The sequence below is a fragment of the Coregonus clupeaformis genome, chromosome 24 (assembly GCF_020615455.1).
Source record: "Coregonus clupeaformis isolate EN_2021a chromosome 24, ASM2061545v1, whole genome shotgun sequence".
NCBI lineage: Eukaryota > Metazoa > Chordata > Actinopteri > Salmoniformes > Salmonidae > Coregonus > Coregonus clupeaformis.
The window spans coordinates 7,019,471-7,163,649 of record NC_059215.1 but is presented as its reverse complement, the minus strand read 5'-3'; the positions used below and the strand labels follow the sequence as shown (position 1 = coordinate 7,163,649).

The window sequence follows — 144,179 nt, the reverse complement described above, 5'->3', positions numbered from 1 at the left end:
TGAGTACAGTTCAGGTAATCCTAAGTGTTGGGTAACAATGAAAGAGATAGCATCATTGGAGGCATCGATTGAGCCGGTCTCGGCGTGTATGGGGGGAACAAAGGAACTATATGAGACAGTTTGAGAGGGACTAGGGGTTCTACATTGAAATTGTATAATAAGAACTAACCCAAACAGCAATAGGCAAGGCATAATTGACATAGGAGAGAGGCATAAAGCAGTCACGTGTTATTAGAGAGAGCTAAGACACAACTGGAAATAGCGATAACGTTTGGGCTAAGACTAAACAGAAAAAACAGGACAGAGTACCGTGTAAAGGAACAGTCCAGCAGGCATCAGCTGTGCAGCTGAGTGATCATAAGGTCCAGTGAACAGCAATATGTGAGTCCGAGAGCAGTTCAAATTGGTGCTTCAGCACAGCTAGCAGGGAGCTAGCAGGCTAGCTCAAGGCTAACTGGTGCTTGCTATATGGCAATGGTATCAGCCAGCAACAGGTTGCAGCTAGCTAGCTGGTTGTGATGATCCGGCGCTAGGGTCCAGTGATTCCGGCAGAAAGTCCAATAAGCTATGGGTCGATAGCACGCTGGGTCGATAGCACGCTGTGCAGACTGGCCGACAATTGTCCAGGCTAGCTAGAGCTGGCTGGTGGATAGTGTAGGCCACGGACAAAGATGAAGACGCTAACAGTGACTAATAACACGTAGCCATTTAGTTGCAGCTAGCTAGCTGGTTGTGATGATCCGGCGCTAGGGTCCAGTGATTCCGGCAGAAAGTCCAATAAGCTATGGGTCGATAGCACGCTGGGTCGATAGCACGCTGTGCAGACTGGCCGATTAATTGTCCAGGCTAGCTAGAGCTGGCTGGTGGATAGTGTAGGCCACGGACAGTGGTGGAGACGCTAACGGTAACTAATAGCAGGTAGCCAATTCAGATTGCGGCTACACACGTTTCAGCTTACGGTTCTTGATGAAAGTTATAAAGAAATAATAGAATCCTTTCCACGTTGGGTGAGGCGGGTTGCAGGAGAGTATATTTAGTTAAAGAGTGAAAGTAAAAAATTTAGAAATATAGACAAAAAAACAAGAAACGGGATATTTACACAGGACGAAAAATAAAAGCGACCGTACTGCTACGCCATCTTGGAAAAAGAAAGACACACATGGTTATGGGCTTAAAGAAAGACACACATGGTTATGGGCTTAGAGAAAGACACACACGATTATGGGCTTAAAGAAAGACACACATGGTTATGGGCTTAAAGAAAGACACACACGGTTATGGGCTTAGAGAAAGACACACGGTTATGGGCTTAGAGAAAGACACACATGGTTATGGGCTTAGAGAAAGACACACATGGTTATGGGCTTAAAGAAAGACACACTTGGTTATGGGCTTAAAGAAAGACACACATGGTTATGGGCTTAAAGAAAGACACACATGGTTATGGGCTTAAAGAAAGACACACATGGTTATGGGCTTAAAGAAAGACACACATGGTTATGGGCTTAAAGAAAGACACACATGGTTATGGGCTTAAAGAAAGACACACATGGTTATGGGCTTAAAGAAAGACACACATGGTTATGGGCTTAGAGAAAGACACACATGGTTATGGGCTTAAAGAAAGACACACATGGTTATGGGCTTAAAGAAAGACACACATGGTTATGGGCTTACAGAAAGACACACATGGTTATGGGCTTAGAGAAAGACACACACGGTTACGGGCTTAGAGAAAGACACACATGGTTATGGGCTTAGAGAAAGACACACATGGTTATGGGCTTAGAGAAAGACACACATGGTTATGGGCTTAAAGAAAGACACACATGGTTATGGGCTTAAAGAAAGACACACATGGTAATGGGCTTAAAGAAAGACACACATGGTTATGGGCTTAGAGAAAGACACACATGGTTATGGGCTTAAAGAAAGACACACATGGTTATGGGCTTACAGAAAGACACACATGGTTATGGAAGCTTAGAGAAAGACACACATGGTTATGGACTTAAAGAAAGACACACATGGTTATGGGGCTTAAAGAAAGACACACATGGTTATGGGATTAAAGAAAGACACACACGGTTATGGGCTTAAAGAAAGACACACATGGTTATGGGCTTAAAGAAAGACACACATGGTTATGGGCTTAAAGAAAGACACACACGGTTATGGGCTTAAAGAAAGACACACATGGTTATGGGCTTAAAAGAAAGACACACATGGTTATGGGCTTAAAGAAAGACACACATGGTTATGGGCTTAAAGAAAGACACACATGGTTATGGGCTTAAAGAAAGACACACACGGTTATGGGCTTAAAGAAAGACACACACGGTTATGGGCTTAAAGAAAGACACACATGGTTATGGGCTTAGAGAAAGACACACACGGTTATGGGCTTAAAGAAAGACACACATGGTTATGGGCTTAAAGAAAGACACACATGGTTATGGGCTTAAAGAAAGACACACATGGTTATGGGCTTAAAGAAAGACACATATGGTTATGGGCTTAAAGAAAGACACACATGGTTATGGGCTTAGAGAAAGACACACATGGTTATGGGCTTAGAGAAAGACACACATGGTTATGGGCTTAGAGAAAGACACATGGTTATGGGCTTAAAGAAAGACACACATGGTTATGGGCTTAAAGAAAGACACACATGGTTATGGGCTTAGAGAAAGACACACATGGTTATGGGCTTAGAGAAAGACACACATGGTTATGGGCTTAGAGAAAGACACACATGGTTATGGGGCTTAGAGAAAGACACACATGGTTATGGGCTTAGAGAAAGACACATGGTTATGGGCTTAAAGAAAGACACACATGGTTATGGGCTTAAAGAAAGACACATATGGTTATGGGCTTAAAGAAAGACACACATGGTTATGGGCTTAGAGAAAGACACACATGGCTATGGGCTTAGAGAAAGACACACATGGTTATGGGCTTAGAGAAAGACACACATGGTTATGGGCTTAGAGAAAGACACATGGTTATGGGCTTAAAGAAAGACACACACGGTTATGGGCTTAAAGAAAGACACACATGGTTATGGGCTTAAAGAAAGACACACACACGGTTATGGGCTTAAATAAAGACACACACGGTTATGGGCTTAAAGAAAGACACATATGGTTATGGGCTTAAAGAAAGACACACATGGTTATGGGCTTAAAGAAAGACACACACATGGTTATGGGCTTAAAGAAAGACACACATGGTTATGGGCTTAAAGAAAGACACACATGGTTATGGGCTTAAAGAAAGACACACACGGTTATGGGCTTAAAGAAAGACACACATGGTTATGGGCTTAAAGAAAGACACACATGGTTATGGGCTTAAAGAAAGACACACATGGTTATGGGCTTAAAGAAAGACACACACGGTTATGGGCTTAAAGAAAGACACACATGGTTATGGGCTTAAAGAAAGACACACATGGTTATGGGCTTAGAGAAAGACACACACACGATTATGGGCTTAAAGAAAGACACACATGGTTATGGGCTTAAAGAAAGACACACACGGTTATGGGCTTAGAGAAAGACACACGGTTATGGGCTTAGAGAAAGACACACATGGTTATGGGCTTAGAGAAAGACACACATGGTTATGGGCTTAAAGAAAGACACACTTGGTTATGGGCTTAAAGAAAAACACACATGGTTATGGGCTTAAAGAAAGACACACATGGTTATGGGCTTAAAGAAAGACACACATGGTTATGGGCTTAAAGAAAGACACACATGGTTATGGGCTTAAAGAAAGACACACACATGGTTATGGGCTTAAAGAAAGACACACATGGTTATGGGCTTAAAGAAAGACACACATGGTTATGGGCTTAGAGAAAGACACACATGGTTATGGGCTTAAAGAAAGACACACATGGTTATGGGCTTAAAGAAAGACACACATGGTTATGGGGCTTACAGAAAGACACACATGGTTATGGGCTTAGAGAAAGACACACACGGTTACGGGCTTAGAGAAAGACACACATGGTTATGGGCTTAGAGAAAGACACACATGGTTATGGGCTTAGAGAAAGACACACATGGTTATGGGCTTAAAGAAAGACACACATGGTTATGGGCTTAAAGAAAGACACACATGGTAATGGGCTTTAAGAAAGACACACATGGTTATGGGCTTAGAGAAAGACACACATGGTTATGGGCTTAAAGAAAGACACACATGGTTATGGGCTTACAGAAAGACACACATGGTTATGGGCTTAGAGAAAGACACACATGGTTATGGGCTTAAAGAAAGACACACATGGTTATGGGCTTAAAGAAAGACACACATGGTTATGGGCTTAAAGAAAGACACACACTGTTATGAGCTTAAAGAAAGACACACATGGTTATGGGCTTAAAGAAAGACACACATGGTTATGGGCTTAAAAGAAAGACACACACGGTTATGGGCTTAAAGAAAGACACACATGGTTATGGGCTTAAAGAAAGACACACATGGTTATGGGCTTAAAGAAAGACACACATGGTTATGGGCTTAAAGAAAGACACACATGGTTATGGGCTTAAAGAAAGACACACACGGTTATGGGCTTAAAGAAAGACACACACGGTTATGGGCTTAAAGAAAGACACACATGGTTATGGGCTTAGAGAAAGACACACACGGTTATGGGCTTAAAGAAAGACACACATGGTTATGGGCTTAAAAGAAAGACACACATGGTTATGGGCTTAAAGAAAGACACACATGGTTATGGGCTTAAAGAAAGACACATATGGTTATGGGCTTAAAGAAAGACACACATGGTTATGGGCTTAGAGAAAGACACACATGGTTATGGGCTTAGAGAAAGACACACATGGTTATGGGCTTAGAGAAAGACACACATGGTTATGGGCGTTTAGAAAGACACATGGTTATGGGCTTAAAGAAAGACACACATGGTTATGGGCTTAAAGAAAGACACACATGGTTATGGGCTTAGAGAAAGACACACATGGTTATGGGCTTAGAGAAAGACACACATGGTTATGGGCTTAGAGAAAGACACACATGGTTATGGGCTTAGAGAAAGACACACATGGTTATGGGCTTAGAGAAAGACACATGGTTATGGGCTTAAAGAAAGACACACATGGTTATGGGCTTAAAGAAAGACACATATGGTTATGGGCTTAAAGAAAGACACACATGGTTATGGGCTTAGAGAAAGACACACATGGTTATGGGCTTAGAGAAAGACACACATGGTTATGGGCTTAGAGAAAGACACACATGGTTATGGGCTTAGAGAAAGACACATGGTTATGGGCTTAAAGAAAGACACACACGGTTATGGGCTTAAAGAAAGACACACATGGTTATGGGCTTAAAGAAAGACACACACGGTTATGGGCTTAAATAAAGACACACCACGGTTATGGGCTTAAAGAAAGACACACATGGTTATGGGCTTAAAGAAAGACACACATGGTTATGGGCTTAAAGAAAGACACACATGGTTATGGGCTTAAAGAAAGACACACATGGTTATGGGCTTAAAGAAAGACACACATGGTTATGGGCTTAAAGAAAGACACACATGGTTATGGGCTTAAAGAAAGACACACATGGTTATGGGCTTAAAGAAAGACACACATGGTTATGGGCTTAAAGAAAGACACACACGGTTATGGGCTTAAAGAAAGACACACATGGTTATGGGCTTAAAGAAAGACACACATGGTTATGGGCTTAGAGAAAGACACACACGATTATGGGCTTAAAGAAAGACACACATGGTTATGGGCTTAAAGAAAGACACACACGGTTATGGGCTTAGAGAAAGACACACGGTTATGGGCTTAGAGAAAGACACACATGGTTATGGGCTTAGAGAAAGACACACATGGTTATGGGCTTAAAGAAAGACACACTTGGTTATGGGCTTAAAGAAAGACACACATGGTTATGGGCTTAAAGAAAGACACACATGGTTATGGGCTTAAAGAAAGACACACATGGTTATGGGCTTAAAGAAAGACACACATGGTTATGGGCTTAAAGAAAGACACACATGGTTATGGGCTTACAGAAAGACACACATGGTTATGGGCTTAGAGAAAGACACACACGGTTACGGGCTTAGAGAAAGACACACATGGTTATGGGCTTAGAGAAAGACACACATGGTTATGGGCTTAGAGAAAGACACACATGGTTATGGGCTTAAAGAAAGACACACATGGTTATGGGCTTAAAAAAAGACACACATGGTAATGGGCTTAAAGAAAGACACACATGGTTATGGGCTTAGAGAAAGACACACATGGTTATGGGCTTAAAGAAAGACACACATGGTTATGGGCTTACAGAAAGACACACATGGTTATGGGCTTAGAGAAAGACACACATGGTTATGGGCTTAAAGAAAGACACACATGGTTATGGGCTTAAAGAAAGACACACATGGTTATGGGCTTAAAGAAAGACACACACTGTTATGAGCTTAAAGAAAGACACACATGGTTATGGGCTTAAAGAAAGACACACATGGTTATGGGCTTAAAGAAAGACACACACCGGTTATGGGCTTAAAGAAAGACACACATGGTTATGGGCTTAAAGAAAGACACACATGGTTATGGGCTTAAAGAAAGACACACATGGTTATGGGCTTAAAGAAAGACACACATGGTTATGGGCTTAAAGAAAGACACACACGGTTATGGGCTTAAAGAAAGACACACACGGTTATGGGCTTAAAGAAAGACACACATGGTTATGGGCTTAGAGAAAGACACACACGGTTATGGGCTTAAAGAAAGACACACATGGTTATGGGCTTAAAGAAAGACACACATGGTTATGGGCTTAAAGAAAGACACACATGGTTATGGGCTTAGAGAAAGACACACATGGTTATGGGCTTAAAGAAAGACACACATGGTTATGGGCTTAAAGAAAGACACACATGGTTATGGGCTTAAAGAAAGACACACACTGTTATGAGCTTAAAGAAAGACACACATGGTTATGGGCTTAAAGAAAGACACACATGGTTATGGGCTTAAAGAAAGACACACCACGGTTATGGGCTTAAAGAAAGACACACATGGTTATGGAGCTTAAAGAAAGACACACATGGTTATGGGCTTAAAGAAAGACACACATGGTTATGGGCTTAAAGAAAGACACACACGGTTATGGGCTTAAAGAAAGACACACACGGTTATGCAGGCTTAAAGAAAGACAGACATGGTTATGGGCTTAGAGAAAGACACACATGGTTATGGGCTTAAAGAAAGACACACACGGTTATGGGCTTAAAGAAAGACACACATGGTTATGGGGCTTAAAGAAAGACACACATGGTTATGGGCTTAAAGAAAGACACACATGGTTATGGGCTTAAAGAAAGACACACATGGTTATGGGCTTAGAGAAAGACACACACGGTTATGGGCTTAAAGAAAGACACACATGGTTATGGGCTTAAAGAAAGACACACATGGTTATGGGCTTAAAGAAAGACACACATGGTTATGGGCTTAGAGAAAGACACACATGGTTATGGGCTTAAAGAAAGACACACATGGTTATGGGCTTAAAGAAAGACACACATGGTTATGGGCTTAAAGAAAGACACACACTGTTATGAGCTTAAAGAAAGACACACACTGGTTATGGGCTTAAAGAAAGACACACATGGTTATGGGCTTAAAGAAAGACACACACGGTTATGGGCTTAAAGAAAGACACACATGGTTATGGGCTTAAAGAAAGACACACATGGTTATGGGCTTAAAGAAAGACACACATGGTTATGGGCTTAAAGAAAGACACACATGGTTATGGGCTTAAAGAAAGACACACACGGTTATGGGCTTAAAGAAAGACACACACGGTTATGGGCTTAAAGAAAGACACACATGGTTATGGGCTTAGAGAAAGACACACACGGTTATGGGCTTAAAGAAAGACACACATGGTTATGGGCTTAAAGAAAGACACACATGGTTATGGGCTTAAAGAAAGACACACATGGTTATGGGCTTAAAGAAAGACACATATGGTTATGGGCTTAAAGAAAGACACACATGGTTATGGGCTTAGAGAAAGACACACATGGTTATGGGCTTAGAAAGACACACATGGTTATGGGCTTAGAGAAAGACACACATGGTTATGGGCTTAGAGAAAGACACATGGTTATGGGCTTAAAGAAAGACACACATGGTTATGGGCTTAAAGAAAGACACACATGGTTATGGGCTTAGAGAAAGACACACATGGTTATGGGCTTAGAGAAAGACACACATGGTTATGGGCTTAGAGAAAGACACACATGGTTATGGGCTTAGAGAAAGACACACATGGTTATGGGCTTAGAGAAAGACACATGGTTATGGGCTTAAAGAAAGACACACATGGTTATGGGCTTAAAGAAAGACACATATGGTTATGGGCTTAAAGAAAGACACACATGGTTATGGGCTTAGAGAAAGACACACATGGTTATGGGCTTAGAGAAAGACACACATGGTTATGGGCTTAGAGAAAGACACACATGGTTATGGGCTTAGAGAAAGACACATGGTTATGGGCTTAAAGAAAGACACACACGGTTATGGGCTTAAAGAAAGACACACATGGTTATGGGCTTAAAGAAAGACACACACGGTTATGGGCTTAAATAAAGACACACACGGTTATGGGCTTAAAGAAAGACACATATGGTTATGGGCTTAAAGAAAGACACACATGGTTATGGGCTTAAAGAAAGACACACATGGTTATGGGCTTAAAGAAAGACACACATGGTTATGGGCTTAAAGAAAGACACACATGGTTATGGGCTTAAAGAAAGACACACACGGTTATGGGCTTAAAGAAAGACACACATGGTTATGGGCTTAAAGAAAGACACACATGGTTATGGGCTTAAAGAAAGACACACATGGTTATGGGCTTAAAGAAAGACACACACGGTTATGGGCTTAAAGAAAGACACACATGGTTATGGGCTTAAAGAAAGACACACATGGTTATGGGCTTAGAGAAAGACACACACGATTATGGGCTTAAAGAAAGACACACATGGTTATGGGCTTAAAGAAAGACACACACGGTTATGGGCTTAGAGAAAGACACACGGTTATGGGCTTAGAGAAAGACACACATGGTTATGGGCTTAGAGAAAGACACACATGGTTATGGGCTTAAAGAAAGACACACTTGGTTATGGGCTTTGTGATGTCACGAGAGGCTGTGTCCTGGAGGGACGTTACATCCCCCTGAGGTGGCTGCAAACCCAGACAGCTATGGCTCCATCTGCTGGTATGGTCGGGAACTCCACCCCTCTATGGCCAATCTTCCCACGCAGCTGAAACAAATCAGGAGCTGATGAGCTGGAAGGTTTGGGAAGGGAAGAGACACAGTCTCCAACCTGGGCTCTCTGGAGGACAAGAGTGCTGCACGTCCACTTCCATGAGGAATATAAGGATTTGGAGATACTTACCTTTGGGAAATACTCACCTTTGGATATATGCACCTGTGGAAATACGTGTGGGGATTTTTTGGAAGGACGTTTTGCTGGGTTGGCCACTAGCTGCAACGGGAATACAGTAAGACTGGGGAAAAAGTTATTTGAGCGAGGGAGAGTTATGATTTTGGATGTGGAAGAGACATCCCTGAACTGTTAACCCTTAAAGAGCCACCAGAGAACAGAATTTTGTTATATTTTCGTTAATTTCCCAAGACCTATAATAAAATCCTTGTTTTGTTTGAACCTTGTCTCCTTGCACTACTTGAGCAATCCCGCTGAAAGCTGTGTAGCCTCTCGTGACGTCACAGATGGTGGAGAATACGGGCACGCTCAAGCGTTAATAGTGCATGTCAGAGGAGGATACCGAAGGTTTGATCACCCAGTTTTCCAAGTTGGCCGTAGGCTCCCCGCCCGACTGAAATGGAGGACATATTGAAAGCCCTTGTTGCTGGCCAGCAAGCCCAGATGCAAGCAAACGTGGCTCTCTTGGAGGAGCAAAAGAAAGCCAACCTTCTGAAGGCAGAGGAATTGCAGTTGCAGAGACAGAGGGTGGTCCAAAATACCCGCCCAATAAAGGCAAGTGACTTTATATCTAAGATGGGAGCTACCGATGACATTGAGGCATACCTGCATGCATTTGAGGCCACGGCCACTAGGGAAGCCTGGCCCAAGCAACAGTGGGTTGGTCTGTTAGCCCCCTTTCTAACCGGGGAATCGCTGAATGCTGTCCGGGACCTGGGCCCTGACCAGGTTACTGACTATGATGCCCTGAAGTCTGAGATCCTCAGCAGATATGGACTCACAAAGTTTGGTATGGCCCAGCGCTTTCACAGCTGGACCTTCCAACCAGACCAACCTCCTCGGGGCGCAGATGCATGAACTTGTCCGAATCGCAAGGAAATGGCTGGATCCGCAGAGGAATACAGCAGCGGCGGTGGTGGAGGCCGTTGTGGTGGATCGTTACCTACGCGCCCTGCCTTATGAGGCAAAACGGTTCATCAGTCAACAGGCCTTGACCACGGCTGATCTGACCGTGGAAGCTGTGGAAAAAGTACCAGGCCACAGCGGAGATGCTGAATGCTTCCGAAAAGACCCCAGGAGTGCGGCCCCACCACAAATGGGAAGAACCCGTCCAAAGGACCCCAAGGTCTCGAACCCAGCCACGTCAGGACTTATCCCGGCTCCAGGGGGAGCCAGAAACCAGGCGGGTCCAAGAAGAGTACACCAGGAGGGGGAAACTCGACAGTGTTACCGGTGTGGGGAGATGGGACATATCTCCTGGCAGTGTGGGAAACCAGCCGATGAACCTATGCCCACTGCGGAGTCCTCCAGCTCAGCACCCACACACCGTTTTGCCTCGCTCTTGGGAGTCGTAGATGGCGGCCCAGATCGACCCCCACCTGCCCGGTAACTGTGAATCACCATGATGTGGAGGCCTTACTGGATTCTGGTAGCCGGGCCACCCTGGTGCGTAAGGATTTGGTGGGCCCAACGTGTCTGACCCCGGGGAAAGTCCTCCCAGTTTTCTGTGTCCATGGGGACACCAGAGAATACCCCATTACTGAACTTACAATGACCAGCACACGGGAACCATACACACGACGGCGGGGGTGGTTGATTCCCTCCCCGTCCCTGTCCTAATTGGACGAGACTGCCCAGCCTTTTACCCACTCTGGAGAGAGTCTCAGGAGAGGATAACCCGAGTACCTCGGAAACGGAGAGGCAAGACTCATCCTGGGAAGGCTCCGGTGCAATCCTCCGAGTTACTCGCTCCCGCCCGGGCTCTGATAGGGATGGCAGGTGCCCAGACCGACACAGAGACGGAGCTACAGAATCTGGACAAAGAACTGTCTGGTCTGAAGGGGACCGCTGAGAGGTATCGTTTGTTAAAGCAACAGTTAGACATGAAGACAGAAGAGTTAGATATCCTCCAGGCTAAACTCCAACAGAGCTCCTTCCATAAGCAACAGGAGGAGCTGGAGAGGCTGCGCAGGACCATCGAGGAGTGTGAGGAGACCCTGCGCAGTAGTAAGGAGGTCCAGAAGAAGGCAGAGGAGAAGTACAAGGTGTTGGAGAACAAGATGAAGAATGCGGAGGCAGAGAGAGAGAAGGAACTGAAAGCTGCTCAACAGAAGCTAAACTCTGCTAAAACCAAGGCTGATGCGTTCAGTAAGAAACTCAAGGAGAGACAACAGGAGGCTGAGTCCCTGGTCCTAGAGGTGGAGGAGTTGAAGAGAGAGCAGGCTGGCAAGCACCACGGCAATGCGGACGCCCTCTCGGCGTGATGCCTTCTTCGGCTGCCTTTACCCGACGAGGACGTCGGTCCCGAGGAGGGGGATGTGTGATGTCACGAGAGGCTGTGTCCTGGAGGGACGTTACATCCCCCTGAGGTGGCTGCAAACCCAGACAGCTATGGCTCCATCTGCTGGTATGGTCGGGAACTCCACCCCTCTATGGCCAATCTTCCCACGCAGCTGAAACAAATCAGGAGCTGATGAGCTGAAGGTTTGGGAAGGGAAGAGACACAGTCTCCAACCTGGGCTCTCTGGAGGACAAGAGTGCTGCACGTCCACTTCCATGAGGAATATAAGGATTTGGAGATACTTACCTTTGGGAAATACTCACCTTTGGATATATGCACCTGTGGAAATACGTGTGGGGATTTTGGAAGGACGTTTTGCTGGGTTGGCCACTAGCTGCAACGGGGAATACAGTAAGACTGGGGAAAAGTTATTTGAGCGAGGGAGAGTTATGATTTTGGATGTGGAAGAGACATCCCTGAACTGTTAACCCTTAAAGAGCCACCAGAGAACAGAATTTTGTTATATTTTCGTTAATTTCCCAAGACCTATAATAAAATCCTTGTTTTGTTTGAACCTTGTCTCCTTGCACTACTTGAGCAATCCCGCTGAAAGCTGTGTAGCCTCTCGTGACGTCACAGCTTAAAGAAAGACACACATGGTTATGGGCTTAAAGAAAGACACACATGGTTATGGGCTTAAAGAAAGACACACATGGTTATGGGCTTAAAGAAAGACACACATGGTTATGGGCTTAAAGAAAGACACACAAGGTTATGGGCTTACAGAAAGACACACATGGTTATGGGCTTAGAGAAAGACACACACGGTTACGGGCTTAGAGAAAGACACACATGGTTATGGGCTTAGAGAAAGACACACATGGTTATGGGCTTAGAGAAAGACACACATGGTTATGGGCTTAAAGAAAGACACACATGGTTATGGGCTTAAAGAAAGACACACATGGTAATGGGCTTAAAGAAAGACACACATGGTTATGGGCTTAGAGAAAGACACACATGGTTATGGGCTTAAAGAAAGACACACATGGTTATGGGCTTACAGAAAGACACACATGGTTATGGGCTTAGAGAAAGACACACATGGTTATGGGCTTAAAGAAAGACACACATGGTTATGGGCTTAAAGAAAGACACACATGGTTATGGGCTTAAAGAAAGACACACACTGTTATGAGCTTAAAGAAAGACACACATGGTTATGGGCTTAAAGAAAGACACACATGGTTATGGGCTTAAAGAAAGACACACATGGTTATGGGCTTAAAGAAAGACACACATGGTTATGGGCTTAAAGAAAGACACACATGGTTATGGGCTTAAAGAAAGACACACATGGTTATGGGCTTAAAGAAAGACACACACGGTTATGGGCTTAAAGAAAGACACACACGGTTATGGGCTTAAAGAAAGACACACATGGTTATGGGCTTAGAGAAAGACACACACGGTTATGGGCTTAAAGAAAGACACACATTGTTATGGGCTTAAAGAAAGACACACATGGTTATGGGCTTAAAGAAAGACACACATGGTTATGGGCTTAAAGAAAGACACACATGGTTATGGGCTTAAAGAAAGACACATATGGTTATGGGCTTAAAGAAAGACACACATGGTTATGGGCTTACAGAAAGACACACATGGTTATGGGCTTAGAGAAAGACACACATGGTTATGGGCTTAGAGAAAGACACATGGTTATGGGCTTAAAGAAAGACACACATGGTTATGGGCTTAAAGAAAGACACACATGGTTATGGGCTTAGAGAAAGACACACATGGTTATGGGCTTAGAGAAAGACACACATGGTTATGGGCTTAGAGAAAGACACACATGGTTATGGGCTTAGAGAAAGACACACATGGTTATGGGCTTAGAGAAAGACACATGGTTATGGGCTTAAAGAAAGACACACATGGTTATGGGCTTAAAGAAAGACACATATGGTTATGGGCTTAAAGAAAGACACACATGGTTATGGGCTTAGAGAAAGACACACATGGTTATGGGCTTAGAGAAAGACACACATGGTTATGGGCTTAGAGAAAGACACACATGGTTATGGGCTTAGAGAAAGACACATGGTTATGGGCTTAAAGAAAGACACACACGGTTATGGGCTTAAAGAAAGACACACATGGTTATGGGCTTAAAGAAAGACACACACGGTTATGGGCTTAAATAAAGACACACACGGTTATGGGCTTAAAGAAAGACACATATGGTTATGGGCTTAAAGAAAGACACATATGGTTATGGGCTTAAAGAAAGACACACATGGTAATGGGCTTAAAGAAAGACACACATGGTTATGGGCTTAAAGAAAGACACACATGGTTATGGGCTTAAAGAAAGACACACACGGTTATGGGCTTAAAGAAAGACACACATGGTTATGGGCTTAAAGAAAGACACACATGGTTATGGGCTTAAAGAAAGACACACATGGTTATGGGCTTAAAGAAAGACACACACGGTTATGGGCTTAAAGAAAGACACACGTGGTTATGGGCTTAAAGAAAGACACACATGGTTATGGGCTTAGAGAAAGACACACACGATTATGGGCTTAAAGAAAGACACACATGGTTATGGGCTTAAAGAAAGACACACACGGTTATGGGCTTAGAGAAAGACACACGGTTATGGGCTTAGAGAAAGACACACATGGTTATGGGCTTAGAGAAAGACACACATGGTTATGGGCTTAAAGAAAGACACACTTGGTTATGGGCTTAAAGAAAGACACACATGGTTATGGGCTTAAAGAAAGACACACATGGTTATGGGCTTAAAGAAAGACACACATGGTTATGGGCTTAAAGAAAGACACACATGGTTATGGGCTTAAAGAAAGACACACATGGTTATGGGCTTAAAGAAAGACACACATGGTTATGGGCTTAGAGAAAGACACACATGGTTATGGGCTTAAAGAAAGACACACATGGTTATGGGCTTAAAGAAAGACACACATGGTTATGGGCTTAAAGAAAGACACACATGGTTATGGGCTTAACGAAAGACACACATGGTTATGGGCTTAGAGAAAGACACACATGGTTATGGGCTTAAAGAAAGACACACATGGTTATGGGCTTAGAGAAAGACACACACGGTTATGGGCTTAAAGAAAGACACACATGGTTATGGGCTTACAGAAAGACACACATGGTTATGGGCTTAAAGAAAGACACACATGGTTATGGGGTTAGAGAAAGACACACATGGTTATGGGCTTAAAGAAAGACACACATGGTTATGGGCTTAAAGAAAGACACACATGGTTATGGGCTTAAAGAAAGACACACATGGTTATGGGCTTACAGAAAGACACACATGGTTATGGGCTTAAAGAAAGACACACATGGTTATGGGGTTAGAGAAAGACACACATGGTTATGGGCTTAAAGAAAGACACACATGGTTATGGGCTTAAAGAAAGACACACATGGTTATGGGCTTAAAGAAAGACACACATGGTTATGGGCTTAAAGAAAGACACACATGGTTATGGGCTTAAAGAAAGACACACATGGTTATGGGCTTACAGAAAGACACACATGGTTATGGGCTTAGAGAAAGACACACATGGTTATGGGCTTAGAGAAAGACACACATGGTTATGGGCTTAAAGAAAGACACACATGGTTATGGGCTTAAAGAAAGACACACATGGTTATGGGCTTAGAGAAAGACACACATGGTTATGGGCTTAAAGAAAGACACACATGGTTATGGGCTTAAAGAAAGACACACATGGTTATGGGCTTAGAGAAAGACACATGGTTATGGGCTTAAAGAAAGACACACATGGTTATGGGCTTAAAGAAAGACACATATGGTTATGGGCTTAAAGAAAGACACACATGGTTATGGGCTTAGAGAAAGACACACATGGTTATGGGCTTAGAGAAAGACACACATGGTTATGGGCTTAGAGAAAGACACACATGGTTATGGGCTTAGAGAAAGACACATGGTTATGGGCTTAAAGAAAGACACACACGGTTATGGGCTTAAAGAAAGACACACATGGTTATGGGCTTAAAGAAAGACACACACGGTTATGGGCTTAAATAAAGACACACAGGTTATGGGCTTAAAGAAAGACACATATGGTTATGGGCTTAAAGAAAGACACACATGGTTATGGGCTTAAAGAAAGACACACATGGTTATGGGCTTAAAGAAAGACACACATGGTTATGGGCTTAAAGAAAGACACACATGGTTATGGGCTTAAAGAAAGACAAATGGTTATGGGCTTAAAGAAAGACACACATGGTTATGGGCTTAAAGAAAGACACACATGGTTATGGGCTTAAAGAAAGACACACATGGTTATGGGCTTAAAGAAAGACACACACGGTTATGGGCTTAAAGAAAGACACACATGGTTATGGGCTTAAAGAAAGACACACATGGTTATGGGCTTAGAGAAAGACACACACGATTATGGGCTTAAAGAAAGACACACATGGTTATGGGCTTAAAGAAAGACACACACACGGTTATGGGCTTAGAGAAAGACACACATGGTTATGGGCTTAGAGAAAGACACATGGTTATGGGCTTAAAGAAAGACACACATGGTTATGGGCTTAAAGAAAGACACACATGGTTATGGGCTTAGAGAAAGACACACATGGTTATGGGCTTAAAGAAAGACACACATGGTTATGGGCTTAGAGAAAGACACACATGGTTATGGGCTTAAAGAAAGACACACATGGTTATGGGCTTAAAGAAAGACACACATGGTTATGGGCTTAAAGAAAGACACACATGGTTATGGGCTTAAAGAAAGACACACATGGTTATGGGCTTAAAGAAAGACAAATGGTTATGGGCTTAAAGAAAGACACACATGGTTATGGGCTTAAAGAAAGACACACATGGTTATGGGCTTAAAGAAAGACACACATGGTTATGGGCTTAAAGAAAGACACACACGGTTATGGGCTTAAAGAAAGACACACATGGTTATGGGCTTAAAGAAAGACACACATGGTTATGGGCTTAGAGAAAGACACACACGATTATGGGCTTAAAGAAAGACACACATGGTTATGGGCTTAAAGAAAGACACACACGGTTATGGGCTTAGAGAAAGACACACATGGTTATGGGCTTAGAGAAAGACACATGGTTATGGGCTTAAAGAAAGACACACATGGTTATGGGCTTAAAGAAAGACACACACTGGTTATGGGCTTAGAGAAAGACACACATGGTTATGGGCTTAGAGAAAGACACACATGGTTATGGGCTTAGAGAAAGACACACATGGTTATGGGCTTAGAGAAAGACACACATGGTTATGGGCTTAGAGAAAGACACATGGTTATGGGCTTAAAGAAAGACACACATGGTTATGGGCTTAAAGAAAGACACATATGGTTATGGGCTTAAAGAAAGACACACATGGTTATGGGCTTAGAGAAAGACACACATGGTTATGGGCTTAGAGAAAGACACACATGGTTATGGGCTTAGAGAAAGACACACATGGTTATGGGCTTAAAGAAAGACACACACGGTTATGGGCTTAAAGAAAGACACACATGGTTATGGGCTTAAAGAAAGACACACACGGTTATGGGCTTAAATAAAGACACACACGGTTATGGGCTTAAAGAAAGACACATATGGTTATGGGCTTAAAGAAAGACACACATGGTTATGGGCTTAAAGAAAGACACACATGGTTATGGGCTTAAAGAAAGACACACATGGTTATGGGCTTAAAGAAAGACACACATGGTTATGGGCTTAAAGAAAGACACACACGGTTATGGGCTTAAAGAAAGACACACATGGTTATGGGCTTAAAGAAAGACACACATGGTTATGGGCTTAAAGAAAGACACACATGGTTATGGGCTTAAAGAAAGACACACACGGTTATGGGCTTAAAGAAAGACACACATGGTTATGGGCTTAAAGAAAGACACACATGGTTATGGGCTTAGAGAAAGACACACACGATTATGGGCTTAAAGAAAGACACACATGGTTATGGGCTTAAAGAAAGACACACACGGTTATGGGCTTAGAGAAAGACACACGGTTATGGGCTTAGAGAAAGACACACATGGTTATGGGCTTAGAGAAAGACACACATGGTTATGGGCTTAAAGAAAGACACACTTGGTTATGGGCTTAAAGAAAGACACACATGGTTATGGGCTTAAAGAAAGACACACATGGTTATGGGCTTAAAGAAAGACACACATGGTTATGGGCTTAAAGAAAGACACACATGGTTATGGGCTTAAAGAAAGACACACATGGTTATGGGCTTAAAGAAAGACACACATGGTTATGGGCTTAAAGAAAGACACACATGGTTATGGGCTTAGAGAAAGACACACATGGTTATGGGCTTAAAGAAAGACACACATGGTTATGGGCTTAAAGAAAGACACACATGGTTATGGGCTTAAAGAAAGACACACATGGTTATGGGCTTAAAGAAAGACACACATGGTTATGGGCTTAGAGAAAGACACACATGGTTATGGGCTTAAAGAAAGACACACATGGTTATGGGCTTAGAGAAAGACACACACGGTTATGGGCTTAAAGAAAGACACACATGGTTATGGGCTTACAGAAAGACACACATGGTTATGGGCTTTAAGAAAGACACACATGGTTATGGGGTTAGAGAAAGACACACATGGTTATGGGCTTAAAGAAAGACACACATGGTTATGGGCTTAAAGAAAGACACACATGGTTATGGGCTTAAAGAAAGACACACATGGTTATGGGCTTACAGAAAGACACACATGGTTATGGGCTTAAAGAAAGACACACATGGTTATGGGGTTAGAGAAAGACACACATGGTTATGGGCTTAAAGAAAGACACACATGGTTATGGGCTTAAAGAAAGACACACATGGTTATGGGCTTAAAGAAAGACACACATGGTTATGGGCTTAAAGAAAGACACACACTGGTTATGGGCTTAAAGAAAGACACACATGGTTATGGGCTTACAGAAAGACACACATGGTTATGGGCTTAGAGAAAGACACACATGGTTATGGGCTTAGAGAAAGACACACATGGTTATGGGCTTAAAGAAAGACACACATGGTTATGGGCTTAAAGAAAGACACACATGGTTATGGGCTTAGAGAAAGACACACATGGTTATGGGCTGAAAGAAAGACACACATGGTTATGGGCTTAAAGAAAGACACACATGGTTATGGGCTTAAAGAAAGACACATATGGTTATGGGCTTAAAGAAAGACACACATGGTTATGGGCTTAGAGAAAGACACACATGGTTATGGGCTTAGAGAAAGACACACATGGTTATGGGCTTAGAGAAAGACACACATGGTTATGGGCTTAGAGAAAGACACATGGTTATGGGCTTAAAGAAAGACACACACGGTTATGGGCTTAAAGAAAGACACACATGGTTATGGGCTTAAAGAAAGACACACACGGTTATGGGCTTAAATAAAGACACACACGGTTATGGGCTTAAAGAAAGACACATATGGTTATGGGCTTAAAGAAAGACACACATGGTTATGGGCTTAAAGAAAGACACACATGGTTATGGGCTTAAAGAAAGACACACATGGTTATGGGCTTAAAGAAAGACACACATGGTTATGGGCTTAAAGAAAGACAAATGGTTATGGGCTTAAAGAAAGACACACATGGTTATGGGCTTAAAGAAAGACACACATGGTTATGGGCTTAAAGAAAGACACACATGGTTATGGGCTTAAAGAAAGACACACACGGTTATGGGCTTAAAGAAAGACACACATGGTTATGGGCTTAAAGAAAGACACACATGGTTATGGGCTTAGAGAAAGACACACACGATTATGGGCTTAAAGAAAGACACACATGGTTATGGGCTTAAAGAAAGACACACACGGTTATGGGCTTAGAGAAAGACACACATGGTTATGGGCTTAGAGAAAGACACATGGTTATGGGCTTAAAGAAAGACACACATGGTTATGGGCTTAAAGAAAGACACACATGGTTATGGGCTTAGAGAAAGACACACATGGTTATGGGCTTAGAGAAAGACACACATGGTTATGGGCTTAGAGAAAGACACACATGGTTATGGGCTTAGAGAAAGACACACATGGTTATGGGCTTAGAGAAAGACACATGGTTATGGGCTTAAAGAAAGACACACACTGGTTATGGGCTTAAAGAAAGACACATATGGTTATGGGCTTAAAGAAAGACACACATGGTTATGGGCTTAGAGAAAGACACACATGGTTATGGGCTTAGAGAAAGACACACATGGTTATGGGCTTAGAGAAAGACACACATGGTTATGGGCTTAGAGAAAGACACATGGTTATGGGCTTAAAGAAAGACACACACGGTTATGGGCTTAAAGAAAGACACACATGGTTATGGGCTTAAAGAAAGACACACACGGTTATGGGCTTAAATAAAGACACACACGGTTATGGGCTTAAAGAAAGACACATATGGTTATGGGCTTAAAGAAAGACACACATGGTTATGGGCTTAAAGAAAGACACACATGGTTATGGGCTTAAAGAAAGACACACATGGTTATGGGCTTAAAGAAAGACACACATGGTTATGGGCTTAAAGAAAGACACACACGGTTATGGGCTTAAAGAAAGACACACATGGTTATGGGCTTAAAGAAAGACACACATGGTTATGGGGCTTAAAGAAAGACACACATGGTTATGGGCTTAAAGAAAGACACACACGGTTATGGGCTTAAAGAAAGACACACATGGTTATGGGCTTAAAGAAAGACACACATGGTTATGGGCTTAGAGAAAGACACACACGATTATGGGCTTAAAGAAAGACACACATGGTTATGGGGCTTAAAGAAAGACACACACGGTTATGGGCTTAGAGAAAGACACACGGTTATGGGCTTAGAGAAAGACACACATGGTTATGGGCTTAGAGAAAGACACACATGGTTATGGGCTTAAAGAAAGACACACTTGGTTATGGGCTTAAAGAAAGACACACATGGTTATGGGCTTAAAGAAAGACACACATGGTTATGGGCTTAAAGAAAGACACACATGGTTATGGGCTTAAAGAAAGACACACATGGTTATGGGCTTAAAGAAAGACACACATGGTTATGGGCTTAAAGAAAGACACACATGGTTATGGGCTTAAAGAAAGACACACATGGTTATGGGCTTAGAGAAAGACACACATGGTTATGGGGCTTAAAGAAAGACACACATGGTTATGGGCTTAAAGAAAGACACACATGGTTATGGGCTTAAAGAAAGACACACATGGTTATGGGCTTAAAGAAAGACACACATGGTTATGGGCTTAGAGAAAGACACACATGGTTATGGGCTTAAAGAAAGACACACATGGTTATGGGCTTAGAGAAAGACACACATGGTTATGGGCTTAAAGAAAGACACACATGGTTATGGGCTTAAAGAAAGACACACATGGTTATGGGCTTAAAGAAAGACACACATGGTTATGGGCTTAAAGAAAGACACATATGGTTATGGGCTTAGAGAAAGACACACATGGTTATGGGCTTAAAGAAAGACACACATGGTTATGGGCTTAAAGAAAGACACACATGGTTATGGGCTTAAAGAAAGACACACATGGTTATGGGCTTAAAGAAAGACACACATGGTTATGGGCTTAGAGAAAGACACACATGGTTATGGGCTTAAAGAAAGACACACATGGTTATGGGCTTAGAGAAAGACACACACGGTTATGGGCTTAAAGAAAGACACACATGGTTATGGGCTTACAGAAAGACACACATGGTTATGGGCTTTAAGAAAGACACACATGGTTATGGGGTTAGAGAAAGACACACATGGTTATGGGCTTAAAGAAAGACACACATGGTTATGGGCTTAAAGAAAGACACACATGGTTATGGGCTTAAAGAAAGACACACATGGTTATGGGCTTACAGAAAGACACACATGGTTATGGGCTTAAAGAAAGACACACATGGTTATGGGGTTAGAGAAAGACACACACATGGTTATGGGCTTAAAGAAAGACACACATGGTTATGGGCTTAAAGAAAGACACACATGGTTATGGGCTTAAAGAAAGACACACATGGTTATGGGCTTAAAGAAAGACACACATGGTTATGGGCTTAAAGAAAGACACACACTGGTTATGGGCTTACAGAAAGACACACATGGTTATGGGCTTAGAGAAAGACACACATGGTTATGGGCTTAGAGAAAGACACACATGGTTATGGGCTTAAAGAAAGACACACATGGTTATGGGCTTAAAGAAAGACACACATGGTTATGGGCTTAGAGAAAGACACACACATGGTTATGGGCTGAAAGAAAGACACACATGGTTATGGGCTTAAAGAAAGACACACATGGTTATGGGCTTAGAGAAAGACACATGGTTATGGGCTTAAAGAAAGACACACATGGTTATGGGCTTAAAGAAAGACACATATGGTTATGGGCTTAAAGAAAGACACACATGGTTATGGGCTTAGAGAAAGACACACATGGTTATGGGCTTAGAGAAAGACACACATGGTTATGGTGTTAGAGAAAGACACACATGGTTATGGGCTTAGAGAAAGACACATGGTTATGGGCTTAAAGAAAGACACACACGGTTATGGGCTTAAAGAAAGACACACATGGTTATGGGCTTAAAGAAAGACACACACGGTTATGGGCTTAAATAAAGACACACACGGTTATGGGCTTAAAGAAAGACACATATGGTTATGGGCTTAAAGAAAGACACACATGGTTATGGGCTTAAAGAAAGACACACATGGTTATGGGCTTAAAGAAAGACACACATGGTTATGGGCTTAAAGAAAGACACACATGGTTATGGGCTTAAAGAAAGACACAAATGGTTATGGGCTTAAAGAAAGACACACATGGTTATGGGCTTAAAGAAAGACACACATGGTTATGGGCTTAAAGAAAGACACACACGGTTATGGGCTTAAAGAAAGACACACATGGTTATGGGCTTAAAGAAAGACACACATGGTTATGGGCTTAGAGAAAGACACACACGATTATGGTCTTAAAGAAAGACACACATGGTTATGGGCTTAAAGAAAGACACACACGGTTATGGGCTTAGAGAAAGACACACGGTTATGGGCTTAGAGAAAGACACACATGGTTATGGGCTTAGAGAAAGACACACATGGTTATGGGCTTAAAGAAAGACACACATGGTTATGGGCTTAAAGAAAGACACACATGGTTATGGGCTTAAAGAAAGACACACATGGTTATGGGCTTAAAGAAAGACACACATGGTTATGGGCTTAAAGAAAGACACACATGGTTATGGGCTTAAAGAAAGACACACATGGTTATGGGCTTAAAGAAAGACACACATGGTTATGGGCTTAGAGAAAGACACACATGGTTATGGGCTTAAAGAAAGACACACATGGTTATGGGCTTAAAGAAAGACACACATGGTTATGGGCTTAAAGAAAGACACACATGGTTATGGGCTTAAAGAAAGACACACATGGTTATGGGCTTAGAGAAAGACACACACGGTTATGGGCTTAAAGAAAGACACACATGGTTATGGGCTTACAGAAAGACACACATGGTTATGGGCTTAAAGAAAGACACACATGGTTATGGGGTTAGAGAAAGACACACATGGTTATGGGCTTAAAGAAAGACACACATGGTTATGGGCTTAAAGAAAGACACACATGGTTATGGGCTTAAAGAAAGACACACATGGTTATGGGCTTAAAGAAAGACACACATGGTTATGGGCTTACAGAAAGACACACATGGTTATGGGCTTAGAGAAAGACACACATGGTTATGGGCTTAAAGAAAGACACACATGGTTATGGGCTTAAAGAAAGACACACATGGTTATGGGCTTAAAGAAAGACACACATGGTTATGGGCTTAAAGAAAGACACACATGGTTATGGGTTTAAAGAAAGACACACATGGTTATGGGCTTAATGAAAGACACACATGGTTATGGGCTTAAAGAAAGACACACATGGTTATGGGCTTACAGAAAGACACATGGTTATGGGCTTAAAGAAAGACACACATGGTTATGGGCTTACAGAAAGACACACATGGTTATGGGCTTAAAGAAAGACACACATGGTTATGGGCTTAAAGAAAGACACACATGGTTATGGGCTTAAAGAAAGACACACATGGTTATGGGCTTAAAGAAAGACACACATGGTTATGGGCTTACAGAAAGACACACATGGTTATGGGCTTACAGAAAGACACACACGGATACCGTCTTACAGAAAGACACACATGGTTATGGGCTTAAAGAAAGACACACACGGTTATGGGCTTAAAGAAAGACACACATGGTTATGGGCTTAGAGAAAGACACACATGGTTATGAGCTTAAAGAAAGACACACATGGTTATGGGCTTAAAGAAAGACACACATGGTTATGGGCTTAAAGAAAGACACACACGGTTATGGGCTTAAAGAAAGACACACATGGTTATGGGCTTACAGAAAGACACACATGGTTATGGGCTTAAAGAAAGACACACATGGTTATGGGCTTACAGAAAGACACACATGGTTATGGGCTTAGAGAAATACACATGGTTATGGGCTTACAGAAAGACACACATGGTTATGGGCTTAAAGAAAGACACACATGGTTATGGGCTTACAGAAAGACACACATGGTTATGGGCTTAGAGAAAGACACATGGTTATGGGCTTAAAGAAAGACACACATGGTTATGGGCTTAAAGAAAGACACACATGGTTATGGGCTTAAAGAAAGACACACACTGTTATGAGCTTAAAGAAAGACACACATGGTTATGGGCTTAAAGAAAGACACACATGGTTATGGGCTTAAAGAAAGACACACATGGTTATGGGCTTAGAGAAAGACACACATGGTTATGGGCTTAAAGAAAGACACACATGGTTATGGGCTTAAAGAAAGACACACACTGTTATGAGCTTAAAGAAAGACACACATGGTTATGGGCTTAAAGAAAGACACACATGGTTATGGGCTTAAAGAAAGACACACATGGTTATGGGCTTAAAGAAAGACACACATGGTTATGGGCTTAAAGAAAGACACACATGGTTATGGGCTTAAAGAAAGACACACATGGTTATGGGCTTAAAGAAAGACACACATGGTTATGGGCTTAAAGAAAGACACACATGGTTATGGGCTTAGAGAAAGACACACATGGTTATGGGCTTAAAGAAAGACACACATGGTTATGGGCTTAAAGAAAGACACACATGGTTATGGGCTTAAAGAAAGACACACATGGTTATGGGCTTAAAGAAAGACACACATGGTTATGGGCTTAGAGAAAGACACACATGGTTATGGGCTTAAAGAAAGACACACATGGTTATGGGCTTAGAGAAAGACACACACGGTTATGGGCTTAAAGAAAGACACACATGGTTATGGGCTTACAGAAAGACACACATGGTTATGGGCTTAAAGAAAGACAAACATGGTTATGGGGTTAGAGAAAGACACACATGGTTATGGGCTTAAAGAAAGACACACATGGTTATGGGCTTAAAGAAAGACACACATGGTTATGGGCTTAAAGAAAGACACACATGGTTATGGGCTTAAAGAAAGACACACATGGTTATGGGCTTACAGAAAGACACACATGGTTATGGGCTTAGAGAAAGACACACATGGTTATGGGCTTAAAGAAAGACACACATGGTTATGGGCTTAAAGAAAGACACACATGGTTATGGGCTTAAAGAAAGACACACATGGTTATGGGCTTAAAGAAAGACACACATGGTTATGGGTTTAAAGAAAGACACACATGGTTATGGGCTTACAGAAAGACACACATGGTTATGGGCTTAGAGAAAGACACACATGGTTATGGGCTTAGAGAAAGACACACATGGTTATGGGCTTAAAGAAAGACACACATGGTTATGGGCTTAAAGAAAGACACACATGGTTATGGGCTTAGAGAAAGACACACGTGGTTATGGGCTTAAAGAAAGACACACATGGTTATGGGCTTAAAGAAAGACACACATGGTTATGGGCTTAAAGAAAGACACACATGGTTATGGGCTTACAGAAAGACACATGGTTATGGGCTTAAAGAAAGACACACATGGTTATGGGCTTACAGAAAGACACACATGGTTATGGGCTTAAAGAAAGACACACATGGTTATGGGCTTAAAGAAAGACACACATGGTTATGGGCTTAAAGAAAGACACACATGGTTTTGGGCTTAAAGAAAGACACACATGGTTATGGGCTTACAGAAAGACACACATGGTTATGGGCTTACAGAAAGACACACACGGATACGGGCTTAGAGAAAGACACACATGGTTATGGGCTTAAAGAAAGACACACATGGTTATGGGCTTAAAGAAAGACACACATGGTTATGTGCTTAAAGAAAGACACACACTGTTATGAGCTTAAAGAAAGACACACATGGTTATGGGCTTAAAGAAAGACCCACATGGTTATGGGCTTAAAGAAAGACACACACGGTTATGGGCTTAAAGAAAGACACACATGGTTATGGGCTTACAGAAAGACACACATGGTTATGGGCTTAAAGAAAGACACACATGGTTATGGGCTTACAGAAAGACACACATGGTTATGGGCTTAGAGAAATACACATGGTTATGGGCTTACAGAAAGACACACATGGTTATGGGCTTAAAGAAAGACACACATGGTTATGGGCTTACAGAAAGACACACATGGTTATGGGCTTAGAGATAGACACATGGTTATGGGCTTAAAGAAAGACACACATGGTTATGGGCTTAAAGAAAGACACACATGGTTATGGGCTTAAAGAAAGACACACACTGTTATGAGCTTAAAGAAAGACACACATGGTTATGGGCTTAAAGAAAGACACACATGGTTATGGGCTTAAAGAAAGACACACATGGTTATGGGCTTAGAGAAAGACACACATGGTTATGGGCTTAAAGAAAGACACACATGGTTATGGGCTTAAAGAAAGACACACACGGTTATGGGCTTAAAGAAAGACACACATGGTTATGGGCTTAGAGAAAGACACACATGGTTATGGGCTTACAGAAAGACACATGGTTATGGGCTTAGAGAAAGACACACATGGTTATGGGCTTAGAGAAAGACACACATGTTATGGGCTTAGAGAAAGACACACATGGTTATGGGCTTAGAGAAAGACACACATGGTTATGGGCTTAAAGAAAGACACACATGGTTATGGGCTTACAGAAAGACACACACGGATACGGGCTTAAAGAAAGACACACACGGTTATGGGCTTAAAGAAAGACACACATGGTTATGGGCTTACAGAAAGACACATGGTTATGGGCTTAGAGAAAGACACACATGGTTATGGGCTTAGAGAAAGACACACATGGTTATGGGCTTAGAGAAAGACACACATGGTTATGGGCTTAGAGAAAGACACACATGGTTATGGGCTTAAAGAAAGACACACATGGTTATGGGCTTAAAGAAAGACACACATGGTTATGGGCTTAAAGAAAGACACACATGGTTATGGGCTTAAAGAAAGACACACATGGTTATGGGCTTACAGAAAGACACACACGGATACGGGCTTACAGAAAGACACACATGGTTATGGGCTTAGAGAAAGACACACATGGTTATGGGCTTAAAGAAAGACACACATGGTTATGGGCTTAAAGAAAGACACACATGGTTATGGGCTTAAAGAAAGACACACACTGTTATGAGCTTAAAGAAAGACACACATGGTTATGGGCTTAAAGAAAGACACACATGGTTATGGGCTTAAAGAAAGACACACACGGTTATGGGCTTAAAGAAAGACACACATGGTTATGGGCTTACAGAAAGACACACATGGTTATGGGGCTTAAAGAAAGACACACATGGTTATGGGCTTACAGAAAGACACACATGGTTATGGGCTTAGAGAAATACACATGGTTATGGGCTTACAGAAAGACACACATGGTTATGGGCTTAAAGAAAGACACACATGGTTATGGGCTTACAGAAAGACACACATGGTTATGGGCTTAGAGAAAGACACATGGTTATGGGCTTAAAGAAAGACACACATGGTTATGGGCTTAAAGAAAGACACACATGGATATGGGCTTAAAGAAAGACACACACTGTTATGAGCTTAAAGAAAGACACACATGGTTATGGGCTTAAAGAAAGACACACATGGTTATGGGCTTAAAGAAAGACACACATGGTTATGGGCTTAGAGAAAGACACACATGGTTATGGGCTTAAAGAAAGACACACATGGTTATGGGCTTAAAGAAAGACACACATGGTTATGGGGCTTAAAGAAAGACACACATGGTTATGGGCTTAAAGAAAGACACACATGGTTATGGGCTTAAAGAAAGACACACATGGTTATGGGCTTAAAGAAAGACACACATGGTTATGTGCTTAAAGAAAGACACACACTGTTATGAGCTTAAAGAAAGACACACATGGTTATGGGCTTAAAGAAAGACCCACATGGTTATGGGCTTAAAGAAAGACACACACGGTTATGGGCTTAAAGAAAGACACACATGGTTATGGGCTTACAGAAAGACACACATGGTTATGGGGCTTAAAGAAAGACACACATGGTTATGGGCTTACAGAAAGACACACATGGTTATGGGCTTAGAGAAATACACATGGTTATGGGCTTACAGAAAGACACACATGGTTATGGGCTTAAAGAAAGACACACATGGTTATGGGCTTACAGAAAGACACACATGGTTATGGGCTTAGAGATAGACACATGGTTATGGGCTTAAAGAAAGACACACATGGTTATGGGCTTAAAGAAAGACACACATGGTTATGGGCTTAAAGAAAGACACACACTGTTATGAGCTTAAAGAAAGACACACATGGTTATGGGCTTAAAGAAAGACACACATGGTTATGGGCTTAAAGAAAGACACACATGGTTATGGGCTTACAGAAAGACACACACGGATACCGTCTTACAGAAAGACACACATGGTTATGGGCTTAAAGAAAGACACACACGGTTATGGGCTTAAAGAAAGACACACATGGTTATGGGCTTAGAGAAAGACACACATGGTTATGGGCTTACAGAAAGACACATGGTTATGGGCTTAGAGAAAGACACACATGGTTATGGGCTTAGAGAAAGACACACATGGTTATGGGCTTAGAGAAAGACACACATGGTTATGGGCTTAGAGAAAGACACACATGGTTATGGGCTTAAAGAAAGACACACATGGTTATGGGCTTACAGAAAGACACACACGGATACGGGCTTAAAGAAAGACACACACGGTTATGGGCTTAAAGAAAGACACACACTGGTTATGGGCTTACAGAAAGACACATGGTTATGGGCTTAGAGAAAGACACACATGGTTATGGGCTTAGAGAAAGACACACATGGTTATGGGCTTAGAGAAAGACACACATGGTTATGGGCTTAGAGAAAGACACACATGGTTATGGGCTTAAAGAAAGACACACATGGTTATGGGCTTAAAGAAAGACACACATGGTTATGGGCTTAAAGAAAGACACACATGGTTATGGGCTTAAAGAAAGACACACATGGTTATGGGCTTACAGAAAGACACACACGGATACGGGCTTACAGAAAGACACACATGGTTATGGGCTTAGAGAAAGACACACATGGTTATGGGCTTAAAGAAAGACACACATGGTTATGGGCTTAAAGAAAGACACACATGGTTATGGGCTTAAAGAAAGACACACACTGTTATGAGCTTAAAGAAAGACACACATGGTTATGGGCTTAAAGAAAGACACACATGGTTATGGGCTTAAAGAAAGACACACACGGTTATGGGCTTAAAGAAAGACACACATGGTTATGGGCTTACAGAAAGACACACATGGTTATGGGCTTAAAGAAAGACACACATGGTTATGGGCTTACAGAAAGACACACATGGTTATGGGCTTAGAGAAATACACATGGTTATGGGCTTACAGAAAGACACACATGGTTATGGGCTTAAAGAAAGACACACATGGTTATGGGCTTACAGAAAGACACACATGGTTATGGGCTTAGAGAAAGACACATGGTTATGGGCTTAAAGAAAGACACACATGGTTATGGGCTTAAAGAAAGACACACATGGATATGGGCTTAAAGAAAGACACACACTGTTATGAGCTTAAAGAAAGACACACATGGTTATGGGCTTAAAGAAAGACACACATGGTTATGGGCTTAAAGAAAGACACACATGGTTATGGGCTTAGAGAAAGACACACATGGTTATGGGCTTAAAGAAAGACACACATGGTTATGGGCTTAAAGAAAGACACACATGGTTATGGGCTTAAAGAAAGACACACATGGTTATGGGCTTAAAGAAAGACACACATGGTTATGGGCTTAAAGAAAGACACACATGGTTATGGGCTTAAAGAAAGACACACACTGTTATGAGCTTAAAGAAAGACACACATGGTTATGGGCTTAAAGAAAGACACACATGGTTATGGGCTTAAAGAAATACACACACGGTTATGGGCTTAAAGAAAGACACACATGGTTATGGGCTTAAAGAAAGACACACATGGTTATGGGCTTAAAGAAAGACAAACATGGTTATGGACTTTGAGAAAGACACACATGGTTATGGGTTTAAAGAAAGACACACATGGTTATGGGCTTAGAGAAAGACACACATGGTTATGGGCTTAAAGAAAGACACACACTGTTATGAGCTTAAAGAAAGACACACATGGTTATGGGCTTAAAGAAAGACACACACGGTTATGGGCTTAAAGAAAGACACACATGGTTATGGGCTTAAAGAAAGACACACACGGTTATGGGCTTAAAGAAAGACACACATGGTTATGGGCTTACAGAAAGACACACATGGTTATGGGCTTAAAGAAAGACACACATGGTTATGGGCTTAGAGAAAGACACACATGGTTATGGGCTTAAAGAAAGACACACACGGTTATGGGCTTAAAGAAAGACACACATGGTTATGGGCTTAAAGAAAGACACACATGGTTTTGGGCTTAAAGAAAGACACACATGGTTATGGGCTTAAAGAAAGACACACATGGTTATGGGCTTAAAGAAAGACACACATGGTTATGGGCTTAAAGAAAGACACACATGGTTATGGGCTTATAGAAAGACACACATGCTTATGAGCTTAAAGAAAGACACACATGGTTATGGGCTTAAAGAAAGACACACATGGTTATGGGCTTAAAGAAAGACACACATGGTTATGGGCTTAAAGAAAGACACATGGTTATGGGCTTAAAGAAAGACACACATGGTTATGGGCTTAAAGAAAGACACACATGGTTATGGGCTTAAAGAAAGACACACATGGTTATGGGCTTAGAGAAAGACACACATGGTTATGGGCTTAAAGAAAGACACACATGGTTATGGGCTTAAAGAAAGACACACATGGTTATGGGCTTAAAGAAAGACACACATGGTTATGGGCTTAAAGAAAGACACACATGGTTATGGGCTTAGAGAAAGACACACATGGTTATGGGCTTAAAGAAAGACACACATGGTTATGGGCTTAGAGAAAGACACACACGGTTATGGGCTTAAAGAAAGACACACATGGTTATGGGCTTACAGAAAGACACACGGTTATGGGCTTAAAGAAAGACACATATGGTTATGGGGTTAGAGAAAGACACACATGGTTATGGGCTTAAAGAAAGACACACATGGTTATGGGCTTAAAGAAAGACACACATGGTTATGGGCTTAAAGAAAGACACACATGGTTATGGGCTTAAAGAAAGACACACATGGTTATGGGCTTACAGAAAGACACACATGGTTATGGGCTTAGAGAAAGACACACATGGTTATGGGCTTAAAGAAAGACACACATGGTTATGGGCTTAAAGAAAGACACACATGGTTATGGGCTTAAAGAAAGACACACATGGTTATGGGCTTAAAGAAAGACACACATGGTTATGGGTTTAAAGAAAGACACACATGGTTATGGGCTTACAGAAAGACACACATGATTATGGGCTTAGAGAAAGACACACATGGTTATGGGCTTAGAGAAAGACACACATGGTTATGGGCTTAAAGAAAGACACACATGGTTATGGGCTTAAAGAAAGACACACATGGTTATGGGCTTAGAGAAAGACACACGTGGTTATGGGCTTAAAGAAAGACACACATGGTTATGGGCTTAAAGAAAGACACACATGGTTATGGGCTTAAAGAAAGACACACATGGTTATGGGCTTACAGAAAGACACATGGTTATGGGCTTAAAGAAAAACACACATGGTTATGGGCTTACAGAAAGACACACATGGTTATGGGCTTAAAGAAAGACACACATGGTTATGGGCTTAAAGAAAGACACACATGGTTATGGGCTTAAAGAAAGACACACATGGTTTTGGGCTTAAAGAAAGACACACATGGTTACGGGCTTACAGAAAGACACACATGGTTATGGGCTTACAGAAAGACACACACGGATACGGGCTTAGAGAAAGACACACATGGTTATGGGCTTAAAGAAAGACACACATGGTTATGGGCTTAAAGAAAGACACACATGGTTATGTGCTTAAAGAAAGACACACACTGTTATGAGCTTAAAGAAAGACACACATGGTTATGGGCTTAAAGAAAGACACACATGGTTATGGGCTTAAAGAAAGACACACACGGTTATGGGCTTAAAGAAAGACACACATGGTTATGGGCTTACAGAAAGACACACATGGTTATGGGCTTAAAGAAAGACACACATGGTTATGGGCTTACAGAAAGACACACATGGTTATGGGCTTAGAGAAATACACATGGTTATGGGCTTACAGAAAGACACACATGGTTATGGGCTTAAAGAAAGACACACATGGTTATGGGCTTACAGAAAGACACACATGGTTATGGGCTTAGAGATAGACACATGGTTATGGGCTTAAAGAAAGACACACATGGTTATGGGCTTAAAGAAAGACACACATGGTTATGGGCTTAAAGAAAGACACACACTATTATGAGCTTAAAGAAAGACACACATGGTTATGGGCTTAAAGAAAGACACACATGGTTATGGGCTTAAAGAAAGACACACATGGTTATGGGCTTAGAGAAAGACACACATGGTTATGGGCTTAAAGAAAGACACACATGGTTATGGGCTTAAAGAAAGACACACACGGTTATGGGCTTAAAGAAAGACACACATGGTTATGGGCTTAGAGAAAGACACACATGGTTATGGGCTTACAGAAAGACACATGGTTATGGGCTTGGAGAAAGACACACATGGTTATGGGCTTAGAGAAAGACACACATGGTTATGGGCTTAGAGAAAGACACACATGGTTATGGGCTTAGAGAAAGACACACATGGTTATGGGCTTAAAGAAAGACACACATGGTTATGGGCTTACAGAAAGACACACACGGATACGGGCTTAAAGAAAGACACACACGGTTATGGGCTTAAAGAAAGACACACATGGTTATGGGCTTACAGAAAGACACATGGTTATGGGCTTAGAGAAAGACACACATGGTTATGGGCTTAGAGAAAGACACACATGGTTATGGGCTTAGAGAAAGACACACATGGTTATGGGCTTAGAGAAAGACACACATGGTTATGGGCTTAAAGAAAGACACACATGGTTATGGGCTTAAAGAAAGACACACATGGTTATGGGCTTAAAGAAAGACACACATGGTTATGGGCTTAAAGAAAGACACACATGGTTATGGGCTTACAGAAAGACACACACGGATACGGGCTTACAGAAAGACACACATGGTTATGGGCTTAGAGAAAGACACACATGGTTATGGGCTTAAAGAAAGACACACATGGTTATGGGCTTAAAGAAAGACACACATGGTTATGGGCTTAAAGAAAGACACACACTGTTATGAGCTTAAAGAAAGACACACATGGTTATGGGCTTAAAGAAAGACACACATGGTTATGGGCTTAAAGAAAGACACACACGGTTATGGGCTTAAAGAAAGACACACATGGTTATGGGCTTACAGAAAGACACACATGGTTATGGGCTTAAAGAAAGACACACATGGTTATGGGCTTACAGAAAGACACACATGGTTATGGGCTTAGAGAAATACACATGGTTATGGGCTTACAGAAAGACACACATGGTTATGGGCTTAAAGAAAGACACACATGGTTATGGGCTTACAGAAAGACACACATGGTTATGGGCTTAGAGAAAGACACATGGTTATGGGCTTAAAGAAAGACACACATGGTTATGGGCTTAAAGAAAGACACACATGGATATGGGCTTAAAGAAAGACACACACTGTTATGAGCTTAAAGAAAGACACACATGGTTATGGGCTTAAAGAAAGACACACATGGTTATGGGCTTAAAGAAAGACACACATGGTTATGGGCTTAGAGAAAGACACACATGGTTATGGGCTTAAAGAAAGACACACATGGTTATGGGCTTAAAGAAAGACACACATGGTTATGGGCTTAAAGAAAGACACACATGGTTATGGGCTTAAAGAAAGACACACATGGTTATGGGCTTAAAGAAAGACACACATGGTTATGGGCTTAAAGAAAGACACACACTGTTATGAGCTTAAAGAAAGACACACACTGGTTATGGGCTTAAAGAAAGACACACATGGTTATGGGCTTAAAGAAATACACACACGGTTATGGGCTTAAAGAAAGACACACATGGTTATGGGCTTAAAGAAAGACACACATGGTTATGGGCTTAAAGAAAGACACACATGGTTATGGACTTAGAGAAAGACACACATGGTTATGGGTTTAAAGAAAGACACACATGGTTATGGGCTTAGAGAAAGACACACATGGTTATGCGCTTAAAGAAAGACACACACTGTTATGAGCTTAAAGAAAGACACACATGGTTATGGGCTTAAAGAAAGACACACACGGTTATGGGCTTAAAGAAAGACACACATGGTTATGGGCTTAAAGAAAGACACACGGTTATGGGCTTAAAGAAAGACACACATGATTATGGGCTTACAGAAAGACACACATGGTTATGGGCTTAAAGAAAGACACACATGGTTATGGGCTTAGAGAAAGACACACATGGTTATGGGCTTAAAGAAAGACACACACGGTTATGGGCTTAAAGAAAGACACACATGGTTATGGGCTTAAAGAAAGACACACATGGTTTTGGGCTTAAAGAAAGACACACATGGTTATGGGCTTAAAGAAAGACACACATGGTTATGGGCTTAAAGAAAGACACACATGGTTATGGGCTTAGAGAAAGACACACACGGTTATGGGCTTAAAGAAAGACACACATGGTTATGGGCTTAAAGAAAGACACACACGGTTATGGGCTTAGAGAAAGACACACATGGTTATGGGCTTAGAGAAAGACACACATGGTTATGGGCTTAGAGAAAGACACACATGGTTATGGGCTTAAAGAAAGACACACATGGTTATGGGCTTAAAGAAAGACACACATGGTTATGGGCTTAAAGAAAGACACACATGGTTATGGGCTTAAAGAAAGACACACTTGGTTATGGGCTTAAAGAAAGACACACATGGTTATGGGCTTAAAGAAAGACACACATGGTTATGGGCTTAAAGAAAGACACACATGGTTATGGGCTTAAAGAAAGACACACATGGTTATGGGCTTAGAGAAAGACACACATGGTTATGGGCTTAAAGAAAGACACACATGGTTATGGGCTTAAAGAAAGACACACATGGTTATGGGCTTAAAGAAAGACACACATGGTTATGGGCTTAAAGAAAGACACACATGGTTATGGGCTTAGAGAAAGACACACATGGTTATGGGCTTAAAGAAAGACACACATGGTTATGGGCTTAGAGAAAGACACACACGGTTATGGGCTTAAAGAAAGACACACATGGTTATGGGCTTACAGAAAGACACACATGGTTATGGGCTTAAAGAAAGACACACATGGTTATGGGGTTAGAGAAAGACACACATGGTTATGGGCTTACAGAAAGACACACATGGTTATGGGCTTAAAGAAAGACACACATGGTTATGGGGTTAGAGAAAGACACACATGGTTATGGGCTTAAAGAAAGACACACATGGTTATGGGCTTAAAGAAAGACACACATGGTTATGGGCTTAAAGAAAGACACACATGGTTATGGGCTTACAGAAAGTCACACATGGTTATGGGCTTAAAGAAAGACACACATGGTTATGGGGTTAGAGAAAGACACACATGGTTATGGGCTTAAAAAAAGACACACATGGTTATGGGCTTAAAGAAAGACACACATGGTTATGGGCTTAAAGAAAGACACACATGGTTATGGGCTTAGAGAAAGACACACATGGTTATGGGCTTAAAGAAAGACACACATGGTTATGGGCTTAAAGAAAGACACACATGGTTATGGGCTTAAAGAAAGACACACATGGTTATGGGCTTAAAGAAAGACACACATGGTTATGGGCTTAAAGAAAGACACACATGGTTATGGGCTTAAAGAAAGACACACATGGTTATGGGCTTAAAGAAAGACACACATGGTTATGGGCTTAAAGAAAGACACACATGGTTATGGGCTTAAAGAAAGACACACATGGTTATGGGCTTAAAGAAAGACACACATGGTTATGGGCTTAAAGAAAGACACACATGGTTATGGGCTTAAAGAAAGACACACATGGTTTTGGGCTTAAAGAAAGACACACATGGTTATGGGCTTAGAGAAAGACACACATGGTTATGGGCTTAAAAAAAGACACACATGGTTATGGGCTTAGAGAAAGACACACATGGTTATGGGCTTAAAGAAAGACACACATGGTTATGGGCTTAAAGAAAGACACACATGGTTATGGGCTTAGAGAAAGACACACATGGTTATGGGCTTAAAAAAAGACACACATGGTTATGGGCTTAGAGAAAGACACACATGGTTATGGGCTTAAAGAAAGACACACATGGTTATGGGCTTAAAGAAAGACACACATGGTTATGGGCTTAAAGAAAGACACACATGGTTATGGGCTTAGAGAAAGACACACATGGTTATGGGCTTAAAAAAAGACACACATGGTTATGGGCTTAAAGAAAGACACACATGGTTATGGGCTTAAAGAAAGACACACATGGTTATGGGCTTAGAGAAAGACACACATGGTTATGGGCTTAAAGAAAGACACACACGGTTATGGGCTTAAAGAAAGACACACATGTTATGGGCTTAAAAAAAGACACACACGGTTATGGGCTTAAAGAAAGACACACATGGTTACGGGCTTAAAGAAAGACACACATGGTTATGGGCTTAAAGAAAGACACACACTGTTATGGGCTTAAAGAAAAGACACACATGGTTATGGGCTTAAAGAAAGACACACATGGTTATGGGCTTAGAGAAAGACACACACGGTTATGGGCTTAAAGAAAGACACACACGGTTATGGGCTTAAAGAAAGACACACACGGTTATGGGCTTAAAGAAAGACACACATGGTTATGGGCTTAGAGAAAGATACACATGGTTATGGGCTTAAAGAAAGACACACATGGTTATGGGCTTAAAGAAAGAAGACCCCTGTACCATGCCAGATATAGAGTTGAAATGTATTACATTTTGAGTTTGCATCCCAATATTACACTTTATATACATCACAGAAGACTGAAATATAACAAAACCGTATGACATGGAAACACCGGATTTTCGGCTTTAAAAAAAATAACGTTTTATGAATTATGAAAAATTGTAATTACACCCATTTGGCCACTAGAGTGCACTTAGGTCATTCAACTGCAGGAAAGGGCTACTGTGTTTTTCCAGGATAATAATTAATGAGTGCAGATGTACTTTTTCTTGATTGAAGCTTCAAATGCTTTATCTTTTATTTTGCCAATTTTCAAAATGGCAACTGTTGTGACGAGGTCACAATTACACATTAACACAGGAACCAGGCTCACCCTTCCTGCCTTGATTGAGTGTGTGGACAGGTGTCTTTTATACAGGTAACGAGTTCAAACAGGTGCAGTTAATACAGGTAATGAGTGGAGAACAGGAGGGCTTCTTAAAGAAAAACGAACAGGTCTGTGAGAGCCGGAATTCTTACTGGTTGGTAGGTGATCAAATACTTATGTCATGCAATAAAATGCTATTTAATTACTTAAAAATCATACAATTCTGTATTTTTGTTTTAGATTCCGTCTCTCACAGTTGAAGTGTACCTATGATAAAAATTACAGACCTCTACATGCTTTGTAAGTAGGAAAACCTGCAAAATCGGTAGTGTATCAAATACTTGTTCTCCCCACTGTAGGTCATTCAACTGCAGGAAAGGGCTACATTTTTACATTTTTAGTCATTTAGCAGACACTCTTATCCAGAGCAACTTACAGTTAGTGAGTGCATACATTATTTTTTTATTTTTTCATACTGGCCCCCCGTGGGAATTGAACCCACAACCCTGGCGTTGCAAACGCCATGCTCTACCAACTGAGCTACATCCCTGCCGGCCATTCCCTCCCCTACCCTGGACCAGTATGTTTGGAATATTTATTTTCTCGCACAGAAGGACAAGATGACCAATAGAAAATGAAAACTTTTCTAGTATGGGGAATACGTTACTCATCATGTTGGCTAACATCTTCAACATGCGCCTCGGCATTGTATAAGAAGGTCTTCACTTGTAGCTTCGGAGCTGAGATGCCTGTGAGAAGGACCTGATCACATGAGGGGCATTGGATAATAAGAATTGAGATTATTATAATTATTATATTCAGCCCGAGGGGCACAACAGCCACTTTGGCTGCAAAAGGCATGGATCTTTTTAGGGGGCATTACGGCCACACAAGGGGGATGCCGCCGGGAAATTCAAGGCCTGTTGAGAATATTATCAAGTGTTTGTCAAATTGTGAATGAGAGACTGATGAAGTGTGTGCAGCCTGCGCAAGAAACAAATAAGCTCATGCCTTTAATGCAACTTTTTTCAAATTATCATTAGTCGCAGCCTTAGAATGTTTTAAAAATAAAAACATTAGGATTAGGAGCACTCCCTTTAAGAGTGTGCTCCTAATCTCAGCTCGTTACCTGTATAAAAGATACCTGGGAGCCAGAAATCTTTCTGATTGAGAGGGGTCAAATACTTATTTCCCTCATTAAAATGCAAATCAATTTATGACATTTTTGACATGCGTGTTTCTGGATTTTTTTGTTGTTATTCTGTCACTCACTGTTCAAATAAACCTACCATTAAAATTATAGACTGATCATTTCTTTGTCAGTGGGCAGACGTACAAAATCAGCTTTTGTCCCTCACTGTATATCCTTTCTATACTAAACAAAAATATAAACGCAACATGTAAAGTGTTTGTCCCATGCTTCATGTGCTGAAATAAGACAACCAAGAAATGTTCCATACGCACAAAAAGCGAATTTCTCTCTAATTCTGTGCACAGATGTGTTGACATCGCTGTTAGTGAGCATTTCTCCTTTGCCAAGATAATCCATCCACCTGACAGGTGTGGCATATCAAGAAGCTGATTAAACAGCGTGATCATTACACAGGTGCACCTTGTGCTGGGGACAATAAAAGGCCACTCTAAAATGTGCAGTTTTGTCACACAACACAATGCCACAGATGTCTCAAGTTTTGAGGGGTTGTGCAATTGGCATGCTGACTGCAGGAATGTCCACCAGAGCTGTTGCCAGATAATTGAATGTTAATTTCTCTACCATAAGCCGCCTCCAACGTCGTTTAAGATAATTTGGCAGTACATCCAACCGCCGTCATAACCGCAGAGCACGTGTAACCATGCCAGCCTAGGACCTCCACATCCAGCTTAGTCACCTAAGGGATGGTCTGAGACGAGCGGCTTGGCTCCCCCTGGACAGCTGATGAAACTGTGGGTTTGCATATCCGAAGAATTTCTGCACAAACTGTCAGAAACCATCTCAGGGAAGCTCATCTGCGTGCTCGTCATCCTCACCAGGTCTTGACCTGTGTCATGCCCTGGCTCTGGGGACACTGTTATGTTGAGCCAGGGTGTGTAGATTATGTGTTTTGTGTCTATGGGTGCTATTTCTATGTTGGCCAGAGTGGCTCCCAATCAGAGGCAACGAGTGTCAGGTGTTGCTGGCTGTCTCTGATTGGGAGCCATATTTATACAGTCTGTTTTTCATTGGTGTTTGTGGGATTTTGTTTCTAGTCGGTTGTGTTAGACCGTGAACTGTCACGTATCGTTTGTTGTTTTGATCGTGTCTCTTAATAAAGAGTATGTTTGCCTGCAACGCTGCGCCTTGGTCCTCATCTGTTCCTGACGATCGTGACAACCTGACTGCAGTTCGGCATCGTAACCGACTTCAGTGAGCAAATGCTCACCTTTGATGGCCACTGGCACGTTGGAGAAGTGTGCTCTTCACGGATGAATCTTGGTTTCAACTGTACCGGGCAGATGGCCTGTATGGCGTCGTGTGGGTGAGCGGTTTGCTGATGTCAAATTTGTACATAATTCCTGGAAGCTGAAAATGTCCCAGTTCTTCCATGGCCTGCATACTCACCAGACATGTCACCCATTGAGCATGTTTGGGATGTTCTGGATCGACGTGTACGACAGCGTGTTCCAGTTCCCACCAATATCCAGCAACTTCTCACAGCCATTGAAGAGGAGTGGGACAACATTCCACAGGCCACAATCAACAGCCTGATCAACTCTATATGAAGGAGATGTGTCTCGCTGCATGAGGCAAATGGTCACACCAGATACTGACTGGTTTTCTGATCCACGCCTCTACCTTTTTTTAAAGGTGTCTGTGACCAACAGATGCATATCTGTATTTCCAGTCATGTGACATCCACAGACTAGGGCCTAATTTATTTATTTCAATTGACTGATTTCCTCATATGAACTGTAACTCAGTAAAATCTTTGAAATTGTTGCATGTTGCGTTTATATTTTTATTCAGTATATATGGTGCATTCGGAAAGTATTCCGACCCCTTGACTTTTTCCACATTCTGTTACGTTACAGCCTTATTCTAAAATGGATTAAATAAAATACAAAATCTCATGAATATACACACAATACCCCATAATGACAAAGTGAAGACAGGTTCTTAGAAATGTTTGCAAATGTATTACAAATAAAAAAACAGATACCATATTTACATAAGTATTCAGACCCTTTGCTATGAGACTCGAAATTGAGCTCAGGTGCATCCTGTTTCCATTGATCATCATTGAGATGTTTCTACAACTTGATTGGAGTCCACCTGTGGTAAATTCAATTGATTATAGATGATTTGGAAAGGCACACACCTGTCTATGTAAGGTCCCACAGTTGACAGTGCATGTCAGAGCAAAACTCCAAGCCATGAGATTGAAGGAATTGTCCGTAAAGCTCAGAGACAGGATTGTGCCGAGGCTCTGGGGAAGGGTACCAAAACAATTCTGCAGCATTGAAGGTCCCCAAGAACACAGTGGCCTCCATCATTCTTAAATGGAAGAAGTTTGGAACCACCAAGACTCTTCCTAGAGCTTGCCGCATGGACAAACTGAGTGTAAAAATACTTAGTGAATTTCACCAGGTTGATATATTAATATTAATTGATTTGTTTTTATGCTGCATCCTGGGAAAAGAGGTGTACTTACGTTTTGCAATCATGTTGATGCACGCTTTCTTCTGTCGTCTTCATAAAAGTTAGATTCCTTTAAGCACAAGGTCATGACACACGTTGTTTTGTTCATGAATAATTGTATATTTAGAGTTTATAATGGTATTGTCAAGATGCAATTGTACTTTTTAGGATAATATTAACATTCTGAGGTGGTTATTAGCTAGCTAAGGTATTGTACGTGTGAACGATGGCGAGCTTCTTGACTGATCCCAGTCCTTTGTATTGTGCGTCTGTTGTAGAAAGAGAAGACAATGGGCAGAACATATTTGTTCTCTACAAATGTTTTGTCTTTTCTTTTGGATGCAGGGAGAGAATTCTGATACATTAAAACAACCTGATCTCCGAAGTCCACGTCTTTAGTCTCAATCAATCACACACAACGCAGAGCTACGGTGGAGCAATACAGCACCGGTTGCACAATCAATCGGTGGAGAAGGGCCTTGGTCAGGGAGGTGACCAAGAACCTGATGGTCACTCTGACAGAGCTCCAGAGTTCCTCTGTGGAGATGGGAGAACCTTCCAGAAGGACAACCATCTCTGCAGCACTCCACCAATTAGCCCTTATGGTAGAGTGGCCAGACGGAAGCCACTCCTCAGTAAAAGGCACATGACAGCCCATTTGGAGTTTGCCAAAAGGCACCTAAAGGACTCTCAGACCATGAGAAACAAGATTCTCTGGTCTGATGAAACCAAGATTGAACTCTTTGGCCTGAATGCCAAGCGTGACGTCTGGAGGAAACCTGGCACCATCCCTACGGTGAAGCATGGTGGTGGCAGCATCATGCTGTGGGGATGTTTTTCAGTGGCAGGGACTGGGAGACTAGTCAGGATCAAGGGAAAGATGAACGGAGCAAAGTACAGAGAAATCCTTGATGAAAACCTGCTCCAGAGCGCTCAGGACCTCAGACTGGGGCGAAGGTTCACCTTCCAACAGGACCACGACCCTAAGCACACAGCCAAGACAACACAGGAGTGGCTTCGGGACAAGTCTCTGAATGAGCTTGAGTGGCCCAGCCAGAGCCCGGACTTGAACCCGATCGAACAGCTCTGGAGATACCTGAAAATAGCTGTGCAGCGACGCTCCCCATCCAACCTGACAGAGCTTGAGAGGATCTGCAGAGAAGAATGGGAGAAACTCCCCAAATTGTAAGGGTTGTGGTGAGGTGTGACCCAGGTGCTGTGCAGGATATACAGTAGGCAGTAGGCAGAGATGGTGAAAGAAGGATCTTTACTGGTGGTCCCGAAGCCAGGATACAAAATAACAGACTTATCACGATAAAAGAAAGGCGGAGAAAATACGTTGACAAAAACCGTCTGACAGCCAAAATACGAAATACTACCTAAGACTGAAACAAATAACGAAACAGGGAGAACACTTCTCATGTACCTGTACATAGATCTCCGATCAGACACTGAGTAGTGTGGACAGCAGAGAAACTAGCAGAGGAAACTGAGCAAGGGAACACTGGGAAGTGAGGGGATAAATACACTGTTGAACCGATAGACACAGGTGACACCAATAGGATAATGATTAGTCTCGACTGTGAGTGAGGAGGTAACAAGTTTGCAAACAATGAAAAACACATTTATTGAGTTAAACCCGCATACAAACATGGTCTCTTTCTTGTTTTCTTGAGTAAGGCAGCTCCAAAATGCAGGTGTTTCAGCCTAGCTCAGTGCTTCTGTGGTGGTGGGGCATTTTGGTATTTGGTATTTTATTAGGATCCCCATTAGATGTTGCAAAAGCAGCAGCTTCTCTTCCTGGGGTCCACACAGAACATGAAACATGACACAATACAGAACATTCATAGACAAGAACAGCTCAAGGACAGAACTACATAAAACATTTTTTTAAAGGCACACGTAGCCTGCATATCAATACATGCACACAAACTATCTAGGTCAAATAGAGGAGAGGCGTTGTGCCGTGAGGTGTTGCTTTATCTGTTTTTTGAAACCAGGTTTGCTGTTTATTTGCGCAATATGAGATGGCACGGAGTTCCATGTAATAATGGCTCTATATAATACTGTACGCTTTCTTGAATTTATTCTGGATTTGGGGACTGTGAAAAGACCCCTGGTGGCATGTCTGGTGGGGTAAGTGTGTGTGTCAGAGCTGTGTGTAAGTTGACTATGCAAACAATTTGGGATTTTCAACACATTAATGTTCCCTATAAAAATAAGAAGTGATGCAGTTATTCTCTCCTCAACTCTTAGCCAAGAGAGACTGGCATGCATAGTATTTATATCAGCCCTCTGATTACAATGAAGAGTAAGACGTGTCGCCTGTTTTGGGCCAGCTGCAGCTTAACTAGGTCTTTCCTTGCAGCACTGGACCACAAGACTGGACAATAATCAAGATTAGACAAAACTAGAGTCTGCAGAACTTGCTTTTTGGAGTGTGGTGTCAAAAAAGCAGGACATCTCATTATTACAGACAGACCTCTCCCCATCTTTACAACCATTGAATCTATATGTTTTGACCACGATAGTTTACAATCTAAGGTAACGCCAAGTAATTTAGTCTCCTCAACTTGTTCAACAGCCACACCATTCATTACCAGATTCAGCTGAGGTCTAGAACTTAGGGAATGATTTGTACCAAATACGATGCTCTTAGTTTTAGAGATGTTCAGGACCAGTTTATTAACAGCCACCAATTCCAAAACAGACTGCAACTCTTTGTTAAGGGTTTCAGTGACTTCATTAGCTGTGGTTGCTGATGCGTATATGGTTGAATCATCAGCATACATGGACACACATGCTTTGTTTAATGCCAGTGGCAGGTCATTGGTAAAAATAGAAAATAGTAGAGGGCCTAGAGAGCTGCCCTGTGGTACACCTCACTTTACATGTTTGACATTAGAGAAGCTTCCATTAAAGAAAACTCTTTGAGTTCTATTAGATAGATAGCTCTGAATCCACGATATGGCAGAGGTTGAAAAGCCATAACACATACGTTTTTTCAACAACAGGTTATGGTCAATAATATCAAAGGCTGTACTGAAATCTAACAGTACAGCTCCCACAATCTCCTTATTATCAATTTCTTTTGAACCAATCATCAGTCATTTGTGTCAGTGCAGTGCATGTTGAGTGCCCTTCCCTATAAGCATGCTGAAAGTCTGTTGTTCATTTTTTTACAGAGAAATAGCATTGTATTTGGTCAAACACAATCTTTTCCAACAGTTTGCTAAGAGCTGGCAGCAAGCTGATAGGTCTACTGTTAGAACCAGTAAAGGCCGCGTTACCATTCTTGGGTAGTGGAATGACTTTGACTTCCCTCCAGGCCTGAGGACAAAGACTTTCCTCTAGGCTCAGATTAAAGATATGACAGATAAGAGTGGCCATAGAGTCAGCTACCATCCTCAGTAGCTTTCCATCTAAGTTGTCAATGCCAGGAGGTTTGTCATTATTGATCAATAACAATAATTTTTCCACCACTCCCACACTAACTTTACGAAATTCAAACTTGCAATGCTTTTCTTTCATTATTAATTTTTTTATGCATGAATACGATGGCTCACTGTTCATTGTTGGCATATATATTTATTTATTTATTTTTTATTTTTATTTTCATTTCCTGCCTAAGTTTGCCCACTTTGCCAATGAAGTAATCATTAAAATAATTGGCAACATCAAATGGTTTTGTGATGAATAAGCCATCTGATTAGATGAAAGATGGAGTTGAATTTGTCTTTCTACCTATAATTTCATTTAAAGTTCTCCAAAGTTGTTTTCCGTCATTCTTTATATCATTGATCTTGGCTTCATAATACAGTTTCTTCTTCTTTTGGTTGAGTTTAGTCACAATTTCTGAATTTGCAGTAAGTCAGCCAGTCAGATGTGCAGCCAGACTTATTAGCCACTCCTTTTGCCCCGTCTCTTTCAACCAGACAGTTTTTCAATTCCTCATCAATCCATGGACCCGTAAGAGTCACAGCAAAATCTTTTGGATGATCTCTTATACACTATTTTAGGCCCAGCTTTTGGAACTTTGGCTTTCCTGCATATAGCCACTATATTGTGATCACTGCATCCAATGGGTACGGATACAGCTTTAGAACAAAGTTCTACAGTATTAGTAAAAATGTGATCAATACATGTGGATGAGCATGTTCCTGTAGTGTTTGTAAACACCCTGGTAGGTTGATTAATAACCTGAACCAGATGACAGGCACTGGTTACAGTGAGAAGCTTCATCATGAGCAGACCGCTTAATGAAAACCAGTCTATATTCAGGTCCCCAAGAAAGTAGATCTCTCTGTTTACATCACATACACTATCAAGCATTTCACACATATTATTTAGATACTGACTGTTAGCACTTGGTGGCCTATAGCAACACCCCAAAAGAAAAGGCTTTAGATGTGGCAAGTGAACCTGCAACCACAACACTTCAATAACACTTGACATAAGATCTTCTCTAAGCATTACAGGGATATGGCTCTGAATATACAGTATTCAACAACACCTCCCCCATAAGCCTTTCTGTCTCTTCTATATATGTTATATCCTTGTATTGTTACTGCTGTATCATCAAATGAATTATCTAAGTGAGTCTCAGAAATGGCTAATATATGAATGTTATCTGATGTCAGCAAGTTATTGATTTCATGAACCTTATTTCTAAGGCTACATATATTAATATGGACTATTTTCAGCCCTTTCCTGGATAGCTTATCAGCGATAGACATAATACTGAAAAGAGCAAACAAAGCAAGAGAACAAAAATATACATTCAGCAGTCCATTAATCAATTGGTGTGTGTGCTGCGGGGTTGAAGCTATGAACCCCTAGGCTTGGTTCTCTCATCCCTTCCAGGCTTCTGGGAGGGAGGGTGGACAATGAGCCTGTCATAGCGGATGTAAGCAATGTCCCCACGCGCTCTGGCAGCTTTTATGGCTGGGATAAGTTCTTTCCTCTTCTGGCGCACAGCTTCAGGATAGTCCTCGTTGAGGAAGATATACGTTCCTCTCAAGTTCCTGGCTCTTTCCAGAACAGCTACCTTGTCCTTGGACCTCAGGAACTTGACCACTATCGGCCTGGGCCTGTCACCTGGGCCGGTGGTGGGTTTACCAGTCCTGTGGGCGCGCTCCACCTGAATCTTCCTGTGGTCCATCTTCAATTTCTCAGAGATCATTTCCCTCACTTTGTCCTCAGACTCCGTCCAGGTCTCATGTGGAGATTCTGCAATTCCGTACACAACCATGTTGTTACACCTTGATTGTCCCTCGAGATTTATCCGTCATTGTTATCATGGATTTACACACAGAACTGATGTCCTCTCTCAATGACTTACAGATTGCTGTAATCTTGCCGTTCTCCTGTTTCAACTCATCAAGCTGACCCTGGGAGAACTGCAAACTGTTCTTTAGGTCCTAGACCTCTCTGGTCAGGTCGTCCATTATTTTTTTGGTCGAATCCACCAGTATTTGGACAAAACACTTGAAGCTATTTTCTTGTTGTTGTAACAACTGCTTGTAGAACTCTTTTTGTTTGTTTTAAAAGATCCTTCATGTGTGATAGAGAGACACCACTGTCCTCGACAACGGTACTCCCGCAGGCTTTGGTCTTTCAGTTCCAGACAGGACAGGTCACAGGGAAGATTGAAAACAACAAACAGCAGGGATCTAGACAGCCACAAACCCGGGACAATCCGCGGTCCCAGCCACAATGGCTAACAGCGTCGCGGGCTGCGTTCAAGCCCTCAACTAGAAAACCCTGCTAGCTTGATGTGCTGCTAGCTAGCAGCTAGGCTAGCTGCAACGCCAAATACCTCCTCAGACCCGTCCTTGGTCGGCAGGATCACTGGACAGAGACTAGCAATCCCAGCAACTGATGCCAACTGTGTCGCGGGATCCAAACTAAAAAGATAGCTAGCTACTAAGAACTTCCCAATACACTTTCAAAACAACAAGCTTTTCAAAACCACAAATCCGAGTTCTTCCTCATTTCCGCGTTCAACAGGAAGTGACGTCTGTTGGTACATCTGAGAGAGAGGGGGGGGGACCTCATCATGGGCACAGCGGAAAATACGGAGCGTAGGCGTTGGTAATCTTCTCTCTAGTTGGGCCGTGATTGGCTCAGTGTTATGTCACTCACGGTGACACTACGTCATCGCAGAATCTACTGGGAGAGCTAGGCAGTTCAAGCCCCCTCGGGTGCTGCTATAGATTTATATTAGAAGTGCCCGTCCAAGAAGGCTCAAGGTCATTGGCCACAGATAAAACGATGTCAAATCACGTTATACAGTGGGGGAAAAAAGTATTTAGTCAGCCACCAATTGTGCAAGTTCTCCCACTTAAAAAGATGAGAGAGGCCTGTAATTTTCATCATAGGTACACAAAATGAGAAAAAATAATCCAGAAAATCACATTGTAGGATTTTTAATGAATTTATTTGCTAATTATGGTGGAAAATAAGTATTTGGTCAATAACAAAAGTTTCTCAATACTTTGTTATATACCCTTTGTTGGCAATGACACAGGTCAAACGTTTTCTGTAAGTCTTCACAAGGTTTTCACACACTGTTGCTGTTAGGCTTGGTGGGGACTCAGGCGCAGAGACGGACACACGGACAAAGAGGGTGAATTAAGATGTAGTTTATTCAGCGTGTTTTGGCAGAGAGAAACAGTTCAGGGTGGAGCAGCTTCAGACCGGGGTAGGAGCTGAGTGGGGTGGAGAGCCAGTAGCACTGAGAGCTGGATGACGAGGATATCAGACAACAGATGAGCGGGTTGCGGCGTGGGAGTGGCAGGCAGGCAGGCAGCAGGAACAGACGGGATCTGGTCGAAGGAGAGACAGGTTACAAACGTGGCAGAGACAACTATAATGCTGAGAGGGTAACAACAAAACTGAGATTGCTGTACGGAGCCAAGTTACCACAGGTGGTGTAGGAACGAACTGGCGCTGGAGAGGTGGCCAGCCCGGGTAGATAACTGCTGGTTGATTGGTGACAATGAGCTGCAGCTGGATGTAACTGAGCAGGAGAGAGAATGGCCACGCCCCTGACCTAGATCCTCTGACTGGGCTGCACAGCGGGAGGAGACAGACACAGACACACACACACAGGGAAAAAGGGAAAAGGAAAACAAGCGGGGACAGGAACAACAGTGCCGGACCGTAACAGTACCCCCCCCTCAACGGGCGCCACCCGGCGACCCACCCGGCTTGTCAGGGTGGTCCCTATGGAAGTCAGCCACCAGCTGCGGGTCCAGTATAAACCGCCGGGGAATCCAGGACCTCTCCTCGGGACCGTATCCCTCCCAGTCCACCAGGTACTGAAGCCCTCTACCACGCCTCCGGACGTCCAGCAGTCTCCGCACCGTGTAGGCTGGATGGTCGTCAATAATACGCGGTGGCGGAGGGGGATCCACAGGCGGACACAAAGGGCTGGAGGAGACCAGCTTCAGCTGGGACACGTGAAATGTAGGATGGACTCTCATGGCCTGGGGAAGCTTCAACCGAACAGCCGAAGGGTTGATGATGGAGTCGATCTCGAAAGGACCCAAATACCGGGGCGACAGCTTACGGGAGTCAGTGCGCAGAGGGATGTTGCTGGAGGAGAGCCAGACTCGCTGACCAGGCTGGAACTGGGGAGCGACTACCCTGTGCCTGTCCGCCACTCTCTTGTTACGCTCTGCTGTCCGTAGAAGGGCCTCACGGGTGTCCACCCACACCTTGCGGCAGCGACGAAGATTCTCCTGAACTGACGGGACGGCTAACTCCTTTTCCTGAGACGGGAGCAATGGCGGTTGGTACCCCAAAGCCGCCTCAAATGGTGAGAGGCCGGTGGCAGATGAGGTGAGGGAATTGTGGGCATATTCGACCCACGGAAGGTGTTTGGCCCAGGTGGACGGGTTCTGGGATGTCACACAGCGTAGAGCAGCCTCCAGGTCCTGATTGGTCCTCTCAGTCTGGCCATTGGACTGGGGATGGAAACCTGATGAGAGACTGACAGAGGCACCCAGAGCAGAACAAAACTCCTTCCATACCCGAGAAATGAACTGTGGGCCTCTATCGGACACTATGTCCACAGGTATTCCATGGGGACGGAATACATGTAGGACAAAGAGGTCGGCTGTCTCACTGGCAGACGGTAATTTTGGTAATGCAACAAAATGGGCAGATTTAGAGAATCTGTCCACGATGGTGAGTATGGTGTCATTACCTTCAGACATAGGAAGTCCAGTGACGAAGTCCAAGGCCACGTGAGACCAAGGACGACTCGGGACTGGGAGAGGCCGCAGCAGGCCCGAAGGAGCCCGGTGGGAAGCCTTATTTTGGGCACAGATGGAACAGGCCGCCACGTATTCCCGGACGTCAGCCTCGACGGATGGCCACCAAAAGTGCCTCTTCAGTAGCGACAGTGTACGGTTCATCCCAGGGTGGCAGGAGAAGCGCGAGGTGTGGATCCAGTTGAGCACTTGCGGCCGCACGGCTGCGGGAACATAGAGAAGGTCGGGGGGGCCATCGGCCGGTCCAGGTTCCGCCTCTTGCGCCGATCGGACGAGGGACTCGATTTCCCAGTGAACAGCCGCCACCAAACAGGAAGCGGGCAGAACAGGTTCAGGATTGCTGGAGTCTTCATTGTCTGTAAACTGGCGAGAGAGAGCATCAGGCTTGACATTACGTGTGCCAGGGACGATATGTTAAAATAAACTTGAACCTGCTGAAGAACAGAGCCCATCTGGCCTGACGGGAGTTTAGCCTCTTGGATGACTGGATGTAAGCCAGGTTCTTGTGGTCTGTCCAGACTATGAAGGGTTGCTCTGCTCCGTCTAGCCAGTGCCTCCACTCCTCCAACGCCAACTTGACAGCAAGCAACTCCCCGGTTACCCACGTCGTAGTTCTTCTCAGCAGGGGTCAATCTCCTGGAGAAAAAGGCCACAGGATGGAGCTTCTGGTCCGTGGGGGAACGTTGTGACAGGACAGCCCCCACCCCGAATCAGAGGCGTCCACTTCCACAATAAACTGCAAACTAGTGTCTGGATGAATAAGAACAGGTGAGGTGGAGAACAGTTCCTTCAATGTACTCACGGCTGACTCGGCCTCAGGCGTCCACAGGAATGGCACCTTTGGGGAGGTGAGCTTGGTCAGGGGGCAACCACTCGGCTGAAACCCCTGATGAAGCGGCGGTAGAAGTTGGCGAAGCCCAGGAAGCGTTGTAGCTGCTTCCGAGACGTGGGTGTGGGCCACTCCGCAACCGCTCTGATCTTGTCAGGGTCTGGTGACACTTGTCCCCGCTCGATAATAAAACCCAAAAAGGGGACGGACTGCCGGTGGAACTCACATTTTTCTGCTTTCACATACAGTTTATTTTCCATGAGGCGTTGGAGAACCAGACGGACGTGGGAGACGTGTTCATCCTGTGACTTAGAGAATATTAGAATGTCATCCAAATAGACAAACACAAACGGTGTAGAAAATCCCTCAACACATCGTTAACCATGGCCTGAAACACTGCTGGGGCGTTAGTGAGACCGAATGGCATGACTAGGTATTCAAAGTGTCCGAGAGGGGTATTGAACCCAGTTTTCCATTCGTCTCCCTGCCTGATCCTAACGAGGTGGTAAGCGTTACGCAGGTCGAGTTTGGTAAACACGGTGGCCCCATGAAGGGGTTCAAATGCTGAGTTGATGAGAGGCAGGGGGTACGTATTTCTGACTGTGATGTTATTTAGTCCTCTGTAGTCAATGCAGGGGCGTAATGTTTTGTCCTTCTTCTCTACAAAAAAGAACCCAGCACCAACAGCGGAAGATGAGGGACGAATGATGCCAGAGGCTAGGGAGTCGCCTATGTAGGTTTCCATAGCTTCTCTCTCAGTACGGGACAGATTGAAAAGCCGACTGGACGGCAAAGGGGCTCCAGGCAGTAACTCAATAGCGCAATCGTATGGCCTATGAGGTGGTAGTGAAAGTGCTTTGGACTTACTGAATACCTCGGCCAGGTCCAGGTACTCTTCAGGGACTGACGAGAGGTCTGGGGTCTTGACAGGGGAAGCAGGGGAACCTACAGAGGGCGGAATAGCCGACCCAAGGCAAGCAGAATGGCAGTGAGTGCTCCAACTGTGTATTTAGTGGTTTTGCCAGTCAATATGGGGGTTGTGAAGGCTAAGCCAAGGGAAACCGAGGATAAGAGGGGAGGCCGAGGAGGAGACTACTTTAAACTGGATGGTTTCCTTGTGATTGCCGGACAGCATGAGAGAAACGGGGACAGTTTGGTGGGTGATGTTGGCAAACTGATGGCCGTCTATAGCGGTTACTGCTATAGGCTTAGGCAGGGGCTTAACCGGGATCTCAGCCTGAGTGACCAGGTTAACGTCAAGGAAACTATCCTCAGCACCAGAGTCAATGAGAGCAGCTAATGGGAGAGACAGATTCCTGAACTGGACTGTAGCTGGGATAACTAGACGGGGTGCTGTGGGCATTGAGTCAGGTGTAGCACTCGCAAGTACGCCCACTTTTACCTGCGAGCTTTGTCTTTTGGGCGAACCGGACAGTTAACCAGGAAATGAGTGCGGTCCCCACAGTACATGCACTCACCAGCCCGCATGCGCCGTTCCTTTTCGGCAGGGGACAGACGAGCACGGCCCAGCTGCATGGGCTCGTCTAGTTCCGTGGAGGGATCCGCTGAGGTGTGTGGGCGGTGTCCGAGTGGTGGTGTTGCTCGGGTTGCAGAAAGCGAGGGGGCCCCGCCTGCGGTGTGGACCCGACCGCCCCTCTCCTGTCTCCTCTCCCGTAGCCTGTTGTCTATTCGTGTAGCAAGGGAAACGAGAACATGAAGGTTAGCAGGCTCATCACGAACAGCTAGTTCATCCTTAATCGTGTCACTCAAACCGTTAACAAACGCTCCCTGAAGAGCTTCGTCATTCCACTTGGAATCGGCTGCCAAGGTCCAAAAATCAATGGCGTATTCAGCCACGCTACCCGTGCCCTGTCGTAGCTTCAACAGTCTCTTTGTGGCGGTCCCGGCATGGTCCGGGTGATCAAACACAATTTTCAATTGAGAGGAAAAATCGTCAAACGACAGGCTGGCAATCTGCTGAGTAGAACAAGCCGCTTCTGCCCAAATCAAAGCTTTGCCCCTCAGTAACCCCAGAGCGTAATGTACCTTTGAGGATTCCGTGGAGAAAGACAGGGGCTTCTGTTGGAACACCAAGCGGCACTGAAGCAGGAAACCACGGCATTTGTTCAGGTCCCCGGTGAACGGTTCGGGTGAGGTTGTAGGGGGTTCCCGAAGGGCAGGAGCGGAATCCGAGCCTGGAGCAACTGTAGGGGGAACAGGCGGAGGAGAAGCAGAGGGAGGAAGAGTAGTGAGTGTTACCAGGTTAGCTACCTGAGAGGTGAGCTGAGATACTTGATCCAACAACCGCTGGTTGTTATCCAATAGAGACCGGATGAGTTGGTCGTGTTGTCCCAATAACATTCCCTGTGAATGGAGGGCGCGTTGTACGCCATCACCCGTTGTTTCATGTGGCATCTCTGCTGAGTCCATGTTTGGCCAGTTCGTTCTGTTAGGCTTGGTGGGGACTCAGGCGCAGAGACGGACACACGGACAAAGAGGGTGAATTAAGATGTAGTTTATTCAGCGTGTTTTGGCAGAGAGAAACAGTTCAGGGTGGAGCAGCTTCAGACCGGGGTAGGAGCTGAGTGGGGTGGAGAGCCAGTAGCACTGAGAGCTGGATGACGAGGATATCAGACAACAGATGAGCGGGTTGCGGCGTGGGAGTGGCAGGCAGGCAGGCAGCAGGAACAGACGGGATCTGGTCGAAGGAGAGACAGGTTACAAACGTGGCAGAGACAACTATAATGCTGAGAGGGTAACAACAAAACTGAGATTGCTGTACGGAGCCAAGTTACCACAGGTGGTGTAGGAACGAACTGGCGCTGGAGAGGTGGCCAGCCTGGGTAGATAACTGCTGGTTGATTGGTGACAATGAGCTGCAGCTGGATGTAACTGAGCAGGAGAGAGAATGGCCACGCCCCCTGACCTAGATCCTCTGACTGGGCTGCACAGCGGGAGGAGACAGACACAGACACACACACACAGGGAAAAAGGGAAAAGGAAAACAAGCGGGGACAGGAACAACAGTGCCAGACCGTAACAGTTGCTGGTATTTTGGCCCATTCCTCCATGCAGATCTCCTCTAGAGCAGTGATGTTTTAGGGCTGTCGCTGGGCAACACGGACTTTCAACTCCCTCCAAAGATTTTCTATGGGGTTGAGATCTGGAGACTGGCTAGGCCACTCCAGGACCTTGAAATGCTTCTTACGAAGCCACTCCTTCGTTGCCCGGGCGGTGTGTTTGGGATCATTGTCATGCTGAAAGACCCAGCCATGTTTCATCTTCAATGCCCTTGCTGATGGAAGGAGGTTTTCACTCAAAATCTCACGATACATGGCCCCATTCATTCTTTCCTTTACACGGATCAGTCGTCCTGGTCCCTTTGCAGAAAAACAGCCCCAAAGCATGATGTTTCCACCCTCATGCTTCACAGTAGGTATGGTGTTCTTTGGATGCAACTCAGCATTCTTTGTCCTCCAAACACGACGAGTTGAGTTTTTACCAAAAAGTTCTATTTTGGTTTCATCTGACCATATGACATTCTCCCAATCCTCTTCTGGATCATCCAAATGCACTCTAGCAATCTTCAGACGGGCCTGGACATGTACTGGCTTAAGCAGGGGGACACGTCTGGCACTGCAGGATTTGAGTCCCTGGCGGCGTAGTGTGTTACTGATGGTAGGCTTTGTTACTTTGGTCCCAGCTCTCTGCAGGTCATTCACTAGGTCCCCCTGTGTGGTTCTGGGATTTTTGCTCACCGTTCTTGTGATCATTTTGACCCCACGGGGTGAGATCTTGCGTGGAGCCCCAGATCGAGGGAGATTATCAGTGGTCTTGTATGTCTTCCATTTCCTAATAATTGCTCCCACAGTTGATTTCTTCAAACCAAGCTGCTTACCTATTGCAGATTCAGTCTTCCCAGCCTGGTGCAGGTCTACAATTTTGTTTCTGGTGTCCTTTGACAGCTCTTTGGTCTTGGCCATAGTGGAGTTTGGAGTGTGACTGTTTGAGGTTGTGGACAGTTGTCTTTTATACTGATAGCAAGTTCAAACAGGTGCCATTAATACAGGTAACGAGTGGAGGACAGAGGAGCCTCTTAAAGAAGAAGTTACAGGTCTGTGAGAGCTTGTTTGTAGGTGACCAAATACTTATTTTCCACCATAATTTGCAAATAAATTCATTAAAAATCCTACAATGTGATTTTCTGGAGGGAAAAAAATCTCATTTTGTCTGTCATAGTTGACGTGTACCTATGATAAAAATTACAGGCCTCTCTCATCTTTTTAAGTGGGAGAACTTGCACAATTGGTGGCTGACTAAATACTTTTTTTCCCCTCTGTATGTGCCAGCACAGAGTGATATATGATCTGTGCCAGCAATGAGTGATATGCTTCAGTAAAATTGGCTTCTTAGCGTTCATAGCAATGGTTATCAACTGTACCGCAGAAATGGAAAGCAAATCACAGAAAATAGATGTTGTGGAGGCAGCTGCAGAGAAGTATTTGGGTATACGAGATTTGACTTCAGAAGAGTTACAGGGTGTGTTGAGGGGCGGTGTCCCGTCCTCCCAGGCCGTTGTCATGGTGCAGGAGCAGATAGGGTCAAAGTAGTGGAATGGGGTAGTGGGTTTTTAATGGGGGGTCATGCAGGAACCAATGGAATGCTCGAGGGGGGGTCATGCAGGAACCAATGGGATGCTCGAGGGGGGGTGGGTCATGCAGGAACCAATGGGATGCTCGAGGGGGGGTCATGCAGGAACCAATGGGATACTCGAGGGGGGGTCATGCAGGAACATAACTGTATTATTAGATAGTTGCAGAGGGAGGTGTTTAGTCCCAGGATCCAGTTGCAGAGGGAGGTGTTTAGTCCCAGGATCCAGTTGCAGAGGGAGGTGTTTAGTCCCAGGATCCAGTTGCAGAGGGAGGTGTTTAGTCCCAGGATCCAGTTGCAGAGGGAGGTGTTTAGTCCCAGGATCCAGTTGCAGAGGGAGGTGTTTAGTCCCAGGATCCTTAGCTTAGTGATGATCTTTGTGGGCACTATGGTGTTGAACGCTGAGCTGTAGTCAATGAACAGCATTCTCACATAGGTGTTCCTTTTGTCCAGGTGGGAAAGGGCAGTGTGGAGCGCAATAGAGATTGCATAATCTGTGGATCTGTTGGGGCGGTTGGAGTGGGTATAGGGTTTCCGGGATGATGGTGTTGATATGAGCCAAGACCAGCCTTTCAAAGCACATGATGGCTACCGACGTGAGTGCTTCGGGCGGTTGTCATTTAGGCAAGTTACCTTCGCTTTCTTGGGCACAGGGACTATGGTGGTCTGCTTGAAACATGTACAGTTGAAGTCGGAAGTTTACATACACTTAGAGTCATTAAAACTAATTTTTTCAACCACTCCACAAATTTCTTTTTAACAAACTATAGTTTTGGCAAGTCGGTTAGGACATCTACTTTGAGCATGACAAGTAATTTTTCCAACAATTGTTTACAGACAGATTATTTCACTTATAATTCACTGTATCACAATTCCAGCGGGTCAGAAGTTTACATACACTAAGTTGACTGTGCCTTTAAACAGGTTGGAAAATTCCAGAAAATGATGTCATGGCTTTAGAAGCTTTTGATAGGCTAATTGACATCATTTGAGTCAATTGAAGGTGTACCTGTGGATGTATTTCAAGGCCTACCTTCAAACTCAGTGCTTCTTTGCTTGACATCATGGGAAAATCAAAAGAAATCAGCCAAGACCTCAGAAAAATAACTGTAGACCTCCACAAGTCTGGTTCATCCTTGGGAGCAATTTCCAAACACCTGAAGGTACCACGTTCATCTGTACAAACAATAGTATGCGAGTATAAACACCATGGGACCACGCATCCGTCATACTGCTCAGGAAGGAGGCACGTTCTGTCTCTTAGAGATGAACGTACTTTGGTGCGAAAAGTGCAAATCAATCCCAGAACAACAGCAAAGGACCTTGTGAAGATGCTGGAGGAAACAGGTACAAAAGTATCTATATCCACAGTAAAAACGAATCCTATATCGACATAACCTGAAAGGCCGCTCAGTAAGGAAGAAGCCACTTCTCCAAAACCGCCATAAAAAGGCCAGACTACGGTTTGCAACTGCACATGGGGACAAAGATTGTACTTTTTGGAGAAATGTCCTCTGGTCTGATGAAACAAAAATAGAACTGTTTGGCCATAATGACCATCGTTATGTTTGGAGGAAAAGGGGGGTCGCTTGCAAACCGAAGAACAGCAACATCTCAAGACATCAGTCAGGAAGTTAAAGCTTGGTCGCAATGGGTCTTCCAAATGGACAATGACCCCAAGCATACTTCCAAAGTTGTGGCAAAATGGCTTAAGGACAACAAAGTCAAGGTATTGGAGTGGCCATCACAAAGCCCTGACCTCAATCCTAGAGTAAATGTGTGGGCAGAACTGAAAAAGCGTGTGCGAGCAAGGAGGCCTACAAACCTGACTCTGTTACACCAGCTCTGTCAGGAGAATGGGCCAAAATTCACCCAACTTATTGTGGGAAGCTTGTGGAAGGCTACCCGAAATGTTTGACCCAAGTTAAACAATTTAAAGGCAATGCTACCAAATACTAATTGAGTGTATGTAAACTTCTGACACACTGGGAATGTGATGAAAGAAATAAAAGCTGAAATAAATAATTCTCTCTACTATTATTCTGACATTTCACATTCTTAAAATAAAGTGGTGATCCTAACTGAGCTAAGACAGGGAATTTTTACTAGGATTAAATGTCAGGAATTGTGAAACTGAGTTTAAATGTATTTGGCTAAGGTGTATGTAAACTTCCGACTTCAACTGTAGGTATTACAGACTCGGTCAAGGAGATGTTGAAAATGTCAGTGAAGACACTTGCCAGTTGGTCAGCGCATGCTCTAAGTACGTGTCCTGGTAATCCATCTGGCCCTGCGGCCTTGTGAATGTTGACCTGTTTAAAGGTCTTGCTCACATCGGCTACGGAGAGCGTGATCACACAGTCGTCCGGAACAGCTGGTGCTCTCATGCATGCTTCAGTGTTGCTTGCCTCGAAGCGAGCATAAAAGGCATTTAGCCAATCTGGTATGCTCGTGTCACTGGGCAGCTCGCGGCTGGGTTTCGCTTTGTAGTCCGTAATAGTTTGCAAGGCCTGCCACAGCTGACAAGTGTCAGAGCTGGTGTAGTAGGATTCAATCTTAGTCCTGTATTGACGCTTTGCCTGTTTGACGGTTCGTCTGAGGGCATAGCGGGGTTTGTTATAAGCGTCCAGATTAGTCTTCCTCTCCATTAAGGTGTTTTTGTTTGACCAATGCAAACGTGACCAAAACAGAAACCAACTTCGCAACAATTTATGTAGGCCTATACAGTGGAGATTTACAAACAAATGAATGTGATATGAGGCTCACTCACCAATTGAGTGTACACATTTTCAGTTTGAGTGAGTGATATGTTGGTTGGAGACATGTTTATTTCGACATTATAAACACACTTATGTTGCATTGAGCCTTGCTGTTGGAAAACCACATCAGTGTCCGACTTTCGGCTGTCGCAGATGTACCTCCCTGACCTCACTCGACTTTCGTCTACACTCGGTTGTTTTCGCCCAATGTCTCAACTAAATTCCAGTCTTTCTTGTGCCTACATGTCCCATCAGGCAGTCATTGCGTCAGGCCTTGCGTAAGGACACTGGGCCAGCCCAATGTTTGCCAAAGGTAGGGGTGGTCAAATATTTTCTACCTACAATATCCCATTTGAATGTTCATAGCCGAGTAAAAGATATCGTTTAATTTGTCAGTGTTCTAATCAATGTATTTCGATTAGTTTAATTCAATTTACTATCTTAGATAAATACTGTTTTTTTCAAGCAGTCCACGTTTTGGGGATGGCCATTCTCTTTACACGTGTTGCTGTTCAGCTGAAGAAATACTCGCTGCAAGTTTGAGGGAGGCTAAGCGGTGCTGGGAACAGCCCCTAATCAGCAAGCTTGAGGGAGGCTAAGCGGTGCTGGGAATAGCCCCTAACGTCTATGGGAATAGCCGGCCAGGCAACCGTCCAGCAGTGCGAAAACTCACTCAGATCCCGCAACTTTGACAGACATTGTCTGTTTTTGATCGTTGAGATTAGTCGTCACGTTTGTTGTTAGCCTTTTTTACCTAGACCACAAGGTTTATTTGTTTTTTTGATACTACGGATCAGGCCCGAATAATATCGGATGTGGTGAGTTCTGCATACTTGGCTATATCGCTAATGCTAGCTAGCGAACTTGGTGATTCAGTCAGTGGTGCTGAAAATGTCGTTGGAATTCGATTTGGCTCCCAGTTGGTTTAGTTAGCTTGAGGTAGCTACTTGCTAACAACTACACAAGTCAGTGTATCAACGTTAACTGTTCAATTAACGTTAGTTAGTTACTTAGCTAAAATAACCACTGTAAATGTAAATTTCAGCGATGGCGACAGTCATTTTACCCTGTTTAAGTTATGTAGCGAGCTGGCTAACGTCTGAAGGAGTTGATAGCTAGCTAACGTCAGCTACCTCGCCAATTTATTATAACTAACGTCGTTAGCAAACCACTGGCTAGCCAACGTTATTAATCTCCCAACTACGTGACTGTTGGCTAGATTAGCTAGCTAGCACTTTCACGTTGCTAGCTTGAGTCCATTGCCAGCCAGTTAGCGAACGGATTCAGCTAACTAGCTAAGAAGATTGAAATTGGTTAACTCGTGCTACGTCGTCGGCTTTGTTAGAACATGAAGCCAGGGGCAGCTCTAGCTAGTTAGCTACCCATGTCGTTAATTTACCGTTAGCTGACCAACTCGCGTTGCAACGTTATAGGAACATTCACAAGTCGCGTTTGCAATGAATGTTTAACGCGTGTAGAGGAGAAGGTTTGGTGATTAGTTTCACTAACGTAACGGATACCATTTGCATTTTCCTGCTGCGACAGAGATCCGAACCCCTTTCCCCGGCCTCTTTCCCCCTCTACACCCGAGAAGAAGCGGCCCACTTGGGCCTTTGTCATTTGCCAACCACCCCTCCCCCAACAGTCAATCGCCTCAATTATCCTAAGAATGCTCAACTCTTAACCCTAAAATATGTCCGAGTAAGTTACTTTCATATCATTCACTTGGCTTGTGAGCCATCTATCCTAGCCAGCTATTGTTTGCAATAGCATGTAGAAAAACATTCGACCATATAGCAGGTAGCTTAGTGGTTAAGAGCGTTGTGCCAGTAACCGAAAGGTCGCTGGTTCTAATCCCCGAGCCGACTAGGTGAAAAATCTGTCGATGTGCCCTTGAGCAAGGCACTTAACCCTAATTGCTCCTGTAAGTCGCTCTGGATAAGAGCGTCTGCTAAAATGACTAAAATGTAAACCAAGTACGATAGCTCCGCTCCTTTCGACCCAGTGATGTGGTCTTTCACAAGTATGCACATCCCTGCACCCATACAAGTGACAGTTAGTCTTAACGGTACTTCCTTACTCTTGCATCGTATCAGTTAACTTTCAGCTCTTCATCTATCCCACATGTCGCTTCTCTTTTGCGTTGTCTCTAGAATTCTGCATATTTGTGATGTGGAGTTCGCGAACGAGTCGTTCTTTTTAAACGACTCTTTTTACTGACGAGAGTCATGATTCGTTTTTCTGAGTGACACGTTAATTTTAGTCGTTCGTTTGACCTGCTAGTGCTGGCCGCAAGGAGTCAGTCCTACAGCAGGATTAATACTCTTTCCTCCGGCTCAGCCTCGCCAGTTCAACTTCTTCGTTCGCGGGTAGGGGGTACTGCGTGCTCTGGGCATTAATGAAATATCCAATTTGAATGTTCATAACGGAGTAAAAATACTGTTTAATTTGTGTGTTCTACTCAATATATTTCGATTAGTTTCATTCAATTTACTAGCTTAGAAATACTTTTTTTTTCAAGCAGTCCATGTTTTGGGGATGGGCGATCGTTCATTCTATGTGCACTAGTTGTTTTGTGTGCTCTGGACAATAAATGAGTCGAAAGATTCGTTCTTTTGACTGAACGAGTCGAAAATAGGCTCTTTTTTTTTGCAGTTTGTAAATGGTCGTTTTAAATTGAAGAGGTAATAGGTGTAGGCGTACCAAAAGAAATGTAGGAGCACAGCGAAAAATATTTGAGGTAATAAAGCTAGAATCCTTTAATTTTTCGAGGCGCACTGCAGCGCCTAAATATAAATGTAAGGTAGCGCAACAAAATATTTAGGCGCAGATACGAGTAAATGGTAGCACTAAAGCCCTGTTGCCACTCGCATCTTTACAAATGTATGAAATGGTCTACATCCTCCCAACTAGTATTATTACATCTCCAACACCGATGTGAGTTTACTATGACCATATGTCCAGAGTAAGATGCATGAATGAAATCCCTTCCCAAGTGAAATGGGGACTCTTTCCCCCAGTTCATTCATTATACAGTATTTTGGGAACGACATAGCCACGCCTCTTCCCTGACAGGTGGGCGGGATCTAGACAGATTTGAGGCTGCCCTAGCCAATGAGGGACGGAGTGGGAGACGGAGCGTGCTGCGCACTGACGTATAATAAGAATGAACGGGTGCGGAGTCCACCCTTTCCTGTTGCACCGGTTTCCACTAGTTACCACATCCACAAAATCAGCTACATCGCAAAAATGAATAAAAACAAAAATGTGCTTTTTTTGGTTTTAATTTAAGGTTAGCAGTGTGGTTATTTCTTCCCTTTTTTATATATTAAAATCTGATTTTTAAAAACAGAAAGGGACGAAATGGGCGGGGTGTATGACTTTGTGGCTGTGGTAACTAGTGACGACCCTCCGCCCTGCCATTTTGGTTTTGTTCCCGTCTTGCCGTCACAAAGCCAGCAACGCGATTACACAGGACTCATCCAGTGACTCGACATTATAGTCCGAAGCCTTTTTACAATCATCGAACTACAATCATCGTTGTTATTGACGTTGACCCGCACGAGAGGAGCGGTTTGCATTGAGAAGGGACAGAGAAGGATTATTGGTAAGGCAGGCAAATCAATGGGCACGAGTGCTAGCTAGTTCTCCTAGCTACAGTAGCCACTCGCATATGTAGCTACAGACGGTTATTTCAGGTCTATTTATTTTTATGCCAGGTGCTTAGTCATTGCCCTCGGAGTTTCTGATGTTTGCTAGCTAACGTTTCGGCTGAGAGTCTTTTAAAAATAAGAATCTAACGTTAGCACCACAGCCACAACTTCAGTTCCGCACTATGAGTGCTAGGCCGCAGTCCAGCGACTGAAACGCTGTTCTCCAGTCACGGACAGGGAGGTAGTCTGGTGCTAGACCGTTAGTTATTAATGTTCCGACCGTGTCCCATCGTGAGCGGCTTGCCAAATCACTTATGTGATTAGCGGCACACGGCCTAAGTGACTTAGCTTTGGCCTGTTGCCGATATTTGACGTCCTTGTTGTCTAGCTAGCTTGTTTGTTAACCAAAACGACAAAGTTGACATATTATCTAGCTCGCTAGACAGGTTCGTTGGTCAAGTGTTGACTTTCTTGTTAGCCAGTGAATATTCACTCGAAATAACATAGTGAAATATGTTGTTATAGCCAACAAGGCAGATGTTATGACTGAGTTTTAGTCTTTGCTGTATCATTGTGCTATTTTCATTTTCGCTTTAGCTTGATGGGCATTGATTTAGCTACACGTTTGACGATTGAATCTCTCTTGACTCAATTTTTTCATTTTCGCTTTAGCTTGATGGGCATTGATTTAGCTACTTGTGTCCACATTTGACGATTGAATCTCTCTTGACTCAATTTGTCGAATTTAATAGTTTCCATTCTAGAAGATCAGTCGTTGTTTGTGTGGTCATATTCGCTATATGCTAAGTACAGTGCTAGGTAGGCAGGCAGCCGCAGTGGGTGCTGAATTTCTGCCTCTCTTGTTGGCTGGTTGTCATGAATCTAGAAGTTACGGCCTGCTGCCGCTGTCCAGGAATGAGTGGTGTCTCAGCTTGGTAGCTATTTACCGGTAGATTCGTCCATCGTTTTTAGACCTAGTTTTTGTATGCGCTCCAACCAGTTTTGGAATGATGTGTAGCTATGACATTTTTATTAGCTCTCTACTTTCAGTAATAATGGAGGGTGATTTGCTTTGTAAACAAACTTTGACAATTCTCTTTAGCTTTCGTTTCCCGGTGTGATGGCTACACTGTCATCAATAACCTGACATGCTAGAGTTAAATAGAGTTTTCTGTCTGTATCCTATTGTTAGGTGGTGCTTTGGGGACAGCCCCCCCAACCAAAAGGCATTGTGAAGTGTTGCACCCCTATAGCTCACTGCAGTAAAATGTTAATGAATCAGCGTTTTTTTTATAGTGTTGAGGTAGAGATTGGGTGGGGCCTTACAGATGATAAACAATACTGGAGAAGTCAGGGCAGCCCTTTCCTATAGTAAACAATACCGTAACATAAACGACAGGCCTTGCGCGATGAGTAGGATTCGATGACGTTTAGTAGATGGGTGGAGTGAGGGATGGATGGATAGATGGGTGGAGTGAGTGATGGGGGGTGGAGTGAGTGATGATGGGTGGAGTGAGTGATGGGGGGTGGAGAGAGTGATGGATGGATAGATGGGGGGAGTGAGGGATAGATGGGTGGAGTGAGTGATGATGGGTGGAGTGAGTGATGGGGGGTGGAGAGAGTGATGGATGGATAGATGGGGGGAGTGAGGGATAGATGGGGGGAGTGAGGGATAGATGGGGGGAGTGAGGGATAGATGGGGGAGTGAGTGATGGGGGGTGGAGTGAGTGATGGGGGGGTGGAGTGAGTGATGGGGGGGTGGAGTGAGTGATGGGGGGTGGAGTGAGTGATTAGCCAGACAGGCTCATTGCACAAAAATGATTAATCCACTAAATCATCATTTCCACAACATCAAGTAATTTCAGTGTTATGATTTTTAAAATCTTAGCTAGGTTGTGTCAATGGAGCTGTCCAGTGCTGAAGCATGTTTAGTGTACAGACTCTGGTTAGGACCACTGTTATGTCATCTGTTTTACCAGGGCAGCTGTGTGTGTCGTGTACTCAGATGTGTGTGTCGTGTACTCAGATGTGTGTGTCGTGTACTCAGATGTGTGTGTCGTGTACTCAGCTGTGTGTGTCGTTTCAGATGTCCAGCTCGCCGCTGTCCAAGAAGCGTCGCGTGTCAGACTCCGAGACGAAGACGGGATCCCATTGCTCCTCCTCTAACTCTGTCAGAACTGAACTGTCTCACACACCCGCCAACGTACGTACACACACACACACACTCTGCTCCGCTAACTCTGTCTTAACTGAACTGTCGCACAGACAGACAAGCAGACACAGTCATTGATGTGTGTATGTGACTGGTTTTCACTTATGTTTTGTTCTCTCCAGGGCATGGCTAAGAATGGCAATGATGCTGAGATTGATGAAGGCCTGTACTCCAGACAGCTGTAAGTACCATATCAATACCCCATGAAGGTCTGTACTCCAGACAGCTGTAAGTACCATATCTATACCCCATGAAGGCCTGTACTCCAGACAGCTGTAAGTACCATATCTATACCCCATGAAGGCCTGTACTCCAGACAGCTGTAAGTACCATATCAATACCCCATGAAGGTCTGTACTCCAGACAGCTGTAAGTACCATATCTATACCCCATGAAGGCCTGTACTCCAGACAGCTGTAAGTACCATATCTATACCCCATGAAGGCCTGTACTCCAGACAGCTGTAAGTACCATATCTATACCCCATGAAGGTCTGTACTCCAGACAGCTGTAAGTACCATATCAATACCCCATGAAGGTCTGTACTCCAGACAGCTGTAAGTACCATATCAATACCCCAGTAACACACACCCAACTTGGGGTACTAGAACCCATGGGGGTACTTGGGAGGACTCGTGAGAACATCCGGTAGGCCTTATGACAGGGTTGGATACTGCGACCGAAATAGTCGCACCAATTTTCAAGGCTTAAGGCAACTGCCTTAAAATAAAATACAAATAAAAAAACTAATCATTTATTCAAACCGTAATGTGCCATTGACCAAATCATCATGATTTATTCAAACAGTGATGTGCCATTGACCAAAAATAAACCAACTTTCTGAAGAGGAAACAACTGCAGGGGAGTGTGTGTGTAATTGCAATTACACTATGTCTAATTGCACTTTAAAGGCACCATCATTTATGATTTAGATGCTATGAAGGGCATGCAGAGCGCCAGTGTCCTAGTCTCAGGCCTGAGAGGCCTGACGTAGTGTTATAAAGCTTGTATTCTCTCCTCCAAAGCTACGTGTTGGGCCGTGATGCTATGTAGTCTTATAAAGCCTGCAGGAATTGTTCTGCCGTTGAAATCCTTGGGCGGGCCGCCTAAGCCGTTTTTTGGATCGCCTAAATCCAAACAGTGTAAAAATATTTTTTTTTCCGGGACCGAAAAAATGCTTTCGATGTAATCTTAAATGACTAGAACCAGAGATAAAGTATGTAGAAAATACAGTGCATTCGGAAAGCGTTTTTCCACGTTTTGTTACGATACAGCTGTATTCTAAAATTGATTAAATATTTTTTGCCCCCTCGTCTGTCTACACCATACCCAATAATGACAAAGCGAAAACAGATTTTTAGACATTTTTGCAAATTTATTGGAACTTAAAAATAGTAATACCTTATTACATAAGTATTCAGACCCTTTGCTATGAGACTCGAAATTGAGCTCAGGTGCATCCTGTTTCCATTGATCATCCTTGAGATGTTTCTACAACTTGATTGGAGTCCACCTGTGGTAAATTCAATTGATTGGACATGATTTGGAAAGGCACACACCTGTCTATATAAAGGTCCCACGGTTGACAGTGCATGTCAGAGCAAAAACCAAGGCATGAGGTCGAAGAAATTGTCAGTAGAGCTCCGAGACAGGATTGTGTCAAGGCACAGATCTGGGGAAGGGTACTAAAAAAATGTCTGCAGCATTGAAGGTCCCCAAGAACACAGTGGCCTCCATCATTCTTAAATGGAAGAAGTTTGGAACCACCAAGACTCTTCCTAGAGCTGGCCGCCTGTCCAAACTGAGTAATCGGGGGAGAAGAGCCTTGGTCAGGGAGGTGACCAAGAACCCAATGGTCACTGTCAGAGCTCCAGAGTTCCTGTGTGGAGATGGGAGAACCTTCCAGAAGGACAACCATCTCTGCAGCACTCCACCAATCAGGCCTTTATGGTAGTGAGGAGTGGCTCCCAGCCAGATGGAAGCCACTCCTCAGTAAAAGGAATGGAGCGAAGTACAGAGAGATCCTTGATGAAAACCTGCTCAGGACCTCAGACTGGGGCGAAGATTTAACTTTCCAACAGGACAATGACCCTAAGCACACAGCCAAGACAACGCAGGAGTGGCTTCGGGACAAGTCTCTGAATGTCCTTGAGTGGCCCAGCCAGAGCCCGGACTTGAACCCGATCGAATATCTCTGGAGAGAACTGAAAATGGCTGTGCAGCGATGCTCCCCATCCAACCTGACAGAGCTTGAGAGGATCTGCAGAGAAGAATGGGAGAAACTCCCCAAATACAGGTGTGCCAAGCTTGTAGTGTCATACCCAAGAAGACTCGAGGCTATAATTTTTGGTAAAGGTGCTTCAACAAAGTACAGAGTAAAGGGTCTGAATACTTATGTAAATGTGAAATATCCTTTTTTTTACATCAATCATTTTTAGAATAAGGCTGTAACTTAACAAAATATGGAAAAAGTCAAGGGGTCTGAACTTTCTGAATGCACTGTATGTTATAATGGCCCAAATCTTTTTTTAAATATGGTATCTTTGAAAACGAACAATCACCTAAATAAAAGCTAGACAGCCAGAGAATAAAACATTCAGAAAACAATGAATTTAGCAGTATTTTGTTTTTAGGTTTAAACAATAACAATAACCCCTTGACTTTTTTCCAGATTTTGTTGTTAAAGCCTGAATTTAAAATGGATTAAATTGAAATGTCTGTGGCCTACACAAAATACCCCATAATGTCAAAGTGGAATGATGTAGAATACAAAAATAAAATAAAGTAATAAATGAAAAGCTGAAATGTCTTGAGTCAAAAAGTATTCAACCCCTTTGTTATGGCAAGCCTACCTTGGCCTAAAGTTCAGGAGTAAAAATCTGCTTAACAAGTCACATGTTGCATGGACTCACTGTGTGCAATAATAGTGTTTTAACATGATTTTTGAATGACTACATCATCTCTGTACCCCACGCATACAATTATCTGGAAGGTCCCTCGGTCGAGCAGTGAATTTCAAACACAGATTCAACCACAAAGATCAGGGAGGTTTTTCAATGCCTCGCAAAGAAGGGCACCTATTGGTAGATGGGTAAAGAAAAGCAGACATTGAATATCCCTTTGAGCATGGTGAAGTTATTAATTACACATTGGATGGTGTATCAATACACCCAGTCACTACAAAGATTCAGGCTTCCTTCCTAACGCAGTTGCCGGAGGGGAACGAAACCACTCAGGGATTTCACCATGAGGCCAATGGTGGCTTTAAATCAGTTAGAGTTGAATGACTGTGGGGAAAAAACTGAGGATGGATCAACAACATTGTAGTTACTCCACAATACTAACCTAATTGACAGAGTGAAAAGATCGAAGCCTTTTCAGAATAAAAATATTCCAAAACATGCATCCTGTTTGCGATAAGGCACTAAAGTAAAACTGCAAAAGATGTGGCGAAGAAATTTAAATGTATGTCCTGAATACAAATCATTGTCTGGTTCAAATCCAACACAACACATTTACTGAGTACCACTCTTCATATTTTCAAGCATGGTGGCGGCTGCATCATGTTATGGGTATGCTTGTCATCGGCAAGGACTAAGGAGGAGGGGGGGGAAAAATATTTTTTTGATAAAGAAACGAAATCGAGCTAAGCACAGGCAAAATCCTGGAGGAAAACCTGGTTCGGTGTGCTTTTCAACAGACACTGGGAGACAAATTCATGTTTCCGCAGGACAATAACCTAAATCACAAGGCCAAATATACATTGGAGTTGTTTACCAATATGACGTTGCATGTTTCTGAGTGGCCTAGTTACAGTTTTGACTTAAATCGGCTGGAAAATCTATGGCAAGACTTGAAAATGGCTGTCTAGCAATGATCAACAACCAGCTTGAGAGCTTAAAGAATTTTAAAGAAGAAAGCTGGTAGAGACTTACCCAGAAAGACTCACAGCTGTAATCGCTGCCAAAGATGATTCTAACATGTATTGATTGACTCATGGGGGTTGAATATTTATGTAATCAAGATATATTAGTGTATTTGTATTATTTTTTTGTGTGCAAATGCTCACATTTTTCTTCCCCTTTGACAGAGTATTTTGTGTAGATCGTTGACAAAAAATGTCAATGAGATCCATTTTAATCCCACCTTGTAACACAACAGAATGTGGAAAAAGTCAAGGGGTGTGAATACTTTCTGAAGGCACAGTAGAATGATACATGGCAAAATGTATAGAATTGCAGGAAATGTACTTTAAAATGCTAAATCTCTCTACACCACCAAGATAGGGGCCTCTAATTTTTTCCAAAAAATCTGGTATGCCGACTTTTGATCCAGAAAAAATCCTGTCTTGTATTCTCCCCTCCATAGTTACGTTTTGGGCCATGATGCTATGAAGCGCATGCAGAGCTCCAGTGTCCTGGTCTCAGGGCTGAGGGGGCTGACGTAGTGTTATAAAGGTGCTATGTAGTCTTATAAAGCCTGTATTCTCTCCTCCGTAGCTACGTGTTGGGCCATGATGCTATGAAACGCATGCAGAGCGCCAATGTGCTGGTCTCAGGGCTGAGAGGGCTGGGCGTGGAAATCGCTAAGAATGTCATCCTGGGAGGAGTCAAGAGTGTTACCCTGCACGACCAGGGACAGGCTGAATGGAGAGACCTCTCTTCACAGGTACACTACGGGACCTCTCTGACCTCTCTCCTCTCGTTCTGCATCCTCTCTCTCTCCTCTCGTTCTGCATCCTCTCTCTCTCCTCTCGTTCTGCATCCTCTCTCTCTCCTCTCTTTCTGCATCCTCTCTCCTCTCGTTCTGCATCCTCTCTCTCTCTCCTCTCGTTCTGCATCCTCTCTCTCTCTCCTCTCTTTCTGCATCCTCTCTCTCTCTCCTCTCTTTCTGCATCCTCTCTCTCTCTCCTCTCTTTCTGCATCCTCTCTCTCTCTCCTCTCTTTCTGCATCCTCTCTCTCTCCTCTCTTTCTGCATCCTCTCTCCTCTCTTTCTGCATCCTCTCTCTCTCTCTCCTCTCTTTCTGCATCCTCTCTCTCTCTCCTCTCTTTCTGCATCCTCTCTCTCTCCTCTCTTTCTGCATCCTCTCTCTCTCCTCTCTTTCTGCATCCTCTCTCTCTCTCTCCTCTCGTTCTGCATCCTCTCTCCTCTCGTTCTGCATCCTCTCTCTCTCCTCTCGTTCTGCATCCTCTCTCTCTCTCCTCTCTTTCTGCATCCTCTCTTTCTGCATCCTCTCTCTCTCTCCTCTCTTTCTGCATCCTCTCTCTCTCCTCTCTTTCTGCATCCTCTCTCTCCTCTCTTTCTGCATCCTCTCTCTCTCTCCTCTCTTTCTGCATCCTCTCTCTCTCTCCTCTCTTTCTGCATCCTCTCTCTCTCTCCTCTCTTTCTGCATCCTCTCTCTCTCTCCTCTCTTTCTGCATCCTCTCTCTCTCCTCTCTTTCTGCATCCTCTCTCTCTCCTCTCTTTCTGCATCCTCTCTCTCTCTCTCCTCTCTTTCTGCATCCTCTCTCTCTCTCTCCTCTCTTTCTGCATCCTCTCTCTCTCTCCTCTCTTTCTGCATCCTCTCTCTCTCTCTCTTCTTTCTGCATCCTCTCTCTCTCTCTCCTCTCTTTCTGCATCCTCTCTCTCTCTCTCCTCTCTTTTTGCATCCTCTCTCTCTCTTTCTGCATCCTCTCTTTCTGCATCCTCTCTCTCTCTTTCTGCATCCTCTCTTTCTGCATCCTCTCTCTCTCTCTCTCTCTCCTCTCTTTCTGCATCCTCTCTCTCTCTCCTCTCTTTCTGCATCCTCTCTCTCTCTCTCTCTCTCTCCTCTCTTTCTGCATCCTCTCTCTCTCTCCTCTCTTTCTGCATCCTCTCTCTCTCTCTCCTCTCGTTCTGCATCCTCTCTCTCTCTCTCCTCTCGTTCTGCATCCTCTCTCTCCTCTCTTTCTGCATCCTCTCTCTCTCTCCTCTCTTTCTGCATCCTCTCTCTCTCTCCTCTCTTTCTGCATCCTCTCTCTCTCTCTCTCCTCTCTTTCTGCATCCTCTCTCTCTCTCTCTCTCCTCTCTTTCTGAATTCTCTCTCTCTCTCCTCTCTTTCTGCATCCTCTCTCTCTCTCCTCTCTTTCTGCATTCTCTCTCTCTCTCCTCTCTTTCTGCATCCTCTCTCTCTCTCTCTCCCTCTCTTTCTGAATCCTCTCTCTCTCTCCTCTCTTTCTGCATCCTCTCTCTCTCTCCTCTCTTTCTGCATTCTCTCTCTCTCTCCTCTCTTTCTGCATCCTCTCTCTCTCTCCTCTCTCTGCATCCTCTCTCTCTCTCTCCTCTCTTTCTGCATCCTCTTTCTCCTCTCTTTCTGCATCCTCTCTCTCTCTCTCCTCTCGTTCTGCATCCTCTCTCTCCTCTCTTTCTGCATCCTCTCTCTCTCTCTCTCCTCTCTTTCTGCATCCTCTCTCTCTCTCTCTCTTTCTGCATCCTCTCTCTCTCTCCTCTTTCTGCATCCTCTCTCTCCTCTCTTTCTGCACCCTCTCTCTCCTCTCGTTCTGCATCCTCTCTCTCCTCTCGTTCTGCATCCTCTCTCTCCTCTCGTTCTGCATCCTCTCTCTCCTCTCGTTCTGCATCCTCTCACTCCTCTCTTTCTGCATCCTCTCTCTCTCTCTCCTCTCTTTCTGCATCCTCTCTCTCTCTCTCCTCTCTTTCTGCATCCTCTCTCTCTCTCCTCTCTTTCTGCAGCCTCTCTCCTCTCTTTCTGCAGCCTCTCTCTCTCTCCTCTCTTTCTGCATTCTCTCTCTCTCTCCTCTCTTTCTGCATTCTCTCTCTCTCTCTCCTCTCTTTCTGCATCCTCTCTCTCTCTCTCCTCTCTTTCTGCATCCTCTCTCTCTCTCTCTCTCTTTCTGCATCCTCTCTCTCTCTCTCTCTTTCTGCATCCTCTCTCTCTCTCCTCTCTTTCTGCAACCTCTCTCTCTCTCCTCTCTTTCTGCAACCTCTCTCTCTCTCCTCTCTTTCTGCATCCTCTCTCTCTCTCCTCTCTTTCTGCATCCTCTCTCTCTCTCCTCTCTTTCTGCATCCTCTCTCTCTCTCCTCTCTTTCTGCATCCTCTCTCTCTCTCTCTCCTCTCTTTCTGCATCCTCTCTCTCTCTCTCTCCTCTCTTTCTGCATCCTCTCTCTCTCTCTCCTCTCTTTCTGCATCCTCTCTCTCTCTCTCTCCCTCTTTCTGCATCCTCTCTCTCTCTCTCTCCTCTCTTTCTGCATCCTCTCTCTCTCTCTCTCCTCTCTTTCTGCATCCTCTCTCTCTCTCCTCTCTTTCTGCATCCTCTCTCTCTCTCTCTCCTCTCTTTCTGCATCCTCTCTCTCTCTCTCCTCTCTTTCTGCATCCTCTCTCTCTCTCTCTCCTCTCTTTCTGCATCCTCTCTCTCTCTCTCTCCTCTCTTTCTGCATCCTCTCTCTCTCTCTCTCCTCTCTTTCTGCATCCTCTCTCTCTCTCTCTCTCCTCTCTTTCTGCATCCTCTCTCTCTCTCTCTCTCCTCTCTTTCTGCATCCTCTCTCTCTCTCTCTCCTCTCTTTCTGCATCCTCTCTCTCTCTCTCTCTCCTCTCTTTCTGCATCCTCTCTCTCTCTCTCTCCTCTCTTTCTGCATCCTCTCTCTCTCTCTCCTCTCTTTCTGCATCCTCTCTCCTCTCTTTCTGCATCCTCTCTCCTCTCGTTCTGCATCCTCTCTCTCTCTCTCTCCTCGTTCTGCATCCTCTCTCTCTCTCTCTCTCTCTCTCCTCTCGTTCTGCATCCTCTCTCTCTCTCTCTCTCTCTCCTCTCGTTCTGCATCCTCTCTCTCTCTCTCTCTCTTCTCGTTCTGCATCCTCTCTCTGCTCTCTCCACTGTCTCTCTCTCTCTCTGTGTTTTTATAGCTTATCTTCTGTATAAAGTAAGCAGTGTATCATTGAGTTGGAAGTGGTGGGGCACTCAACCCCAGTCCCAGCCCAGTTTGGGAATGTTGTTGTCAGTAGGTCCAATCACATTGTTTGTTAGTTAGCTTTATGTACATCCTGTTTGCAAGAAGGCACTAACGTAATACTGCAAAAAATGTGGCAAAGCAATTCACTTTGTCCTGAATAAAAAGTGTTATGTTTGAGGAAAATCCAATACAACAGATTACTGGTTACCACTCTCTGTGTTTTCAAGCATAGTGGTGGCTGCATCATGTTATGGGTATGCTTGTAACCATTAAGGACTGGGGAGTTTTTCAGGATAAAAAATAAACGGAGTGGAGCTAAGCACAGGCAAAATCCTAGAGGAAAACCTGGTTGTCTGCTTTCCACAAGACACTGTGAGATGAATTCACCTTTCAGCAGGACAGTACCCTAAAATAAAAGGCTGAATCTACGCAAGACCTGAAAATGGTTGTCTAGCAATGATCAACAACCAATTTGACAGAGCTTGAAGAATTCTGAAAAGAATACTGGGCAAATATTGTACAATCCAGGTGTGGAAAGCTCTTAGACTTACCCAGAAATAATCACTGCCAAAGGTGCTTCTATAAAGTATTGACTCTGGGGTGTGAATAATTATCTAAATTCGATTTCTGTATTTCATTTTCAATAAATGTGTTGAGAGAAATCTATATAATCCATTTTCAATTCAGGCTGTAACACAACACAATGTGGAATAAGTCAAGGGGTGTGAATACTTTGTGAAGGCGCTGTAGACCTGTAGGTCAGTCTGACTAGTTAATACCATCTGGCTGTAATGCTCATCTGTCTCACCCTGAGACCTGTTGGCTTTGTTTTACTGTAAAGTGACTTGTGATTTTTAATGTACTTTAAATCCAGGGTTGAAAGCGAGGTTACTGAGGACCTAGCTGTAGATGAAGTGTGCTTGTCTGTCCTATGAGTCATCAGACCCATTTAGAGGAGAGTGATAACACAGGCAGCCCAATTCTGTTCTTTCTGACAATTTATTGGCAAAAGATCTGATCTGGTCCATTATCAGAATTGGGCTGCCTCTGTTAAATACAGCCTAACAGTATCTATCTCTGTATTAACCCTCTCCCCCCTGTCTCCAGTTCTACCTGCATGAGGAGGACCTGGGGAAGAACAGGGCTGAGGTGTCTCGGACTCGCCTGGCTGAACTCAACAGCTACGTACCTGTAGTAGCATACACTGGAGCGCTCACCGACGACTACCTGACTCAGTTCCAGGTAAAACTACATTACCCATCAACCCCCCCCCCTTACCTAGTTAAACTACATTACACTGGAGCCAAAGACGGTACGGTACGGTATCAAGATAGGCTAAAACTGCTTCTCCTATAGAAATCCCTGATCACACTTGTAGGCGATGTCATGGCGACGTTGGCTAGCTAAGGTAAGGTAGGTAGAAACACGTCGTCGGGGTCTAACGGTCGTCTCGAACCAAACTGTGCATGTGCACGCAGTCAGTCACTCCTTCAATATGACGTTTTATTTGACGAAAAATGAAAACGTGTCAGTTTATCACTTTCACAAAGTTGGAGTAATAACATGTTCAACTACTTAAAACATTGGCTCTCAACTACTTAAAACATTGCCTCTCAACTACTTAAAACATTGGCTCTCAACTACTTAAAACATTGGCTCTCAACTACTTAACATTGGCTCTCAACTACTTAAAACATTGGCTCTCAACTACTTAAAACATTGGCTCTCAACTACTTAAAACATTGGCTCTCAACTACTTAAAACATTGGCTCTCAACTACTTAAAACATTGGCTCTCAACTACTTAAAACATTGGCTCTCAACTACTTAAAACATTGGCTCTCAACTACTTAAAACATTGGCTCTCAACTACTTAAAACATTGGCTCTCAACTACTTAAAACATTGGCTCTCAACTACTTAAAACATTGGCTCTCAACTACTTAAAACATTGGCTCTCAACTACTTAAAACATTGGCTCTCAACTACTTAAAACATTGGCTCTCAACTACTTAAAACATTGGCTCTCAACTACTTAAAACATTGGCTCTCAACTACTTAACATTGGCTCTCAACTACTTAACATTGGCTCTCAACTACTTAAAACATTGGCTCTCAACTACTTAAAACATTGGCTCTCAACTACTTAAAACATTGGCTCTCAACTACTTAAAACATTGGCTCTCAACTACTTAAAACATTGGCTCTCAACTACTTAAAACATTGGCTCTCAACTACTTAAAACATTGGCTCTCAACTACTTAAAACATTGGCTCTCAACTACTTAACATTGGCTCTCAACTACTTAAAACATTGCCTCTCAACTACTTAAAACATTGCCTCTCAACTACTTAAAACATTGCCTCTCAACTACTTAAAACATTGCCTCTCAACTACTTAAAACATTGCCTCTCAACTACTTAAAACATTGCCTCTCAACTACTTAACATTGGCTCTCAACTACTTAAAACATTGGCTCTCAACTACTTAAAACATTGGCTCTCAACTACTTAAAACATTGGCTCTCAACTACTTAAAACATTGGCTCTCAACTACTTAAAACATTGCCTCTCAACTACTTAAAACATTGGCTCTCAACTACTTAAAACATTGGCTCTCAACTACTTAAAACATTGCCTCTCAACTACTTAAAACATTGGCTCTCAACTACTTAACATTGGCTCTCAACTACTTAACATTGGCTCTCAACTACTTAAAACATTGGCTCTCAACTACTTAAAACATTGGCTCTCAACTACTTAAAACATTGGCTCTCAACTACTTAAAACATTGGCTCTCAACTACTTAAAACATTGGCTCTCAACTACTTAAAACATTGCCTCTCAACTACTTAAAACATTGGCTCTCAACTACTTAACATTGGCTCTCAACTACTTAAAACATTGGCTCTCAACTACTTAAAACATTGGCTCTCAACTACTTAACATTGCCTCTCAACTACTTAACATTGCCTCTCAACTACTTAAAACATTGCCTCTCAACTACTTAAAACATTGCCTCTCAACTACTTAAAACATTGCCTCTCAACTACTTAACATTGGCTCTCAACTACTTAAAACATTGCCTCTCAACTACTTAAAACATTGCCTCTCAACTACTTAAAACATTGGCTCTCAACTACTTAACATTGGCTCTCAACTACTTAACATTGGCTCTCAACTACTTAAAACATTGCTCTCAACTACTTAAAACATTGGCTCTCAACTACTTAACATTGGCTCTCAACTACTTAAAACATTGGCTCTCAACTACTTAAAACATTGCCTCTCAACTACTTAAAACATTGCCTCTCAACTACTTAAAACATTGCCTCTCAACTACTTAACATTGGCTCTCAACTACTTAAAACATTGGCTCTCAACTACTTAAAACATTGCCTCTCAACTACTTAAAACATTGCCTCTCAACTACTTAAAACATTGGCTCTCAACTACTTAACATTGGCTCTCAACTACTTAACATTGGCTCTCAACTACTTAAAACATTGCCTCTCAACTACTTAAAACATTGCCTCTCAACTACTTAAAACATTGGCTCTCAACTACTTAACATTGGCTCTCAACTACTTAAAACATTGCCTCTCAACTACTTAAAACATTGCCTCTCAACTACTTAAAACATTGCCTCTCAACTACTTAAAACATTGGCTCTCAACTACTTAAAACATTGGCTCTCAACTACTTAACATTGGCTCTCAACTACTTAAAACATTGCCTCTCAACTACTTAAAACATTGCCTCTCAACTACTTAAAACATTGGCTCTCAACTACTTAAAACATTGGCTCTCAACTACAAAACATTGGCTCTCAACTACTTAAAACATTGGCTCTCAACTACTTAAAACATTGCCTCTCAACTACTTAAAACATTGCCTCTCAACTACTTAAAACATTGGCTCTCAACTACTTAAAACATTGGCTCTCAACTACTTAAAACATTGGCTCTCAACTACTTAAAACATTGGCTCTCAACTACTTAAAACATTGGCTCTCAACTACTTAAAACATTGGCTCTCAACTACTTAACATTGGCTCTCAACTACTTAAAACATTGGCTCTCAACTACTTAAAACATTGGCTCTCAACTACTTAACATTGGCTCTCAACTACTTAAAACATTGCCTCTCAACTACTTAAAACATTGGCTCTCAACTACTTAAAACATTGGCTCTCAACTACTTAAAACATTGGCTCTCAACTACTTAACATTGGCTCTCAACTACTTAAAACATTGGCTCTCAACTACTTAAAACATTGGCTCTCAACTACTTAACATTGGCTCTCAACTACTTAAAACATTGCCTCTCAACTACTTAAAACATTGGCTCTCAACTACTTAACATTGGCTCTCAACTACTTAAAACATTGGCTCTCAACTACTTAAAACATTGCCTCTCAACTACTTAAAACATTGCCTCTCAACTACTTAAAACATTGCCTCTCAACTACTTAACATTGGCTCTCAACTACTTAAAACATTGGCTCTCAACTACTTAAAACATTGCCTCTCAACTACTTAAAACATTGGCTCTCAACTACTTAAAACATTGGCTCTCAACTACTTAAAACATTGGCTCTCAACTACTTAAAACATTGGCTCTCAACTACTTAAACATTGGCTCTCAACTACTTAAAACATTGGCTCTCAACTACTTAAAACATTGGCTCTCAACTACTTAACATTGGCTCTCAACTACTTAAAACATTGGCTCTCAACTACTTAAAACATTGGCTCTCAACTACTTAAAACATTGGCTCTCAACTACTTAAAACACTGGCTCTCAACTACTTAAAACATTGGCTCTCAACTACTTAAAACATTGGCTCTCAACTACTTAACATTGGCTCTCAACTACTTAAAACATTGGCTCTCAACTACTTAAAACATTGGCTCTCAACTACTTAACATTGGCTCTCAACTACTTAAAACATTGGCTCTCAACTACTTAAAACATTGGCTCTCAACTACTTAAAACATTGGCTCTCAACTACTTAAAACATTGGCTCTCAACTACTTAAAACATTGGCTCTCAACTACTTAAAACATTGGCTCTCAACTACTTAAAACATTGGCTCTCAACTACTTAAAACATTGGCTCTCAACTACTTAAAACATTGGCTCTCAACTACTTAAAACATTGGCTCTCAACTACTTAAAACATTGGCTCTCAACTACTTAAAACATTGGCTCTCAACTACTTAAAACATTGCCTCTCAACTACTTAAAACATTGCCTCTCAACTACTTAAAACATTGGCTCTCAACTACTTAACATTGGCTCTCAACTACTTAAAACATTGGCTCTCAACTACTTAAAACATTGGCTCTCAACTACTTAAAACATTGGCTCTCAACTACTTAAAACATTGCCTCTCAACTACTTAAAACATTGGCTCTCAACTACTTAAAACATTGGCTCTCAACTACTTAAAACATTGGCTCTCAACTACTTAAAACATTGGCTCTCAACTACTTAAAACATTGGCTCTCAACTACTTAAAACATTGGCTCTCAACTACTTAACATTGGCTCTCAACTACTTAAAACATTGGCTCTCAACTACTTAAAACATTGGCTCTCAACTACTTAAAACATTGGCTCTCAACTACTTAAAACATTGGCTCTCAACTACTTAAAACATTGGCTCTCAACTACTTAAAACATTGGCTCTCAACTACTTAAAACATTGGCTCTCAACTACTTAAAACATTGGCTCTCAACTACTTAAAACATTGGCTCTCAACTACTTAAAACATTGGCTCTCAACTACTTAAAACATTGCCTCTCAACTACTTAAAACATTGGCTCTCAACTACTTAAAACATTGGCTCTCAACTACTTAAAACATTGGCTCTCAACTACTTAAAACATTGGCTCTCAACTACTTAAAACATTGGCTCTCAACTACTTAAAACATTGGCTCTCAACTACTTAAAACATTGGCTCTCAACTACTTAAAACATTGGCTCTCAACTACTTAAAACATTGGCTCTCAACTACTTAAAACATTGGCTCTCAACTACTTAAAACATTGGCTCTCAACTACTTAAACATTGGCTCTCAACTACTTAAAACATTGGCTCTCAACTACTTAAAACATTGGCTCTCAACTACTTAAAACATTGGCTCTCAACTACTTAAAACATTGGCTCTCAACTACTTAAAACATTGGCTCTCAACTACTTAAAACATTGGCTCTCAACTACTTAAAACATTGGCTCTCAACTACTTAAAACATTGGCTCTCAACTACTTAAAACATTGGCTCTCAACTACTTAAAACATTGGCTCTCAACTACTTAAAACATTGGCTCTCAACTACTTAAAACATTGGCTCTCAACTACTTAAAACATTGGCTCTCAACTACTTAAAACATTGGCTCTCAACTACTTAAAACATTGGCTCTCAACTACTTAAAACATTGGCTCTCAACTACTTAACATTGGCTCTCAACTACTTAACATTGGCTCTCAACTACTTAAAACATTGGCTCTCAACTACTTAAAACATTGGCTCTCAACTACTTAAAACATTGGCTCTCAACTACTTAAAACATTGGCTCTCAACTACTTAAAACATTGGCTCTCAACTACTTAAAACATTGGCTCTCAACTACTTAAAACATTGGCTCTCAACTACTTAAAACATTGGCTCTCAACTACTTAAAACATTGGCTCTCAACTACTTAAAACATTGGCTCTCAACTACTTAAAACATTGGCTCTCAACTACTTAAAACATTGGCTCTCAACTACTTAAAACATTGGCTCTCAACTACTTAAAACATTGGCTCTCAACTACTTAAAACATTGCCTCTCAACTACTTAAAACATTGGCTCTCAACTACTTAAAACATTGGCTCTCAACTACTTAACATTGGCTCTCAACTACTTAACATTGCCTCTCAACTACTTAACATTGCCTCTCAACTACTTAACATTGCCTCTCAACTACTTAAAACATTGCCTCTCAACTACTTAAAACATTGCCTCTCAACTACTTAAAACATTGCCTCTCAACTACAAAACATTGCCTCTCAACTACTTAAAACATTGCCTCTCAACTACTTAAAACATTGCCTCTCAACTACTTAAAACATTGGCTCTCAACTACTTAACATTGGCTCTCAACTACTTAACATTGGCTCTCAACTACTTAACATTGGCTCTCAACTACTTAAAACATTGGCTCTCAACTACTTAAAACATTGGCTCTCAACTACTTAACATTGGCTCTCAACTACTTAACATTGGCTCTCAACTACTTAACATTGGCTCTCAACTACTTAACATTGGCTCTCAACTACTTAACATTGCCTCTCAACTACTTAACATTGCCTCTCAACTACTTAACATTGCCTCTCAACTACTTAAATCATTGGCTCTCAACTACTTAAAACATTGGCTCTCAACTACTTAAAACATTGGCTCTCAACTACTTAAAACATTGGCTCTCAACTACTTAAAACATTGGCTCTCAACTACTTAAAACATTGGCTCTCAACTACTTAAAACATTGGCTCTCAACTACAAAACATTGGCTCTCAACTACTTAAAACATTGGCTCTCAACTACTTAAGACATTGGCTCTCAACTACTTAAAACATTGGCTCTCAACTACTTAAAACATTGGCTCTCAACTACTTAAAACATTGGCTCTCAACTACTTAAAACATTGGCTCTCAACTACTTAACATTGGCTCTCAACTACTTAAAACATTGGCTCTCAACTACTTAAAACATTGGCTCTCAACTACTTAAAACATTGGCTCTCAACTACTTAAAACATTGGCTCTCAACTACTTAAAACATTGGCTCTCAACTACTTAAACATTGGCTCTCAACTACTTAAAACATTGGCTCTCAACTACTTAAAACATTGGCTCTCAACTACTTAAAACATTGGCTCTCAACTACTTAAAACATTGGCTCTCAACTACTTAAAACATTGGCTCTCAACTACTTAAAACATTGGCTCTCAACTACTTAAAACATTGGCTCTCAACTACTTAAAACATTGGCTCTCAACTACTTAAAACATTGGCTCTCAACTACTTAAAACATTGGCTCTCAACTACTTAAAACATTGGCTCTCAACTACTTAAAACATTGGCTCTCAACTACTTAAAACATTGGCTCTCAACTACTTAAAACATTGGCTCTCAACTACTTAAAACATTGGCTCTCAACTACTTAAAACATTGGCTCTCAACTACTTAAAACATTGGCTCTCAACTACTTAAAACATTGGCTCTCAACTACTTAAAACATTGGCTCTCAACTACTTCAAAACATTGGCTCTCAACTACTTAAAACATTGGCTCTCAACTACTTAACATTGGCTCTCAACTACTTAAAACATTGCCTCTCAACTACTTAAAACATTGCCTCTCAACTACTTAAAACATTGCCTCTCAACTACTTAAAACATTGCCTCTCAACTACTTAACATTGGCTCTCAACTCACTTCAAAACATTGGCTCTCAACTACTTAAAACATTGGCTCTCAACTACTTAAAACATTGGCTCTCAACTACTTAACATTGGCTCTCAACTACTTAAAACATTGGCTCTCAACTACTTAAAACATTGGCTCTCAACTACTTAAAACATTGGCTCTCAACTACTTAAAACATTGGCTCTCAACTACTTAAAACATTGGCTCTCAACTACTTAAAACATTGGCTCTCAACTACTTAACATTGGCTCTCAACTACTTAAAACATTGGCTCTCAACTACTTAAAACATTGGCTCTCAACTACTTAAAACATTGGCTCTCAACTACTTAAAACATTGGCTCTCAACTACTTAACATTGGCTCTCAACTACTTAAAACATTGGCTCTCAACTACTTAAAACATTGGCTCTCAACTACTTAAAACATTGGCTCTCAACTACTTAACATTGGCTCTCAACTACTTAACATTGGCTCTCAACTACTTAAAACATTGGCTCTCAACTACTTAAAACATTGGCTCTCAACTACTTAAAACATTGGCTCTCAACTACTTAAAACATTGGCTCTCAACTACTTAAAACATTGGCTCTCAACTACTTAAAACATTGGCTCTCAACTACTTAAAACATTGGCTCTCAACTACTTAAAACATTGGCTCTCAACTACTTAAAACATTGGCTCTCAACTACTTAAAACATTGGCTCTCAACTACTTAAAACATTGGCTCTCAACTACTTAAAACATTGGCTCTCAACTACTTAAAACATTGGCTCTCAACTACTTAACATTGGCTCTCAACTACTTAAAACATTGGCTCTCAACTACTTAAAACATTGGCTCTCAACTACTTAAAACATTGGCTCTCAACTACTTAACATTGGCTCTCAACTACTTAAAACATTGGCTCTCAACTACTTAAAACATTGGCTCTCAACTACTTAAAACATTGGCTCTCAACTACTTAAAACATTGGCTCTCAACTACTTAAAACATTGGCTCTCAACTACTTAAAACATTGGCTCTCAACTACTTAAAACATTGGCTCTCAACTACAAAACATTGGCTCTCAACTACTTAACATTGCCTCTCAACTACTTAAAACATTGCCTCTCAACTACTTAAAACATTGCCTCTCAACTACTTAAAACATTGCCTCTCAACTACTTAAAACATTGCCTCTCAACTACTTAAAACATTGCCTCTCAACTACTTAACATTGGCTCTCAACTACTTAAAACATTGGCTCTCAACTACTTAAAACATTGGCTCTCAACTACTTAAAACATTGGCTCTCAACTACTTAAAACATTGGCTCTCAACTACTTAAAACATTGGCTCTCAACTACTTAAAACATTGGCTCTCAACTACTTAAAACATTGGCTCTCAACTACTTAAAACATTGGCTCTCAACTACTTAAAACATTGGCTCTCAACTACTTAAAACATTGGCTCTCAACTACTTAAAACATTGGCTCTCAACTACTTAAAACATTGGCTCGCATCTAGGTTGTGCCTTTTAGATTTCTATAAAAATTGACTTCTCAAACCCTGCTCTGGTCTGCTTGGTCTGTTGGAAGTCTTGCAATGTTGCACCTCTGGGTTTAGAAACTGTGCTGGAGCCCTTACCGACAACTACCTGACTCAGTTCCAGGTAAAACTACATTACCCATCAACCCCCCTAACCTAGTTAAAGTGGAACTGACAGCGGTTTAAAGAGGAGAGCCTCTAAAATGTCAGGTCTGAGCCACCGCCATTTCCACGTCTCTCCCCCCGCCACCGCTGCTGAAAAAATCCTAGGGGAAACACTGCTTGCTTCTCCAAATAAATTGTCTAGTTGTAAGTGTGTTAAGTCTTTCCTGCCTTGAGACGTCAGTGTGTGCTTGTTAACCAGTCTGTAGCTTGTAGCCCTGACCAACCCTCACTAGAGGAGCAGCAGTGTGTTAAACGGCCCTAAAAAATTATTATGTGTGTATATGTTAATGATACGAAAAATGCATACAATTCTACGTGAATTCACATTGCAGCTGTGCTGCTGCCAGCAACGGTTTGGGTCTCACGGTGCGTCCCCTTTTCAGATGGTGAAGCATTGCACCTGTACTACCAATTACTGTACCTCAATTCCACCTCGCAATGTTTGCATTTCCTTCTCATTTAACTCCACAAAGTATTTCCGTACAGGACTTCACTGCTGTCGCTGGCCTTTCTCTGCCGTTTTTCCAACTATTAACGGCGATGAGGTAGTGGTGAAGTCGATTCCAAAATAATTGATTCGTCGACTCCTTGCACATTGACTCCCATTTCTGAGTATCAAGATTCGATTCCGCTAGGAATTCAGTATTTTTGGGAAGGGAGGAGACCGATTTAGTTGCGGTACTTCCAAGAACACAAACACATCTTTCATAGTGAGGGATGGAGAGTGAGGGGAGGGGCACGGCATAGGCAGGTCGGCCACCAGACAGTCAGAACCCTGCACTAGGCCTATCTATCAGTATAGGCAGGTCAGCCACCAGACAGACAGACAGAACCGTGAACTAGGCCTATCTATCAGTATAGGCAGGTCAGCCACCAGACAGTCAGAACCGTGCACTAGGCCTATCTATCAGTATAGGCAGGTCAGCCACCAGACAGAACCCTGCACTAGGCCTATCTATCAGTATAGGCAGGTCAGCCACCAGACAGACAGAACCGTGCACTAGGCCTATCTATCAGTATAGGCAGGTCAGCCACCAGACAGACAGAACCCTGCACTAGGCCTATCTATCAGTATAGGCAGGTTGGCCACTAGACAGACAGTCAGAACCGTGCACTAGGCCTATCTATCAGTATAGGCAGGTCAGCCACCAGACAGACAGACAGACAACCGTGAACTAGGCCAATCTATCAGTATAGGCAGGTCAGCCACCAGACAGACAGACAGAACCGTGCACTAGGCCTATCTATCAGTATAGGCAGGTCAGCCACCAGACAGACAGACAGACAACCGTGAACTAGGCCAATCTATCAGTATAGGCAGGTCAGCCACCAGACAGACAGACAGAACCGTGAACTAGGCCTATCTATCAGTATAGGCAGGTCAGCCACCAGACAGACAGAACCGTGAACTAGGCCAATCTATCAGTATAGGCAGGTCAGCCACCAGACAGACAGACAGACAACCGTGAACTAGGCCAATCTATCAGTATAGGCAGGTCAGCCACCAGACAGACAGACAGAACCGTGCACTAGGCCTATCTATCAGTATAGGCAGGTCAGCCACCAGACAGACAGACAACCGTGAACTAGGCCAATCTATCAGTATAGGCAGGTCAGCCACCAGACAGACAGACAGAACCGTGAACTAGGCCTATCTATCAGTATAGGCAGGTCAGCCACCAGACAGACAGAACCGTGAACTAGGCCAATCTATCAGTATAGGCAGGTCAGCCACCAGACAGACAGACAGAACCGTGAACTAGGCCTATCTATCAGTATAGGCAGGTCAGCCACCAGACAGACAGAACCGTGAACTAGGCCAATCTATCAGTATAGGCAGGTCAGCCACCAGACAGACAGACAGAACCGTGCACTAGGCCTATCTATCAGTATAGGCAGGTCAGCCACCAGACAGACAGAACCGTGAACTAGGCCAATCTATCAGTATAGGCAGGTCAGCCACCAGACAGACAGACAGAACCGTGAACTAGGCCCATCTATCGGCAATCAAAAGCTGTGTATCGCAATTTCTTGGCTTTCAATGTCTCGCGACCTCAGTAAAGCAGGGCCTATCATCAATGAAAAGGCTGGGATATTCTACAGGGAACAGACTGAAGTCTGAACACTCATCAAGAGGAAGAGCAGGGGCGTAATCGTTAGTCCCTTACTGTAGGGTACTGTAGTGTATACTATATAACAGGGTACTGTAGTGTATACTATATAACAGGGTACTGTAGTGTATACTATATAACATGGTACTGTAGTGTATACTATATAACAGGGTACTGTAGTGTATACTATATAACATGTCTTACTGTAGTGTATACTATATAACAGGGTACTGTAGTGTATACTATATAACATGGTACTGTAGTGTATACTATATAACAGGGTACTGTAGGGTATACTATATAACAGGGTACTGTAGTGTATACTATATAACAGGGTACTGTAGTGTATACTATATAACAGGGTACTGTAGTGTATACTATATAACAGGGTACTGTAGTGTATACTCTATAACATGTCTTACTGTAGTGTATACTATATAACAGGGTACTGTAGTGTATACTATATAACAGGGTACTGTAGTGTATACTATATAACAGGGTACTGTAGTGTATACTATATAACATGTCTTACTGTAGTGTATACTATATAACAGGGTACTGTAGTGTATACTATATAACAGGGTACTGTAGTGTATACTATATAACATGTCGTAGTGTATACTATATAACATGTCTTACTGTAGTGTATACTATATAACAGGGTACTGTAGTGTATACTATATAACATGGTACTGTAGTGTATACTATATAACATGTCGTAGTGTATACTATATAACATGTCGTACTGTAGTGTACTGTAGTGTATACTATATAACATGTCGTACTGTAGTGTATACTATATAACATGGTACTGTAGTGTATACTATATAACATGTCGTAGTGTATACTATATAACATGTCGTACTGTAGTGTACTGTAGTGTATACTATATAACATGTCGTACTGTAGTGTATACTATATAACAGGGTACTGTAGTGTATACTATATAACAGGGTACTGTAGTGTATACTATATAACAGGGTACTGTAGTGTATACTATATAACAGGGTACTGTAGTGTATACTATATAACAGGGTACTGTAGTGTATACTATATAACAGGGTAGTGTATACTATATAACAGGGTACTGTAGTGTATACTATATAACAGGGTACTGTAGTGTATACTATATAACATGGTACTGTAGTGTATACTATATAACAGGGTACTGTAGTGTATACTATATAACAGGGTACTGTAGTGTATACTATATAACAGGGTACTGTAGTGTATACTATATAACAGGGTACTGTAGTGTATACTATATAACAGGGTACTGTAGTGTATACTATATAACAGGGTACTGTAGTGTATACTATATAACAGGGTACTGTAGTGTATACTATATAACAGGGTACCGTAGTGTATACTATATAACAGGGTACTGTAGTGTATACTATATAACAGGGTACTGTAGTGTATACTATATAACAGGGTACTGTAGTGTATACTATATAACAGGGTACTGTAGTGTATACTATATAACAGGGTACTGTAGTGTATACTATATAACAGGGTACTGTAGTGTATACTATATAACAGGGTACTGTAGTGTATACTATATAACAGGGTACTGTAGTGTATACTATATAACAGGGTACTGTAGTGTATACTATATAACAGGGTACTGTAGTGTATACTATATAACAGGGTACTGTAGTGTATACTATATAACAGGGTACTGTAGTGTATACTATATAACATGTCTTACTGTAGTGTATACTATATAACAGGGTACTGTAGTGTATACTATATAACATGGTACTGTAGTGTATACTATATAACATGTCGTAGTGTATACTATATAACATGTCTTACTGTAGTGTATACTATATAACAGGGTACTGTAGTGTATACTATATAACATGGTACTGTAGTGTATACTATATAACATGTCAAAGTGTATACTATATAACATGTCGTACTGTAGTGTACTGTAGTGTATACTATATAACATGGTACTGTAGTGTATACTATATAACATGTCGTAGTGTATACTATATAACATGTCGTACTGTAGTGTACTGTAGTGTATACTATATAACATGTCGTACTGTAGTGTATACTATATAACAGGGTACTGTAGTGTATACTATATAACAGGGTACTGTAGTGTATACTATATAACAGGGTACTGTAGTGTATACTATATAACAGGGTACTGTAGTGTATACTATATAACAGGGTACTGTAGTGTATACTATATAACATGGTACTGTAGTGTATACTATATAACAGGGTACTGTAGTGTATACTATATAACAGGGTACTGTAGTGTATACTATATAACAGGGTACTGTAGTGTATACTATATAACAGGGTACTGTAGTGTATACTATATAACAGGGTACTGTAGTGTATACTATATAACAGGGTACTGTAGTGTATACTATATAACAGGGTACTGTAGTGTATACTATATAACAGGGTACTGTAGTGTATACTATATAACAGGGTACTGTAGTGTATACTATATAACAGGGTACTGTAGTGTATACTATATAACAGGGTACTGTAGTGTATACTATATAACAGGGTACTGTAGTGTATACTATATAACAGGGTACTGTAGTGTATACTATATAACAGGGTACTGTAGTGTATACTATATAACAGGGTACCGTAGTGTATACTATATAACAGGGTACCGTAGTGTATACTATATAACAGGGTACCGTAGTGTATACTATATAACAGGGTACCGTAGTGTATACTATATAACAGGGTACCGTAGTGTATACTATATAACAGGGTACCGTAGTGTATACTATATAACAGGGTACCGTAGTGTATACTATATAACAGGGTACCGTAGTGTATACTATATAACAGGGTACCGTAGTGTATACTATATAACAGGGTACCGTAGTGTATACTATATAACAGGGTACTGTAGTGTATACTATATAACAGGGTACTGTAGTGTATACTATATAACAGGGTACTGTAGTGTATACTATATAACATGTCTGTGTGTTGTGTTGCAGGTTGTAATCCTGACCAACTCCCCCCTAGAGGAGCAGCAGAGTATTGGAGAGGTCTGTCACAGTAACAGCATCAAGCTGGTGATCGCTGACACACGGGGACTCTTCGGACAGCTCTTCTGTGACTTTGGAGAGGAGATGCTGGTGATTGATACCAACGGAGAGCAGCCTCTCTCTGCCATGATCTCCATGATCACCAAGGTTAGTACCCTACTCCACCCTAGATCCTAAACCCTACAACCTAGACTACAAATGTTTGGCAAAAGGTCTGATCTGATTGGACCTAAGACGTTAAGTTAGTCCACCGCTAGGTGTGTAGTGTTTCAACTATATGCATTGGGCTGATAAATCGTGGCCACCACTTAATTTTTGTGGTCATTTTTAGGGACGGTAAAACATTGTAAACTTAAACGACTAAAACCAGATATAGTACGTAGAAAAGATAATGGGCCTGTATATTTTTAAATAAGATCATCTTTGAGAGCTAACAATTACCTAAATAAGAACTAGACTGTCAGGGAGAATCTAAAATAGCACGGAGGTTGGTACCCTACTAGATAGACCCTACACCCTAAGTGCTATGATCTCCATGATCACCCAGGTTGGTACCCTACTAGATAGACCCTACACCCTAAGTGCTATGATCTCCATGATCACCCAGGTTGGTACCCTACTAGATAGACCCTACACCCTAAGTGCTATGATCTCCATGATCACCCAGGTTGGTACCCTACTAGATAGACCCTACACCCTAAGTGCTATGATCTCCATGATCACCCAGGTTGGTACCCTATTAGATGGATCATATCTGGTTGGTGGTGTGCTCATTGACATCTGATTACCACTCATCCTGGTTTTCTATGTTGTACTGATCTCATACCTGTTTCAGATTAGTTTCTCTGTCTATGTAGGGGACATTTTGTGCCTATCAAATCCCCGTCTCTTGTCGGTGTAAGACGCCCCCGGTCATCTCAATTTGTCTCTTGTCGGTGTAAAACGCCCCCGGTCATCTCAATCTCTGTCTCGTCGGCGTAAGACGCCCCCGGTCTTTGCAATCTCTGTCTCGTCGGCGTAAGACGCCCCCGGTCATCTCAATCTCTGTCTCGTCGGTGTAAGACGCCCCCGGTCATCTCAATCTCTGTCTCGACGGCGTAAGACGCCCCCGGTCATCTCAATCTCTGTCTCGTCGGCGTAATACGCCCCCAGTCATCTCAATCTCTGTCTCGTCGCTGTAAGACGCCCCCGATCATCTCAATCTCTCTCTCGTCGGCGTAAGACGCCCCCGATCATCTCAATCTCTCTCTCGTCGGCATAAGGGCGTAAGACGCCCCCAGTCATCTCAATCTCGTCGGCGTAAGACGCCCCCGGTCATCTCAATCTCTTGTCTGTGTGTGTGTGTGTGTGTGTGTGTAGGACGCTGCAGGCGTTGTGACGTGTCTAGACGAGGCTCGCCACGGGTTTGAGAGCGGAGACTTTGTGACCTTCACCGAGGTGCAGGGCATGACGGAGCTCAACGGGTGCCAGCCAGTAGAAATCAAGACCCTGGGTGAGTCATATCCCTTATAGCAATACTTAGTACGGTCATAGCCTGGTCTCAGATCTGAGGGTTATCCTACGAAGCAAGCTAGATCTACTCAGGGTTTTCTAAAGCTAGCCAGCTTCAGTTAGCTTCCCATTTCAGCTCAGGCTTCATCTGTACTACGACAGTAGATATTACTCATCCACCTGCCGCTAACTCTAGCAGGCTTGTAGCTGTGCGGGCGTGTCGGTTGTGGCTAGTCGAGCCCCAAACTCTTCTTTGAGACAATGCTGAAACATCAATCCATGGACGAGTCAGTGCCACATTTTCATTTGTGCCAAAATGAATACAATTTATCAGGCAAATTCATCAGGCTGTGGTGTGAAATAGTCTTTTAGAAGAGCAGTCTTTATTTTATTACTTATCGATAATGCAGTGTTTGGTGTGCTTAACAATGCACCTTTTTTCCCACTCATCGATTTAAAATAATTGTATTAAGTCATACATTATTAAATGTTTAATGTGATATATTTTAACATTACAATATAACAAACATTTGATTAATAAAATATTTAATCAGTCTTCCTCAAATGAAGGGGAAGATGATGCAATCTTTGCAATTGGGAGGGAATCTGATTTCATTAGTCCTCAACTCGCGGCTGTCATTTCATTCAGGATAGTGGAGTTAGCTTAGCCGTGAGTTAGCCTGCCCCAGTGCAATTTAAATCTGAAGGATTCATTGCCATCGAAATGTACCTGGCTAAAAGGTGAGGCAGTTTCGCATGACCGGTTATCCCGAGTTGAACTCCTCAAACCTGCTTCGTAGGATACCCCTCTGTTTGTTTTGTCTTGGGCTGGCGCCATAGCGCCATCAACATCACTTAGTACTGACGTGGCAATGACAGAAGGTGGCTAGACTGCTGAAACGGTCCTGGGACCATGCTGCTGTCATGGTATTGGGGGCATCAACAGTCTTCAGGGAATGGAAGACCTCTTCTTACGGTCAGGCGTTCTCTTCCTCTCTTCCTCTCTCTCTCTCTCTCTCTCTCTCTCTCTCTCTCTCTCTCTCTGTCTCTGTCTCTGTCTCTCTCTGTCTCTCTCTCCAGGCCCATACACCTTCAGTATCTGTGACACCACAGGGTTCTCTGACTACGCCAGGGGAGGCATCGTCTCTCAGGTCAAGATGCCCAAGAAGGTGGCCTTCGTAAGTATTACACGTTGTCCTCTTCTCATGTCATGGTGTGAAGGCCAGGTGGTGGGTGGATATTGTAAACGTGGTGGTTCTCCATTAGAACATTTTGGCTGTGTTTACACAAGCAGTCCAATTCTGATCTTTTGCCCAATTATTGACAAGAGTTGATCTGATTGGTCAAAAGACCAATTAGTGCAAAAAAAACATCAGTTGGGCATCACAACCTCTGTTACTGAGACAGTTAATTTGTAATTGTTCATGTAAATGCAGATGGCTATTCCACCAGTAAAGTTATCTCCAATTGTGCCTTGTCAACTCCTAGCCAGAAGCAACCACCTGCCCTTTCTCTAACTCTTACCCCCCCCCGTAGAAATCCCTGACTGCATCCATGGCAGAGCCAGAGTTTGTTCTGACAGACTTTGCTAAGTTTGAGCGACCAGGACAGCTTCACCTGGGCTTCCAGGCTCTACACAGCTACCAGAGGAAACACCGCAGGCTGCCCAAGCCCTGGTGCCAGGTACACACACACCTGTATACACACACACACACACACACACCTGTATACACACACACACACACACACACACACACACACACACACACCCTGTATACACACACACCTGTATAAACATACACACACCTGTATACACACACCTTTATACACACCTGTATACACACACACACACACACACCTGTAAATATATATATATATATATATATATATATATATATATATATATATATACACACACACACACACACACACACAGTGGGGAAAAAAAGTATTTAGTCAGCCACCAATTGTGCAAGTTCTCCCACTTAAAAAGATGAGAGAGGCCTGTAATTTTCATCATAGGTACACGTCAACTATGACAGACAAATTGAGATTTTCTTTCTCCAGAAAAACACATTGTAGGATTTTTAATGAATTTATTTGCAAATTATGGTGGAAAATAAGTATTTGGTCACCTACAAACAAGCAAGATTTCTGGCTCTCACAGACCTGTAACTTCTTCTTCTTTAAGAGGCTCCTCTGTCCTCCACTCGTTACCTGTATTAATGGCACCTGTTTGAACTTGTTATCAGTATAAAAGACACCTGTCCACAACCTCAAACAGTCACACTCCAAACTCCACTATGGCCAAGACCAAAGAGCTGTCAAAGGACACCAGAAACAAAATTGTAGACCTGCACCAGGCTGGGAAGACTGAATCTGCAATAGGTAAGCAGCTTGGTTTGAAGAAATCAACTGTGGGAGCAATTATTAGGAAATGGAAGACATACAAGACCACTGATAATCTCCCTCGATCTGGGGCTCCACGCAAGATCTCACCCCATGGGGTCAAAATGATCACAAGAACGGTGAGCAAAAATCCCAGAACCACACGGGGGGACCTAGTGAATGACCTGCAGAGAGCTGGGACCAAAGTAACAAAGCCTACCATCAGTAACACACTACGCCGCCAGGGACTCAAATCCTGCAGTGCCATACGTGTCCCCCTGCTTAAGCCAGTACATGTCCAGGCCCGTCTGAAGTTTGCTAGAGTGCATTTGGATGATCCAGAAGAGGATTGGGAGAATGTCATATGGTCAGATGAAACCAAAATAGAACTTTTTGGTAAAAACTCAGCTCGTCGTGTTTGGAGGACAAAGAATGCTGAGTTGCATCCAAAGAACACCATACCTACTGTGAAGCATGGGGGTGGAAACGTCATGCTTTGGGGCTGTTTTTCTGCAAAGGGACCAGGACGACTGATCCGTGTAAAGGAAAGAATGAATGGGGCCATGTATCGTGAGATTTTGAGTGAAAACCTCCTTCCATCAGCAAGGGCATTGAAGATGAAACGTGGCTGGGTCTTTCAGCATGACAATGATCCCAAACACACCGCCCGGGCAACGAAGGAGTGGCTTCGTAAGAAGCAATTCAAGGTCCTGGAGTGGCCTAGCCAGTCTCAAGATCTCAACCCCATAGAAAATCTTTGGAGGGAGTTAAAAGTCTGTTGCCCAGCGACAGTCCCAAAACATCACTGCTCTAGAGGAGATCTGCATGGAGGAATGGGCCAAAATACCAGCAACAGTGTGTGAAAACCTTGTGAAGACTTACAGAAAACGTTTGACCTGTGTCATTGCCAACAAAGGGTATATAACAAAGTATTGAGAAACTTTTGTTATTGACCAAATACTTATTTTCCACCATAATTGCAAATAAATTCATTAAAAATCCTACAATGTGATTTTCAGGATTTTTTTTCTTATTTTGTCTGTCATAGTTGACGTGTACCTATGATGAAAATTACAGGCCTCTCTCATCTTTTTAATTGGGAGAACTTGCACAATTGGTGGCTGACTAAATACTTTTTTCCCCCACTGTGTATATATATACACTCACACCTGTATACACACTACCAGTCAAAGAGAATGCCAAGAATGTGCAAAGCTGTCATCAAGGCAAAGGGTGGCTATTTGAAGAATCTCAAATATAAAATATATTTTGAGTTGTTTAACACTTTTTTGGTTACTACATGATTCCATATGTGTTATTTCATAGTTTTGATGTCTTCACTATTATTCTACAATATAGAAATAAAGAAAAACCCTTGAAAGAGTAGGCGTGTCCAAACTTTCGACTCGTACTGTATATATACACACACACACACAACTGTAACTGGGCTTCCAGGCTCTACACAGCTACCAGAGGAAACACCGCAGGCTGCCCAAGCCCTGGTGCATCAAGCTTAGTAACATGATTTTAAAAAATCCCCATCAAAATACATCAGTTTAAGCTAGACATCCGTTTTTCTGCATTGGATGTGTCTCAATCCGCCTGTGTTGCACTTCTCCATCTGTGGTGGCAGAACTAGGGCAGTGTTTTGTCAGAGCATGAGACAGTGTATTCAGACCACTTGACTTTTTCCACATTTTGTTACGTTACAGCCTTATTCTAAAATTGATTAAATCGTTTTTCTTCTTACCAATCTACACACAATACCCCTTAATGACAAAACAAAAACAGGTTTTTAGACATTTTTGCAAATGTATTACAAATAAACTATCACATTTACGTAAGTATTCAGACCCTTTACTCAGTGTTTTGTTGAAGCATCTTTGGCAGCGATTACAGCCTCGAGTCTTCTTGGGTATGACGCTACAAGCTTGGCACACCTGTATTTGGGGAGTTTCTCCCATTCTTCTCTGCAGATCCTCTCAAGCTCTGTCAGGTTGGATGGGGAGCGTCGCTCCACAGCTATTTTCAGTTCTCCAGAGATGTTTGATCGGGTTCAAGTCCGGGCTCTGGCTGGGCCACACATTCAGAGACTTGTCCCGAAGCCACTCCTGTGTTGTCTTAGCTGTGTGCTTAGGGTCGTTGTTCTGTTGGAAGGTGAACCTTCGCCCAAGTCTGAGGTCCTGAGCGCTCTGGAACAGGTTTTCGTTAATCTTTCACTCGAGCCTGACTAGTCTTCCAGTCCCTGCCGCTGAAAAACATCCCCACAGAATGATGCTGCCACCACCATGCTTCACCGTAGGGATGGTGCCAGGTTTCCTCCAGGCATGATGCTTGGCATTCATGCCAAAGAGTTCAATCTTGGTTTCATCAGGCCATCAGATCTTGTTTCTCATGGTCTGAGAGTCTTCAGGTGCCTTTTGGCAAATGCCAAGCGGGCTGTCATGTGCCTTTTACTGAGGAGTTGCTTCCGTCTGGCCACTCTACCATAAAGGCCTGATTTGGTGGAGTGCGGCAGAGTTGGTTGTCCTTCTGGAAGGTTCTCCCATCTCCACAGAGGATCTATAGAGCTATGTCAGAGTGACCATCAGGTTCTTGGTCACCTCCCTGACCAAGGCCCTTCTCCCCTGATTGCTCAGTTTGGCCGGGCAGCCAGCTCTAGGAAGAGTCTTGGTGGTTCCAAACTTCTTCCCTTTTAAGATTGCACTGTCAACTGTAGGTTGCGTAGTGGTTAGCCTAAATCCTGATGCATGTCTTACCTTGCTTCAAAGTAGCCTAAATCCCAGCATAGGAATGTGGAGGCAATTATTTTCATATGCCATTGAAACCATTTCTCATGTTCCATTGGTTTTCAAATGAACTTAATTTCATTGTCCACTAGCCAAAGGCACAATCCTAGCATTCAAGCGCTTATAATGTGAAGAAATAAAAGTTTTAGCATTTTAAACTAAACGTTCTAATCTGTTGCAGCAGCCTCTTGATTTAAAAAAAAAGTTATTTTGATGTACTGGTTGAATGAATTAGGGTCTGTCGTCCCACAACTGTCCCAGTCTTTTTGGAATAGGCTTTCTTTCTCGCACTGAACGACAAGCTGACCAATAGAATAGGTGAACTTTTCTACTATGGGGGATAGTAGATTGACAGGTTAGTGATTCTGCTGTTCGTTACTCGTCTTCTTTGCTGAGGAAAAGTGAATATGGACGGTAATTCTAACGTCTTCAAATCACGCATCGGAATTCGGTAAGAAGGACACGCCGTTGCATTGAGTTGCGTGTTCTGTTAAGATGATTACCATCTAAATATGATTTCTGTCATTCTGAGCACTGTGGGTGGACACCCTAATCAGGTTAAGCACCCAATGCAAATGGGTCCTGTAAATCAAAATGCGGCCGGTCAAATCGAGGCTTGGGCAGTATATTGGGGTATTTGGAAATAGCCATGGGTTGAGTTTTCAATAGTTTTACTACACAGAAAATACATTAGTGCAACACAAATAGCTTCCATTTTCATCAGATGACAACAGAAGTGCAACGCTATTTGGCTGTAAATAAGTAAAAGTCAATGAGTTTAATGAAAAAGCGAGGTATTTTTTTGCTAAATCGATGCATGGACATATATTTATTTTTATCCTAGAAAGAATGTAGAAATTTACATTCCTAATGTTTTTCTTAAAGTTTTTTATCAGAGAAAAGTAGGCTGCTACACCGAGAACAGTAGCTCCACATCAGTCAGCGCTGTCTGCTCATAGAATGCCCGTTCATGAATTCTCATCTGACTGGAGAAGTGCAACTGAAGCACGAAATTAGTCTGAAGCTAAAATGACAATAAGAAGCATTTTAGATCTACGTTTACAAAAGGCAGCGAGACATTTCTTATGCGTTGTCTTTTTTTCCTGGGTGAACAACGCATAATTCTGCATTAATTCGGCCCCTAAGTGTAGCTTGCTAGTTATGGCTGAGTTAACCAGGTGACGGGGCATCCTATAGTGTTGGCTTTCTGCCGAGTTTGAGAAGTCAAAGCCCTTTGGATGAGTCGTCTGTACAGCTGCCAAAAAATGTTTTGTCTCCGTTCTTGGCCCTTCCCTCTTCTCAGAGCAGGCAGGCCGTTGCCCTAGCGACTCCAGACTCCACACAGACACAGCCTGTACACATGCTGCTCCAGAGCCAGTGCTCCAGAGACAGTGCTTCAGAGACAGTGAGCCAGTGCTCCAGAGCCAGTGCTCCAGAGCCAGTGCTCCAGAGCCAGTGCTCCAGAGACAGTGCTCCAGAGACAGTGCTGTTCATTTGCACAATGTCTCTAGTTTACTCTCTTGCTCCTCCTTCCTGTACATGTAGAACTTTGAGCCTTTCTTTGCGATTTTTGTCTTTTTTTTCCCCGTTTGCGCTCGTTAGCATATTTAGCTAGCAGCCTCCATGGAAATTCGCTATTACTTTTGCTAATTTTGTTAGCGTTCTGGTAATAGACGGCCAACGGGCACCCCCTTGTGTACTAAGCCGGTAATACCGTAAATCCAAGGATGAGTGAAGGACGGTATGGAAATCTGGATACCTCCCAACCTGACACACACACTAATAATCCCATTTAATTTCCATTGAACTGGTTATTTGTCGAGCTCAGGCAGAATCTTGTGAACAGGAGTAAATATGTTCTGCTTACTTTCGATTTCCTGTTTTACGCTCTGTTATTCTAGTTATTTAGCAACACCCACAATCTCCTGGCTAGCAATTTTTGGAAATTGTAGCAAATGCTAGTGCTAATAGATTTTGTTTCCCTTTAGCTGCCATTCAGAAGTTAGTGACCGCTATTAATGAAATGCTTTGTGTGTGTTGCAGGCTGATGGAGAGGAGCTGGTGTCTCTGGCTAAAGAGGTGAACTCCAGCCAGACGGGGTCAGCTAAGGTGGAGGAGCTGGATGACAAGCTCATTAAGAAACTAGCCTTCGTCTCCGCCGGCGACCTGGCACCACTCAACGCTTTCATTGGTGGACTGGCCGCGCAGGAAGTTCTGAAGGTAAGGAAGCTGCTCACTTCTGGTCTGTGTGGGATACTGTGTGGGCTGCGTCTCATGTACTTTGCTCTAAGCAGCATCTGTGTTGTCAGTGTGGATGTACTTTGCTCTAAGCAGCATCTGTGTTGTCAGTGTGGATGTACTTTGCTCTAAGCAGCATCTGTGTTGTCAGTGTGGATGTACTTTGCTCTAAGCAGCATCTGTGTTGTCAGTGTGGATGTACTTTGCTCTAAGCAGCATCTGTGTTGTCAGTGTGGATGTACTTTGCTCTAAGCAGCATCTGTGTTGTCAGTGTGGATGTACTTTGCTCTAAGCAGCATCTGTGTTGTCAGTGTGGATGTACTTTGCTCTAAGCAGCATCTGTGTTGTCAGTGTGGATGTACTTTGCTCTAAGCAGCATCTGTGTTGTCAGTGTGGATGTTGTACCGTATCTCCATCGTTAGACGTGTTGGGGCATGTAGGGAGAGCCTCTCTCCAGACTCCTCTACTGTGTTTTTCTCCCTCAATAAACCCACCTGTTCTCTCTAGATGTGTGTATCATAATATATACCATTTAGTAGATGCTTTATCCAAAGCAGCTTACAGTACAGTGTGTGCATTAGTATGTGAATGGGATCCCTGCTAGCATCCTGTCCAGGGGGTGTACTAATGGATCCCTGCTGGCGTCTTGTCCCTCTATAGCCTCCTGTCCAGGGGGTGTCCCGTCCCTCTCTAGCCTCCTGTCCAGGGGGTGTACTAATGGATCCCTGCTGGTGTCTTGTCCCTCTATAGCCTCCTGTCCAGGGGGTGTCCCTCTATAGCCTCCTGTCCAGGGGGTGTCCTGTCCCTCTATAGCCTCCTGTCCAGGGGGTGTCCTGTCCCTCTATAGCCTCCTGTCCAGGGGGTGTCCTGTCCCTCTATAGCCTCCTGTCCAGGGGGTGTCCTGTCCCTCTATAGCCTCCTGTCCAGGGGGTGTCCTGTCCCTCTATAGCCTCCTGTCCAGGGGGTGTCCCTCTATAGCCTCCTGTCCAGGGGGTGTCCTGTCCCTCTATAGCGTCCTGTCCCTCTATAGCCTCCTGTCCAGGGGGTGTCCTGTCCCTCTATAGCCTCCTGTCCAGGGGGTGTCCTGTCCCTCTATAGCCTCCTGTCCAGGGGGTGTCCTGTCCCTCTATAGCCTCCTGTCCAGGGGGTGTCCCGTCCCCTCTATAGCCTCCTGTCCAGGGGTGTCCCGTCCCTCTATAGCCTCCTGTCCAGGGGTGTCCCGTCCCTCTATAGCCTCCTGTCCAGGGGTGTCCCGTCCCTCTATAGCCTCCTGTCCAGGGGGTGTCCCGTCCCTCTATAGCCTCCTGTCCAGGGGGTGTCCCGTCCCTCTATAGCCTCCTGTCCAGGGGGTGTCCCGTCCCTCTATAGCCTCCTGTCCAGGGGTGTCCCGTCCCTCTATAGCCTCCTGTCCAGGGGGTGTCCCGTCCCTCTATAGCCTCCTGTCCAGGGGGTGTCCCGTCCCTCTATAGCCTCCTGTCCAGGGGGTGTCCCGTCCCTCTATAGCCTCCTGTCCAGGGGGTGTCCCGTCCCTCTATAGCCTCCTGTCCAGGGGGTGTCCTGTCCCTCTATAGCCTCCTGTCCAGGGGGTGTCCCGTCCTTCTATAGCCTCCTGTCCAAGGGGTGTCCCGTCCTTCTATAGCCTCCTGTCCAGGGGGTGTCCCGTCCTTCTATAGCCTCCTGTCCAGGGGGTGTATTTGTGCTTCAAGCTCCCTCACGCTACAGAAAGATGGGCTGTTCTGGCTCGTTCTGGCCCTCTATTGGCTGTTCTGGCCCCTTATGGGCTGTTCTGGCTCGTTCTGGATCAGACAAGGCTAACTTTCTTACTTATGTGTTCCAGTGGAAATTAAACAACCTTAACACCTAAGCCACACAGGAACCCAACTGTCTCCCCTCTGTAGGCGTGTACAGGGAAGTTCATGCCCATGGTCTGTCTGTCTGTCTCCTAGGCGTGTACAGGGAAGTTCATGCCCATGGTCTGTCTGTGTCTCCTAGGCGTGTACAGGGAAGTTCATGGTCTGTCTCTGTCTCCTAGGCGTGTACAGGGAAGTTCATGCCCATGGTCTGTCTCTGTCTCCTAGGCGTGTACAGGGAAGTTCATGCCCATGGTCTGTCTGTGTCTCCTAGGCGTGTACAGGGAAGTTCATGCCCATGGTCTGTCTGTGTCTCCTAGGCGTGTACAGGGAAGTTCATGCCCATGGTCTGTCTGTGTCTCCTAGGCGTGTACAGGGAAGTTCATGCCCATGGTCTGTCTGTGTCTCCTAGGCGTGTACAGGGAAGTTCATGCCCATGGTCTGTCTGTGTCTCCTAGGCGTGTACAGGGAAGTTCATGCCCATGGTCTGTCTGTGTCTCCTAGGCGTGTACAGGGAAGTTCATGCCCATGGTCTGTCTGTGTCTCCTAGGCGTGTACAGGGAAGTTCATGCCCATGGTCTGTCTGTGTCTCCTAGGCGTGTACAGGGAAGTTCATGGTCTGTCTGTGTCTCCTAGGCGTGTACAGGGAAGTTCATGCCCATGGTCTGTCTGTGTCTCCTAGGCGTGTACAGGGAAGTTCATGGTCTGTCTGTGTCTCCTAGGCGTGTACAGGGAAGTTCATGCCCATGGTCTGTCTCTGTCTCCTAGGCGTGTACAGGGAAGTTCATGGTCTGTCTGTGTCTCCTAGGCGTGTACAGGGAAGTTCATGCCCATGGTCTGTCTGTGTCTCCTAGGCGTGTACAGGGAAGTTCATGCCCATGGTCTGTCTGTGTCTCCTAGGCGTGTACAGGGAAGTTCATGGTCTGTCTGTGTCTCCTAGGCGTGTACAGGGAAGTTCATGCCCATGGTCTGTCTGTGTCTCCTAGGCGTGTACAGGGAAGTTCATGCCCATGGTCTGTCTGTGTCTCCTAGGCGTGTACAGGGAAGTTCATGCCCATGGTCTGTCTGTGTCTCCTAGGCGTGTACAGGGAAGTTCATGCCCATGGTCTGTCTGTGTCTCCTAGGCGTGTACAGGGAAGTTCATGGTCTGTCTGTGTCTCCTAGGCGTGTACAGGGAAGTTCATGGTCTGTCTGTGTCTCCTAGGCGTGTACAGGGAAGTTCATGCCCATGATGCAGTGGCTGTATTTTGATGCTCTGGAGTGTCTGTCTGAGGAAGAGGGAGGAGCCATGCTCACTGAGGAGGACTGTGCCCCTGTGAGTATACCTACACACACACACACACACACACACACACCTTCCACACACACACACACACACACACACACACACCTTATACACACACACACACACCTTCCACACACACACACCTTATATACACACACACCCCAACCACACACACACCTTCCACACACACCTTATATATACACACACCCCAACCACACACACACCTTCCACACACATTATTTTTTTCCATTTTAGTCATTTAGCAGACGCTCTTATCCAGAGCGACTTACAGGAGCAATTAGGGTAAAGTGCCTTGCTCAAGGGCACATCAACAGATTTTTCACCTAGTCGGCTCGGGGATTAGAACCAGCGACCTTTCAGTTACTGGCACAACGCTCTTACCCACTAAGCTACCTGCCACACACACACACACACATACCACACACACACACACACACCTTATATACACACACACACCCCAACCACACACACAACTACCCCACACACACAATCTGTGGCGATATGGGTTGGGAACCGTGTGTGGTTAGGCAAAAAGGTGCCGTGGTACGTCTATGGAACAGACTGATAAATATGCCCGAACACAGAATCACTAAAAAAAAGTGTTTGACTTGGACCTTAGTCATAACTATCCGTAGGCTAGAGAATGACCTGTTTTTTGGGACACTGATATGCAGTATATAGTCAGTAACAAGAGACCATGTCAAGGACAAGCTTTTTCTGATCCACAATTAAAAATGGGCAGTTAAACCAAAACTTAGAACGTACTTTCATCAAAGAGAACTACACACCTGAACCATATGTCCACCTGAAGCTAACAGAAATACCAAGGGCAGTTTGTGGCCAACTCAGATGCAGCCCCCCCATGTACCTACTGTGATCTTGGGGAAAACTAAATCCATTAGTGTTTTATTACCCTCTGTATGAGGATCTGAGACATGTTGGTGATAACCCTGAAGGATTCTGGGTACGGGATGAGCAGAGGCTTGCGTTCTGTTCCAGACGTGGCGTGTTTGAGATTGCTCAGTTTGTTCACAATGCCTGGAGAAGGAGAAATGTACTGTTTGGGTCGTGGGGCTGGGTGGTAGCTGGTTGGGTCGTGGGGCTGGATGGTAGCTGGTTGGGTCGTGGGGCTGGATGGTAGCTGGTTGGGTCGTGGGGCTGGGTGGTAGCTGGTTGGGTCGTGGGGCTGGGTGGTAGCTGGTTGGGTCGTGGGGCTGGGTGGTAGCTGGTTGGGTCGTGGGGCTGGATGGTAGCTGGTTGGGTCGTGGGGCTGGGTGGTAGCTGGTTGGGTCGTGGGGCTGGATGGTAGCTGGTTGGGTCGTGGGGCTGGATGGTAGCTGGTTGGGTCGTGGGGCTGGATGGTAGCTGGTTGGGTCGTGGGGCTGGATGGTAGCTGGTTGGGTCGTGGGGCTGGGTGGTAGCTGGTTGGGTCGTGGGGCTGGGTGGTAGCTGGTTGGGTCGTGGGGCTGGGTGGTAGCTGGTTGTGTCGTGGGGCTGGATGGTAGCTGGTTGGGTCGTGGGGCTGGGTGGTAGCTGGTTGGGTCGTGGGGCTGGATGGTAGCTGGTTGGGTCGTGGGGCTGGATGGTAGCTGGTTGGGTCGTGGGGCTGGATGGTAGCTGGTTGGGTCGTGGGGCTGGGTGGTAGCTGGTTGGGTCGTGGGCTGGTTGGGTCGTGGGCTGGTTGGGTCGTGGGGCTGGTTGGGTCGTGGGGCTGGATGGTAGCTGGTTGGGTCGTGGGGCTGGATGGTAGCTGGTTGGGTCGTGGGGCTGGATGGTAGCTGGTTGGGTCGTGGGGCTGGATGGTAGCTGGTTGGGTCGTGGGGCTGGGTGGTAGCTGGTTGGGTTGTGGGGCTAGATGGTAGCTGGTTGGGTCGTGGGGCTGGATGGTAGCTGGTTGGGTCGTGGGGCTGGGTGGTAGCTGGTTGGGTCGTGGGGCTGGGTGGTAGCTGGTTGGGTCGTGGGGCTGGGTGGTAGCTGGTTGGGTCGTGGGCTGGTTGGGTCGTGGGGCTGGATGGTAGCTGGTTGGGTCGTGGGGCTGGGTGGTAGCTGGTTGGGTCGTGGGCTGGTTGGGTCGTGGGGCTGGATGGTAGCTGGTTGGGTCGTGGGGCTGGATGGTAGCTGGTTGGGTCGTGGGGCTAGATGGTAGCTGGTTGTGTCGGTGGGGCTGGATGGTAGCTGGTTGGGTCGTGGGGGCTGGGTGGTAGCTGGTTGGGTCGTGGGGCTGGATGGTAGCTGGTTGGGTCGTGGGGGCTGGATGGTAGCTGGTTGGGTCGTGGGGCTGGGTGGTAGCTGGTTGGGTCGTGGGGCTGGGTGGTAGCTGGTTGGGTCGTGGGGCTGGGTGGTAGCTGGTTGGGTCGTGGGGCTGGGTGGTAGCTGGTTGGGTCGTGGGGCTGGGTGGTAGCTGGTTGGGTCCTGGGGCTGGGTGGTAGCTGGTTGGGTCGTGGGGCTGGGTGGTAGCTGGTTGGGTCGTGGGGCTGGGTGGTAGCTGGTTGGGTCGTGGGGCTGGGTGGTAGCTGGTGGGGTCGTGGGGCTGGGTGGTAGCTGGTGGGGCCGGGTGGTAGCTGGTTGGGTCGTGGGGCCGGGTGGTAGCTGGTTGGGTCGTGGGGCCGGGTGGTAGCTGGTTGGGTCGTGGGGCCGGGTGGTAGCTGGTTGGGTCGTCACAGACACACTGCAGGTACAGAACACCCGCTTCTGTAGAGTGATCTCTCTCTCTCGTCCCCCCAGAGGAACAGTCGTTATGACGGCCAGATCGCTGTGTTTGGCTCCCAGCTGCAGGAGGAGCTGGCTAAACAGCGCTACTTCCTGGTTGGGGCTGGCGCTATTGGCTGTGAGCTGCTGAAGAACTTTGCCATGATCGGATTGGCCAGCGGGGAGGGTGAGGTCATCGTGACAGACATGGACACCATAGAGAAATCCAACCTCAACAGACAGTTCCTCTTCAGGTGAGCGAGCGAGGGAGAGGAGTGGCAGACCTATACCATGGAGGGTTTTAAATAGCTTGGCCTTTTAATCAGTGATTTTACTGTTTTAGACATTGCCTGCATCCCAAATGGTACCCTATTTACTATATAGTGCACTACATTTGATCAGGGACCATAGGGGTCATTTCAAACGTAGTGCACTATATAGGGAGAACGATACCATTTTAATCATTCATATTTTATTGGCACTTGTTTATTTTCTAAAGTGTTGCTCTTTTTAAATAGTAGTTTGGTTTGTATTCAGGCCGTGGGACGTGACCAAGATGAAGAGTGAGACGGCTGCAGCGGCGGTGAAGCAGATGAACCCGTCCATCCGGATCACGGGACACCAGAACCGCGTCGGGCCCGACACCGAGCGGGTCTACGATGACGACTTCTTCGAGAGCCTCCACGGAGTCGCCAACGCACTGGACAACGTCGACGCACGTAAGATGCACTCTAAATGTTTCTTACTCCCGTTTCCTGGTGTGTAATGTATGGAGGTAGAAGAGAGACGGTGCTATTTCTGGGTGTGTAATGTATGGAGGTAGAAGAGAGACGGTGCTATTTCTGGGTGTGTAATGTATGGAGGTAGAAGAGAGACGGTGCTATTTCTGGGTGTGTAATGGATGGAGGTAGAAGAGAGACGGTGCTATTTCTGGGTGTGTAATGGATGGAGGTAGAAGAGAGACGGTGCTATTTCTGGGTGTGTAATGGATGGAGGTAGAAGAGAGACGGTGCTATTTCTGGGTGTGTAATGGATGGAGGTAGAAGAGAGACGGTGCTATTTCTGGGTGTGTAATGGATGGAGGTAGAAGAGAGACGGTGCTATTTCTGGGTGTGTAATGGATGGAGGTAGAAGAGAGACGGTGCTATTTCTGGGTGTGTAATGGATGGAGGTAGAAGAGAGACGGTGCTATTTCTGGGTGTGTAATGGATGGAGGTAGAAGAGAGACGGTGCTATTTCTGGGTGTGTAATGGATGGAGGTAGAAGAGAGACGGTGCTATTTCTGGGTGTGTAATGGATGGAGGTAGAAGAGAGACGGTGCTATTTCTGGGTGTGTAATGGATGGAGGTAGAAGAGAGACGGTGCTATTTCTGGGTGTGTAATGGATGGAGGTAGAAGAGAGACGGTGCTATTTCTGGGTGTGTAATGGATGGAGGTAGAAGAGAGACGGTGCTATTTCTGGGTGTGTAATGGATGGAGGTAGAAGAGAGAACGGTGCTATTTCTGGGTGTGTAATGGATGGAGGTAGAAGAGAGACGGTGCTATTTCTGGGTGTGTAATGGATGGAGGTAGAAGAGAGACGGTGCTATTTCTGGGTGTGTAATGGATGGAGGTAGAAGAGAGACGGTGCTATTTCTGGGTGTGTAATGTATGGAGATAGAAGAAAGACGGTGCTATTTATAGTTTACATGATAAAACAGGGTGACATATATTTCGGTGGTTTACATGATAAAACAGGGTGATATATATTTCTGGGGTTTACATGATAAAACAGGGTGATATATATTTCTGGGGTTTACATGATAAAACAGGGTGATATATATTTCTGGGGTTTACATGATAAAACAGGGTGATATATATTTCTGGGGTTTACATGATAAAACAGGGTGATATATATTTCTGGGGTTTATGTGATAAAACAGGGTGACATATATTTCTGTGGTTTACATGATAAAACAGGGTGACATATATTTCTGTGGTTTACATGATAAAACAGGGAGACATATATTTCTGGGGTTTACATGATAAAACAGGGTGATATATATTTCTGGGGTTTATGTGATAAAACAGGGTGATATTTTTGTGGTTTACTTGGGTCTGGGCGATATATCGAATTATTATTATTATTATTATTTTATTTTTTGTGATATTCCAAATGCCTGTATCAAGGTTTTGTTATTTTCCTGAGCGTTTATGTCTGCTTGTTCTCATGTTGTCTTTATGGTCTCATCTCCTTCGCTCCTCTGTGCTGTGGACCTTCCCATTTACACCAGAGATCTGGATATAATGAGGAGATGCTCCTTCCCATTTACACCAGAGATCTGGATATAATGAAGAGATGCTCCTTCCCATTTACACCAGAGATCTGGATATAATGAAGAGATGCTCCTTCCCATTTACACCAGAGATCTGTATATAATGAAGAGATGCTCCTTCCCATTTACACCAGAGATCTGTATATAATGAAGAGATGCACCTTCCCATTTACACCAGAGATCTGTATATAATGAAGAGATGCACCTTCCCATTTACACCAGAGATCTGTATATAATGAAGAGATGCACCTTCCCATTTACACCAGAGATCTGGATATAATGAAGAGATGCTCATTCCCATTTACACCAGAGATCTGTATATAATGAAGAGATGCACCTTCCCATTTACACCAGAGATCTGTATATAATGAAGAGATGCACCTTCCCATTTACACCAGAGATCTGGATATAATGAAGAGATGCTCCTTCCCATTTACACCAGAGATCTGTATATAATGAAGAGATGCTCCTTCCCATTTACACCAGAGATCTGGATATAATGAAGAGATGCTCCTTCCCATTTACACCAGAGATCTGTATATAATGAAGAGATGCTCCTTCCCATTTACACCAGAGATCTGTATATAATGAAGAGATGCACCTTCCCATTTACACCAGAGATCTGTATATAATGAAGAGATGCACCTTCCCATTTACACCAGAGATCTGTATATAATGAAGAGATGCACCTTCCCATTTACACCAGAGATCTGGATATAATGAAGAGATGCTCATTCCCATTTACACCAGAGATCTGTATATAATGAAGAGATGCACCTTCCCATTTACACCAGAGATCTGTATATAATGAAGAGATGCTCCTTCCCATTTACACCAGAGATCTGGATATAATGAAGAGATGCTCCTTCCCATTTACACCAGAGATCTGGATATAATGAAGAGATGCACCTTCCCATTTACACCAGAGATCTGGATATAATGAAGAGATGCTCCTTCCCATTTACACCAGAGATCTGGATATAATGAAGAGATGCTCCTTCCCATTTACACCAGAGATCTGTATATAATGAAGAGATGCTCCTTCCCATTTACACCAGAGATCTGTATATAATGAAGAGATGCTCCTTCCCATTTACACCAGAGATCTGTATATAATGAGGAGATGCTCCTTCCCATTTACACCAGAGATCTGAATATAATGAAGAGATGCTCCTTCCCATTTACACCAGAGATCTGTATATAATGAGGAGATGCTCCTTCCCATTTACACCAGAGATCTGAATATAATGAAGAGATGCTCCTTCCCATTTACACCAGAGATCTGAATATAATGGTTCAAAATAAGGTTCAAAATAAGACCATAGAAACTCATTGGGCTTATTTTGGACAGATTTTGGCGACAGTGGAACCTCTCGCTTCGCCTCTTTCTCCCAAGCCCCTCCCACCTGCCACTCACAACAACAAAGATGAAAGATCACTTCTTCTATTTCTGACAACAAGCAGGTTCAAGTCACTATGAGCATTTGAGGTTTGGTCCAACAGAATCGGGTCATATGGACACCAAAACACTTTTTTAAAAACTTTAACAGAGCAGTTAAAGTTAATTCTGTTTGTCTCAACTACTCAAATTGCACGCTGAACAGACCATACTAAAACGGGAGTATCAATGAACATTGGTTCTGGAAAATTAATGCTCCGTTTGTCGCCCGCATCATTGCAGTACCACATACTGCTAGCAGCATTTTAGCCAAAGACCGTTATACTAGCTGTCTAATCTTTGTTTTATAAATGTGCAATAAGCATAAGAAGATGCATTTGTATAAGGAATTGGCAACTCGTTCTCATTCTGAGAAATAAGGTAGTCCACTTGATTTCAACATCTGAACAAAGTGGACAGGCTAACATGCTTTTCAAACAGTTGGCGACAGACAGGAGAGTGTGTTCATAACAATTCAACTGTTCAACCTCACTAAAGGGGCATTTTCATAGACTTGAAAGCCAGGTCAGTGATTATTGCAAATAAAGCAGGTTAAACTATTTTGATAAAATAATTTACATTATCAGTTGGTCTTAAGGTTGTGGAAGGTTTATATTTGTCTGAGGTTCACAAGCCCTGAAGTAATTAGATTATTGCTTAGTGTTTGAAAGTGTTTTTTTACCTTTTAAATGTACTGCAAAGTTTATTTAGAGAAAAAAGGTCGCTGTACATCATGAGTAGTGTATACATTTCAAAAGACAATCTACCTGTTTAGGCCATATGTATTCTACCTGTTTAGGCCATATGTATTCTACCTGTTTAGGCCATATGTATTCTACCTGTTTAGGCCATATGTATTCTACCTGTTTAGGCCATATGTATTCTACCTGTTTAGGCCATATGTATTCTACCTGTTTAGGCCATATGTATTCTACCTGTTTAGGCCATATGTATTCTACCTGTTTAGGCCATATGTATTCTACCTGTTTAGGCCATATGTATTCATGCCAGATTTCCTTCTGGGTTATGGTCATTATTTAGAGTTGACTGATTTACAGGATCATACTTTCTCTCTTAGTTTTCCTCATGTCATATTCATTCCTTTCTCTTCCCCTCTCCTCTCCTCTCCTCTCCTGTCCTCCTCTCCTGTCCTCTCCTGTCCTCCTCTCCTGTCCTCCTCTCCTGTCCTCCTCCTCTCCTGTAGGGATGTATATGGACCGGCGGTGTGTCTACTACCGTAAGCCCCTGTTGGAGTCCGGTACTCTGGGTACCAAGGGCAACGTCCAGGTGGTGATCCCCTTCCTGACGGAGTCATACAGCTCCTCCCAGGACCCCCCAGAGAAGTCCATCCCCATCTGCACACTGAAGAACTTCCCCAACGCCATCGAGCACACACTGCAGGTAACACACACACACACACACTGCAGGTAACACACACACACACACACTACAGGTAACACACACTGCAGGTAACACACACACTGCAGGTAACACACACACACACTACAGGTAACACACACACACACACACTGCAGGTAACACACACACACACACTGCAGGTAACACACACACTGCAGGTAACACACACACACACACTGCAGGTAACACACACACACACACACACTGCAGGTAACACACACACACACTGCAGGTAACACACACACACACACACACACACACACTGCAGGTAACACACACACACTGCAGGTAACACACACACACACACTGCAGGTAACACACACACACACACTGCAGGTAACACACACACACACACTGCAGGTAACACACACACACACACACACACACTACAGGTAACACACACACACACTGCAGGTAACACACACACACACACACACACACACACACACACACACACACACACACTGCAGGTAACACACACACACACACACACACTGCAGGTAACACACACACACACTGCAGGTAACACACACACACACACACACACACACACTGCAGGTAACACACACACACACACACACACTCTGCAGGTAACACACACACACACACACTCTGCAGGTAACACACACACACACACTGCAGGTAACACACACCCACACACACTGCAGGTAACACACACACACACTCTGCAGGTAACACACACACACACTCTGCAGGTAACACACACACACACTGCAAGGTAACACACACACACACTCTGCAGGTCAGTACAGGAGAATAATATGTATCCATTGTCCCATAGCAGTTAGGGCTTGAGTGTAAATGTAAAATGTAAAAAATAAAATGTTGAGTGCCTTGCTCAAGGGCATATATAGCAGGCACATTTAACAGGCCACGCTCCAAGCCTCTCTAACCTGTGACTGATGTCCTCGCTCCTCTCCAGTGTGTGATGTGTATGGTAACTGTCCTCTCTCCTCTCCAGTGTGTGATGTGTATGGTAACTGTCCTCTCCAGTGTGTGATGTGTATGGTAACTGTCCTCTCCAGTGTGTGATGTGTATGGTAACTGTCCTCTCCAGTGTGTGATGTGTATGGTAACTGTCCTCTCCAGTGTGTGATGTGTATGGTAACTGTCCTCTCTCCTCTCCAGTGTGTGATGTGTATGGTAACTGTCATCTCTCCTCTCCAGTGTGTGATGTGTATGGTAACTGTCCTCTCCAGTGTGTGATGTGTATGGTAACTGTCCTCTCCAGTGTGTGATGTGTATGGTAACTGTCCTCTCTCCTCTCCAGTGTGTGATGTGTATGGTAACTGTCCTCTCCAGTGTGTGATGTGTATGGTAACTGTCCTCTCCAGTGTGTGATGTGTATGGTAACTGTCCTCTCCAGTGTGTGATGTGTATGGTAACTGTCCTCTCTCCTCTCCAGTGTGTGATGTGTATGGTAACTGTCCTCTCTCCTCTCCAGTGTGTGATGTGTATGGTAACTGTCCTCTCTCCTCTCCAGTGTGTGATGTGTATGGTAACTGTCCTCTCCAGTGTGTGATGTGTATGGTAACTGTCCTCTCCAGTGTGTGATGTGTATGGTAACTGTCCTCTCCAGTGTGTGATGTGTATGGTAACTGTCCTCTACAGTGTGTGATGTGTATGGTAACTGTCCTCTCCAGTGTGTGATGTGTATGGTAACTGTCCTCTCCAGTGTGTGATGTGTATGGTAACTGTCCTCTCCAGTGTGTGATGTGTATGGTAACTGTCCTCTCCAGTGTGTGATGTGTATGGTAACTGTCCTCTCTCCTCTCCAGTGTGTGATGTGTATGGTAATGGTCCTCTCTCCTCTCCAGTGTGTGATGTGTATGGTAACTGTCCTCTCTCCTCTCCAGTGTGTGATGTGTATGGTAACTGTCCTCTCTCCTCTCCAGTGTGTGATGTGTATGGTAACTGTCCTCTCCAGTGTGTGATGTGTATGGTAACTGTCCTCTCCAGTGTGTGATGTGTATGGTAACTGTCCTCTCTCCTCTCCAGTGTGTGATGTGTATGGTAACGGTCCTCTCTCCTCTCCAGTGTGTGATGTGTATGGTAACTGTCCTCTCCAGTGTGTGATGTGTATGGTAACTGTCCTCTCTCCTCTCCAGTGTGTGATGTGTATGGTAACTGTCCTCTCTCCTCTCCAGTGTGTGATGTGTATGGTAACTGTCCTCTCTCCTCTCCAGTGTGTGATGTGTATGGTAACTGTCCTCTCCAGTGTGTGATGTGTATGGTAACTGTCCTCTCTCCTCTCCAGTGTGTGATGTGTATGGTAACTGTCCTCTCCAGTGTGTGATGTGTATGGTAACTGTCCTCTCCAGTGTGTGATGTGTATGGTAACTGTCCTCTCTCCTCTCCAGTGTGTGATGTGTATGGTAACTGTCCTCTCCAGTGTGTGATGTGTATGGTAACGGTCCTCTCTCCTCTCCAGTGTGTGATGTGTATGGTAACGGTCCTCTCTCCTCTCCAGTGTGTGATGTGTATGGTAACGGTCCTCTCTCCTCTCCAGTGTGTGATGTGTATGGTAACTGTCCTCTGTCCTCTCCAGTGTGTGATGTGTATGGTAACTGTCCTCTCTCCTCTCCAGTGTGTGATGTGTATGGTAACTGTCCTCTGTCCTCTCCAGTGTGTGATGTGTATGGTAACTGTCCTCTCCAGTGTGTGATGTGTATGGTAACTGTCCTCTCCAGTGTGTGATGTGTATGGTAACTGTCCTCTCCAGTGTGTGATGTGTATGGTAACTGTCCTCTCCAGTGTGTGATGTGTATGGTAACTGTCCTCTCCAGTGTGTGATGTGTATGGTAACTGTCCTCTCCAGTGTGTGATGTGTATGGTAACTGTCCTCTCCAGTGTGTGATGTGTATGGTAACTGTCCTCTCTCCTCTCCAGTGTGTGATGTGTATGGTAACTGTCCTCTCCAGTGTGGGATGTGTATGGTAACTGTCCTCTCCAGTGTGTGATGTGTATGGTAACTGTCCTCTCCAGTGTGTGATGTGTATGGGAACGGTCCTCTCCAGTGTGTGATGTGTATGGTAACTGTCCTCTCCAGTGTGTGATGTGTATGGTAACTGTCCTCTCCAGTGTGTGATGTGTATGGTAACGGTCCTCGCTCCTCTCCAGTGTGTGATGTGTATGGTAACTGTCCTCTCCAGTGTGTGATGTGTATGGTAACTGTCCTCTCCAGTGTGTGATGTGTATGGTAACTGTCCTCTCTCCTCTCCAGTGTGTGATGTGTATGGTAACTGTCCTCTCCAGTGTGTGATGTGTATGGTAACTGTCCTCTCCAGTGTGTGATGTGTATGGTAACTGTCCTCTCCAGTGTGTGATGTGTATGGTAACTGTCCTCTGCAGTGTGTGATGTGTATGGTAACTGTCCTCTCTCCTCTCCAGTGTGTGATGTGTATGGTAACTGTCCTCTCTCCTCTCCAGTGTGTGATGTGTATGGTAACTGTCCTCTCTCCAGTGTGTGATGTGTATGGTAACTGTCCTCTCTCCTCTCCAGTGTGTGATGTGTATGGTAACTGTCCTCTCTCCTCTCCAGTGTGTGATGTGTATGGTAACTGTCCTCTCTCCTCTCCAGTGTGTGATGTGTATGGTAACTGTCCTCTCCAGTGTGTGATGTGTATGGTAACTGTCCTCTCTCCTCTCCTGTGTATGATGTGTATGGTAACTGTCCTCTCTCCTCTCCAGTGGGCCCGTGATGAGTTTGAGGGTCTCTTTAAACAGCCATCAGAGAATGCCATGCAGTACCTCACGTAAGTCCACCAATTTAGCAGATGGCGGCTATTTCTAACATTCTATGATTGTGATGTGCGCTTGTGTTACCTACCGTAGTTGAATGCACTGACTGTATGAATGAATACAATTTTATTTTGGCGTCAAATGGCCAGTTGGCAACCTATCCCTTACGGGATTAATTGACACACAAACAAACATTACAGTAGTTGAGTGATAATTCTTCCGATGTTCTGTGCAGTGCGCACCGCATAAAGAGTGAAAAATAAATCAATTAATAATAGATAATAAGGTTAATCCAAGCTACTAGGTCGCTCTGGTTAAGAGTCCATCCTTTTCTGGCGTCTGAAACTCTAAGTTATAGTAGACTGCTGCATCTGTTACTCAACCCAGAGGTGCTGCCTGGAGCCTCTAGACGTGTTGCAGGCCGTCTAGAAGAGTTTAATATGATCTATATGAATGTTTTATGAACCAGAGATGCTAAGTTCCTGGAGAGGACCCTAAAGCTTCCTGGAGCCCAGCCTCTAGATGTGTTGGAGGCCGTCTATAAGAGTTTAATATTAGTTACATTAACGTTATATTAATGTTTTATGAACCAGAGATGCTAAGTTCCTGGAGAGGACCTTGAAGCTTCCTGGAGCCCAGCCTCTAGACGTGTTGGAGGCCGTCTATAAGAGTTTAATATTAGTTGCATTAACGTTATATTAATGTTTTATGAACCAGAGATGCTAAGTTCCTGGAGAGGACCCTGAAGCTTCCTGGAGCCCAGCCTCTAGACGTGTTGGAGGCCGTCTATAAGAGTTTAATATTAGTTGCATTAACGTTATATTAATGTTTTATGAACCAGAGATCCCAAGTTCCTGGAGAGGACCTTGAAGCTTCCTGGAGCCCAGCCTCTAGACGTGTTGGAGGCCGTCTATAAGAGTCTGGTGACTGACTGCCCTCGCAGCTGGGCCGACTGTGTCATCTGGGCTCGGCACCACTGGCAGTGCCAGTACAGCAACAACATCCATCAACTACTGCACAACTTCCCCCCAGAACAGGTACAGAGAACACTGGTACACACACACACACACACACACACACACACTGTTACACACACACACTGTTACACACACACACTGTTACACACACACACTGTTACACACACACACTGTTACACACACACACACACACACACACATGTTACACACACACACACACACACTGTTACACACACACACTGTTACACACACACACTGTTACACACACACACTGTTACACACACACACACACACACACACACACACACACACACACACACACACACACACACACACACACACTGTTACACACACACACACACTGTTACACTGTTACACACACTGTTACACACACACACAGACACACTTACACACACACACTGTTACACACACAGACACACTTACACACACACACTGTTACACACACACACACACACACACACTGTTACACACACACACACACACACACACTGTTACACACACACACACACACACACACACCCTGTTACACACACACACTGTTACACACACTGTTACACACACACACTGTTACACACACACACACACACACACACTGTTACACACACACACACACACACACACACACACACACACACTGTTACACACACACACACACACACACACACACACACACACACACACACACTGTTACTTGAATGTGGTTTTGTTGTACTAATATCAATGTTCTTTGTCTGTCTCTCTCACTCACTCTCTCTCTTAGCTGACCAGCTCTGGCGCCCCCTTCTGGTCCGGTCCAAAGAGATGTCCTCACCCGCTAGAGTTCAGCACCAGCAACGTGAGTCCTTTCCTTTGTCCCCCCTCTCTCCATGTAACCGTGTCCCTCTCTCTCTCCATGTAACCGTGTCTCTCCATGTAACCGTGTCCCTCTCTCTCTCCATGTAACCGTGTCTCTCTCTCTCTCTCCATGTAACCGTGTCCCTCTCTCTCTCTCCATGTAACCGTGTCTCTCTCTCTCCATGTAACAGTGTCCCTCTCTCTCTCCATGTAACCGTGTCTCTCTCTCTCCATGTAACCGTGTCCCTCTCTCTCCATGTAACCGTGTCCCCTCTCTCCATGTAACAGTGTCCCTCCCTCTCTCCATGTAACCGTGTCTCTCTCTCTCCATGTAACAGTGTCCCTCTCTCTCTCCATGTAACCGTGTCTCTCTCTCTCCATGTAACAGTGTCCCTCCCTCTCTCCATGTAACCGTGTCTCTCTCTCTCCATGTAACCGTGTCTCTCTCTCTCCATGTAACCATGTCCCCTCTCTCCATGTAACAGTGTCCCTCTCTCTATGTAACCGTGTCTCTCCATGTAACCGTGTCCCTCTCTCCATGTAACCGTGTCTCCATGACCGTGTCCCTCTCTCTCATGTAACCGTGCTCTCTCTCCATGTAACCGTGTCTCTCCATGTAACCGTGTCCCTCTCTCTCCATGTAACCGTGTCTCTCTCTCTCCATGTAACCGTGTCCCTCCCTCTCTCCATGTAACAGTGTCCCTCTCTCTCCATGTAACCGTGTCCCCCTCTCTCCATGTAACCGTGTCTCTCTCTCTCTCCATGTAACCGTGTCCCTCTCTCTCTCCATGTAACCGTGTCTCTCTCTCTCCATGTAACCGTGTCCCTCTCTCTCTCCATGTAACCGTGTCTCTCTCTCTCCATGTAACCGTGTCCCTCTCTCTCTCCATGTAACCGTGTCCCTCTCTCTCTCCATGTAACCGTGTCTCTCTCTCTCCATGTAACCGTGTCCCTCTCTCTCTCCATGTAACCGTGTCTCTCTCTCTCTCCATGTAACCGTGTCCCTCCCTCTCTCCATGTAACCGTGTCCCTCCCCCTCTCCATGTAACCGTGTCTCCCTCTCTCCATGTAACCATGTCCCTCTCTCTCCATGTAACCGTGTCCCTCTCTCTCCATGTAACCGTGTCCCCCTCTCTCCATGTAACCGTGTCCCTCTCTCTCCATGTAACCGTGTCCCCCTCTCTCCATGTAACCGTGTCCTCTCCTCTCTCCATGTAACCGTGTCCCTCCTCTCTCTCCATGTAACCGTGTCCCTCTCTCTCCATGTAACCGTGTCCCTCTCTCTCCATGTAACCGTGTCCCCTCTCTCTCCATGTAACCGTGTCCCCCTCTCTCCATGTAACCGTGTCCCTCTCTCTCCATGTAACCGTGTCCCCCTCTCTCCATGTAACCGTGTCCCTCTCTCTCTCCATGTAACCGTGTCCCTCTCTCTCTCCATGTAACCGTGTCCCTCTCTCTCCATGTAACCGTGTCCCTCTCTCTCTCTCTCCATGTAACCGTGTCCCTCTCTCTCTCTCATGTAACCGTGTCCCTCTCTCTCCATGTAACCGTGTCCCCTCTCTCCATGTAACCGTGTCCCTCTCTCTCCATGTAACCGTGTCCCTCTCTCCTCCATGTAACCGTGTCCCTCTCTCTCCATGTAACCGTGTCCCTCTCTCCATGTAACCCGTGTCCCCTCTCCATGTAACCGTGTCCCTCTCTCTCCATGTAACCGTGTCCCCCTCTCTCCATGTAACCGTGTCCCTCTCTCTCCATGTAACCGTGTCCCTCTCTCTCTCTCCATGTAACCGTGTCTCTCTCTCTCTCTCCATGTAACCGTGTCTCTCTCTCTCTCTCCATGTAACCGTGTCTCTCTCTCTCTCTCCATGTAACCGTGTCCCTCTCTCTCCATGTAACCGTGTCCCCCCTCTCTCCATGTAACCGTGTCCCTCTCTCTCTCCATGTAACCGTGTCCCCCTCTCTCTCCATGTAACCGTGTCCCTCTCTCTCCATGTAACCGTGTCCCCTCTCTCCATGTAACCGTGTCCCCCTCTCTCCATGTAACCGTGTCCCTCTCTCCCTCCATGTAACCGTGTCCCTCTCTCCATGTAACCGTGTCCCTCTCTCCATGTAACTGTGTCCCCCCTCTCTCCATGTAACCGTGTCCCTCTCTCTCTCTCCATGTAACCGTGTCCCTCTCTCTCCATGTAACCGTGTCCCTCTCTCTCCATGTAACCGTGTCCCCCCTCTCTCCATGTAACCGTGTCCCTCTCTCTCCATGTAACCGTGTCCCCCTCTCTCCATGTAACCGTGTCCCTCCCCCTCTCCATGTAACCGTGTCCCTCCCCCTCTCCATGTAACCGTGTCCCTCCCTCTCTCCATGTAACCGTGTCCCTCCCCCTCTCCATGTAACCGTGTCCCTCCCCCTCTCCATGTAACCGTGTCTCTCTCCATGTAACCGTGTCCCTCCCCCTCTCCATGTAACCGTGTCCCTCCCTCTCTCCATGTAACCGTGTCCCCCTCTCTCCATGTAACCGTGTCCCCCTCTCTCCATGTAACCCCGTGTCCCTCTCTCTCTCCATGTAACCCCGTGTCCCTCCCTCTCTCCATGTAACAGTGTCCCTCCCTCTCTCCATGTAAGTGTCCCTCCCTCTCTCCATGTAACAGTGTCCCTCCCTCTCTCTCTCTCTCTCTCTCTCTCCATGTAACCGTGTCCCTCCCTCTCTCCATGTAAGTGTCCCTCCCTCTCTCCATGTAACAGTGTCCCTCCCTCTCTCTCTCTCTCTCTCTCTCTCCATGTAACCGTGTCCCTCCCTCTCTCCATGTAACCGTGTCCCTCCCTCTCTCCATGTAACCGTGTCCCTCCCCCTCTCCATGTAACCGTGTCCCTCCCTCTCTCCATGTAACCGTGTCCCCCTCTCTCCATGTAACCGTGTCCCCCTCTCTCTCCATGTAACCCCGTGTCCCTCTCTCTCTCCATGTAACCCCGTGTCCCTCCCTCTCTCCATGTAACAGTGTCCCTCCCTCTCTCCATGTAAGTGTCCCTCCCTCTCTCCATGTAACAGTGTCCCTCCCTCTCTCTCTCTCTCTCTCTCTCTCCATGTAACCGTGTCCCTCCCTCTCTCCATGTAACCGTGTCCCTCCTCTCTCCATGTAACAGTGTCCCTCCCTCTCTCTCTCTCTCTCTCTCTCTCCATGTAACCGTGTCCCTCCCTCTCTCCATGTAACCGTGTCCCTCCCTCTCTCCATGTAACCGTGTCCCTCCCTCTCTCCATGTAACAGTGTCCCTCCCTCTCTCTCTCTCTCTCTCTCTCTCTCTCTCTCTCTCTCTCTCTCTCCATGTAACCGTGTCTCTCTCTCTCTCTCCATGTAACCGTGTCTCTCTCTCTCTCTCCCATGTAACGTGTCCCTCCCTCTCTAGGACCTCCATATGGACTATGTGATGGCAGGAGCCAACCTGTTTGCCCGGTCGTACGGCATGCAGGGCTCTACTGACCGTGTCGGCGTGGCTAAGATCCTGGACAGCCTATCTGTGCCCACCTTTGTACCCAGGTCAGGGGTCAAGATCCACGTCTCCGACCAGGAGCTGCAGAGCGCTAACGTCAACGTCGGTGAGGAGGGGATCGCTTTTATTTCCTAATTAAACATATGGAAGGCTGCTCCAGCATAGTCAACCTTCTACCTGTAGGGGTATCTAAATAATAGTTTCTAGTGATAGTCAACCTTCTACCTGTAGGGATATCTAAATAATAGTTTCTAGTGATAGTCAACCTTCTACCTGTAGGGATATCTAAATAATAGTTTCTAGTGATAGTCAACCTTCTACCTGTAGGGATATCTAAATAATAGTTTCTAGTGATAGTCAACCTTCTACCTGTAGGGATATCTAAATAATAGTTTCTAGTGATAGTCAACCTTCTACCTGTAGGGATATCTAAATAATAGTTTCTAGTGATAGTTTCTAGTGATAGTCAACCCCCACCTCTTTAAGGAATACCTGGGATAGGATAAAGTAATCCTTCTACCCCACCCCCCCCCCCCCACACAGCGGAGTCGCTCACCACCTTCCGGAGACATTTGAAACCCCACCTCTTTAAGGAATACCTGGGATAGGATAAAGTAATCCTTCTACCCCCCCCTCTGGACTAGAGCGTCTGCTAAATGACGTAAATGTGCCCTTGAGCAAGGCACTTAACCCTAATTGCTCCTGTAAGTCGCTCTGGATAAGAGCGTCTGCTAAATGACTAAAATGTAATGTAAAATGTTCTACCTGTAGGGATATCTAAATAATAGTTTCTAGCGATAGTCAACCTTCTACCTGTAGGGATATCTAAATAATAGTTTCTAGCGATAGTCAACCTTCTACCTGTAGGGATATCTAAATAATAGTTTCTAGCGATAGTCAACCTTCTACCTGTAGGGATATCTAAATAATAGTTTCTAGTGATAGTCAACCTTCTACCTGTAGGGATATCTAAATAATAGTTTCTAGTGATAGTCAACCTTCTACCTGTAGGGATATCTAAATAATAGTTTCTAGTGATAGTCAACCTTCTACCTGTAGGGATATCTAAATAATAGTTTCTAGTGATAGTCAACCTTCTACCTGTAGGGATATCTAAATAATAGTTTCTAGTGATAGTCAACCTTCTACCTGTAGGGATATCTAAATAATAGTTTCTAGCGATAGTCAACCTTCTACCTGTAGGGATATCTAAATAATAGTTTCTAGCGATAGTCAACCTTCTACCTGTAGGGATATCTAAATAATAGTTTCTAGCGATAGTCAACCTTCTACCTGTAGGGATATCTAAATAATAGTTTCTAGCGATAGTCAACCTTCTACCTGTAGGGATATCTAAATGATAGTTTCTAGCGATAGTCAACCTTCTACCTGTAGGGATATCTAAATAATAGTTTCTAGCGATAGTCAACCTTCTACCTGTAGGGATATCTAAATAATAGTTTCTAGCGATAGTCAACCTTCTACCTGTAGGGATATCTAAATAATAGTTTCTAGCGATAGTCAACCTTCTACCTGTAGGGATATCTAAATAATAGTTTCTAGTGATAGTCAACCTTCTACCTGTAGGGATATCTAAATAATAGTTTCTAGTGATAGTCAACCTTCTACCTGTAGGGGTATCTAAATAATAGTTTCTAGTGATAGTCAACCTTCTACCTGTAGGGATATCTAAATAATAGTTTCTAGTGATAGTCAACCTTCTACCTGTAGGGGTATCTAAATAATAGTTTCTAGTGATAGTCAACCTTCTACCTGTAGGGATATCTAAATAATAGTTTCTAGTGGTAGTCAACCTTCTACCTGTAGGGATATCTAAATAATAGTTTCTAGTGATAGTCAACCTTCTACCTGTAGGGATATCTAAATAATAGTTTCTAGTGATAGTCAACCTTCTACCTGTAGGGATATCTAAATAATAGTTTCTAGTGATAGTCAACCTTCTACCTGTAGGGATATCTAAATAATAGTTTCTAGTGATAGTCAACCTTCTACCTGTAGGGATATCTAAATAATAGTTTCTAGTGATAGTCAACCTTCTACCTGTAGGGATATCTAAATAATAGTTTCTAGTGATAGTCAACCTTCTACCTGTAGGGGTATCTAAATAATAGTTTCTAGTGATAGTCAACCTTCTACCTGTAGGGATATCTAAATAATAGTTTCTAGTGATAGTCAACCTTCTACCTGTAGGGGTATCTAAATAATAGTTTCTAGTGGTAGTCAACCTTCTACCTGTAGGGATATCTAAATAATAGTTTCTAGTGATAGTCAACCTTCTACCTGTAGGGGTATCTAAATAATAGTTTCTAGTGGTAGTCAACCTTCTACCTGTAGGGATATCTAAATAATAGTTTCTAGTGATAGTCAACCTTCTACCTGTAGGGTTATCTAAATAATAGTTTCTAGTGATAGTCAACCTTCTACCTGTAGGAGTTGACTATCTTGTCTAAACACAATACTTGGAGAAGGAAAACAAGCCCGTTGGAGCGCATGCGTAAAGACGTGTCCTCAGAAATGTTACTTTTTTATAACACAATGCATTTGCTGCCGAATGAAATTGGGTGGCCCAACGCATGAGTGAAAGAAACACGTTGCTTTCTGGCATAACACAGTGGGTTAAAGTGGGTTACTAAGAGGGTCAAATAACCATGGGACTGTCTGTTATTATGTGTTAGCAAGACAGATCCCACCTCTCGCCACCGGCCATGTGAGATGACCCTGCTACGGATGTCATTGGCCACTTTCCCTGTCTGTAAAACAATCAACACTGTCTGTGTATGCCTAACCTTCGTGTGTGTTTCTCTCTGGGGTGTGTCTGCGTGGTGTGTCTGTGTGTCTGCGGGGTGTGTGTCTGCGGGGTGTGTGTGTGTGTGTGTGTGTCTGCGGGGTGTGTGTGTCTGCGGGGTGTGTGTGTGTGTGTGTGTAGATGACAACAGGCTGGAGGAGCTGAAGACTCTGCTACCTGGACCTGAAGCTTCTTCTCAGTTTAAACTCACTGCCATCGACTTTGAGAAGGTATAGAACTCTCCTTCTACTCCTCTCTCTCTCTCTCTACTCCCCTCTCTCTCCCTTTACTCCCATCTCCCCCCTCTCTCTCTCCCTTTACTCCCATCTCCCCCCTCTCTCTCTCTCTACTCCCATCTCACTTTACTCTACTTCTGTGTTCTCGACATCGTTCTCCTACAACACCTTTCAAGTCCTGTCGTCCTTACCACCTCTGTTTGTCTAACATTTGTGTGTTTGATTGTTAACTGTGTGTATGTCTCTGTGGTAACTGTGTTCCAGGATGATGACTCTAATTTCCACATGGACTTCATCGTGGCTGCCTCCAACCTGCGAGCAGAGAACTACGACATTCCCCCTGCCGACAGACACAAGGTGTATACACACTCCCACATTGACATCCCCCTACACACAGCCATTGATGTCACATTTCAACTATCAGACTTTTGACTAAAGATGCCTGGAGCAAAAAACAAAAACAAAAGTATTGTGTACAAATGTCTCTTGCTCCTCTCCAGAGAGATCATTCCTGCCGTGGCAACCACCACAGCCGCCATTTACTAATCGCTCTCTCTCCTCCCTCTCCCGCCTCTCTCCTCCCGCCTCTCTCCTCCCGCCTCTCTCCTCCCGCCTCTCACCCGCCTCTCTCTCCTCGCTCTCTCTCCTCCCTCTCTCGCCTCCCTCTCCCGCCTCTCTCCTCCCGCCTCTCTCCTCCCTCTCTCTCCTCCCTCTGTGTCTTCAGAGTAAGCTGATAGCTGGTAAGATCATTCCTGCGATAGCGACCACCACGGCGGCGGTCGTGGGTCTGGTGTGTCTGGAGCTCATCAAGATCGTTCAGGGACACAAGAAGTTGGAGTCGTTTAAGAACGGCTTCATGAACCTGGCGCTCCCCTTCTTCACCTTCTCAGAACCCATCGCTGCTCCCAGCCACAAGGTACATGATCGGGGAGGGGGGTGTTGGGCCTTCATCAACTAACCAACTACTATCAACTAACCAACTACTATCAACTAACCAACTACTATCAACTAACCAACTACTACCAACTAACCAACTACTATCAACTTTACAACTACTACCAACTAACCAACTACTATCAACTAACCAACTATCAACTAACCAATTACTATCAACTAACCAACTACTACCAACTACTACCAACTAACCAACTACTACCAACTAACCAACTACTACCAACTAACCAACTACTATCAACTAACCAATTACTATCAACTAACCAACTACTACCAACTAACCAACTACTACCAACTAACCAACTACTACCAACTAACCAACTACTATCAACTAACCAACTACTATCAACTAACCAACTACTATCAACTAACCAACTACTATCAACTAACCAACTACTACCAACTAACCAACTACTACCAACTAACCAACTACTACCAACTAACCAATTACTACCAACTAACCAACTACTACCAACTAACCAACTACTACCAACTAACCAACTACTACCAACTAACCAACTACTATCAACTTTACAACTACTACCAACTAACCAACTACTATCAACTAACCAATTACTATCAACTAACCAACTACTACCAACTACTACCAACTAACCAACTACTATCAACTAACCAACTACTACCAACTAACCAACTACTATCAACTAACCAACTACTATCAACTAACCAACTACTATCAACTAACCAACTACTATCAACTAACCAACTACTATCAACTAACCAACTACTATCAACTAACCAACTACTATCAACTAACCAACTACTATCAACTACTATCAACTAACCAATTACTATCAACTAACCAACTACTACCAACTACTACCAACTAACCAACTACTACCAACTAACCAACTACTATCAACTAACCAACTACTATCAACTAACCAACTATCAACTAACCAACTACTATCAACTATCCAACTACTATCAACTAACCAACTACTATCAACTAACCAACTACTATCAACTAACCAACTACTATCAACTAACCAATTACTATCAACTAACCAATTACTATCAACTAACCAACTACTACCAACTAACCAACTACTACCAATTACTATCAACTAACCAATTACTATCAACTAACCAACTACTATCAACTAACCAACTACTATCAACTAACCAACTACTATCAACTAACCAACTACTACCAACTAACCAACTACTATGAACTAATCAACTACTATGAACCATCATGAACTAACCAACTACTATGAACCATCATGAACTAACCAACTACTATGAACTATCATGAACTAACCAACTACTATGAACTAACCAACTACTATGAACCATCATGAACTAACCAACTACTATGAACCATCATGAACTAACCAACTACTATGAACATCATGAACTAACCAACTACTATGAACCATCATGAACTAACCAACTACTATGAACTAACCAACTACTACCAACTACTATGAACTATCATGAACTAACCAATACTCTCACAGATAACTAAATGTCATTTTACAAATGTCCCATCTAATAAACTAGCATAGTAAGTATAATGATAGGGCTGCGAGCCCGGTAGTAGAGTGATAGGGCTGCGAGCCCGGTAGTAGAGTGATAGGGCTGCGAGCCCGGTAGTAGAGTGATAGGGCTGCTAGCCCGGTAGTAGAGTGATAGGGCTGCGAGCCCGGTAGTAGAGTGATAGGGCTGCGAGCCCGGTAGTAGAGTGATAGGGCTGCGAGCCCGGTAGTAGAGTGATAGGGCTGCGAGCCCGGTAGTAGAGTGATAGGGCTGCGAGCCCGGTAGTAGAGTGATAGGGCTGCGAGCCCGGTAGTAGAGTGATAGGGCTGCGAGCCCGGTAGTAGAGTGATAGGGCTGCGAGCCCGGTAGTAGAGTGATAGGGCTGCGAGCCCGGTAGTAGAGTGATAGGGCTGCGAGCCCGGTAGTAGAGTGATAGGGCTGCGAGCCCGGTAGTAGAGTGATAGGGCTGCGAGCCCGGTAGTGAGTGGTAGGGCTGCGAGCCCGGTAGGAGAGTGGTAGGGCTGCAGCCCGGTAGTAGAGTGGTAGGGCTGCGAGCCCGGTAGTAGAGTGGTAGGGCTGCGAGCCCGGTAGTAGAGTGGTAGGGCTGCGAGCCCGGTAGTAGGGTGATAGGGCTGCGAGCCCGGTAGTAGGGTGATAGGGCTGCGAGCCCGGTAGTAGGGTGATAGGGCTGCGAGCCCGGTAGTAGAGTGGTAGGGCTGCGAGCCCGGTAGTAGAGTGATAGGGCTGCGAGCCCGGTAGTAGAGTGGTAGGGCTGCGAGCCCGGTAGTAGAGTGATAGGGCTGCGAGCCCGGTAGTAGAGTGGTAGGGCTGCGAGCCCGGTAGTAGGGTGATAGGGCTGCGAGCCCGGTAGTAGGGTGATAGGGCTGCGAGCCCGGTAGTAGGGGTGATAGGGCTGCGAGCCCGGTAGTAGGGGTGATAGGGCTGCGAGCCCGGTAGTAGGGTGATAGGGCTGCGAGCCCGGTAGTAGGGTGATAGGGCTGCGAGCCCGGTAGTAGGGTGATAGGGCTGCGAGCCCGGTAGTAGGGTGATAGGGCTGCGAGCCCGGTAGTAGGGTGATAGGGCTGCGAGCCCGGTAGTAGGGTGATAGGGCTGCGAGCCCGGTAGTAGGGTGATAGGGCTGCGAGCCCGGTAGTAGGGTGATAGGGCTGCGAGCCCGGTAGTATAGACCTTGACCCTGTCACCCTGAACAAGACGTCAAACAATCGTTTACAACCCAGGAATTTGCCCTCTGTGTGAACATTTTGTCTGGAACTGCAACACCCCGGTTTTCTGGTCCTCTGTAGCTCAGCTGGTAGAGCACGGCGCTTGTAACGCCAAGGGTAGTGGGTTCAATCCTCGGGACCACCCATACGTAAGATTTTATGCACACATGACTGTAAATCGCTTTGGATAAAAGCGTCTGCTAAATGGTATATAATAATAATAATAATAATAATAATAATAATAATAAGACCTCTAGAATCCTACAGTCTGGGTGGCTTTAGGGGAGGGTGCATTAAAACGTTTTCTGTGCTTCAAAGTGGAAAAATTGCGCTGTCTAGAGCATATTTCCGAAATGTGTTTTATTACATGGGTTACTGTTAGATGGTTGCTAATGAGCTTGGCTTCACCCAATCAATACCTATATTGATCTCTGTGTAGTGCTGTGAGACAGGCCAATCATTTGGTGTTGTAGCACTAACAGATATTCTTCTCTCCTCTCCCTCCTCTCCCTCCATCTCTCCTCTCCCTCCTCTCCCTCCATCCCTCCATCTCTCCTCTCCCTCCATCCCTCCATCTCTCCTCTCCCTCCATCTCTCCTCTCCCTCCATCTCTCCTCTCCCTCCATCCCTCCTCTCCCTCCATCTCTCCTCTCCCTCCATCTCTCCTCTCCCTCCATCTCTCCTCTCCCTCCATCCCTCCTCTCTCTCCATCTCTCCTCTCCCTCCATCTCTCCTCTCCCTCCTCTCCCTCCATCTCTCCTCTCCCTCCATCCCTCCATCTCTCCTCTCTCTCCATCTCTCCTCTCCCTCCATCTCTCCTCTCCCTCCATCTCTCCTCTCCCTCCATCTCTCCTCTCTCTCCATCTCTCCTCTCCCTCCATCTCTCCTCTCCCTCCATCTCTCCTCTCTCTCCATCTCTCCTCTCCCTCCATCTCTCCTCTCTCTCCATCTCTCCTCTCTCTCCATCTCTCCTTCCTCTCCATCCCTCCATCTCTCCTCTCCCTCCATCTCTCCTCCTCTCCTCTCTCCATCTCTCCTCTCCCTCATCTCTCCTCTCCCTCATCTCTCCTCTCCCTCCCATCTCTCCTCTCTCTCCATCCCTCCATCTCTCCTCTCTCTCCATCTCTCCTCTCCCTCCATCTCTCCTCTCCCTTCCATCTCTCCTCTCCCTCCATCTCTCCTCTCCCTCCATCTCTCCTCTCCCTCCATCTCTCCTCTCCCTCCATCTCTCCTCTCCCTCCATCTCTCCTCTCCCTCCATCTCTCCTCTCCCTCCATCTCTCCTCTCTCTCCATCTCTCCTCTCTCTCCATCTCTCCTCTCTCTCCATCTCTCCTCTCTCTCCATCTCTCCTCTCTCCTCTCCTTCCATCTCTCCATCGCTCCTTTATCTCTCTCCTCCCTCCATCCATCTCTCCGCTCTCTCTTCCTCATAGTACTATGAGATTGACTGGTCACTGTGGGATCGTTTTGAGGTGAAGGGTCTGCAGCCCAGTGGAGAAGAGATGACACTCCGACAGTTCCTCGACTACTTCAAGGTACGCCTGCCCCCTCGTGTGTTTCTATGGTTGAGTATACGCTGTTCAGTTTCTAGAACATTTCCCTTTCCATCCCCTCTCTAGAATGAGCATCAGTTGGAGATCACCATGCTGTCTCAGGGAGTCTCCATGCTCTACTCCTTCTTCATGCCTGCAGCTAAACTCAAGGAGAGGCTGGCGTTGCCGTGAGTTCCCTTCTTTATAAACTCACCTTGTTTGTTCAGACTTAGGACAGGATGGACACCAACATACACACATATGGGAGTTTCTGCCCTCGTTGAGGTGTCTGAAATGGCCATTCAACAACGGGAATGAGCAGAATGTTTAACTTGAGGAAACGGAGGTTTCTCCACCTGACAGAGATGCCTGGTGGAGAATGTTGAGTCACCTCTTCTCTCCTCTGCAGGATGACTGAGATTGTGACCAAGGTTTCTAAGAAGAAGCTGGGGAAGCATGTTAAAGCCCTGGTGTTTGAGCTGTGCTGCAACGACCTGACTGACGAAGATGTGGAGGTTCCCTACGTCAGATACACCATCCGCTGAACACACACACACACCGGGGATGGGGAGACTGAATCACTGAGGGAGGAGAGGTTTTGGCTTTGGATCCATCACTTGGTTAAAATGGTTATTGGAGCCCTGATTGTGTTTAAGGATGCGTCTAAAATGGCACCCTATTCCCTATATAGTACGCTACTTTTGACCACTCAAAAGTATTGCATTATATAGCGTGCCATTCGAGATGCACATAGTTTTACAAACAAGCCCCTATGAACTGATGTGCGTGGGGAGGTTAGGGGCTGTGGGGAGGTTAGGGGCGTGGGGAGGTTAGGGGCGTGGGGAGGTTAGGGGGCGTGGGGGAGGTTAGGGGCGTGGGGAGGTTAGGGGCGTGGGGAGGTTAGGGGCGTGGGGAGGTTAGGGGCGTGGGGAGGTTAGGGGCGTGGGGAGGTTAGGGGCGTGGGGAGGTTCTAGAGGGGTAAAGGAGCGTGTATATTGGACCTGTAGACTTTGTGTATCTGGTTATTTTAATGCTGCTAAGCCTTTAGTGGCTTAGTGTCTCGGCCCTCTCCCTGAACCCTGCTACCCTCTCCCTGAACCCTACACCTCTGCTACCCTCTCCCTGAACCCTACACCTCTGCTACCCTCTCCCTGAACCATGCTACCCTCTCCCTGAACCCTACACCTCTGCTACCCTCTCCCTGAACCCTACACCTCTGCTAACCCTGCTACCCTCTCCCTGAACCCTGCTACCCTCTCCCTGAACCCTACACCTCTGCTACCCTCTCCCTGAACCCTACACCTCTGCTACCCTCTCCCTGAACCCTGCTACCCTCTCCCTGAACCCTGCTACCCTCTCCCTGAACCCTACACCTCTGCTACCCTCTCCCTGAACCCTACACCTCTGCTACCCTCTCCCTGAACCCTACAACTCTGCTACCCTCTCCCTGAACCCTACACCTCTGCTACCCTCTCCTGAACCCTACACCTCTGCTACCCTCTCCCTGAACCCTACACCTCTGCTACCCTCTCCCTGAACCCTACACCTCTGCTACCCTCTCCCTGAACCCTACACCTCTGCTACCCTCTCCCTGAACCCTACACCTCTGCTACCCTCTCCCTGAACCCTACACCTCTGCTACCCTCTCCCTGAACCCTACACCTCTGCTACCCTCTCCCTGAACCCTGCTACCCTCTCCCTGAACCCTACACCTCTGCTACCCTCTCCCTGAACCCTACACCTCTGCTTACCGTACCAGGGCTATGAACCAACATGTTACACCCCTCTGTCCTCCCCTGACCCTTGCTTTGCATTTTAAAACACAAGTCATGACATGACCCAGTAATGCGAATTAAGGGTTTTCGTTATCAAATTTGTAAAAACAGAAATGCAGGAAGTCTATTTTGCTCCCAAATCAAAATCACTGCCTTGGATTCTAGTTTGACTGTAAATAAAGATTTGCGTTAAATGAACCCCTGTCTGTCCTGGCCCTAACTGTAACATGACCTCTGACCCCTGAGATGTCTTCAGGGAGGGGGGCAGGCTGACAGGCTGGTCCGGGAACAGGTGTGTGTGACTCCTGCCTCCCTCTCCCCGCTATCTGGCTTTAAGGGAAAGGGGTCACATGACTTGAGTTTTCCATTTTATTTTCCTCTATTTCATTTTGTTTCCTGTTTTCTTTTGGAACGACTAGTCTGCACCTTTTAGGAACATCAGCTCTGTTTACTTTTCAGTGATACATTACAGTGGTGGAAGAGTAAGAGGCATGTAGTAGTTGGTCTGGTATAGCTGTCATGGGAGCACTTAGTGTGATGAATAAATAAATATGTAAAAGATGGTATGTCTCTTTTCTGTTCACTCAAGGTTTCTGTTGAGGGAGAAGTATGCAGCACTAGCCTCGTCCCACATCTATTTGTGTCTTATCACGTCCTGTGGTCATTGTAAAGGCAGCAAGACCGCACAAACAGATGTGGGGCTAGGCTAGTAAATCATGTCTAGGGTAAACTTAGAAATGTATTTGAGGATATGAGTGTGGCGTACTAAATACATCATGATTCACCCAGGGATAGTGATGGAATGTGTTAATGATTCACCCAGGCATAGTGATGGAATGTGTTAATGATTCACCCAGGGATAGTGATGGAATGTGTTAATGATTCACCCAGGGATAGTGATGGAATGTGTTAATGATTCACCCAGGGATAGTGATGGAATGTATTTGGTATTTTATTAGGATCCCCATTAGCTATTGAGAAAGCAGCAGCTACTCTTCCTGGGGTCAACACAAATCATGAAACATGACATAATACAGAACATTAATAGACAAGAACAGAATTAAACATCCCTTTTTCAGGACCCTGTCTTTCAAAGATAATTTGTAAAAATCCAAATATCTTCATTGTAAGGGGTTTTAAACACTGTTTCCCATGCTTGTTCAATGTACCATAAACTATTAATGAACATGCACCTGTGGAACGGTCGTTAAGACACTAACAGCTTACAGACGGTAGGCAATTAAGGTCACAGTTATGAAAACTTAGGACACTAAAGAGGCCTTTCTACTGACTCTGAAAAACACCAAAAGAAAGATGCCCAGGGTCCCTGCTCATCTGAACGAACGTGCCTTAGGCATGCAGCAAGGAGGCATGAGGACTGCAGATGTAGCCAGGGCAATAAATTGCAATGTCCGTATTGTGAGATGCTTAAGACAGCGCTACAGGGAGACAGGATGGACAGCTGATCGTCCTCGCAGTGGCAGACCACGTGTAACAACACCTGCACAGGATCGGTACATCCGAACATCACACCTGCGGGACAGGTACAGGATGGCAACAACAACTGTCCGAGTTACACCAGGAACGCACAATCCCTCCATCAGTGCTCAGACTGTCCGCAACAGGCTGAGAGAGGCTGGACTGAGGGCTTGTAGGCCTGTTGTAAGGCAGGTCCTCACCAGACATCACAGGCAACAGCGTCGCCTATGGGCACAAACCCACCGTCGCTGGACCAGACAGGACTGGCAAAAAGTGCTCTTCACTGACGAGTCACGGTTTTGTCTCACCAGGGGTGATGGTCGGATTCGAGTTTATCGTCGAAGGAACGAGCGTTACATCGAGGCCTGTACTCTGGAGCGGGATCGAGGTGGATGGTCCGTCATGGTCTGGGGCGGTGTGTCACAGCATCGTCGGACTAAGCTTGTTGTCATTGCAGGCAATCTCAACGCTGTGCGTTACAGGGAAGACATCCTCCTCCCTCATGTGGTACCCTTCCTGCAGGCTCATCCTGACATGACCCTCCAGCATGACAATGCCACCAGCCATACTGCTCGTTCTGTGCGTGATTTCCTGCAAGACAAGAATGTCAATGTTCTGCCATGGCAACATCAAATGGTTTTGTGATGAATAAGCCATCTGATTAGATGAAAGATGGAGTTGAATTTGTCTTTCTACCCATAATTTCATTAAAAATACTCCAAAGTTGTTTTCCATCATTCTTTATATCATTGATCTTGGCTTCATAATACAGTTTCTTCTTCTTTTTGTTGAGTTTAGTCACATAATTCTCAATTTACATTAAGTCAACCAGTCAGATGTGCAGCCAGACTTATTAGCCACTCCTTTTGCCCCGTCTCTTTCAACCAGACAGTTTTTCAATTCCTCATCAATCCATGGACCCGTAAGAGTCATAGCAAAATCTTTTGGATGATCTCTTATACACTATTTTAGGCCCAGCTTTTGGAACTTTGTCTTTCCTGGATATAGCCACTATATTGTGATCACTGCATCCAATGAGTACGGATACAGCTTTAGAACAAAGTTCTACAGTATTAGTAAAAATGTGATCGATACATGTGGATGATCTTGTTCCTGTAGTGTTTGTAAACACCCTGGTAGGTTGATTAATAACCTGAACCAGATTACAGGCACTGGTTACAGTGAGAAGCTTCATCTTGAGCAGACCGCTTAATGAAAACCAGTCAATATTCAGGTCCCCAAGAAAGTAGATCTCTCCGTTTACATCACACACACTATAAAGCATTTCACACATATTATTTAGATACTGACTGTTAGCACTTGGTGGCCTATAGCAACACCCCAAAAGAAAAGGCTTTAGATGTGCCAAGTGAACCTGCAACCACAACACTTCAATAACACTTGACATAAGATCTTCTCTAAGCATTACAGGGATATGGCTCTGAATATATACAGCAACACCTCCCCCATAATCATTCCTGTCTCTTCTATAGATGTTATATCCTTGTATTGTTACTGCTGTATCATCCAATGAATTATCTAAGTGAGTCTTAGAAATGGCTAATATATGAATGTTATCTGATGTTGGCAAGTTATTGATTTCATGAACCTTATTTCTAAGGCTACATTAATATGGACTATTTTCAGCCCTTTCCTGGATAGCTTATCAGCGATAGACATAATACTGAAAAGAGCAAACAAAGCAAGAGAACAAAAATATACATTCAGCAGTCCATTAATCAGTTGGTGTGTGTGTGTGCTGTGGGGTTGAAGCTACGAACCCATAGGCTTGGCGCTCTCATCCCTTCCAGGCTTCTGGGAGGGAGGGTGGACAATGAGCCTGTCATAGCAGATGTAAGCAATGTCCCCACGCGCTCTGGCAGCTTTCATGGCTGGGATAAGTTCTTTCCTCTTCTGGCGCACAGCTTCAGGATAGTCCTCGTTGAGAAAGATATACGTTCCTCTCAAGTTCTTGGCTCTTTCCAGAACAGCTACCTTGTCCTTGGACCTCAGGAACTTGACCACTATCGGCCTGGGCCTGTCACCTGGGCCGGTGGTGGGTTTTCCAGTCCTGTGGGCGCACTCCACCTCAATCTTCCTGTGGTCCATCTTCAATTTCTCAGAGATCATTTCGTAATTCCGTACACAACCATGTTGTTACACCTTGATTGTCCCTCGAGATTTATCCGTCATTGTTATCATGGATTCACACACAGAACTGATGTCCTCTCTCAATGACTTACAGATTGCTGTAATCTTGCCGTTCTCCTGTTTCAACTCATCAAGCTGACCCTGGGAGAACTGCAAACTGTTCTTCAGTTCCTGGACCTCTCTGGTCAGGTCGTCCATTCTTTTATTAGTCAAATCCACCAGTATTTGGACAAAACACTTGAAGCTATTTTCTTGTTGTTGTAACAACTGCTTGTAGAACTCTTTTTGTTTGTTTAAAAGATCCTTCACGTGTGATAGAGAGACGCCACTGTCCCTGACAACGGTTCCAGACAGGACAGGTCACAGGGAAGATTGAAAACAACAAACAGCAGGGATCTAGACATCCACAAACCCGGGACAATCCGCAGTCCCAGCCACAATGGCTAACCGCGTCGCGGGCTGCGTTCAAGGGATAGTGATGTAATGTGTTTTAATAGTTAATAATACATTATATTTCTATAGTGCACATTTTCAAAGACCCAAAGTCGCTTTGACGTGAGAATGCTATTTACAGGGGAGAGGGAACCATGACCTGGTTTCTGTTGGGTTTGTCTCTGCGTTAAGCCACTTCCATGTCAAATGTACAACAGAGGTGTTTATGCTGAGCTTTATTAATAAGGTGTGTCCACTTCACTGTGGCTGCGTTTACACAGGCAGCCCAATTCTGATCTTTTCCCCCAGTTATTGGCAAAAAAGCTGATCTGATTGGTCAAAAGACTCAATTAGTGAATAAAAGATCACAATTGGGCTGCCTGTGTAAACTCAGCATATGTATCTCAACGTTTCAAATCTGTTCCAGGTTTTGTACCTGCTCAACACTGCCCTGGCTAAGACCACCAGGGTTGTGTACCTGCTCAACACTGCCCTGGCTAAGACCACCAGGGTTGTGTACCTGCTCAACACTGCCCTGGCTAAGACCACCAGGGTTGTGTACCTGCTCAACACTGCCCTGGCTAAGACCACCAGGGTTTTGTACCTGCTCAACACTGCCCTGGCTAAGACCACCAGGGTTTTGTACCTGCTCAACACTGCCCTGGCTAAGACCACCAGGGTTGTGTACCTGCTCAACACTGCCCTGGCTAAGACCACCAGGGTTGACCTGCTCAACACTGCCCTGGCTAAGACCACCAGGGTTGACCTGCTCAACACTGCCCTGGCTAAGACCACCAGGGTTGTGTACCTGCTCAACACTGCCCTGGCTAAGACCACCAGGGTTGTGTACCTGCTCAACACTGCCCTGGCTAAGACCACCAGGGTTGACCTGCTCAACACTGCCCTGGCTCAGACCACCAGGGTTGTGTACCTGCTCAACACTGCCCTGGCTAAGACCACCAGGGTTGACCTGCTCAACACTGCCCTGGCTAAGACCACCAGGGTTGACCTGCTCAACACTGCCCTGGCTAAGACCACCATGGTTGACCTGCTCAACACTGCCCTGGCTAAGACCACCAGGGTTGTGTACCTGCTCAACACTGCCCTGGCTAAGACCACCAGGGTTGTGTACCTGCTCAACACTGCCCTGGCTCAGACCACCAGGGTTGTGTACCTGCTCAACACTGCCCTGGCTCAGACCACCAGGGTTGACCTGCTCAACACTGCCCTGGCTCAGACCACCAGGGTTGTGTACCTGCTCAACACTGCCCTGGCTAAGACCACCAGGGTTGACCTGCTCAACACTGCCCTGGCTCAGACCACCAGGGTTGTGTACCTGCTCAACACTGCCCTGGCTAAGACCACCATGGTTGACCTGCTCAACACTGCCCTGGCTAAGACCACCAGGGTTGTGTACCTGCTCAACACTGCCCTGGCTAAGACCACCAGGGTTGTGTACCTGCTCAACACTGCCCTGGCTAAGACCACCAGGGTTGTAATCATAAACACTGCCCTGGCTAAGACCACCAGGGTTTTGTACCTGCTCAACACTGCCCTGGCTCAGACCACCAGGGTTGACCTGCTCAACACTGCCCTGGCTAAGACCACCAGGGTTGTGTACCTGCTCAACACTGCCCTGGCTCAGACCACCAGGGTTGTGTACCTGCTCAACACTGCCCTGGCTAAGACCACCAGGGTTTTAATCATAAATGCATACTGTAGTAACGGAAAATAAGAACGAGCGTTTCTTATTGGCCAAATTCAGCTAGGTCCCTCCCCTTCCGTTTGGCGCTGACCACTGACCACTAACCAGGCTAGGAGAACCAACATGTTGCTGCTTTGATCATGTTGTCAAAGCCTTTATCAGGTAGAGTACTGAACCAGGCCAACTGGCTCACTTCCTCCTGCCTTTATCAGATAGAGTACTGAACCAGGCCAACTGGCTCACTTCCTCCTGCCTTTATCAGATAGAGTACTGAACCAGGCCAACTGGCTCACTTCCTCCTGCCTTTATCAGGTAGAGTACTGAACCAGGCCAACTGGCTCACTACCTGCTGTAACCAGGCCAACTGGCTCACTTCCTCCTGCCTTTATCAGATAGAGTACTGAACCAGGCCAACTGGCTCACTTCCTCCTGCCTTTATCAGATAGAGTACTGAACCAGGCCAACTGGCTCACTTCCTCCTGCCTTTATCAGATAGAGTACTGAACCAGGCCAACTGGCTCACTACCTCCTGTAACCAGGCCAACTGGCTCACTTCCTCCTGCCTTTATCAGGTACAGTACTGAACCAGGCCAACTGGCTCACTACCTCCTGTAACCAGGCCAACTGGCTCACTTCCTCCTGCCTTTATCAGATAGAGTAGTGAAACAGGCCAACTGGCTCACTTCCTCCTGTAATTTGACAACACTGTCAGGTTTCTATGATCAGCATTTCTGATGTGTTTCACTGACCAGTCATCTGCACAGTATGAGTCAGTATCGTTAACAGGGTTCAATTGTCTGTGCCTCGGTGTTGGAAACCGAACACAGCGGATACATGAAGATGTTCTGTCAGAGGATGTGGTTTGGTACGAGGGTGCAAGAGGAAGAGCGGGGGAGGAAGGGAGGAGTTTGTTCTCTCTCTCGCCGTCTCTGGGAAGAACCAGAATAGAGGAGCGACAGGTGAACGTGGTGGAGGGAGGAGAGGAGCGAAGTTAGGATCCACTTATTATTTTAACTTGTGTTTTGGAGTCTCTTGGAGGATGGTCTGTGTGTTGGAGACGATGCTTTGATGACAGAGGAAACGAGGGATGATGGAGAGAGAGACTGAAGGCTACGCATGGACTTCCGGGTATGTTCTCTTGCTTTTCTCTGACTCTCTCCCCCTCGCTGAGCTCTCCCTTCCCCCTCACCCTACCTCTCCCTTCCCCTTCCCCCTCACCCTACCTCTATGTCATATAAAGCATTGTTAGGAGGTTTTGTCTGCTGGGGTGGACTAGTCTGTAGGGTCAAAATGGGCCTTGTTCCATTTTGGGGGGGGGGGGGTGCATGTTAGTAGTATTGGGACGAGGCCCTAGAGGGGTGCATGTTAGTAGTATTGGGACGAGGCCCTAGAGGAGGGGTGCATGTTAGTAGGATTGGGACGAGGCCCTAGAGGAGGGGTGCATGTTAGTAGTATTGGGACGAGGCCCTAGAGGAGGGGTGCATGTTAGTAGTATTGGGACGAGGCCCTTGAGGGATGCATGTTAGTAGTATTGGGACGAGGCCCTAGAGGAGGGGTGCATGTTAGTAGTATTGGGACGAGGCCCTTGAGGGATGCATGTTAGTAGTATTGGGACGAGGCCCTAGAGGAGGGGTGCATGTTAGTAGTATTGGGACGAGGCCCTAGAGGAGGGATGCATGTTAGTAGTATTGGGACGAGGCCCTAGAGGAGGGGTGCATGTGAGTAGGATTGGGACGAGGCCCTAGAGGAGGGGTGCATGTTAGTAGTATTGGGACGAGGCCCTAGAGGAGGGGTGCATGTGAGTAGGATTGGGACGAGGCCCTAGAGGAGGGGTGCATGTTAGTAGTATTGGGACGAGGCCCTAGAGGAGGGGTGCATGTGAGTAGGATTGGGACGAGGCCCTAGAGGAGGGGTGCATGTTAGTAGGATTGGGACAAGGCCCTAGAGGAGGGGTGCATGTTAGTAGTATTGGGACGAGGCCCTAGAGGAGGGGTGCATGTGAGTAGTATTGGGACGAGGCCCTTGAGGGATGCATGTTAGTAGTATTGGGACGAGGCCCTAGAGGAGGGGGTGCATGTGAGTAGGATTGGGACGAGGCCCTAGAGGAGGGGTGCATGTTAGTAGTATTGGGACGAGGCCCTAGAGGGGTGCATGTTAGTAGTATTGGGACGAGGCCCTAGAGGAGGGGTGCATGTTAGTAGTATTGGGACGAGGCCCTAGAGGAGGGGTGCCTGTTAGTAGTATTGGGACGAGGCCCTAGAGGGATGCATGTTAGTAGTATTGGGACGAGGCCCTAGAGGGGTGCATGTTAGTAGTATTGGGACGAGGCCCTAGAGGGGTGCATGTTAGTAGTATTGGGACGAGGCCCTAGAGGAGGGGTGCATGTTAGTAGTATTGGGACGAGGCCCTAGAGGAGGGGTGCCTGTTAGTAGTATTGGGACGAGGCCCTTGAGGGATGCATGTTAGTAGTATTGGGACGAGGCCCTAGAGGAGGGGTGCATGTGAGTAGGATTGGGACGAGGCCCTAGAGGAGGGGTGCATGTTAGTAGTATTGGGACGAGGCCCTAGAGGGGTGCATGTTAGTAGTATTGGGACGAGGCCCTAGAGGAGGGGTGCATGTTAGTAGTATTGGGACGAGGCCCTAGAGGAGGGGTGCCTGTTAGTAGTATTGGGACGAGGCCCTAGAGGGATGCATGTTAGTAGTATTGGGACGAGGCCCTAGAGGGGTGCATGTTAGTAGTATTGGGACGAGGCCCTAGAGGGGTGCATGTTAGTAGTATTGGGACGAGGCCCTAGAGGAGGGGTGCATGTTAGTAGTATTGGGACGAGGCCCTAGAGGAGGGGTGCATGTTAGTAGTATTGGGACGAGGCCCTAGAGGAGGGATGCATGTTAGTAGTATTGGGACGAGGCCCTAGAGTTAGTCTAAAGGTGGAGGTACCTTCCTGCTTCTACTTCTCACTGTGCTTTCTGTCTTCCTGTTCCAATGACCATATTATCAATGCAGTGCTTAACGTTATTCTGTCTCTGTCTTTCGGTGTCTGTGTGACCTTTGATGTGTTTTCTAGGTCTGATGGACAAAGGGAAGCCCATTCCAGCAGCCCCCCAGACCATGCAGGAGTAAGTTTCTCTCTCAGGTTGCTTACTACTAATCTGAGTAGCACATTCATCAGGGACTCCCTCATAATCAGAACACAACTCAAGTGTAATAAAAAAATAGTCTAGAAGGAGTTTTACTATGACGTCTGCCGTGCTGGACAAACCAAGTCTCGGGTCTGGAGAAAAAAACATTTAGAAGGCCTTCCTCTTAGCATCAGAGAGAACATTTAGTAGTTTTCAAGCTAATTTCCTGCAATTCCACCCATTTTTGTCATGGGGCAGAGAGAGATTTTTTGTTGTAGCTTTAAAGCTAATATTCTGCAATTCAACACATCTTGCCATGAGGCAGAGAGAAAACTTTGTAGTTTTAAAGCTTAAATTACAGCGCATTTATGTAAAATAAATTTTTAAAATGGAGTACTGTACATACCAATATTCCTGTGAGCTTCCCAGGCCCATGTTGCCCAGGGTTAAGAACATAAATATTACACACTTTAAACTTATTCTGATGTTTAACACACACCAATCTGCTGTTGGTAATATTAATTAAAGGACCAGTGCTAATAGTGATATGAAGCTATTTTTTGTTTATTTTTAACCATTTTAATTGAAAAGAATCACAGTAAGGTAGTTCATTGTTACCCAGAAATGATTTGATATTGATATAATAACCACTTTGAGAAGCCCTGATTTGAAGTCTCTGTATCGCTAAGTCAGTGTGTGTCTGTCTGTAGAAAAAGAGAAAGCAGGACCCGGGCTCTGAGACCATCGTCACAATCACAGAGGACAGAGTGAGTGATATGCCGCCTCAGAATCATATCTTCATCTTTCTCTCAAACTCTCTGTTCTACACTTCCTGGCTCTCTCTTTTCCTCTCGCAGTTTCTCTCTCCCCCTCTTCATCAATCTCTTTCTCGCTCTGTCTGTTTTAGCGGAAACTGAGCATCACCTCTGCAGCCACAGACTTCAACAGAACAGAGCACAGAGCGAAACCTCAGCAGAACAGACCGTTGACAGACAGAAACAGGGACACTGACTGACTGACGTGACTGAACACTGCAACTCTCTTCATCTCTGCTCTCTGTCTCTACTGCGACATGTTTTCCTCTCCTCATCACTGATAGCTGAAAGGTTAGGAAGGGTTTTCACTATGGTGCTGACACCCTGTATTTCTCAGTCAAATACACCGCTCAAAAAAATAAAGGGAACACTTAAACAACACAATGTAACTCCAAGTCAATCACACTTCTGTGAAATCAAACTGTCCACTTAGGAAGCAACACTGATTGACAATAAATGTCACATGCTGTTGTGCAAATGGAATAGACAACAGGTGGAAATTATAGGCAATTAGCAAGACACCCCCCAATAAAGGAGTGGTTCTGCAGGTGGTGACCACAGACCACTTCTCAGTTCCTATGCTTCCTGGCTGATGTTTTGGTCACTTTTGAATGCTGGCGGTGCTTTCACTCTAGTGGTAGCATGAGACAGAGTCTACAACCCACACAAGTGGCTCAGGTAGTGCAGCTCATCCAGGATGGCACATCAATGCGAGCTGAGGCAAGAAGGTTTGCTGTGTCTGTCAGCGTAGTGTCCAGAGCATGGAGGCGCTACCAGGAGACAGGCCAGTACATCAGGAGACGTGGAGGAGGCCGTAGGAGGGCAACAACCCAGCAGCAGGACCGCTACCTCCGCCTTTATGCAAGGAGGAGCAGGAGGAGCACTGCCAGAGCCCTGCAAAATGACCTCCAGCAGGCCACAAATGTGCATGTGTCTGCTCAAACGGTCAGAAACAGACTCCATGAGGGTGGTATGAGGGCCCGACGTCCACAGGTGGGGGTTGTGCTTACAGCCCAACACTGTGCAGGATGTTTGGCATTTGCCAGATAACACCAAGATTGGCAAATTCGCCACTGGCGCCCTGTGCTCTTCACAGATGAAAGCAGGTTCACACTGAGCACGTGACAGACGTGACAGAGTCTGGAGACGCCGTGGAGAACGTTCTGCTGCCTGCAACATCCTCCAGCATGACCAGTTTGGCGGTGGGTCAGTCATGGTGTGGGGTGGCATTTCTTTGGGGGGCCGCACAGCCCTCCATGTGCTCGCCAGAGGTAGCCTGACTGCCATTAGGTACCGAGATGAGATCCTCAGACCCCTTGTGAGACCATATGCTGTTGCGGTTGGCCCTGGGTTCCTCCTAATGCAAGACAATGCTAGACCTCATGTGGCTGGAGTGTGTCAGCAGTTCCTGCAAGATGAAGGCATTGATGCTATGGACTGGCCCGCCCGTTCCCCAGACCTGAATCCAATTGAGCACATCTGGGACATCATGTCTCGCTCAATCCACCAACGCCACGTTGCACCACAGACTGTCCAGGAGTTGGCGGATGCTTTAGTCCAGGGAGGAGATCCCTCAGGAGACCATCCGCCACCTCATCAGGAGCATGCCCAGGCGTTGTAGGGAGGTCATACAGGCACGTGGAGGCCACACACACTACTGAGCCTCATTTTGACTTGTTTTAAGGACATTACATCAAAGTTGGATCAGCCTGTAGTGTGGTTTTCCACTTTAATTTTGAGTGTGACTCCAAATCCAGACCTCCATGGGTTGATACATTTGATTTCCATTGATAATTTTTGTGTGATTTTGTTGTCAGCACATTCAACTATGTAAAGAAAAAAGTTTTTAATAAGATTATTTCATTCATTCAGATCTAGGATGTGTTATTTTAGTGTTCCCTTTATTTTTTTGAGCAGTGTATATATATTTTTAAAATAACTTTTAATAGTAAAATGTATGAATAGTCCAGTCACTATATTAAATAGATAAGAACTTAAAAGTATTGTCTTCCAGTCACTAGCATCTGTAGTAGATAGATGTGGTAACTAAGTGTTACGGCAGCCATTTCAGATATGACTCAACTACTACATCTCTCTTCCTCTTCTACAGACTCACACAGGAAACAGGAACTGAGCCTGCAACAATATCTCTCCTCCCTCTCTCTCTCTCTTCTGTCTCTCTTTCTCTCTCGCCATCTCTCCTCTTTCTGTCTCAATCTATCTCTAGCTCATTGATTGATTGATATTATATGTATATATATATATTTATATTCTGGTCTCAGACATTGCTTGTTCTGATATTTCTTCATTTATTTATATTTTTCTGGATGAATCATTTTGCTGCATCTGTAAATCTGTGACCAGTAAACTTTGATTTTGACTGACTTAATTCTCTTCTGTGATTGGTTATTTCTGGCAGGGTGACGATGAAGATGAAGATATGATGTCAGACCTGATGAAGGACTCTGAGGTGTGTGTATGATGTCAACCATGGCGAGGTGTAGTCTAAGGGATGACTCCACAACTGTTCAATGTGTTTCATCCACATGTCATGCATGTTTCATCCATGTCTCTGAGGCATGTTTCATCCATGTCTCTGAGGCGTGTTTCATCCATGTCTCTGAGGCGTGTTTCATCCATGTCTCTGAGGCGTGTTTCATCCATGTCTCTGAGGCATGTTTTATCCATGTCTCTGAGGCATGTTTCATCCATGTCTCTGAGGCATGTTTCATCCATGTCTCTGAGGCGTGTTTCATCCATGTCTCTGAGGCGTGTTTCATCCATGTCTCTGAGGCGTGTTTCATCCATGTCTCTGAGGCGTGTTTCATCCATGTCTCTGAGGCGTGTTTCATCCATGTCTCTGAGGCGTGTTTCATCCATGTCTCTGAGGCGTGTTTCATCCATGTCTCTGAGGCGTGTTTCATCCATGTCTCTGAGGCGTGTTTCATCCATGTCTCTGAGGCGTGTTTCATCCATGTCTCTGAGGCGTGTTTCATCCATGTCTCTGAGGCGTGTTTCATCCATGTCTCTGAGGCGTGTTTCATCCATGTCTCTGAGGCGTGTTTCATCCACATGTCATGCATGTTTCATCCATGTCTCTGAGGCGTGTTTCATCCATGTCTCTGAGGCGTGTTTCATCCATGTCTCTGAGGCATGTTTCATCCACATGTCATGCATGTTTCATCCATGTCTCTGAGGCGTGTTTCATCCATGTCTCTGAGGCGTGTTTCATCCATGTCTCTGAGGCATGTTTCATCCATGTCTCTGAGGCATGTTTCATCCATGTCTCTGAGGCATGTTTCATCCATGTCTCTGAGGCATGTTTCATCCATGTCTCTGAGGCGTGTTTCATCCATGTCTCTGAGGCATGTTTCATCCATGTCTCTGAGGCGTGTTTCATCCATGTCTCTGAGGCGTGTTTCATCCACATGTCATGCATGTTTCATCCATGTCTCTGAGGCGTGTTTCATCCATGTCTCTGAGGCGTGTTTCATCCATGTCTCTGAGGCATGTTTCATCCATGTCTAAGATGCATGTTTCATCCCAGGAGCCCAGCAATAAAAGGGTTAAGCCGGTGGGGAAAGGGGGAGGAGTCACAGGCATCATCACCCCAGTCAAAACACCTGTCCTGAAACGCTTTGGGAAGAGTATAACGGTAACACACACAGAGAACACACACACACAGAGAACACACACACACAGAGAACACACACACACAGACAGAGAACACACACACAGACACACACAGAGAACACACACACACACACACACAGAGAATACACACACACTCTTGCACATAGACTACACACACGCACAACCTTCCAGACTAGCATTGGGAAACCCTGCTCTAGTACATCAGAGACTGAGGATGGAGGAAACACGTATTGTCTAAATTCAAATATGTGTAAGGATGTGTAATATGCATGTCTCAACCCGGAGTGTGTCTCTCTCTCTCCTCTCAGCGTTCCATCAGTTTCCGGACAGAGGCACGACCTTTGCCCCCCGCTCCTATTCGTTCGCGACAGAAGGCCTCGTCGTTCCCACGGCGACGCAGTAGCCAATGCTGGAGCGACACAGTGGAGAGTCACGACCTCACGGCCAAGGAGATCAAACGACAAGAGGTCAGGGGTTAGTCTTACAGGGGTCGGAGGTCAGGGGTTAGTCTGACAGGGGTCGGAGGTCAGGGGTTATTGTTAGATGTCTGGGGTTAGTCTTACAGGGGTCGGAGTTCAGGAGTTATTGTTAGATGTCTGGGGTTAGTCTTACAGGGGTCGGAGGTCAGGGGTTATTGTTAGATGTCTGGGGTTAGTCTTACAGGGGTCGGAGTTCAGGGGTTATTGTTAGATGTCTGGGGTTAGTCTTACAGGGGTCGGAGTTCAGGGGTTATTGTTAGATGTCTGGGGTTAGTCTTACAGGGGTCGGAGGTCAGGGGTTAGAGCTATGTCCCAATGATCTCTCCTTCCTCCCAAAGTGTGCACTTGTTCACTTCCCTTCACTGATTTGAAAGGAAACGAAAGGAAACTGCATTAAGAAACGAGGTGGTGAAAACTCCCACTAACCATGCCTACGCCAATCCATGTTAGGAGCTTGTTTATGACGTCAGGTCAGTGGTCTGCTAGCGTAGTTCTGGAGAGCTACAGACTAGGGTGTGCATGTTTTGTTCCAGCCCAACACTAACATTTGATCTAACCCAGGCCTGGGCTGTGGTGTGGTATAAGGTAGTAGAGACGATGGTAGTAGGGGTGATGATATTAATTAATAGTAATTTCGATCCCAAATGTGCAAATTGTCCAAATAGATACGCAAGGTAGATGGATTATTTTAAATATGTTATTGGACCATAAACAGATATGGCTCATTAACCTTTACGGACCAAATAATGATGATCCACACTTCTTTGACAATATATATAATAAATTATCAACCCTGCAAGCAATTCAAGACAATATTATTATGGTGGGGGATTATAATACTGTTTTAAATAGCTCAATGGACCGTAAAGGAAATCACACCAGAATCAATCACCCACATGCTCTTAAGGAAATCGTGAATGTCATGGGTACATTAGAACTAGTAGATATATGGAGGCTTAAATATCCTGATCTAGTGAGATATACATGGCGGAGACTCAATCAAGCTAGTCGTCTTGACTTCTTTCTTATCTCATTCTCGTTGGCACCAAAAGTTTAAAAAGTGTTGATAGGGGACAGAATACGGTCGGACCATCATATAATTGGCATATACATTACTCTTACTGAATTTCCACGTGGGCGAGGATATTGGAAATTTAATCAAAGCCTTTTGGATGATAATTTATTTTTAACTAGGACAATGGAATTTATAACTGACTTTTTCCGACATAACATAGGTACAGCGAATCCCCTTATTGTATGGGACACCTTTAAATGTGCCTTTAGAGGCCATGCAATTCAGTACTCATCTCGAAAACAAAAGCAATTTAGGTCAAAAGAGTTTATGCTAACAAAGGAAATAGGTCTAACAGAACAGATAGATGGCAATAAAAACTGTAACATAGAGGCTCAGAATAAATTAGAGGAAAAACAAAAAGAAATGGAGAAACTTATTCAAGAAAGATCAAGTGTAATATATTATACAAATAAAGCAAACTGGATGGAATATGGCGTAAAATGCACAAAATTATTTTTTAATCTTCAACATAGGAATGCTACCAAAAAGAATTTAATGAAACTGGTTACAATTGACGGAGTCACCCATGATTCACAAAATTATATTTTGAAGGAGGAAACAAAGTACTTTAAGCATATGTTTTCGTTTCAGTCGCCTCCATCTCCTCTAACTGAAGCTAATCGTAGAGATGTTTTTTCTATTGATAATGTAAAATTAACAGCCACACAGAAAGACTCATGTGAAGGTGAAATTACAGAGGAGGAACTTCTGGATGCAATTAAAGACTTTAAGTCCGGGAAAACTCCAGGGTTGGATGGCATACCAGTCGAGGTATACCAAACCTTTTTTGATATACTAAGAGGACCGTTATTAGCATGTTTTAACCACTCCTATGTAAATGGTAGATTATCTGACACTCAAGAAGGTCTGATCTTATTATTACTGAAACAGGATACAAGTGGAAAATATAAAGATCCAGTCCATTAAAAAAATTGGCGGCCCCTTACACTTCAGTGTTGTGATGCAAAAATTCTAGCAAAATGTATAGCGCATAGAATTAAAAAGGTATTATCGGACATTATTCATCCTGATCAGACAGGTTTTTTACATGGACGATACATTGGAGATAATATAAGGCAAGTACTGGAAACAATAGAACACTATGGAAAATCTGGGAAACCAGGCCTGGTATTCATAGCAGACTTCGAAAAGGCATTTGATAAAGTATGACTGGGGTTTATATATAAATGCCTGGAGCATTTCAATTTTGGAGAATCTCTTATAAAATGGGTCAAAATCATGTAAGTAACCCTAGGTGTAAAATAGTAAATAATGGCTATTTCTCAGAAAGTTTTAAACTGTCAAGAGGAGTGAAACAAGGTTGTCCACTATCGGCATATCTATTTATTAATGCCATTGAGATGTTAGCTATTAAAATCAGATCCAACAATAATATCAAGGGATTAGAAATCCAGGGCTTAAAAACAAAGGTGTCATTGTACGCTGATGATTCATGTTTTCTTTTAAATCCACAACTAGAATCCCTACACAGCCTCATAGAGGATCTAGATACATTTTCTAACTTGTCTGGATTACAACCAAATTATGACAAATGTACTATATTACGTATTGGATCACTAAAAAATACAATTTTTACATTACCATGTAGTTTACCAATAAAATGGTCTGATGGTAATGTGGATATACTCGGAATACATACCCCAAAGGAAATAAATGATCTCACTCTAAAATATTTTAATTGAAAGTTAGCAAAAATAGATAAGATCTTGCTACCATGGAAAGGTAAATACCTGTCAATTTGTGGAAAAATCACCCTGATTAACTCTTTAGTATTATCCCAGTTTACCTATTTGCTTATGGTCTTGCCTACGCCTAGTGAACAGTTTTTTAAATTATATGAGAAAAAAATATTCCATTTTATTTGGAACGGCAAGCCAGACAAAATTAAACTGGCCTATTTATATAATGAATATGAATTCGGAGGACAGAAATTATTAAATATTAAAGCATTAGACCTATCACTAAAAGCTTCAGTCATACAAAAGTTATACTTAGATCTGAACTGGTTCTCTAGCAAATTAGTAAGATTGTCTCACCCAATGTTCAAGAATGGCCTTTTTCCCTTTATTCAGATAACAACCTCTCACTTTCAGTTATTTGAAAAGGAAATCATCTCCCAAATATCACTATTTCTAAAACAAGCCATAGAAAGTTGGTTGCAATTTCAATTCAAGAAACGACAGAACAAATAATGCAACAAATATTGTGGTTAAACTCAAATATACTAATTGATAAAAAACCTTTTTTTTTTGACAAAATGTTTATAAAAGGTATAATCTTCGTAAATGATATCATCGGTAGGACTGGTGGAGTTATGTCGCACATGCAGCTAACAAAAACATATGGAAATGTCTGCTCTACCCAAAACTACAACCAAATAATTGCAGCCTTACCGCAAAAATGGAAGAGGAAAGTGGAAGGGGGAGAAAGTAAGGAACTTGTCTGTCTGCATTAAAGAACATAATTTGTTAAGGAAAACTGTGATAAATAAAAAAGTATATCAGTTTCATTTAAGGACCAAAGGATTGACAGCCGTCCCATATAGATTGCAAAATAGTTGGGAAGAGATTTTTGACGTACCGATCCCATGGCATAGTGTTTATGAACTGATACGCAAAACGAGACAGGATTCAAAAATTAGAATCTTTCAATTTAAATTATTATATAAAATTCTTGCTACCAATAGAATGTTATTTATATGGGGGATACAATCTTCCCAGCTCTGCAGATGTTGCTGCGAAGAGACAGAATCATTAGATCATTTGTTTTGGTACTGTCCATTTGTAGCTTGTTTTTGGACACAGGTCCAGGAATGGCTAAAGGATTGCAATATTTACCTGGAGCTAACCTTGCAGATAGCATTACTGGGTGATCTGAAAAGTCATAGTCAATCAATCAATAATATAATAATACTTGTATCAAAAATGTTTATTTTTAATTCACAATCTGTTGAAACAATGAGAATAGAAAGGTTCAGAATTTTTGTAAAA

At 44.3% G+C, this 144,179-nt stretch overlaps 2 protein-coding genes across 4 annotated transcripts in view; both read left to right on the top strand.

The window, feature by feature from the left end:
- Positions 1 to 58,521: 58,521 nt before the first annotated feature.
- On the top strand, positions 58,522 to 125,312 carry uba1 (ubiquitin-like modifier activating enzyme 1). 2 transcript variants are annotated; one of them, XM_045207013.1, is made up of 24 exons: positions 58,522 to 58,939; positions 63,861 to 63,977; positions 64,109 to 64,167; positions 68,486 to 68,654; positions 73,018 to 73,152; positions 87,178 to 87,375; positions 88,588 to 88,720; positions 89,800 to 89,897; positions 90,256 to 90,402; positions 95,940 to 96,116; positions 99,189 to 99,299; positions 102,015 to 102,232; positions 102,516 to 102,697; positions 106,936 to 107,132; positions 110,862 to 110,926; positions 111,754 to 111,949; positions 112,671 to 112,745; positions 116,145 to 116,334; positions 119,176 to 119,264; positions 119,535 to 119,627; positions 119,995 to 120,186; positions 124,384 to 124,485; positions 124,570 to 124,670; positions 124,892 to 125,312. In XM_045207013.1, the coding sequence occupies exons 2-24, from the start codon at positions 63,861 to 63,863 to the stop codon at positions 125,025 to 125,027; spliced, it is 3,180 nt and encodes a 1,059-aa protein (XP_045062948.1). In that variant the 5' UTR covers positions 58,522 to 58,939; the 3' UTR covers positions 125,028 to 125,312. The 2 variants fall into 2 exon arrangements, with proteins under 2 accessions (XP_045062948.1, XP_045062949.1); XM_045207014.1 differs by lacking the exon at positions 58,522 to 58,939 and adding an exon at positions 61,550 to 61,728.
- A 7,450-nt stretch (positions 125,313 to 132,762) lies between these two features.
- The window catches only part of arhgef3l (Rho guanine nucleotide exchange factor (GEF) 3, like), a 23,440-nt gene continuing 12,023 nt past the window's right edge, over positions 132,763 to 144,179 (top strand). The window contains exons 1-6 of one of the 2 annotated variants that reach the window (XM_041845223.2): positions 132,763 to 133,152; positions 135,091 to 135,142; positions 135,856 to 135,912; positions 138,380 to 138,430; positions 139,508 to 139,615; positions 139,923 to 140,081. In XM_041845223.2, coding sequence (XP_041701157.2) covers positions 133,112 to 133,152; positions 135,091 to 135,142; positions 135,856 to 135,912; positions 138,380 to 138,430; positions 139,508 to 139,615; positions 139,923 to 140,081 — 468 coding nt within the window. In that variant the 5' untranslated portion in view covers positions 132,763 to 133,111. Of the gene's footprint in view, positions 133,153 to 135,090; positions 135,143 to 135,855; positions 135,913 to 136,052; positions 136,252 to 138,379; positions 138,431 to 139,507; positions 139,616 to 139,922; positions 140,082 to 144,179 lie in introns of those variants that run through there. The other variant, XM_045207012.1, reaches the window with a different exon arrangement.

Bases quoted from the DNA above. Each gene is read 5' to 3' on its own strand.
- uba1 (XM_045207013.1), top strand. From the start codon at position 63,861: ATGTCCAGCTCGCCGCTGTCCAAGAAGCGTCGCGTGTCAGACTCCGAG. The intron at 73,153-87,177 runs GTAAAACTACAT...GTTGTGTTGCAG, and splicing joins ACTACCTGACTCAGTTCCAG to GTTGTAATCCTGACCAACTC. The intron at 99,300-102,014 runs GTGAGTATACCT...TCGTCCCCCCAG, and splicing joins CTGAGGAGGACTGTGCCCCT to AGGAACAGTCGTTATGACGG.